Source organism: Geotrypetes seraphini, chromosome 1 (genome assembly GCF_902459505.1).
Source record: "Geotrypetes seraphini chromosome 1, aGeoSer1.1, whole genome shotgun sequence".
Lineage (NCBI taxonomy): Eukaryota > Metazoa > Chordata > Amphibia > Gymnophiona > Dermophiidae > Geotrypetes > Geotrypetes seraphini.
Genome location: NC_047084.1, coordinates 52,393,945 through 52,538,123, shown reverse-complemented (window position 1 = coordinate 52,538,123; position 144,179 = coordinate 52,393,945). Strand labels below are relative to the sequence as shown.

General features: G+C 41.8%; 1 protein-coding gene across 2 annotated transcripts; it reads right to left on the bottom strand.

Annotated features, from left to right (window-relative positions):
* Nucleotides 1-60,216: 60,216 nt before the first annotated feature.
* LOC117354239 (chondroitin sulfate proteoglycan 4-like) lies at nt 60,217-140,860 on the bottom strand. Of its 2 annotated transcripts, none has more exons than XM_033931380.1 (10): nt 140,579-140,860; nt 122,991-123,154; nt 115,610-119,161; nt 110,016-110,486; nt 106,954-107,130; nt 96,247-96,445; nt 91,922-92,053; nt 87,993-88,165; nt 71,680-71,863; nt 60,217-62,692 (listed from the first exon to the last, which is right to left on the bottom strand). In XM_033931380.1, exons 1-10 carry the CDS (start codon nt 140,646-140,648, stop codon nt 60,669-60,671), a joined length of 7,146 nt encoding a protein of 2,381 aa, XP_033787271.1. In that variant the 5' UTR covers nt 140,649-140,860; the 3' UTR covers nt 60,217-60,668. The 2 variants fall into 2 exon arrangements, with proteins under 2 accessions (XP_033787271.1, XP_033787281.1); XM_033931390.1 differs by lacking the exon at nt 140,579-140,860 and adding an exon at nt 140,293-140,369.
* Between the last annotated feature and the right edge of the window lie 3,319 nt (nt 140,861-144,179).

The window sequence follows — 144,179 nt, the reverse complement described above, 5'->3', positions numbered from 1 at the left end:
CAGTGTGCAATAATGCAGATGTGCTAACTGATTAGCACACAAACATACACTTTCTATCCCCAGACACCCTACCTAGAAAATATTTTTTAGCGCCTGCTTTGCTCATGCAGATCCAAAACTCACCACGGTACACCTCAGCGCATCCTGCAGTAAGCCACTTTAATGTACAGTAAGCATGCACTAGCACTGCCATTTGTCTCTTCATAGCTGAGGGGTCAGGATCAGTGTCTTGATATATCACCTTTCTGTGGATACAACCAAAATGGATATTATGTGTAAACACTTTCTCTGTCCCTAGTGATCACTAAGCAAAGATCTGCACCCTTTTGTACAAGTCAGAGTACAAGGAATCTCAGGATGTGGATAGTTCAAGGCCTCGAGGAAATTCTTAACAGTCAGCCTTTTCTTGTCTCTGATCTCCTTCCAAACTCTGGAAGGTGCCATTTTGTTTCAAGTGGTCATTTAGGTGCCATTTTGTTTCAAGTGGTCAATTAGATGATTGGGGTATTATTTCAATACTGCTATCCTGGTATTCTGGGATGTCAACACCATGTCTTCTATGTGACCCTTTTCATAGGTTGGAGAATTGATCACCTTTGTGAATCCTAGTGCTGCCATCATGTCCAGGAAGGCAACTGGTGATATCTGGGATTTCAATATGTAGATTTAAGTCTCTCATGATAAACATCTTTGGGTAATTCAGGGTCACCTTTGTAATCAGATCAAGGAGTTCTTGCACACACAATGTGTTGTTATGAGGTGCTCAATATACCATTCACAACCAGATTGGTTTCTCCTCTTCTAGCTGAATTAAAAATGATTCTGATTCATTTAGCTGGGGAATTGTGATGATGTACAGTTTTATTGTATTCTTAATCAGGACTGCTAGCCCTCTACCCCATCTTCCTGGTCTTGCATGGTGTTGGATGTTGAATCCTGTTGGGCATAGATCAGCCTGTAGTAATCTAATGTAATCTTTGGTTTATATACCGGGTCATCTCCCAGTGGAACTCAACTCGGTTCACATGTAATTAAGACTAGAGTACATAGCAGGTTTCATTTATTCCTAAATTGCCAATATGCTGTTCATCGATGATATCATGAATCACTAAGGATTTCTTAGCGGCTGATCTCGCATTCACCAAGCCTATGGGTCTGAAATGTGGTCTGGGAGTTCTGGGAATAGCTTTGATATGGCAGTGAGGTGATTGTTTAAGTACTGTTAGGTAGGTGTTTGATCTCTTCCACTTTTGTCTTCTCTATGGTTGGTGGGAATTATACATTCCTCTCTGGCATACCAGAGGAAGCCCCACAGTTTCTCAGTCTACAGGGCAAAGGCACATTCTTTGTGTCAGAAGCTCCTTTGGCAAATTTCATTAGGCACTACAGTCCTATAAGATGCTGTGGATCAGTAACCTTTGGATGCTGTAAAGCAAGATTTACCAGTTGGCACTGTAGGATTAAAAGCTTTATGTCAACAGGTCTGAGGGCTAGATGCACTAAAAACAGTTGTTAAGACCGTGCTTGTCGTTGTGGGCCAATTTTTTGGCCAATTTCTAAACAGAGACTTCTTGGGAAATCAGTTTCGTTTTGTGTATACCGGTATATTTCTATTTTTAATTTATGGTCAATTATTCTATTTTAAGTGTTCAGCTGAGACCAGATATTCTGTTAGCATAGAGATTTTATGTAGGGATATTTAAAAATCCAACTTGTTTGGATTTCATAGTAGGTATATTGATGCTTCAAAGCAGGCCTGCAAGACCATGGGAAATATACACAGAAAATGTCATTACCCAGAGTTTTGGTGACTTTAATGACTGCATTTTGTAAATATTTTCAGAATTTCCACTCTTAGCAATTTGTTTCCATTGTGTTAGTTAAATGTATTTTTTAATGTATTTATTTCAGAAGGTCTATTTTTGGCCTACTAGGGATAGTTCCGACATTCATGTAGCCCTCCATGTATAAAAAGATTGTCTTACCCTGTTCTAGAGCTCCAATCTAGAGTCCAGGACAGTGAGACGTCTGAATCAGAAGCAGACTTATGTGAAATAAAAGCAGTGCTTCATGGCTCCCTCTCTTATGAGCTTGTTTATCACTTTCTGCAGCAAGCGGTTATTTACATCAATTCATTGGAAATTTTGCATCAGTATAAAATGTCCTTCTGCTATCAAATGGGAAGCTAGAAGCATACAATATGAGGAACTGAAAGAGGGTCATGCACTGGATGCCTTAACGACCATTTCCTGAGAAATAAATTTAGTAATGTATCTTCCATTTCACAGCATATAGTATCTCCCTTTTCTAAACAGGAAGGCTATTGCTTTTACCAGCTCCTATACTTCCCTTCTATTAATGGTCAATTTCTTCCGTTCAAAAATTCAGTATAAATCTTTAGTGTTCTCTTTAATGCAAAACTCTCCTTCAAACCTGAAAATGATGCTGTTTTACATTCTTCCTTCTTTGTCCTTCATCACAGTCAAAAAATAAAAGAATAAGAGGGCATTCGGAAAAGTTGAAAGAGGACAGATTCAAAACAAATGCTAGGAAGTTCTTCTTTACCCAACGTGTGGTAGACACCTGGAATGCGCTTCCAGAGAGCGTAATAGGGCAGAGTACGGTACTGGGGTTCAAGAAAGATTGGACAATTTCCTGCTGGAAAAGGGGATAGAGGGGTATAGATAGAGGATTATTGCACAGGTCCTGGACCTGTTGGGCCGCCGCGTGAGCAGGCTGCTGGGCGTGATGGACCTCAGGTCTGACCCAGCAGAGGCATTGCTTATGTTCTTATGTTCTTGCTATTGTAAGAACATACAGGAACAAATGGAAGGTCATTCAAGTCCACTATCCTTTTTCCAACAGTGGCCAACTGAGGTCACAAGTACCTGGCAAGATCCCAAAAAGTACAACAGATTTTATGCTGCATACATTAATAATCTTCTTATTCCTTATTTTCCTTCCTACTCTCTTCATCCTACAGTAATCTACTTGTCCACCCATCATTTTCTTCTCTCAGTCTGAGCATATCCTTTGAATCTGCCATCATCTATCTTGCCCTAAGCTTTGGAACTTTCTTCCCCCTCCCCCTTCCCCCCAATATCAGGTTTCAAACCTCCTTCCTTATTGAAAACCCATATTTGAAAACCCCTTTTGGAGTCTCCACTGCTTATCCTTTCCTCACTGCCCTTTCCTCCTCTTCCCTGCCCTCCCTGGGTTAGGAGTCACCAGAGGGCAGAAGACAGAGGCACAGTTTTGAGCACTGTGATAGAAGTATTGTGCAGGAGTGTTGGGGACTATGCTGGGCTTAAAGTCTGTTGTACCAGGGTACCAGGAGTGCAGGTGTGAGAACTGCAACAGTTCCCTGAACCCATAAATGAAAGAGCAAGCACAGTACATGCACAATGGCAGAGACTGACTTGGGGCAGATCAGGGCGGTGGAAAGACGAGAATGTTATGGGAGAAGAGAAAAGGATGCACTCTGAGGCTAGTGAGCCAGAGCAACATAGGCAGCAGAACAGGATGGGCCACTGGAGCCACAGCTTTATGTGTGTTTTCTATTGCTGGATCCAAAATGTGGAATGAGCTACAATTTCCTATAGGAAAGTAGCAGAAGGTCAGTTTGTGTTTCTATCCATACAGGGTTGAGGGGTATACTAATTTACTATTTATTACCATCTTATCTACTGGAACTACCTGCTAGCTGTGGAAACTATAAGCGAATAATATATAACCACTGATATATGTTCTGCCAGTATGAACAGCAGAGACTCTAAACTGTGTGCTTGAAAGACCCTTACCATCTAAGGGAATTAAAGTAACCATTAATTATACTTTCATCTATATGACTTATAGTTTTATAGTCTTGATGGCAGATAAAGACCAAATGGCCCATCCAGTCTGCCCATCCACAGCATCCATCATCTTCTGCTCTCCCTAAGAGATTCCATGTGCCTGTCCCATGCTTTCTTGAATTCAGACACAGTCTTTGTTTCCAACACCTCTACCGGGAGACTATTCCACACATCTACCACCCTTTCTGTATAAAAGTATTTCCTTAGATTACTCCTGAGCCTATCACCTATTAACTTCATCCTATGCCCTCTCATTCTGGAGCTTCCTTTCAAATAAAGGACACTTGTCTCATGCACATATATGCCACGAAGGTAATTACGGTAAACTGCTCTATCATATGTCTCCTCTTCCACCTTTCCTGCTCTTGTCGCTTCAGCTGTGAACACAGAACAGAAATATTTATTAAGAAATTCAGCCTTTTTTTTTTTTTAATCTACATATGTCTCCTCTTCACCTTTGAGTCTCACAATGCCACTTTTGCACTTCTTCCTATCACTAATATATCTAACAATGTCTTGTCCTCCCGTTTTGCCATGTCAGCTATTTTTTCTTCCATTTGCATCTTTGCTTTCCTAATTACTCAACCAGTCTCTTTTAATTTTTCCAGATATTTTTGCCTGTCTTCCTCTTTTGTAGTTTATGAAAGCTAACCTCTTTTTCCTTACCTTTTCAGCTATTACTTTTGAGAACTAGAGCGGCCTTCTTTTCCTCTTACTTGTACTTACTTTCCTTACAAAATGATTTATTGCCCTTACAATAGCTCCTTTCAGTTTTGTCCACTGCTTTCCTACTTTTTCCAGATGTTCCCATCCAGACAATTCCTTGATGTAATCCCCCATCCAATCAAAGTTTTTTGAGTTTTTTAAAAGTCTAGAACTTTTGAATGAGCCCTCTCTACACCTGTCTTAATATTAAACCACCCCATGCGGTGATCACTTTCCCCATTTGTAAACACTACCGTATTTTCACGCATATAACGCGCGCGTTATACGCGTTTTTACCTACCGCGCATACCCCTCGCACGTTATACAAAAATTTTTTTACATAGTTCCCACCCCGCCCGACGTCCGATTCACCCCCCCGAGCAGGACCACTCGCACCCCCACCCCGAACGACCGCTCGCACGCGCTCCCACCCGCACCCGCATCCACGATCGGAGCAAGAGGGAGCCCAAGCCCTCTTGCCCGGCCGACTCCCCAACTCCCCGACAATATCGGGCCAGGAGGGAGCCCAAACCCTCCTGGCCACGGCGACCCCCTACCCCCACCCCGCACTACATTACGGGCAGGAGGGATCCCAGGCCCTCCTGCCCTCGACGCAAACCCCCTCCCTCCAACGACCGCCCCCCCCCAAGAATCTCCGACCGCCCCCCCAGCCGACCCGCGACCCCCCTGGCCGACCCCCACGACACCCCCACCCCCCTTCCCCGTACCTTTGGTAGTTGGCCGGACAGATGGGAGCCAAACCCGCCTGTCCGGCAGGCAGCCAACAACGGAATGAGGCCGGATTGGCCCATCCGTCCCAAAGCTCCGCCTACTGGTGGGGCCTAAGGTGCGTGGGCCAATCAGAATAGGCCCTGGAGCCTTAGGTCCCACCTGGGGGCGCGGCCTGAGGCAGTGCACGGAAAGTCAGGGCGGGTGAACGGAGAGTTGGGACAGCGCACGGAGAGTCGGGGCAGTGCACGGAAAGTCAGGGCGGGTGAACGGAGAGTCGGGACAGCGCACGGAGAGGCGGGGCAGTGCACGGAAAGTCAGGGAGGGTGAACGGAGAGTCAGGACAGCGCACGGAGAGTCGGGGAGGGCGAAAGGAGAGTCGGGGTGGCCAGAGGAGAGTCGGAGCGGGCGAAAGGACAGTCGGGCTGCATGCGCAGTATACCCGTGAGCGCGGTATACAAAAGTTTTTGTACATAAAATCGTGGTTTCTGCGCGCTATACCCGTGTGCGCGTTTTACACGGGTGCGCGTTATCTGCGTGAAAATACGGTAAGTCCAGTCTATTACCAACTGCCGAACAGTTCTCCTTGTAGAGAATCCAGGATCTCCCTATTTCTACAAGACCCTGCAATAGGGATACCCCTCTCAACATCCGGCATATTAAAATCATCTATTACTAATACTTACCCTTTTACAGATATATTTTGAATGACTTTTATTAAATTCTGTCCACTTCTTTCTGTAAAGGAGGCTTGTATTTATTTAAAATTTATTTATAACCCGCTTAGCCACATATCTAAGCAAGGAACAAAAATCACATACAAAATCACACTAAATAATACAGACAAATACAAAACAGCAAAGGGGTAATACGATAAAAATGAACTGCCCCAACTCAAACTGTCACATGGCTCACACCAAAAAAGCGCTCAAATAACACCATTTTCACTTCCTTTCTAAAATACCAGAGCATGTCAGGTTGGTTCAAAGACAGAGGTAAAGCATTCCACAGCACCAGGGCCTGCACAGAAAGCATAGACTTACGATTCCTCGTAAGCCTCACAACCGCTAATGACGGAACTTCTAAACCTGAACTATCTGAAGACCGTAGCTCACATGAGGGACAATGCCACTGCAGAAGAGAACAAACACTTGATGAACAATTATGCTGAAGCACCTTAAACATCACACAAAGCACCTTAAATTCGACCCACAAGCCAATTGGCAGCCAGTGAAGCTCTCAAAGTATCAGTGTAATGTGACCAAAATTTGAGGCATGTAGCAGAATTTTGTGCATGACACATTTAGGCAAACTGAAATAAATGGAATTACAATAGTCAAGCAAAGGTGTTATCATCAACATGATGACTATTTGAAAGTTATCATCTGAGAGATAGTGGCGCAGCCTCCGCAATAAACGCAGCTTAAAAAACATGCTGGATATCACTGCCTTAATTTGAGCCTTAAAGGACAAAGTGGAATCAAACACAACTCCCAGATACATACACTGCCTTCGCACTGAAATGACTTCACCTGCAAGTGAAATCTCAGAAGGACAAGCTGCTAAGTTCTTTCCACGGCCACCTCGATCTTAGTAATGTTTAACTTTAATTGATTTTGAGACATCCATTCCTGAATAACAGAAAAACAGTCATTCAGGTATGATAAAGCTTCAGCCTGTGATTTTTCCACAGGAATAAGAAATTGAATGTCGTCAGCGTAATGATAAACCAACGTATGCAACGTATGCAAAACCTACACAGTGGGAGCAGGTAAATATTAAACAGGACTGTAGACAAGGCAGATCCCTGAGGAACCCCTCAAGACAAAGAAACTCAATCCGATTTCTTCTCATTCGCTTCAACACAGAATGATTGGTTTCCAAAAAATGACCCAAACCAATCCAACACCGTACCTGGTCCGTAATCTTGCTAACAGAATTTGATGATTAATGGTGCTTGTAAGTAGTAGAAGAAAACTTTGAACTGTGTTCAGAGCACTACCTGATTTTGCACCTGCCACAGTTTGATATCTTTTGTGTGGTTTTGTTTCATACCTTAACCACCACGGACCCCTGAGGAAGGCGTGTTATCCGAAACACGGACCGTGTCGGGTCCCTTGGTTGGTAATAAGGTTGTATATTTTACTGCATTTTGATTGTTTTAATAAACAACGCCTGCATCTTATACATTATCTGCAGTTTGTACGTTGTTTTTTGCATGCTGCTTGCTTCACTGCAGTCTACGTTGGATTCTTCTTTTCTTTGTGCTTCTTAATGGTATTAAAAGCCACAGTCACGTCCAATAACATCATAAAGTACGATACCCCATGATCCAACCCACTCCGTATGGTATCAAGCACAGAGAGAACAAGAAGCTCGCTGGATTGTTTTGGTCTAAAACCAAACTGATAATCATCTCAAATGATACTCTTATCCAATAAAGCTTACAACTGCTGTAACACAGCTTTTTCAAGAACCTAGGCCAACAAGCCTAAAGATGAAATTGGTTGAAAATGTTCCAAAGTAGTTCCAGACATACGATTTTTCAATAAAGGATGAACTATAGCCTTCTTTAACAAAGGGGTACACACCCTTCACCTAACGATTTTGAAACCACCCAGGAAATCAAAGGAGAAATCAAATCCAGCATAGAAACTAAAACCCCAGGAGGACAAGGATCAAGAGAACAAATAGCCTTGCTCAACCCTTGAGTAATCACTTTTATATCTGACTCAGGCACAGCTTCACATTCTGTCCACCTCTCAACACACTGTAACCTCAACCGCCAGTAACGGGTTTCCAGAAAACAATATGGCAACTTTCTGAACTTTATTAATAAAATGATGCAAAAAAATCTTGGCTATCGAAAGCAGATTCAGTATTCCCGATTTTACGATTATAGAACGTTTTCTTGGCGTCCAATGTCAAACTTATATATAGGCTCAAGTGCTCATTGTAAATCACAAAAGAATCACCATCACAGGTATATCACACAAATGTAAATACATTTCCATTCCCTCTTTCCAGATTGACCCACAGTGCCTCTTCTTTATCCTGAAGACCCTGAAATTGTGCGGCTTTAATATAATCTTTAATATATAGCCGAACAAACCAACAGTGGAAATGTTCAAAGGTCCAGGTATGCAACTTTAAACTCTGCCTAAAAGTATGATGACTCAACACGCACATGTTTTGGCCTCACTGGCCTGCCTTGTTATTAACTTTCACTACTACGCAGGGTAGCACATATCATACATAAAAGCTGCTGAGCAACACATTGTATTCTCAAAACTTATGATAGTCGCTAAACTGGTTCCAGCTGGTTTAGTGTACCAGTATTTTACCAGTCGATTATCAGGACAGTTCACTGTGGTCTTTTCTGAGCTTCCTAGCAGTCTCCTACTCCTCCTTTGTCGGTCCCTTCCGCCTTGTGGGGTGGCCTCCATCCAGTTGGATAGATGTACACCATCCTTGCTTAGCAGCCCTTGGAAAATCATCTCATAGTCCAGGAAGCTGAAGTGTTCTCGATGACACCGTCAATGCAACCACATATTCAACTCCAGGATGCAAGCTTCTCTGCCTTGGCCTTTACCCTTGACAGGGAGTATTGATGAGAATACCACCTGCGCATCTGACTGCTTCACCTTTTCTCCTGTAGCAGGAATTAGGTGTAATAAAACAATTAGATAAACATCTGTAACTCATGCCTAGGGGAATTACCCCTTCAGCTGCTAACCAGGTTCACTTTATCTGCACTCTTATTAGAATAAACAGGAAGCCAAGATATCTGAAACTGATTTTATTATAAAGATAGAAAAATATATTCACATGGCCAGCAGCAAATAGCAACTAGTAATGATTTACAATAACTCTGTATAAATATGTCAGCATACAACTAGTACATAAGTAAACTAAGTAATTAGAACATATGACTAATTATCACACAATATATAATTCCTTACAATATTGTTTCCTGATAAATATAGCAGCAAAACTTATGATAGCTTACCAAACAAGATTCTAGCTATCCCAGCAAAACTGAAAAAGATAATTCCTGCCTCACCCTTGAACGTAGCCACAGCAACGAATCTTGGTGATAGAATAATCTTGTTCAGGCTACAAGCATGCAGCGAGCCAGATGAAGTCTTACGGTTGTAGCTTCTTCGTCTTGGCAGCACAAGGTCGCTTTCCTCTAGTACGGCCAAAGCATATGATTGTCAGTCCTACTTGTGATGCAAACCAGAGAAAGTTCAGTTATTCCAAAAAGAACAGTTCTGCTTCTTTTAACTCTCAGCTGAGAAAAAGGTCACACAAGAGAAATTCTTCATATCAGTTCTTATTGTAAAACGGTGCAGTGTTAACAGAGCCTCACAATTGTAGGTCTGAGATCCCCCAACAACTAAAATTGTCTAACTCAGGATAGCCCACCAAGTCATAGCGTGTGTCAGGTGACTTGTAGAGGACCAATCCAATCCAGACCAGTAGGGGCTTTTTGTCATGCAGAGGAATAATGAATAGTGTTCTTGTGAAGGGTCCTCAGTAGACAGTGAGACGTATCAAAAGAGATAACAGCATAAGGCACAGTTCATAGCTCTCTTCCATATTCACATGGCAAATGGTAAATGAGATGGTAAATGTCCTTGACAGTACACACACAGATCTTGTAAACACATCCAGAATGCTTCAGGACAGCAAAGGCAGTTCTTGGCCTAACTTTCAGGCCTACAGGGTACCAATAGGTAAAAAAGAAATCACCCCTACACTTCCAGAGTCACAAAGTCACTTTTGGTACTTTTGGAGAGGTACCTAGTAGCATCATTAGTGCCAACATGGACGAGCAAAATCAGGGAATAGTCATTAGGCTTGATGAGTCTTGGAAGGTCTGTGTAATATCTTGGATTTTGGCACCAGGCAGACAGCATATCTCCTGAAACATCATGTCTGGTTTGCAGATGGATGCCTCTGTGCCCCTCAGAAAGTAATCACATCTCCTAGTGGTCACTAATCCAGCAACATTGGAGATTTCAAGCTTGGGTCTTTCTCCTCCCTGGAATGCTATATCTCCACTTCCAGGGCTGCATACTGGTTCCTCAGTTCAAGGGCAGGTGGAATCACAGTAATCTGAGTCCAGCTGTCCTCCTTCAGCATGGACTCTTCTTCTCCACTGCTGGAAATCTTTGATGTCTCATGAAGTATTTCATTGATGTATCTCTCATTCTCATTGATGCTTCTCAGTCTTACCACCTCCTCTTTCATTTCTTTTACTTCCTTCATGAGGGATTCCAGCTGAAGACAGCTTGCACATGGAACCACTCCCTCTGCTTGGGTGACATTTTCTGTCTGCACAGAGTCAGAAGCTGTATCCTGGCAAACAGCTTTGGTTACACGATGTTTCCCAGCCATATTATAGTTGCAGAAGTTCTCACACCTGATGGGGAAAAAGAAGAAAAAAATCCTATCAAAGCAATGCCCTGTTCCTAACTGGCTGAAGAGCCTAAACATCAAAAGATGAGCCTTGGGCAGGGTAGAAGCTGGGGAGAGTGAGCAGGAATTAAACATTAACAAAGATTTTCCTCAACTGCTATCTGTGTTTTCTCATTTGCCCACGATGTGGACTGAATTGTTTTCTTGAAGTGTAGTTAGTGTGCACCTGTCTTTGGAAAAATTACCAAAAATAAAATAAAATAGTATTTTCCTCTATGTCTGGAGAGAGAAGGAAGAAATTATAGAAGTTACTACTTTATCGGTAAAGATAAAGTATATTGTGCCAAAATCATTTAAAGGATGACAAAGTTTGTTTCAGACAAAAAATATTTGGTGTGGAGTGGACTCAAAGTTTGGTGCTACTTGCTGCAGCCTCCCAGGAGGCTTCCCCCAGGGACCAAAAAGGGGTCTCCCTCAGTGCACAGGGCCTTGGCAGGAGAAATAGGATAACCAAGCCCTCAAATTTCTGTCTCACTTTTCCAGTAGTCAACATTAGCTTTTTCTCTCTTTCCCCCTCCCAGGAACCATGGGAGTCTCCCTTTGTACACAGGACTTTGGCAGGGATCACCAAAACACTTGATTATATTAATCACAGTTCAAAATAAAATAAACTCTTATTTGTAATAATGTGAAAACTCAGACCCTGAGCCTTTAACAGGTATTTAGTTTATACATTTAATGATACTTAGGAATTATTAGGAATGAGAGTATAGATCCCTTGCGCCTTCTTAAATAGGCTTTAGATTAGAGAATGACACGGTGACAAAATTCATCACCGTTCCCGTCCCCGCGGATAACCGCGGGAAACCATCTTCATGTCATTCTTTAAGGAGAGAGGGAAGAATCAGAGTATAAATGGCCACAACCACTGACCCGCAAGCTTTGCTTTGAAGAACGCTGGTGTAGAGGGACTGAGGCTGAAATAGACACTACAGAATGACAGTCTCTGGTATCCAGAGCAGATATTGTGATGTCATAATGCCTCATTCCACTAGTGCCTAAGAGCCAATCACATCAGTGATGTCACAATGGCTTCATTATCCTTGGCTCACATAAGCACAGCCACTGACCCGCAAGCTTTGCTTTGAAGAATGCTGGTGTAGAAGGACTGAGGCTGAAATAGACACTAGAAAATGACATGGGATTATTTCCTGCGGTTATCCGCGGGGACGGGAACGGTGATGAATTTTGTCACCGTGTCATTCTCTACTTTAGATATTACTTATCACAAGAGTATCATTGAAATGAGTTTTAATTGTTATTTTTTTTTGTATTACTAGTGTCCTTCCCTGAAGAAGACTTGAAACTCGAGTCGGGGGGACAGGGTTATTATTATGGAGTGAACACCAATGTATACACAAATTGCTTTTAATCAGCACGAGACACTTTACACGCCACAGAGGTTCTTTTTCAGCGTCTTTACCATCCAAATCAGATAAGTGTTTTTCATTATTATTATAGTGAATATGGATGGTAACAGGGGACAGTGAAAACCATGATGGTCCCCTGTTGAACCTTCGTTGGTGTGATCACTAATTTATGGGTTCAGGGTCTGAGTTTTCACATTATTACAAATAAGAGTTTATTTTATTTTGAACTGTGATTAATATAATCAAGTGTTAAGACATTATCACAGAAGACTATTGCGTTTTTCCCCATAGATAGAAAAATAAAAAAAAGGGATCACCAAGAGCCTTGAGTTTCTCACTCACTCCCCTTTATATAACCTCCCCCCTCCCCATGGGAAAAGGGACCTCCTACACCTCCCACTATTTCTCTTCTAACCACTTTAAGCTCAGTTTCATTGACCCCCCCTGAAAAATGCCACATCAGTGCCTTTATGGCATAGGCATTTTTCAGGGGGGGGGGGGGGGTCACACAGAATAACACTCAACCTGCCTAATTAAGTAAACATAATACTGTCACACTGTCTTCTGTGAAAATAATCTGATTTCCCTGTGGGGGATGGGCACGTTTCTTCAAGGAAGTGGTGTTTCCAGATTATTGCTCAGAAAACAGTAAAATGAATCATAATTACACTGCAGACATATAGATATGAAGAATGTTGATTCAAAAATATAAGTGCTCAATGATAGAGGTAAGCACCTGCAGTAGAAAAAAAAAAAAGTGAGATGTGCATTTTCCTGGCCACAACAGGTCTGTTGAGTTCAATCATGATGACATCTTCTGAATGATGTACACAATAATGGGACTGGTAATGAGTCATTTGACTGGTCGGGAGGCTCCATTTGCAGTTTAATGTATCAGATTCTGGGCTGACATCATTATCCCTAGGTAGTACAGGATAGTTTGATGCTAAATATATTGATATAAATTGCTATTCTAGTTGCGTGAGCCACAGGAAACTTGCAGCAATTGTATCAGATGAATTTAAAGGATGCCTTTGAAGAGAAGGCAGGAAAGTGGCATGTGGTGCATTAGAGAACTGCCTAGGGAAGCCATCATTTCATTTTCAGAGTAATGACTCTGAGACATTATCCAGGACAATGTTTCATTTCCTTGTTTCAGTATGCATTCTGAATGTAGCATCTACCAGAAACACAATCATAAAATTCTATCTAAGAAAATTAGACTAACACAGTTCCTGAGCCTTGGTGAGCTTCAAGGTTTGTATGCTGTAGGAATAGGTATGTATCAAAAACAATCACAAAAGATACATTAAATAGTGGGGATTGAACATCAAACACCCACAACACACTGTTTTTGCTGGGGTAATGAATATCATCACTGGTTCAAAATTTCCCACTGAAGCTGTGCTGTAAAGTTCAGAAATATGAACGGTAATTAGATAAAGCCAATAATTAAATGTCACCCGACAGGAGCTCTTGTCGTTTCGCTTTTTAAAGCTTCGTCTGGGGGTTAAAGTTTTTAAGCCTTCATTTTACTGTTCATAGCACATTTGCGTAAGCACCATCTTTTAATAATATCAAAAGCGTTTCACATTTATTTAACTGCAAATGTTTACAACATTTAAACTTCTATAATTTAAATATCTTAGATAAACTCACCACACATACAACTGTAACATAATAGCTTGTTTAATCGATGGCGGTTTTCCCAATGCTGATGCATCAGGTTACAATGGCAGCGGCTTATTTTAAACAGATGCCGACATTTTGGCCAATCACAAAGCTGCATGTCACTTCTGGCTATTCTCCGAATGATTCGGAATAAAACAACCTGCTCTTACTTTCATCAATTATGTTGTTATTCTCATTCATCCCAATTTATTTTTATTCAGGCATCAAATCCCAGCAGCCTAATCAGAATATCTAAACCTATATTTTTGATGTTAACATTCAATATTACCGTTACACTTCCTGCTTATTTTAAAAAACAATTTAACGTGATGTGCAGCTTTGTGATTGGCCAAAATGTACCGTTTCCAATTCCGCTATATCTTTTTTTGAGATACGGTGACCAGAACTGCACACAGTATTCAAGTTGCGGCCATACCATAGAGCGATACAAGGGCATTATAAAATTTTCACTTTTGTTTTCTATTTCTTTCCTGATAATTCCTAATATTCTATTTGCTTTCTAAGCCACTGTTGCACATTGAGCTGAGGGTTTCAATGCACTACTCTCTTTTAAATATTATCAGCTGACCACCACATATGTATGTAAATGACCTCTTATATATTATCGACTGGCACATAATTACATGAGATGACATGATAATGTGGTTTTTGTTAGTAGACATGCATGGGGCAGAGCACAATCAGACTTAGCATCTGTGCACAGGTTATGAAATATCATAATCTACACATGTACATGCATATAGAATGTGTTTTCATTTGCATCTACTCTTGAGCATTCCAGGTATATTCTCTGCTAGTATTGCACAGAGAACATGTAAGGACATGTAGGAACATGGTCATGCTCTTCAACTGCAAACCGCCAAATGGCATTCTACTTTAATCTTCCATTTGTGAGTCGCACATATCTATACAGGCTCAAGGCGACAGATAAGAACATAAGAAGTTGCCTCCACTGGGTCAGACCAGAGGTCCATCGTGCCCAGCGGTCCGCACCCGCGGTGGCCCATCAGGTCCATGACCTGTTAAGTGGTCCCTGACTTTCCTATAACCTATCTCTACTTTCTATCTGTACCCCTCAATCCCCTTATCCTGCAGGAATTTATCTAAACCTTCCTTGAACCCCCATAGCGTGCTTTGTCCTATCACAGCCTCCGGGAGCGCGTTCCATGTCCACCACTCTGAGTAAAGAAGAACTTCCTAGCATTTGTTCTAAACTGTCCCCTTTCAATTTCTCCGAGTGCCCCCTTGTACTTGTGGTTCCCCATAGTTTGAAGAATCTGTCCCTGTCTACCTTCTCTATGCCTTTCAGGATTTTGAAGGTTTCTATCATGTCTTCTCTAAGTCTCCGCTTTTCCAGAGGAAGGGAAAGTTGTAGGGGAAAGGGGCATGGAGAAGTAAGAGGAGGGACATAGAAGAAGTGAGTCTTCAGGATTTTTTTGAATGTGATGTAGTTTGTCTCTTTCCTGATAGCTTCAGGTTTTTACACCCAGATAGCTCCAGGTTTTTACACCCAGATAAGTTAGCATAGAGTGGAAAATTCACTTGTAGTGAAGGTATTTTGTGGATGGCAGGTTCAGTTCGATTCTATTAAGGATTCTTTTTGATGTTGACCAAACAGTAGAGAATATTTGGATGAGAGGGGCTGCTGAGTTTCTGTATAGAATCTGGTGTAGGATACATGACGATTTGAAAATTATTCGGGATGATATTGGGAGCCAATGTAGTTGCCTGAAGAAGGTTGTGATTGAATCAAATTTCTTTAATTTGTAGATTAGTCTAACGGCTGTGTTCTGGATGAGCTGAAGTTTGTGGATAAGAGTAGTGTTGATGCCTAGGTAGGTGGAGTTGCAATAGTCTAGTTGAGGCAGGACCATCATCTGGACGATCAGAGCAAAGTGATGTGGGTGGAAGTATGATCTTGTGAGTAGATGGTCTTTTTCCGAAGGCTAGATATTTGTGGTTCCATTGAGAGAGTGTCGTCTATGATGCAGCCTAGTATCCTGGTGGATTTTTCCATTATGAGAGTGATGCCTGATGAAAGAGTGAGATTAGATATGACATTCTGTTGTGCAGTGCGGAAACCAATGGCTTTGGTCTTAGTGGCATTCAGTTTCAGCTTGTTGTTTGTTGAATTTGAATTCAGGTTTGAATTTTATCTATATTGTTTGAGATTTTTTTTGGCAATATTAGGATGGTTATTGGTTATGGGGATGAGGAGGAAGATGTCATCGGCATAAGATAGAACAGTTTTGTCTTCCATTTTGATGTGTCCCAGTGAGCTCATGAATAAATTGAATAGGATTTGGGATAGCGGGGAGCCTTGTGGGATGCCACAGAATGCCTTCCAAGGGTTGGAGTATGATTCTTGCCTTTTGACCAAGTATTTGCGATTTTGTAGGAAGTCGGTAAACCAATTCAGTACAGTCCCTGTTATTCCGATTTCCGAGAGTTTGGTTAGGAGTAATTGGTGGTCCACTGAGTCAAATGCTGCAGAGATATCAAATTGGAGTAATATTGCCTGATGACCCGAACTTAGTAACTGTTTGATTTTCGTGATTAGGGTTATGATGAGGAGCTCGGTGCAGTGCATTTTTCAGAAGCCGTATTGGGATGTATGAAGACAGGAGGTTGCTCTATATATGAGGCTAGCTGCTTGCTGACATGGGACTCAAGGATTTTAGTGAGGATCGGAATGCCCGCAATCGGTCTATAGTTAGATGCTATGGAGAGGTCTGCTTGGGCTGTTTTCGGTATAGGGGTTAAGGCTATTTTACCCATTTCTTTGGGTAGATGCCCTTGGTTCAGGGAACTATTTAGCAGGTTGGTGAGCCAGTTAATGATATGATGTGGAGCTGCTGAAAGAAGTTATGGAGAACAGTTGTCTAGGGGGCTGCTTCATAAGGCTAGCTTTGATATTAGTTTATTGGTATCGGGGATGGAAAGGTTAGTGAATGAAGACCATATCTGGTCTGCTTTTATGGGTTCAGTGTATTCCGTATAGTTATGTTGGGAAGTGTTTGTTGTGGCTGTCTTAGCAACTTCCAATTGGACCAACTTGACTTTGTTGAGGAAGAAATCTGCTGGTTCTTGGGCTGAGATTTTATTAGAGAAGGTTGCAGATTCTTGGTTTGGAGGGATGTCAGTTGTCGTACTAGGCAAAAAAGTTTTTTATTGCCGGTTGTATTGCCTCCTATTTTATTGGCGTAGTAGTTTTTCTTTGTTTCACATATATTGTCCTTATATTTATTTATGGCTGCTCTCCTTTGTGTTCTGATGTCTTGTTTTTCCTCCATTTCCTTTCTAGATGTCTGCATAGTTGTTTGTCTAGTCTTAGGGACTCCATAACCAGGGCAAAGTTTGGTTTAATTTTAATATGCATGGATGGAGGGGGGATACCGTATCTAGGGTTTTGGCTATGATTTTGTTCCAGTTGGTTATCATTGAGGAGGTGTTATCCGTGGGGGGAGGGAGTGATTTTGACACTATGTTCCAGAAGAAATCAGGTCTTGTTTTCCTGTGGACTAGTCTTGTGTCTTTGGTGGCTTTGGGATTCAGGTCTATGTCAGTTAGGTTTAGGCAGAATTTTAGGAGAAAGTGATCTGTCCATGGTACAGGGGACCTATGGCCCTATTGACTAAGTTAGGGGGAGAGGATGCAAACAGGTCAAGGGTATGGCCTTTTTCATGGGTGGAGCCTGAAGGTATGATTGTGATTTGTCAGTCCTCAAATAGAGTCATGAGTTTAGTGACTTCTTTATTTTCTGCAGATTTGAGGGGTAGGTTGATGTCACCGAGTATGATTAGTTTGTCATGTTGGCAAGTAAGGTTTGTTATTATTTCAATCATTTTTGTGATGGAGTCTGAATAAGTGCTAGGGGGTCTGTAGAGTAGGAGGATACCAATGTTCTTGTGTGCAAGGTTGTGCTTGCTTTCGAGCTTGCAGGTGATGCATTCTAAGTCGGGTTGGGAGCTTGAGTCTGTCTCAGCGATGGTGTATGAGTTTTTGTAGATTATTGCCAGGCCGCCTCCTCGTTTGATCTTTCTGGGAAGATGAAGAATGTTGTGATCCTGTGGGCAGAGGTGTGGGAGTTCACGTCTTTCAAGGTCTTTCAGCCATGTTTCTATGATGAATGTCAGAGCAATGTCATTGGATGTGATTAGGTCATTTAGGATGAAAATCTTGTTTACCACTGATCAAGCATTAACGTATATGTAGGGGATGTTGATTTCATTTGGTTTTGTTGAGTATTTTGTAGGTGGTGGGTTGTTGAGGGGTTTAGGATTTGTTTGTTTTCGGTGCTTGTTGTGATTGTGTTTGTTCCACTTGTTCCTACTCCCACTTCAGACAGAGCCACTAGAATTAGCTGCCCCCACAGATCAGATCCCTTCAACTTTAGAAAAGCAATAAAAATACCTCTTCACCTAACTCCCCTGCCTAAGGCCAATAGATCACAAAGAAATATTAGTGTATATTGGTACTAGACCCTCAGCATGTGTCACATTGGGATAAAAACTTATATTAATAAATCTTGTACTTTATGTCAAATTTATCCTGTAAACTGTATCACGTATATTGGTATTAGATCCATAGTATGTGTTGAATTAGGATAAAACTTGTATCAAAAAACTTGTACTGTAACTATGGCAAATTATAACCTGTTAACTGTATATTATGTATGTCAACCTAATCTAATCTAATATTTATGAGTTGCTCTATACCCAACTAGGTTCAAGGCGACATACAAATCAATGAGAATACATCATGCATTAACAAACACAAAGGTTAAGTGGACAGTAATTAAGAGGGAGAGAAATAGAATGAAGAGAGGATTGTAAAGGGAGATTTGGGGTGATATTAGAGGTACGGATAACATAGAGTGGAGTGATAATGTTCGTTGAAGAGGAGCTCTTTGGGGAGAATGGGATAGAAAATTAGTTAAATAAATAAGAAAAATAAAACATGTTCTAAAAGTGCTCTTCACAAGATGTTTCCAATGATGTAGCTAGCAACAAGGACAATGAACATTCAGACATTAGTTCTGGCAGAAAATCTTGTGTGATGGAAATCAAATGAATGGCCAAAGCATTTGGATGTAGACGGCTCAGTTTTGATACATAGATGTGCATATTAGGTTAAAAAATCATCTTAACTGGAATAGAAGCAATTATATAGATAGATTAGATAGATTGTAAGCCCCACAGGACACAAAGGGACAATGCTTGAAGTTCTTGTATGTAAACTGCTTTGAGTGTGGTTGTATAACTACAAAAAAGCATTTTAGAATCCCAATCCCTTTCTTTCTAAGATATGTAGTCAGTGTTCATGCCCCTCCTCTCCATTTGCTTCATTTCATAGAAACATAGAAACATGATGGCAGATAAAGGCCAATTGGCCCATCTAGTCTGCCCAACTGTAGTAACCATTATCTCTTTCTCTTTCTGAGAGATCTCACGTGCATATCCCAGGCACTCTTGAATTCAGACACAGTCTCTGTCTCCACCACCATTTCCGGGAGACTGCATGCATCTATCACCTTTTCTGTAAAATAGGCTCTGGAGTAATCTAAGGAAATACTATCACCTCTTAACTTCATCCTATGCCCTCTCATTGCAGTGTTTCCTTTCAAATGAAAGAGACTCGACTCATGCGCATTTACATTATATAGGTATTTAAACGACTCTATCATATCTCCCCTTTCCTGCCTTTCCTCCAAAGTATACAGATTAAGATCTTTAAGTCTGTCCCTATATGCCTTATGATGAAGACCACACACCATTTTAGTAGCCTTCCTCTTGACTAACTCCATCCTTTTTATATCTTTTTGAAGGTGCAGCCTCCAGAATTGTACACAATATTCTAAATGAGGTCCCACCAAAGTCTTATACAGGGGCATCAAGACCTCCTTTTTCCTACTGGCCATACCTCTCCCTATGCAACCTAACATCCTTTTAGCTTTCACCGTCACCTTTTCAACCTATTTGGCCACGTTAAGATCATCACATACAATCACACCCAAGTCCCGTTCTTCTGTTGTGCACATAAGTTCTTCACCCCCTAAACTGTACCGTTCCCTCAGGTTTTTGCAGTTTGCATTTTTATCACTTCATATAAAGTGCAAAATTGAAAGGATAGACATAGCCTGCTTCTATAGAATTTAGAAGGTGGGATTTAACCAGGCAGGAGAAGCACCTGACTAGTTAAATCCTGCTGAACTAGCCAGCTAATCATCAGCACTTAATTGGGTAGTGCCTCTGAATATCACTGCTAATTAGCTAGTGAGCAGGATGGGGGGCAGAGTTAAGACAGAGCGGCAACTTGAGCCAGTTAATGGCAATATTCAGTTCACTAAGTGGCTAAGCAGCAGGGGAATGCTCAGAAGTTGGGTACTAGAGCGAACGGCACCGATCCCATAGCATGAAAGCAGCACTAAAACACTGCTCTCTGATGCTCAAAGCAAATTTTATTCAAATTATATGCATGTTCTGTAAGGGAGAGGTAAACACCAAAAAGTCCAACAGGACAGAGAACCCATGAGTATAAAACAGTACAAAAGGAAGTGGGAATGGACAATGTACACTCCACTGAAGAACACTGATGTAAAACCAACTTTTTTATTTATAAAAGGACACAAATAAACAAGTTGAGGCCTTGTCTTTGAGGCCATAACAAACGCCTTCCTTAAATTTCAACGACTTCTGATCGTTGGTGACATCAACCTCCACCTTGAAGACTCCAACAACAAGGACACGACTGAATTCAACAACTTCCTTACTTCACTAGGTTTTCCCTCACCCACCCCATCTCCAACCCACGAAAAAGGGCACATACTAGATTTCACCACTTTCCTCGATCTTACCGCCTTCAAAACTTCAATCGATAACACTCGCTGGGAACAAGTCCCTTGGTCTGACCACTTCCTAGGGACTACTTGCCTCCCCATTTTCATGTCACATCTTGAATCACCACCCCACACCTCTCATTCCATAACCTACCGCAAAAAAATCTCGAACAATCTATTCTGGTCCAAATTCCTCAACCAACTCTCCTCCATCCCTAGACCTACAGACTCCGAATCCCATTGGCGCAACTGGACCATCCTCTCAGAGTCCACCTACCACTCCCTTGCCCCAATATCCACTAAAACCATCTCCTACTCCCGAAAGGCCCCCTGGTACTTACCTCTTCACAGAGATTTGAAACAGAAATGTCGCGCTCTGGAGCACAAATGGAAAAAATCTAAATCCCCCTCTGATAGACAGACCTGGAGGGACAGTATTAAGCTTTACAATTCAATACTAAAAAAAGCCAGGAAGAACTTCTTCGGAGACAAGATCTCTAAATCCAACAACCAGATCAGTGCACTGTTTAACATCTGGCGCTCCCTAACTACAAAAAAAGACCCACCCTTGCTCCCACCGTCCATATCAGCTGATGCCCTTGCAATCTTCTTTAATGAAAAGGTTACCACCCTAAGACGCTCCTTCCCACCCACAGTCTCCTACAACTCCCTGGTCTCTACTGACCCCAACCCTACCTTACCTGTCTCCACCCCCATTCCAGCCGACAGATCCTGGACCGTCTTTGAACTCGTTTCCGAATTGCAAGTCTCCAAACTTTGCCTCAAACTAAAAACTTGCAAGTGCACCTTGGACCCTTTCCCCTCCTACCTATTCGAGAACACCTCTACACAGGCCATCGCCTCCCTCACCGAACTTATAAACTCAGCCCTAACATCGGGCCTCTTCTCCTCCGACATGGGACATATTTCATTGGCCCCTCTATTGAAAAAGGCCGACCTTGACCCCTCCATACCATCAAATTACCGCCCAATAGCAAATATCCCCCTCCTAACCAAGTTATTAGAATCCATCATATCCACTCAACTTTCATCCTACCTAGAAAGATTCTCTATCCTCCTACCCCACCAGTTTGGTTTCAGACCCAACTTCAGCACCGAATCCCTTCTGGCCTCACTAATCTCTAAGGTGCAACAACTCCATTCTCGCAACAAATTCGCTGTTCTCCTACAATTCGACCTCTCCGCAGCTTTCGACGTCGTCCATCACGATATCCTTATCTTCCAACTCTCCGAAATAGGCATAAGCTCCACAGTCCTAGATTGGTTCTCGAAATTCCTACGCTTCCGCTCCTACACCGTTAACTTAAACGGTACTTCATCCCCCCCCTGGAAACCGAAATGCGGAGTCCCGCAAGGCTCCCCCCTCTCTCCTATCCTTTTCAACATCTACATGTCCTCTCTGAAACTCCTTCATCTATCCCCCCTGGAAACTCTCTACACCTACGCCGATGACATCCTCATCCTCCTCGAGACCGACTCGAACCTCTCTAACCTCGCTGAGAACATATCCACTTGTATTACGAATCTCCAATCCTGGGCCCAATCTGTCCAAATGAAACTGAACGAGTCCAAAACAAAACTACTTTGGCTCGGCCCAACATTAGATCATTTACCCACCTCCATCCCATTACCTTCTGGACCCACTCTTCAGCTTGAGTTTTCAAGCAAAGTCCTAGGCATCGTCATAGACTCCTCTCTCTCCTTCAACGATCACCTCAACTCTTTGATAAAAAAATGCTTCTTTTGCCTTCATATGTTGAGAAAGGTGAGATCCTGCTTTCATCATTCTCACTTTACCGTCCTCGTTCAATCTACTATCATCTCTAGACTGGATTACTGCAATTCCATCTATATAAGCCTTACTAAGAAAAACCTCCATAGACTTCAGCTTATTCAGAACGCCGCGGCTAAGCTTATTTTCGCAAAAAGCAAGTTTGATCATGTCTCTAATCTAATCTAATCTAATCCTTAGGTTTGTATACTGCATCATCTCCACGTTCGTAGAGCTCGACGCGGTTTACAGTAGGAGAAATAGGAAGGAACTACTCTTCTCCAAGCTTCACTGGCTCCCAGTATACTCCAGAGTCCTCTTTAAATGTGCCTGCTTAGCCTTCAAGATCCTACATGGCATCCTTCCTCCCGTTATCCCACTCTTTTGGAATTCCTCAAAACCACACTCCACCAGACCCTCCCAAAAACTGAAACTATCATTCCCCTCTATAAAAGGTATATCCCGCGCAGGAAAACTTGGAACATCTCTCCCCTTTAGAACCACAGAACTCTGGAACAACCTCTCATCCCCACTCAGAAACTCAAGCTCCTTCCAATCCTTCCGCAAACACTTGAAAACGTGGCTCTTTGCAAAAATCTAATCACCTCCCATTCTCCAGTATTCTGTCCCTCTCTTTCCTCTTAGTCCCTCTCCTTTATCCCTTATTGTAGTTCCTTTCCTCTTAACTCTGTAAACCGTGCCGAGCTCTGCGCTTGCGGAGATGGCGCGGTATACAAACCTAAGGTTTAGTTTAGTTTAGTTTAAGTTGGTTTTACTTCAGTGTTTTTCAGTGGAGTGTTCATTGTCCGATCCCACTTCCTTATGTGGCAAGGAGGCAAAGTTCCTGGAAGTGCTAGGGGACTGCTTCCTGGAACAGATTGTAGGAGAGCCGACGAGAGGAAATGTCACCTTGGACTTGGTCCTAAATGGCATTACGGGTCCGGCAAAGGAAGCAGAAGTCATGGTCCCGCTGGGGACGAGCGATCACATGATCAACTTCAAACTTGATGTCGGGAAAGGGAAAGGGAAAGGTACCAAAACCTCAACCACGACTTTAAAAAGGGAAGATACGACAGCATGAGAGCCATGGTGAATAAACGGATCAAGAAAAAGATGGGCAAAGCCATAATGATGGAACAGGCATGGTCCTTACTGAAAAATACTATCACGGAAGCACAAAACCTCTACCTTCTGCGGATGTCCAAAGTAAAGAAGCCGGCGTGGCTTACCAAAGAGGTGAAGGAAGCCATAAACGTTTCAAGTTTAAGTTTCAAGTTTATTAGGATTTTATATACCACCTATCAAGGTTATCTAAGCGGTTTTTATAATCAGGTACTCAAGCATTTTCCCTATCTGTCCTGGTGGGCTCACAATCTATCTAACGTAGACGTGGAAACGCATGAAAACATCTGAAGCTTGGAACAAATAGAGATGATCAGAAAAAATGTCACAAGGTGGTGAGGGTTGCCAAAAAGGTCTACAAGGAGAAAAGAGTGCAAGAGGCCAAAAATTTCAAGCCCTTTTTTAGATACGTAAAAGGGCAAAAACCCACATGGGAGGCGGTGGGACCGCTGGACGACCTGGGAGGAAAAGGGTGCGTCAAGGATGACAAACAAATTGCAGACAGACTGAATTCCTTCTTTATGTCTGTCTTTACAAAGGAAGACACCACAACAATACCTGACACAGTGAAGTGTTCAAGGGAGTCGTACAGGACAGCCTCACCACAGTAGAAGTGGACTTGGATCAGATTTACCACCAGATCGACAAACTTAAAAGTGATAAATATCCTGGACTGGACGGAATTCATCCGAGAATCCTAAAAGAACTGAAATTTGAAATCGGAGAACTATTGCAAAAACTTGCCAACCTGTCAATCAAGGTCAAATACCGGACGACTGAAAGATACCGGACAACTGTAAGATAGCGAACGTCACGCCAATATTTTAAAAAGGATCTAGAGGAGTGCCAGGCAATTACAGATCTGTGAGTCTCACATTTGTCCCTGGAAAGATGGTTGAGGCGCTGATCAAAAATAGCATAGTCCGGCACCCAGACACACACAACCTGATGAGAGCCAGTCAACATGGGTTTAGGAAAGGGAAATCATGTTTGATGAACCTACTTTAATTTTTTGAGACAGTGAACAGACAAATTGATAGTGGAGAACCGGTGGATATTGTATACTTGGACTTTCAGAAAGCGTTCGACAAGGTTCCACATGTAAGACTTCTCAGGAAATTACAAGGCCATGGAATAGAGGGAGATATACTAAGATGGATAGGCAAATGGCTAGAGAACAGAAAACAGAGAGTGGGCATAAATGGGAAGTTCTCAGAATGGGAAAAAGTGACTAGCGGTGTACCCCAGGGCTCGGTACTTGGACCCATCTTATTTAATATTTTCATAAATGACCTGGAAGAAGGAACATCCAGTGAACTCATCAAGTTTGCAGACGACACAAAGCTATGCCGGGCAATCAGATCGCAGAAGGACAGCGAGGAACTCCAGAGCGACTTGAATCAATTGGAGAAGTGGGCAGATAAATGGCAGATGAATTTTAATGTGGAAAAATGCAAATTGATGCATTTAGGCAGAAAAAATAAAGATCACAAGTATAGTATGTCAGGTGTAACTCTGGGAAAGACCGAACAGGAAAAGAACCTGAGTGTACTGATAGATAGGACCCTAAAACTGTTGGCGCAATGTGCGGCGGTGGTGAAGAAAGCAAATAGAATGCTAGACATGATAAAGAAGGAAATTACGAGTAGATCAGAAAACGTTATAATACCGCTCTACAGAGCCATGGTCAGACCGCACCTGGAATACTGCGTCCAGCATTGGTCTCCATACCTAAAGAAGGATATAAAACTGCTAGAGAGGGTGCAGAGACGAGCAATGAAGCTAGTGAAAGGTATGGAGAACCTGGACTATGAGGAATGACTTAGGAGACTGGGGTTGTTCTCCCTTGAGAAGAGGAGACTGCGAGGGGATCTGATCGAGACTTTCAAAATATTGAAAGGATTCGACAAAATGGAGCAGGGAAAGCAGTTATTTACAATGTCCAATGTGACACGGACAAGAGGACATAGACTGAAGCTGAGGGGGGACAGGTCCAGGACAAATATCAGGAAGTTCTGTTTCACGCAGCGAGTGGTGGACATCTGGAATGCTCTCCTAGAGGAAGTAATTGCAGAATCCACCGTTCTAGGATTTAAGGGTAAACTAGATGCACATCTCCTTAAGAGTGGCATAGAGTGATACGGGTAAGGGTAAATTAGATGCACATCTCCTTTGAGAAGCATATAGTGATATGGAGACTAAAACTATGCCAGGGTACACCTGGTGAGGCTTCCGCGTGTGTGGATCACCGGACTTGATGGATCCAGGGTCTGATCCGGAGATGGCAATTCTTATGTTTTTATGAAGGGGGAGGTCAAATAATAGAACCCTTTGGACCTTGTTGCCAATAGTGTCCAAAGGAGGAACATGCCTAGTGCATGCGCACAAGAGTCTCACAGTATGTATAGCTCTTATGCACATGCGCAGGCAAGATATAGGCATGACGAATGGAGAGGAGAGATGGGGATCTCTTGCTCCATTCTGGAATGTAGACTGAGCAGGGGTTGTCTGGCAAAAGTTCTGACACTGAGCAGAGAAGTGGTATCTGGGGGACTAAAAAGAGGTAAATTTTCCAGCACACATCACATTTAGTACAGTGATAGTGCTTTATATTATTAATTTGGAAAGAAAGTTGGGTTTCCAAAACCTGAAAAATCAAATAAATTATCTCCTCAGTGTCACTTCTGAGCTTGCAGTGATCTTCCAGTGTTGAGGGTGGCTTTAGTTTGTGCACCATTCTCTGAGCACTGAGGGGGACATATCCGCATTAGCATCCATTTGCCTATATTTAAATATAATTTCCACAAATCTTTGATGGGCAGGTTGTTTCTGGCGTTAGAACTCTCTGAAAATTCTGCGCAGATGAACTCCAGTACTAGTCCAGCATTAGGTTCTGAACATCGGCATGCAAGTGCATGAAGTTAGGACAGCAAAATGGCCACCCTAATTTTATGTGCTGAATTAACTGGACAAACCAAGAAGAAATCACCAAATAATTCTACAGTAAGAAGAGGATAACCAAAAGCAAAAGAGAACTGTGGAAACAGGGATCTCAATAACCACGTTTATTGTTCAAAATGAAAAGTCTTCATAAGTAAAGGCGATGCATAAACTTGATACATCCAATGGGTACACAGTAAAATGTCTGTGGCATGGACCCGACACGGTCCGGGTTTCGGTATTTGGCAACCTTCTTCCGGGGTCCATCTGGTTTGAGGCAAAACAGGTAAAATTTCTAAATAGTATCCAGGATACTGTGTGCCAATGCAGTCAAAAGTAGACAGTAGTAACGATCCAAAAAATTAACTGGGCAACAGTCTGAATATTGGCCAGTGCCCAGTTTCCAGGTTGGCATACATACCCAGATATCTGGGGTTAGATCAGCCTGTGGCTGGAAGCAGCTTATAAAGAAGCTAAAAATTACCCCTTTAGACTTTATTATTCTTAATAAATTCCAGTAAATCAGTCTGCCCATCATTAGATAAAGGGACTTTTTGACTTTCCATACTTAAGATTTGATGGGGTAATTTCAGAAGAGTGCGTACTGAAGCCTGCATATACTGTATGCTTTTTCTGTGGGTACTTTTTCCTTGAACGTGTACATTTGAGATTGTAATCTAGGCGTGCCGTGTTGTTTTCTTACCCTGACCTAAACGCACCCTAGAGACACCTAGTCCTTACTTGGCAAAAAGCCCATATACTATCTACCTCAAGCATACTTTCATCCATGTGTGAGCGGGCCACTTTTTGGCAGCCTCTGCCAAAGTGAATCATTGTTGCCCTCTGAATGCAAACATACAATTACAGTACAGATTGTCATAGCAGTGCATGTCCTTCACATTTGTTAGCATTGATTAAATGCAAATAAGCATATAAACATAAAATCAAGTTCTATAACGCATAACCTTGCAGTTCTATGCAGTTTGCAAAAGACTAATAAAATGTGACAATTAGGGAACGAAGATGAAATAAAATGCGTAAGAACCTAGAAAACAAGTAGGTTTTCAAGTGTCTCCTAAATTCTAAAAAGGAAAATAAAATGGTAAACAGCTTTGTCCCAAATGGTAAAATCTTTGTCCCAAATGGCATCCTGATATGAGAGTATACGTTCGTGATATCTTTGAAACTTGCAACCCTTCGCTGATGGATAAACAAATAAAGCATGAGTTGTACAAGAGTACATTTGAGTGGAAGCTGAAAATCAATCAGTCACGTACAATGGAGCTTGACCCATCAGGCCTCTATAATAAATGCAACTACTATTTATTTAAGTATTTATATACTACTTATAGTCTAAGTGGTTTACATTCAGGTACTAACCCATCACAAAAACAATGCGTGCCTCAACCTGGTAGGTAATGTAATTCCCGAAACAAAGGGATGACATGATCGAACAAATTCAGTCCGAATATAAGTCTAGCCGTGGTGTTCTGTATAATTCACAGCCTGGAAATGATTTTAAACTATTTGCAGCAAAAAAAAAAAAAATAAAATATATATATATATAGATATATACTAGTGTTTAAGCCTGTTACATTAACGGGTGCTAGAAAGCAGCCCCCTTTCCCTCTCCCCCTCCAGTTCCTCCCTGACTGTGTCTCCATGGCCCCCTTCTGTCTCCCCTCCCCCAAGCAAACTGTCTGCCTCCCAACACACCCTCCCCCCAAAGCAGCCTCCTTTCCCTCTCCAGTTCCTCCCTGACTGTCTCTCCGTGGCCCCCCTTCTGTCTTCCCCCCCAAGCAAAGCTGTCTGCCTCCCAACACACCCCTCCCCCCAAAGCAGCTTCCTTTCCCTCTCCAGTTCCTCCCTGACTGTCTCTCCGTGGCCCCCCTTCTGTCTTCCCCCCCAAGCAAAGATGTCTGGCTCTCAGCACACCCCTCCCCCACAGCAGGCCCCTTTCCCTCTCCCCCTCCAGTTCCTCCCTGACTGTCTCTCTGTGGCCCCCCTTTTGTCTTCCCCCCCAAGCCAAGCTGTCTGCCTCCTTGCACACCCCTCCCCCCAAAGCAGCCTCCTTTCCCTCTCCCCCTCCAATTCCTCCCTGACTGTCTCTCCGTGGCCCCCATTCTGTCTCCCCCCAAAGCAAAGCTGTCTGCCTCCCAGCACACCCCTCCCCCAAAGCAGCCCCCTTTCCCTCTCCAGTTCCTCCCTGACTGTCTCTAGTCCCTTGCCGCCCCCCCGCCCCCTTCCCTTCCCGTGGTCCCGACAAATGTGCAGACTCTAGCAGCGGCTGCAGCACTCTAAACACACTGCTTCACGGCCTTCTACTGCCCTAATTTGCTCTGCTGCGTCGGGCAGAGCAAATCAGGGCAGTAGAAGGCCGCGAAGCAGCGTGTTTAGAGTTCTGCGGCCGCTGGAAGTTGCTGCCCGACGCCCGGTTCCTTTGGCCTGACCAATGGGCGCCTCCCTCCTCCTCCTCCCCATGTCCCAGCTCTCTCAGTGAGTGAAGGTGGCTGCCGCTGCCGGCCCAGCGCCCGCAGCCACGCCGTCATGGTGTTCCAGAATCGAGAGGCGGGAGGAGGAGAGGAGCGCGAGCGGAGCCGCAGAGCTCACAGGACCGAGCGCTCGAGAGGGAGACGGCTGGAGTTCGCAGAGGATCCACCTTCTTTGGTGGTGAGTGACAGCGAGGGAGGAGTTACTCCGTGTTCTGGCCTGCCTCCGTGTTCGAAAATCGAATTTGGCACGGAGGCACACCTCACGGCACCAGGAATCACAGAGTTTCAAGAGCGCATGAGCGTTCTAGGGTTTTATTATTATTGATATATATATATATATATATATATATATATATATATATACTCTCTCTATATATATATACACACACACGTGCTTTGGCACTGTTATGGAAGAAACGACTGACTTGGCATTTTAGAAAATTGAGTTTCCTGTAACATGTCTGCTAACGCTCATGGAAGATGCTTTTAGCAACCCAAGGAGGATTTGTTTTTCTGAAGATTTTCCAAGGTCCCTTCCTTTCCTCTCCTAAGAGCCTGCCCTTCAGGAGATATTCTTAGACTAGCCCTAACAATGCAGTTTTATGATGTTTTTAATTACTTTTTGCATTAAAATGTATAGAGTTACCATACTATCCATCTTTAACAAGTAAATTTAATACATGGTAGTTGAATAGATTTGTGGTTATGGTAAACTGGTGTGTTAATTAGTGCAATCAGCATAGAGAGATTACAGTGTCTATTCAAAATGTTTAAAGTACAGAGAGAAACCTGTTTTCAGAGATGGATTCTCTCAACCATGTTTTAAGCAGCCAATCCAAACCAATTTTATTAGCTTCCTTATGCCTTAATATAATCCATCAAAACTAACACAGCTCTGTCTAAACACTGAAAAGTTATAACTTAAGTGGCAAGACAGAAAGTTTAGTCACTTCCTGCTTCTAATATGAAGTCAGATATTTTGCCTTTCAGCTCTTTTCAGGGTCAGTGCAGGATTTTTCCATATGAAGTCTAATGAAGACCACATGTTCTCTCACAATCCATGCAGATAACTTACTGGAATCTTACATTGTATTTCCATAAAATACTGAAAAAATAAAATTGTCTGTCTTGTGCAGAAACATTCCCTTTCATTATGTATACCCTGTTATGCTTTATTATGTATGTAAACTTGTAAATCGTTCTGAGCTCTTCAAATAAATAAATAAAATTCTGTCCTTGACATTCCAAGGTATAGTTTGGTTGCAGCTAAAAACATATAATTCTCCAAAGTGATTCTTCACCACACAATTGAAGCACATGAGTAACCTAGAGCAGTGGTCTCTGACCCTTTTCACATAAAGGGTCGCAGTGTGAATACGAGAATGCTCTGAGGCCCACCAAAAGATTGCAAACATACACATACTACTAATTTTGTAATCCGCATTTACTTACTTGTTCAGACTGGGCATTACATATTGAAAATGAATACTAATTTGAGTCTATAACACTTCAAGGATATATTTTAAAAACTCGCCTTATTATGAGTTGTCAACAGTAGCAAATTTCATAAATGAGATACCTGAATAACACACTGGTTTGCAGTTACTATATCAAGTGGGCAAGATTGAAATTAATACATTTACAGGATTTGAAGAGCATTGTAGCCAACTGTTTGAGGGCCACAACGGAGGAATTTGGGGCCATGCGTAGGAGACCAACGGCCTAGAAAGACAAGATGAGAATCAGGAGATTCAGGGTTCAAACCCTTCTGATGTTCTCTGTGAGGTCATTCCAGCTAGTGGCATAGCTTTGGAGGCTGGCGCCCGGGGCAGTGGTGCCTGGCATTGTTGTGCCATGTGCCTCTTCGCCACCCCTGCTTTTTCTTGCTGCTTGAGTGCTCCTCGCTGCTTGGGCGCCCACCCCCTGCATACCTATTGAAACATTTGCCGGTGTAAGCAGCTTCTTCCACCAGCTGCTCACACCGGCTTCGGCTCCCTTCTGATGTCACATCCTAGTCCTGTGACCAGGAAGTGATGTCAGAAGACAGCCGAGGCCAGTGCAAGCTGCAGGTGGAAGATGCTGCTTGCAAAGGGGGTGCAGAGGGTGACCCATCAAATGCGCGTAGAGGATGACCCATCAAATGTGCGGACAATAGCACGCTAACAATTGAGCCCAAACATTTGCGCACATGGACAAATGCGCGCACTGAATGGGAGATGACCCAACAATTGCACCCTGACAGGATACTATTTTGTCTTTTTAAGGGTTACAAAGTAACCTTCTTTTTTGAGGGGTGGGGGGAATCTTCCACTACACTTAAAAGATTCACTTCCTATCTAGTGTTAGGGGTTAGGTTTACCTCATGATTATGGGAATCCTTTTAGTGGATATCTGGAAGGCCCTCATTTGCTCAGACTCCTCAGAGCAATCTATAGGGCAATAATATAATTTATGTGCATAATTGCAATATACATAAATGTTCAAAAAGTATGTCTGGATCAATATAAGATTTTAATAACTTGTGATAAGTTCAAAAAGGACACCTCAGCCCCACCACTCCACTGCATGTAATATTTTCTATAGCGGGAAGCAAATTGTGGTGCTTCATCATTGGCTGTCACTTTTTGTTTTTGCACTGTTGTTTTTTGTTATTTTTTATATATATATGTGTATTTTCTTTTAAATCTCAATAATTTAAAGAAATAAATATTTCCTTAACACTAAACATTCTCAGTGTCATAGTGTATAGTTTAAAAGTAAGTAGTACTTATCTCAGCCAACACCTAGGGAGTCTGACCCGACATGTTTCACACAACCGAGTGTTTTATCAAGGGTCTCCCTGTAAAATATAAAGCAAAGGGTGTCATATATACTTAAATGTCACCCCTCCCCTATCTAAAACTTATTAGAAAATTACATATTCGCATTTATTTAACCTTACACTCACCTATCGTCAACACCCGATCCTCTATTTTGGAACCTTTGTCAAAGGTAGTCGATTTCTTCCTTAGGGAGGAAGTCCCAAAAATTAAATCATACATCAGAGACTCTTCCCATTTCTTAAGAAATCTGGACAGGTTACAACTGGATATGAATGACAAATAGCTGGTGACTCTGGACGTGGTCTCTTTATACACACAAATTCCTCAGGATGATGCTCTCCAGGTCATAAGTGAGTCACTCCAGAGAAGAGATACCCACCAAATGTCAACTGAATTCTTGATGCAGCTAGCCTTTTGGGTAATTAAAAGGAACTATTTTCAACATCACCAACATTTTTTTCAACAAATACAGGGGGTGGCGATGGGTACCACCTTGGCCCCCTCTGTAGCTGCCCTATATATGGCAAGATTTGAAGAGTCTTGGGTGTATACATCTCCATGGTATTCCTATATTGTATTTTGGGGCAGATTCTTAGATGATATCTTTTTTATTTGGGATAGTACAAAACAAGATCTAGATACCTTTGTGGAATTTTTGAATTCAGTGGATCCAAACATAAAATTTACCATGACATGCCACCAGACAGATATTGATTTTCTAGATATTACTGTTCAAGTACGGGGGGGTAATATTAATACCACCCTCTATAGGAAGCCAGTCACCCGTAACACTATACTGCATTTCGATAGTTTTCATCCGTTTAAACTATGGTTTAACTTACCTATAGGACAATTTTTACGCATACGTAGAGTCTGTTCCTCTTTGGGGGAGTATAGAACATAGGCAAAAAAACTAACGGACCGCCTTCGGGCAAGAGGCTATCCAGAAAGAGCTATTAAACAGGCTTACATTAGGGGAAAATATGCACAGAGGGAATTACTCCTACAGGAACCATCCCATATTAAAAGTGAGGATGACCAACTCACATGTGTTTTGCCTTTTTCACGAGCAACTAAGGCGATGGTAAACATGTTTAAAAAATATTGGTTTATTGTACAACCTCATAAACCTTTAGAACTGTTCCCTAGGATTGCATATACCCGGGGGAGCACGCTAGGTCAAAAATGCAACTACCAAAGGTATGGTATTCGCCCCGATGAGGGGGTGATGGGGGGACACCATGGGGCATGTGGACGGTGCCAGTGGTGCCCCTCCACCATCCAGGGGGACCTTTGGAAGGTTCCGGGTAGACCAATCACTTTAAAATCCAAACATGTTACTGATTGTAACACCCAGGGGGTGATTTACATTATTCTTTGTCCATGTGACCTCATATACGTGGGTCGAACGAGTAGGAAAATCAAAATACGGTTAACAGAACATAAATCCCGCATAGTTAATAGCACGTTGCAGGCCCCCTTAGTAGACCATTGGCTGAGGGTGGGACATACTATTGCGGACTTGAGATGGCGTGTCATAAAGAAAGTGACAGGGTGGGATGGGGGATGTGACCAGGTTAAACTTAATGAAAACGAGCAAAGGCTTATTTTTTCACTTGACACAGTTGAGCCTCATGGCCTGAACAGCGAATTAGAATGGGGTTCCCTGATGTAACCTATTTTTCGACCAATGAACTGCAGGGGGCGTTTACTATAGTTGTTTGAGAGGGAGGATTTAAACTCTGGATCAGGGCCGCCGCCGCCATCTTTTCTCACTTAGATATGGAGTCGGATGACAGCGGCAGCTTTGGTGAGTGTAAGGTTAAATAAATGCGAATATGTAATTTTCTAATAAGTTTTAGATAGGGGAGGGGTGACATTTAAGTATATATGACACCCTTTGCTTTATATTTTACAGGGAGACCCTTGATAAAACACTCGGTTGTGTGAAACATGTCGGGTCAGACTCCCTAGGTGTTGGCTGAGATAAGTACTACTTACTTTTAAACTATACACTATGACACTGAGAATGTTTAGTGTTAAGGAAATATTTATTTCTTTAAATTATTGAGATTTAAAAGAAAATACACATATATATATATATAAAAAATAACAAAAAACAACAGTGCAAAAACAAAAAGTGACAGCCAATGATGAAGCACCACAATTTGCTTCCCGCTATAGAAAATATTACATGCGGTGGAGTGGTGGGGCTGAGGTGTCCTTTTTGAACTTATCACAAGTTATTAAAATCTTATATTGATCCAGACATACTTTTTGAACATTTATTGATAGTGCTTTTGGACTGGATAAAACATTTACTTAAACCACATTGCCATTGTTTAAGCGAGCTTTAATTGCAATATACAGGCATGTTCATTTACGCCAGCTGTAGGTTTATATGCAGATCACTTATAAGTGAATCTCCACTATACTACCTTCTAAATATAAATACTCGTATATACACTCAGCTGTAATGAAATAATTACTAAATATAATATGTAGAAAGAGCCCTCAGTTATTAGCACTTCTTTAAAACACCACAAGGTAAAAAGTACTTTAACATCAATAGGCTTGCTAAACTGCCCCATACTTATAGAAGGCTTTAAAGTTTAAACATAGAAACATAGAAATAGATGGCAGATAAGGGCCCACGGCCCATCTAGTCTGCCCACCTTAATGTCCCTCCCCTACCTTTGCCCTGTGAATAGATCCCATGTGCCGATCCCATTTGGCCTTAAAATCAGGCACGCTGCTGGCCTCAATCACCTGTAGTGGAAGACTATTCCAGCGATCAACCACTCTTTCAGTGAAAAAGAATTTCCTGGTGTCACCTCGTAGTTTCCCGCCCCTGATTTTCAACAGATGCCCTCTTGTTGTCGTGGGACCCTTGAAAAAGAAGATATCTTCCTCCGCCTCGATGCGGCCCGTAAGATACTTGAACGTCTCGATCATGTCCCCCCTCTCTCTGCGCTCCTCGAGCGAGTATAGCTGTAATTTGTTTCTGCAGGATAACACCATTGGGCTGCTTTACTACAAATGTGTGCAAAATGTTTCACTCATAAACTTCACAAACACTTAGGTGCAAAATATAATAATTTAAAAGACACTTACATCTGCTGGTTGCTGGAAAACCAGCTAACCGCTTAGCTTTGGAGCTATGTAGGAAGCAAAAATGTCTGTTTTACTGTACCTCAGGCTGCAGAAAATAGCTTATAAACCCCTCTAGAGGAAAAACAAGACACTGTTCAAGGGCTCAACAAGTTGCTCCATTTTACTGCTTCATCAGGAGCCATCTCAAGAGCCTTTAGCTTGCAATCTACTTGCAGATGTAGGTGGATCATCATTTAAGTTATTATCCCCCTCTTTTACTAATGCATAGTGCTGGTTTTAGCGCAGGCATAGAAATATTTGGCACATAAGTGTTGGGTAACGTTTTTGAGTGATACCCTTTGCACACATTGTAGGGGTAGCTCAGTTAGTACTGTCCTTTGTGAAAGACACTACCCTTATGTTGCGAATATTAAGGGATTATGATGGTCCTAAAGAAAAACTTTTTTTGGTCACACTTGATGTTGCTACTCTTTGGGTTTTAGCCAGGTACTAGTGACCTGGATTGGCCACCATGAGAACGGGCTGCTGGGCTTGATGGATCTTTGGTCTAACCCAGTAAGGCTATTCTTATGTTCTTATGAGTGTGGCATGGGGGGCGGGAAGGAGCGTGGGTGTGGAGAGGAGGGTGCGGGGGACACCCCCGCCCCAGACCCATCCTTCCCTTACTATGCCACTCGCTGGAGTACCTTATCAGACTAGCACAAAACCAATCTCTTTTTAGATCTGTAAATCAGGTTGCTAGGACTCAAGCACAAGTTGATGGCACTTAACTAATGCTTTTTGTACAATACGATGAAACATCTTAATATGTAGCCAAGGGGAGAAAAGATGAATAGTACAAAGTCATTGGGATAAATAAAGGGCTGGCTAAAAACAGAGGACAAATTATATATACAGTTGGATAGGTTATGAGGAATTGGTCTAAGTTACAGGATGTGCAGTAAGCTAGCCCAGGTGCAGAGTGAGTAGATAATCAGTCACCACAGGTATTAAAGTATTAGGAAAAGAGCCCGTCTTTCACGTGCTTCCTAGAAACATTGAAACACAGAACAATGAAGGCTGATAAAGACCATATGGTCTATCCAGTCTGCCCATTCCTTCCTTTCCCTTAGATATCCTATGTGTTTATCCCAAGATTTCTTGAATTCAGACACCATTTTCTTTTCCACCACCTCTCCCAGGAGACCATTCCATTAATTCACCACCCTTTCTGTTAAGAAGTATTTCCTCAGTCTATGCAGGTCCTGGCTGCTATTTAGCCATTTCCTGCATATGAAAGTTAAGTGGGCCTTGACTGAATATTGGTTGGGACCCACATAATTAGTTTTATCCTTAAAAGCCCTCCCAATCCCTCTCCCAGACTCTGAAATTGCCCCTCCCTCCTACCCCCTTCCCTCAGCTTGAGAGCATCAGAGCATCTCCCCCTCCCTCTTGAATGAGCTCCCTCATGCCCAACCTCCCCCAAGGTCTACTACTATTAATTATTTCTATAGCGCTACCAGACACACGCAGTGCTGCAGAGTCACAAAGAATAAGAAAACAGGCCCTGCTCGAAAGTGCTTACAATCTAAACAGGCAAGACAGACAAACAGGATGTCATGGATACTGTTAAGGGGAACAATTAATTAGCGGGCTGGGTTGGGGGGCAGAGGAGTAGGGTTAAGGATTGAAAGTTATATCAAAAAGGTGGGTTTTTAGACTGCTTATGAACAAGGGAAGGAGCTAGACGGCAAACTCGGATAATTTATTCCAGGCATAGGGGGCAGCTAGATGAAAGGAACGAAGTCTGGAATTGGCAGTGGAGGAGAAGGGTAACATCTAGGTATGCACCTCTGAGCTTACATGTCTCCTAGGTAGTCCTAATGGGATCTTTGGGGGTAGGAGCCCCCTTGCTCCTGCTCCTTGCAGCTGCACCTGGGAAATGGCTGCCACATCATCTTGCATCAGCTTGCGGGGCTACACAAATTGATTTCTTGGTTAAAAAAATTCTTCTTCAGACTTAGATATTTAAGAGCAATTAGACTTGTCTTAAGTCAGAAAAGCTTTAGGACAATTGTTCAGGCAGTCCTACTTCCTTACTTAGATTATTGCAACTCCTTGTATTCTGGTATCATGGAGAAGAAATACAAAAGACTATACTTCAGAATACGGCAGCCAGATTAATCTTTCGACTAAGTCACTTTGAGAGGGCAAGCCCACTACTGAAATAGATACACTGGCTGCCAATGAAGAAAAGAATGAAATTTAAGATTGCTTGTATGGTCCATAAGATCCTATATGGAGAAAACTCTCAAGGACTAATAGCTGATATTAAAGTTACTTGTTCATTCTATAACTCCAGAACACCACAATGCTTTAAACTGACATTTTCTGCTCCCCAACAAATCCATCGGAAAAACTTTTTGAAACCACCTTTGAATTTCAGGGACCCAAAACCTGGAATAATCTACCACTATATCTGCAACAAACCTCAACCTACTGCCACGTCAGTATAATGTTAGATATATCTCTTCTCTTTGTTATTCTCATGATTACCATCCAATTGTGGATCATCATCCACTTCCATTCAGGGTCTGTCTCCCTCTTTCTCCACACAATAAACCTAAAGGATCGAGAGGGGAACCGGGCAACTGCAGACCTGTGAGCCTTACGTCTGTCCCTGGAAAGATGGTTGAAGCACTGATCAAGGATAGCATAGTCCGGCACCTAGATACACACGACTTGATGAAACCCAGTCAACATGGGTTCAGGAAAGGGAAATCATGTTTAACGAATTTACTTCAATTTTTTGAGACCGTGAACAAGCAAATTGATAGTGGAATGCCGGTGGACATAATATATTTGACTTCCAGAAAGCGTTCGACAAAGTTCCACATGAAAGACTTCTCAGGAAACTACAAAGCCATGGAATAGAGGGAGATATACACAGGTGGATAGGCAAATGGCTGGAAAACAGAAAGCAGAGAGTGGGCATAAATGGGAAGTTTTTTATTAGGATTTTATATACTGCCTATCAAGGTTATCTAAGCGGTTTTACAATCAGGTACTCAAGCATTTTCCCTATCTGTCCCGGTGGGCTCACAATCTATCTAACGTACCTGGGGCTATGGAGGATTAAGTGACTTTGCCCAGGAAGTTCTCAGACTGGGAGAAAGTGACTAGTGATGTGCCCCAGGGCTCGGTTCTTGGGCCGATCCTATTTCATATTTACATCAATGACCTGGAAGAAGGAGTATCCAGTGAGATCATTAAGTTTGCAGACGACACAAAGCTATGCCGGGTAATCAGATCGCAGGAGGATAGCGAGGAACTCCAGAGCGACTTGTATCAGTTAGAGAAATGGGCAGAGCAATGGCAGATGAAGTTCAACGTGGAGAAATGCAAAGTAATGCATTTAGGTAGTAAGAATAAGGAACACGAGTATAGAATGTCAGGCGCAACTCTGGGTAAGAGCGAACAAGAAAAGGACCTGGGTGTACTGATAGATAGGACCCTGAAGCCGTCGGCACAATGTGCGGCAGCGGCAAAGAAAGCAAACAGAATGTTAGGCATGATAAAGAAAGGAATCACGAGTAGATCGGAGAAAGTCATAATGCCGCTTTATAGAGCAATGGTCAGACCACACTTGGAATACTGTGTCCAACATTGGTCTCCCAACCTAAAGAAGGATATAAAACTGCTGGAGAGGGTGCAGAGACGAGCAACGAAGCTAATAAGAGGTATGGAGAACTTGGAATATGAGGAACGACTCAAGAAACTGGGACTGTTCTCCCTTGAGAAGAGGAGGCTGCGAGGGGACATGATCGAGACGTTCAAAATGCTGAAAGGCATCGATAAAATAGAGCAGGAAAATAAATTATTTACATTGTCCAACGCGACACGGACAAGAGGACATGGTTTGAAGCTAAGGGGGGACAAGTCCAGGACAAATGTCAGGAAGTTCTGCTTTACACAGTGAGTGTAACCTCCCAAAGGAGGTTATTAAGGAATCCACTGTGCTAGGATTCAAAGGCAAATTAGATGCACATCTCCTTACGAGAGGCATAGAGGGATATGGGTGACTAAAACTACATCAGGTGTATACCTGACTGGGCCTCCGCGTGTGCGGATCGCCGGACTCGATTGGTCATGGGTCTGATCCGGAGATGGCAGTTCTTATGTTCTTATGTTAAAGTGCCACTCATCCTCTTCCCCTTATCAGGCCATCTCTCTCCCTTCCTTTCACCTTCACTTAAGCTTTCCAAAACCAAAGCTCTCTCTCTCAGATGGGCCCTGACAGGGAAGCAAGTCTTACTAGTTTCACGCAGCTGCCCCAAAGCTTCTCCTCTGATGCAACTTCCGGTTTCTGCCGGATTACGTCAGAGGACAAGCTTCGGGGCAGTTGCGCATGTGTAACAAGTGAGAGTGGCTGCTACATCAGGACTCCTCTGAGAGAGAAAACTGGTTTGGAAAGCACTGCAAAGGTGAGGGGAAGGGAGGTAGATGGCCCGACAAGGGGAAGAGATACCCACACAGCGAAGCCCAGGGCAGCTGGCCTGTTTGCCTTCCCCTAATGCCGGCCCTGGTCCTAGAGGCACACCGATGGGCCTCCCTGATGTTTTGGGGCCTGAGGCACGTGCCTACTAGGCCTACTCTTTAATCTGGCCCTGGGCACCGGCACCTCTCTGCTCCCCTATGCCATGCTTGTGCCCTCCCTTCCCTGCCCCTGTACCTCTTTAAAACTTCACCAGCATGAGCAACTCTAGCCTGTTGCTCGTGCAGGCCTGACTTCCTTTGAAATCACTTCTGGGTCACGGGGATCAGGAAGTGACATCAGAGGGAAAGCCAGCACAAGCAGCAGGCGAAGAAGCTGCTCGCTCTAGAGAATATTTAGAAGTACGTGGAGGGGTGGAAGAAACGACACAAGTGTAGCGGGATGATGAAGGAGCGGGGGTGGGGTGGAGAGGAGGGCACGGGGTGGCGCGGAAGGAGTGGGGGGGAGGCAGAGAGGAGGACTTGGGGGGCACCACCGCCTCAGGTGCCTTCCACCCTCGCTACACCACTGATGTGTGTAGAAGCCTCATGTGTGTAGAGGGCTAACTTATTCTTCAGGTACTCCGGCCTATTTTGTCTGAGAACCTTAAAAATGAAAGATAGAGTTAGAACTTTGGCAGTGTAAGGTAATGGTAGCCAGTGTAGGTTTTGCATGAAGACTATTATATAGATTATAGACATACCACTTGCAGTCTTATATCAGTCATGCTGCAGTTTTCTGAATTACTCAGAACTGATGCAAACTCTTTCTGGTTTGACCTATGTACAAGGCATTACAGTAGTCCTAACCGTGATGTTATCATGGCATGGATCACTGTGCTCAGTCTCATCTTTCAATATGCAGTATATTTTATTCATTTATCATTCTCTTCTTGATGATGTAATGACTAATGCTAAAAAGGAGAATTAAACCTATTATTAAAAACTAACCAAACAAGGAAAAAAACCCTCACCCTGCCATATAAACTAACGCCATTTCAGCTTTAAGCAAGGAAAAATCTTAAGCAATATAAATGCTTTATGATGGGCTTGCATTATAGAAGCTAAATTTGGAAATAAAAGTAAAAATACACCCCTGCAAAAGTAAAGTATTTATTTAGAGTCATAATGAAATATTTAGTAGATTTGCCACAGTTAAAATTAATCTGCACATTTTCCTCCACCACATGTTTTCTATCAACTGCAGGCACCAAACAGGAAGTATTGCCCAATAATTTTTTTAAACCAATGCAAGTATCTATTGTTAACACATCTTCAAGTTTATAATCTAAGAATTATTTTAGTAAAGTGAAGATCTTTTAGTCAGTAGCCCTTTCATAGAATTCCTATGAGCATTGGAGCTGTTACTGCTGTGGCCAGCGCTAAAAACCACTCTATGGTTTTGTAAAAAAAATAAAAATAAAAAATTGGGGGTTAATTTTGTAAACCACTTAGGATTATACTGTTTATATGAAATAAACTGAATAACAGCCCCACACCTGAAGGTATTTTTTTAAATTTCTGATATTATTTTTTCAGTTGGGTTGGTCCTGGTTTCTCTCTACTACTTTCTCTTGATGATTTTCTTCTAAGTCCTTTGCCAAGATCCCATTTCCATTTTGTATTCTTATTTTCTTTCCTTCTACCCCTAGATCTATCTGTCTTTAATCATATTTCATTGTTTCAAAAGTGTAGCTATGGGCAGGCCTGGGTGGACACACTTTTGCCTCAGGCCTACCCAGAGGCAGCACCACACTGCCCTCTAGGCTCCCTGGACCTATTTTAAGTTAGTTCGTTGTAGAGAGGGGATGGGGGAAATGCTGGATCAAAGATGGGGTAAAAGAACCTGGAAAAAAGAAATGATAGGCCCAAAAACAGGGGGAGAGGAGAGATAGATGGTTAATACTAAATGCAGAGGGGATGAGAGAAATGCTGGATGAACTACAGTCAGGAAGCAAGGGAATGTTGGTTCTGGGGATGGAAGGAGGGAGGGATAAAGCTGGATAAGGAGGGAAGAGAGAGATAGAAATGTTGGACATAGGGGAGGGAGGGAGATGTTGGATTATGGGGCAGGAGTAGGGAAGAACAGCAGGAAAGAGGGAGCAGAACTGGAGGGGAGAAGAAAGAGGAGAGATGGACCACTGTAGGAGGAGGGGTAAACCAGGAGAATGGTGGAGGGGAAGGGAGGGGAGAGGGAGAAGAGATGCTGAACTATAAGAATAGAGCGATGGGAGATACTGGGAATGGTGGAACCATGTAGAAGAGATCAAGGGGAGGGGTGGCAAGGAGATGAGTGAGAGGAGGATAGCAACTACAAAGGTAGAAATGTGATGATATATAGATGAAAGGTAGTAGGGAATAGGAGACTGAGGAGGAGTGAGATGGGAAATGGGAGTGCTGGAGCATGAGAGAAGGAGATGAAAGTTGAAAAAGAAAAAGAAAGGTGAAAGAGAATAAAATTTGAGTGGACACGGGCAGAAAAGAAGGAGGAAAAAACTAAAAGGGAATGATCAGAATATTAGAGACGTGTAGTGAGGGAATGAAACAAGACAGGAGAGATGAGAAAAGCCAAATGGATAGCAGACACTGGAAATAGAATTAGCAGAAGACACAGAAAGGCAGAAGAGAAACTGGGATCAACATGATGAAAAACCAAAATGTCCTGATAACAAAAATAGAAAAAGATATTTTATTTTGGAATTTATTAAGTAGAATATGTTAGCTTTGTATTGTTTAGTGGCATATCCAGAAAGGGGTGGGGGTGGGATGGAGGTTGGGCCATGGGCAGGTAGGGTGGGGCTGCGGGTGGGGTTGGGGCAGGTTGTAGGAGGGGCGGGGCCATATGGCCCAATGTACTTGTGTGCCTAGGGCCCATCGAAGGATTAACGCCCTGTAGAAATGTCTAACATCATTTTAGTGGCTGTAATCTAAAATAAAGATGGTAGAATTCATGTTATAGTCTTTTCTTGAAATTGTTTCTTTTGAATTCCTAACAATATACTGTCCACTTCCCTCTAATATAGAGGTTTAAGGAAGAAAATTGTGGAATGTGTAGCGTACTGGTTAGAGCTACAGCCTCCGTGCTCTGTGCTGCTCCTTGTGACCCTGGGCAAGTCACTTAATCCTCCACTGCCCCAGGTACATTAGAGATAGACTGTATGCCCACCAGGACAGATAAGGAAAGTGCTTGAGTACCTGATTTGTAACCTCCTTGGGGATGATGGGCTAAAAAATAAATAAATTTTGGTTTCTTTATGTATATTTCGTGAGAGTTACTTTCTCCGTTTTGCTTTAACAAGTATTTACTTATGATATGATATGTTATCTTAAATTATAAAAAGAACCCCAATATGAACCATTTTCCACAATGTTCTAAGGATTTGTGGAATTAATTATCTCCTAGGTCTTCAAAAGTCTCTTCTGGATTCCCAAAACCAGATACAATACTGTAAAAGAAAGAAAATCGTTTGCTTTTTTTTTCAATATTACTTGTGATTTTGATTAATAGGCTCCTCTAATGTGGAGGGTACCAGCTTGATTTCTAGATATACATTATAAACTGAAGGTATAAGCCTTTACTCTTAACCTGGTCCTTTTTTTAAGATTGTAAATTATTTTCCATATCTTTTGATTTATTATTGCAAACCGCTAAAATAGTATCCTGTATACCGATTAATGGTCTATCAAAAGGTGAATAAACCTGAAACTACCAAAAAATAAGTGATCTGCTTGGGAGACCATTTTCAGCGCTTGTTGGCAATGAGATGCTTTACTGTTTCCAGCCCTGTGCTTTGTTCATTCCATTTCACGTTGTACTTTGCAGTGAAATATTGCAAACATACGGTGGGCCATTTCTCTGATCTGATTTATTGTAAGATGAATCACTGTCTTTTTTCTATTATGATTTCCAACCAACTGCAGGATTAATGTCCAGCCCAACTAAAAAAAAAAAAATTATAAGCTCTAAAATAAAAAAAATAAATAAAAATTTAAAACTATACAAGAAATCCCTGTCCTGCAGACTTGAGATATAAAGAAAATTTAAAAGCATACAGGATGAAAAGAAAACTACTTGAGGCAAAGCACATTTATAACATGTATAAAATTCTTTCATTTTTACCATCTCCTTTAATGCACATTGCCCACACACTATGGACGGTATTTTAACATCACCAATCAATTTAAGGAATGATTCATTAGATTAGGACTTCCTAAACCTGTTCTGGAGACCAGCAAACCAGTCAGGTGTCAGAATGCCCACAATGAATATGCATAAGATCGATTTGCAAACATTAGTTATCTAGATTAGAATATGCAAATTGATCCAATTCATATTTATTGTGACTATTCTGAAAACCTGACTGGTTAGGGGGTCCTCAAGAGAGATCTAAGAAGTCCTACATTAGGTGGTTTAATAGAAATCAGTGATTCATCAGAAAACCAGAAAGCTCATACATAAAAAATGTTAACAGAGAGCTACTTCAGTGCTGTTAAATTTCTTGAAGACATAAAGCTAGTTCAGGCTTATTTTGGTGTTGTTTTTCACACTGGAGATTCAGAGCTACAAATACTGCAATGCACTGGAGTATAAAATCAAAATAATCTTTGCTTTAAAATTCTTGAATGTACTGCTTGAGCATCAACTGCTAACCAGTTTGAAGGGAATGAAGCAAAAATAGCACTTCTCCCATACCGATATATATATATATATATGAGACTTGTACTTATGGAACATGATCTCATTTTATTAAATATACAAGTAATTTTAGATGAGGTCATTAGTCTTCCACACCACTAAAGTATAGCAATAGATAATGTGGTAAAGGGATAAGAACAGATGTTGAGGTCAAAGGGTTCTGAACAGAGTATGAACAAGGGAGCAATACTATGAGTTAATTTACACATCAGACCCATAACCCTATAATTTTATTTGCCTGTCTGGCTTCTCAGGTGCTTCCTTCTAGTGTTTAGGATTAGAGAATGACACGGGGACCGTTTACCGCGGTAAACTGTAGATCACCACAATAAAACCGCAGGAATGGAGACATTTGCAACTGGTTTACTGCGGAAATGGGGACAAGACCTTTTACCGCCCCGTGGGAGTGGTGAAAAGTCTTACTCCTGTGGTAAAAAAAAACTGCGCCTGTGTCAGACTCGGCATCTTCTCCCCAGCTCCTCTTGCGCCTATTTTACCTTCAGGAGCCAGCCATGCCACGATGAAGACAAAAGGAATCTATAACCAAAGCCTGAGACCAATGTGATTTGAAGAATAAAATTACCAGACAATAAAAAGAAAAAAAATAAATGTATTTTATATTTTGCGATTAGAATATTTCAGATTTGAAATATGTATCCTGCTAGAGCTGGTATTAGACATAACTGGGGACCGCAAAGTCCAGGCTGTGCTTCTTTAGCTTCCAGCTGGCTTAGGGCTCTCTCTCTGACTAGGGGGCAGTTGCCCTAGTTGCACTCTCCTAACATTCTTTTCTGAAGCGCCGCAAAAGTAAGGGGGAGGGAGATAGATTTGGCCGGGAGGGAAGGGGCCGCGCACGCAATCGGTGACCGAGTGCCTTCCCTCCCTTAAGTTTCTTAACGCCGTGAAGTTAAGGGGTAGAGAGGGAGATTCTCGGGCCGCTGAAGGGTGGTGAGGTGGCAAGAGTGAAGGGTGGATGCTGCGGAGACGGGGCGGTGAAGGGGATGGCGGGTCCGGTGATGGATCATTGACAGGGACAGATTTTTTCCCTGTGTCAATCTCTATTTAGGATGTCACACATCTACTACTATTTATCATCTCTATAGAGCTGAAAGGCATAAATAGTGCTGTACATTTGACATTTAATAGAAAGTCCCTGCTCAGAAGAGCTTACAGTCTAACACACAAGGATGCAACCTAAATGATGTTTTGGTTAGTTATAAATTTCATTAGATTTTTACATTAAATTCTATTACTCCAAAAGGTCTGAATACAGCTATTAATTGATAGTTTAATTAAGTGTTTTGTTCACCATGCTAAAGCTATAGATCTTCACAAAAAAATTTTCACATGCATTTTGGGAGATTTTGATGGGTTTTTGCTTGTATACCAGTTATTTATTATATTTTTTGCATGGCTTAAAAAATGGAAGTTATGATTCAATATGTTTAATCATATGTTTAAGAATTAGCTGAGAAAGGAAAACCTTTGTTTCAGAGTAAGTATCTTTGTTCAAGAGATAGCCAATCTCAAGTGTCTGCAGTCGGACCTCAGAGCAAATCTTGAGGGCAAACTTCAATGCAGACTATCATTGATCATTCAAATCTCTTTTTAGTGATTATATAAGTGCTAAATATTTATATTAATCATTGAAGTGAAGTGATACTTAACTTGACGGAAGATCTCCGTTTCGCCCAAGTCAAAAAATTGCATTGGGCTTCTTCACGAAGTTAATCACTATGAGCATAAGATAAAACCATTCAGTGACCCCAACATTAAAAAGCACTTGTTAATATTATCATTACGTTATCTATAGGAGAAACTAATATCTCACTTAAGCTCTTTAAACAAACCACAGCAGTTCCTAATAGACACCCCCCCTGGATACCCTACATAAAAAGATACCCCCACAGCTGCATTAAATATATCACATGGCATAAAACTTAATAGTTACTTCAATCAATCTTTAACCATACCTTTATTAGTGATTCAAGCTAAAGAGATGTATTAAGGTGATATTAAAAAATTATATAAAATTTTTTAAAATTTTTAATTGAATTTTTAATTAAAAACTTCTTTAGGGTCTAAATGAGCTTGGCTGGTAACCTATTCAAGATTTCAGGTCCTCAGACCATTACAGTTTTAACCTTAAAGTTATAGTTCTCAAATCGAAATGAATTTAAAATTGAAATTAACATCCGATTTACATTTAAAGTTAACTTTAAATTTAAAGCTAACTTTAAATGTTAATTTCAATTTAAAATTCATTTTGATCAGATGGTTTGTGGGTACCGAGCTTTCGGAGACGGGGCGGAACTGTGTTTGTTTGTTTTTTATTTCAGTCTTAGTAGTTTGCCGTTCCACAAAATAATTATTTTATTTCTGCGGTCCATGGGTGTAAAAAGGTTGAAAAACACTGGTCTAAGTCACAAAAACCCACCTAAAGTCATTAGATAAGCACTGCAAACACATAAAACAGACCCCCACACACTATCTCAGTGATCACCAAACCCCCCCATAAAAATATTAATCACACCTTTAAAATTCAGCCTCCAGACCATCATCACCTGGCCGCCTGGCATAGGAAAGCCTAGTCGTCCAGCACAGAGGCAGCTTAAGTCGTCTTGGGGGTGGGTTAGGGACCCATAGAGAGGAGAACACATGCCCATAAACCCCTGTAATCACTGCATTGATACTAAAACATGTGCACTGCCCTATACACCCCCACAACCCTTTTTTTACTGGCATATAAGTGGCTCCTGCAGCCTTAAGAGCTATTGGGGTGGTAGATAAGTGGTCTAGGGGATTCTGGAGGTGGTTTGGGGGGCTCACCGTGACCTATAAGGGAGCTGTAGTGAGGACAAGCTATGGCATCCTTTTTGTGAAGTTCATATCAGTGCCATGTAAGGTACCCCACTATTTAGGTGGCATGTCTGAGTGTTCAGTCCATCACTTTGCAGATCCGTCCCATGTCCAACAGGGCTTGTTCTAGGCGTTTTTGACTTGGACGAAAAGTTGGACGGAAATGTGGTATAAAGAGCAGCTTGGACGATCAGATCGGCAGGACGTATAATTAGACGATTTTCGAAACAAAAGAAATTTTGGACGTATTTTTTGAAAATGTGTCCTAGGCTATTTTTTACTTTGGACGACTTGCGAGTTGGACGCAAATGGACTTAGACATCCCTTTTGATTATGCCCCTCCATGTATATCCCACACAAAAATAAGGTGATACCCTCTTTTTATCAAACTAACTTAGTATTGTGCAGGATTGGTGGAGTTAAATAAATAATTTATAAAACTAACTATACTATTTTTTACCTCTCCCCGCGTACCTTTTCCCTGGTGGTCCAGCAGTGTATCCTGCACTAAGCCCCTCCTGCTGATGTCAACGATCAGAAGCCAGCAGTGCACCCGGGCTGGCATGCACAGGAGCAAGCTTTTGGAGCTCCTGCCCAGCCCTAAGCAGCTTTCTGAATGGCTGCTGTGAAAACCGCAAGTCCCGTGAGAATTGGCAGCAGTGTTTCAGTGAGCGGCGCAGGGCGGGTTGGGAGCTCCAAAAGCTCACTCCTGCGCATGCCAGCCCGGGTGCACTGCTGGCTTCTGACCGCTGACATCGGCAGGAGGGGCTCAGTGCGGTATACACCGCTGGACTACCAGGGAAAAGGTATGCGGGGAGGTGTAAAAAATAGTTAGTATGGGCTGGGATGGGGGAAACACGTTGTAAAGTCGAACCGTCGTAAGTTGCATAGGTCGTAAGTCGACGAGGACCTGTATATAATTGGCTAACACTCTTGATCCCTTGGGAAGAATGTTTGGACTTAATTAAGTATTAACTGTTAAAGAAAAATTAATATAATGGACATCAGTATGGGCCCATTACTTACAAACGAGGGACTGTGGGCTCGGGCAGTAACTCATAGATGACCAGCACCAGACAATAAGTCTAAATAAGAACTGCCCCATACATCATTTAGTCCAGTTTTAGTGCAATTAATTTGGTCAAAATACTGTGTAAGTCATAAACAAACATTCGCACCAGGAAAAAAGAAAAATAAAAGCTTAATAAACTTCCAAAATCATCAATATGTATCAAAAATGTGAAAGTGCAAAGTGCTGTGCTAGACTGAGTCCCCTTGGAATTTCATAATATCACTCAATGGTTGGTTTTCAAAGTGCATCTATGAGTTACTGCCCAAGCCCACAGTCCCTCGTTTGTATGCAATGGGCCCATACTGATGTCCATTATATTAATTTTTCTTTAACAGTTAATACTTAATTTAGTCCAAACATTCTCCCCAAGGGATCAAGAGTGTTAGTCAATTATATATTGGATGTTCTTTAGAAAAGACATCACTGATTTCTTGCAGGACTCAGAAACCAGCTATATTTCAATCTCGCAGGTTGCTGACCATATGTTACAGGAATAACACTGGTTGAGAGCCACCTTGCACATGGCCTTACTCCTGCAGCCCAAGAGCATCAGGCCACAAAGCTACAGCCCAGTGTTCCTAGGCTGGAAGAGCAGGAACCCCTGAATGAAGCCCTCTGCCTAACTCCTTAGTAACACTAAAATGTAAGCATCTAGCCCCTCAGACCCCCTAAAGGTCTAAAGTAATTGGTGGTTGAGGGGAATCCTCGAGCAGAAGAGATGTCCAGTTATTCCTACCCAGTTCAGCACCTTTCCCAAAATGGTGTGACTACCGCTAGCGGTCATGTTTAAGTAGTGCTGTGTTAGGGCCCTTTAACTTGACTTACCTTTCCCTTTAAATGAGGTTTTTAATCAACCCACAATAGGGCTTTATCACCGAACAAGTCCATATCCTGATTTTTATTGTACATTTTGTTGTGATATTTAATCCAGACAACTATTTTTGATATATTTGTTGTAGATGTAGGAGTTATTTTTAGATCCTGCTTGTTTTGTGGAGTTTGAAATTCCTAGAAGTTCTCAAGTACATCTCTCTGAAGTTCACATGATACATAGAAAGTCAAGTTTTCATGCAACATAAATCAAATGGAAAAAAAACAAATGAATCTAAGCTTCTTGAAGAAACTTCTAGCTCTTGAGAACTGAAAAAGAATGATCTCTATTCAAGCTACAACACAACACATGATAATAGCACCTCAAAGGACTGCAGTGGTGCCTTCCTGTCAAATTTGCTTTACAAAATCATTGCTGATATGAACCACATGAAAACTAAGAACATGTGTGTGCTGTATGCTCGTTTTTAAACTGCAGCATTTAAAAGAATTATATTTCAAACCGTTTTCTCCTGGTCAGTTGCTATGGTAATGCTGTGAGAACAGACACATATAGAGCAGGCCTAAATACTTCCTTTAACACCGTACAGATGTACCATTTCTCAGTGGTTATTACTATTGTGCTAACATATGAATCTAGTTACTAAGATGCGATAATGCATACACAGGTGTTAAATATCAAATTTGGCATGTATTGTGGGCCTATGGAAATTAACACAAGCTAGTTCTGCAAACAAATGAGGTGAAATGTGCACCAAATTGGTAGGTTGCTTTGTTTACAAAATGTATTCAATGCAGCTTACTGCTATTTAAAACATTTATTGAGGATCAATATGTATAATTCACTTCAGTGTATCGCAGGCTCATATACCCTCTTAATGCACCTGGACTCTTCCAGTGAAGTCTAAAGGTCAATAGGCCTTGAATATAAAACCTCCGACTGTGGCACCAAACCCCAACACAATCACCCATCTACATTCATACCAAAAAGCTCATTTGTTAGATTAAGATTCCCTCAAAAAGTGATATATTAAGCCCTTCCCTTGGTACAAGCCCAGTTCATCCAATATCAATTTTTAAATAATCCTCTCCACCTCCGATGACCTTTTCTTTTTTTATGATTTTGAACCCTTGGGTCAAAAAGGAGCAGAACCAATGCCCCAAAACCTCAATCGCCTACAGTGGGTGCAAAATGTAGCAATCTGCCTCTTAAAAAACCTCCACATCTCCTGCATTACGCTCTGCCTACTGGCTGCCCATCAGCAAGTGCTATTTCTTCAAGGGCCTCATACTGGCCTACAAAAACTTCCACCACAAGGCACCTAGATACATAGCGGCCAAACTACAACCTTACATGCTTAGCCATTCCCTTCGCTCAGAAAACGAGAAACAGCTCAGCATTCCCCCCAGAAGATCCCTTCTACTGGAAACAGCATGCAAGTGGTCCTATTTCCACTTAGCTACCTGATCACTGACTTGTACTCAACCCAGCAATAGGTAATTGCAACTAGGAAAACTGTTTTGATCATAAAATCCATGATAAGCTTCCTCCAAAGGCTCATAAGGGGCCCTCCATAGACCCCCTAATACAATGTTGAGATTCCAGGAAGGGACGAGATCTTGGGAGCTTCTTTGAATAATCTAATAATGTCTGGGGGAGCAGCCAGGTAGACTCACTTCTCTTGGCCTCTAAAGCAAGCCAGACTTGCCATCTGCACCTTAAGGGATGCTACTGCTAATCCCTTGTCCAGACCCTCTTGAAGGAAGGCCAGTACTGATGACACTGGGACTTTGGACTCCAGATTCTCCTTATTGCACCAGTGCTGAAAAGTACCCCATGCTTTGGCATATGACAAAAGAGTGGATGGTTCTAGGCCTTCAGTAGGGTGGTAATGACCACTTCTGAATATCCTTTCTTGGCTAGTGCCCTGCGCTCAAGAGCCATGCTGTAAAACCGAAGCGACCTGAATCTTCTAGAGCAATTGGCCTCTGTGTGAGCAAGTCTGGATACACCTGGAGCCATTCGCCCACTTGTAGGCATACTAGACCTGTATACCAAGGGTGTCTGGGCCAATCTGGGGCCACAAGTATCACCCTCCCTGTGTGAAATGCTATGTGCTATCAAGGGCCTTGGAGGAAACACATATAGAGGTCTGGCTTTTGGCCATGGTTGTATTAGGGCATCCAGCCCAGCACTTCTGGGCTTGTATCTTCAGCTGAAAAACTGAGGCACTTTCTTGTTGTGTGCCATTGCCATCAGATAGAATGCTGGACGCTCTCAATGTCCGATAATGTCTTGGAATGCCAACAACCACTCTCCTGGGCCCAATGTCTGTCTGCTGAGGTGGTCGGCTTGCACATTTTCCACTCCAGCTATGTGTGCCGCCGTGATGGCCAGCATATGCTTTCTGCCCAAGCGAACAGTAGTTTCACCTCTAGTTGAAATGATGTGCTTCTGGTGTCTTCCTGCCAGTTGACATAGGCCACTGCTTTGAATATTGCCAGAGATGGAGCTTGATGTACTGAGTCAGGCAATTTGTTCTAGGCATATAGTGTAGCAAAGTAGAAGGGACGGAGTCTGGAGCAGGCCATAAAAGAGAAGGGTATAGATATGAGTGGAGTTTCTGGGGAGAGATGTGAAAGAAGAGATAATGAGGAGCTGAAAAGTGAATACTCTTGTAGGTCAGTAATTTAATTTAATTCTTATATACCACTAATAACCGTGAGGTTTCTAAGCGGTTTACAAAAATGAATGCATTAAAAGATAAGAGGAGTTTGAATTGTATGCGGAAATAGATAGGGAGCCATTGAAGAGAGGTTTAATGTCAGCATGATGATATTGGTAGAATATGAGGCGTGCAGCAGAATTCTGAACAGATTGAATGGGAGAGAGATGATTTAGTGGAAGGCCAGTGAGAAGTGGAGTAGCGCTGAACTTCAAAGGGATGTATGGCCTGAGAAAACTTGTCTGTGAAACATGAACGCCTCATAGCTATTAGATTAAATTATTACTAAATTATTCGTGGGTCCGATGAGGAGTTTACACATAAAGGCTGGGGCCATGAATTAACAGGAGCCCAAGATGGTGTTTCTGAGGATCATGTTACTGATAGATAAATCCATAAAGATTAGCCACGGGTTGATCAATTAACTATTGTTCCATTATTTGAGCTGTATAGTAAAAGAATAGCACTTATGTTCATATTTCATTATTCTAACCATTTATGTGAACAATCAGCATATAAATGTTAGCTCCTGTTTTATAAAATGACTTCTATAATGTCTAAAAACCCACAGTTGGCTGGCTATGCAAATTCTATGTCTCCAGCATGAAGTTGTAAAATCTATGCCATATTTCCTACCCTGTGTTTTCTATTTCTAGACATAATTAAAAGCATGCAAACTCTTTGTTTTGACCTCAGAAAGCATACTCCTTTTTCCCCCCATTCAACTGAAGGCCACTTATTTCTTGCAAGGCAACATAAAGAAATACACTGTCCATCCTTGGTATCTGTACTACTTTGATGGGAAATGTAGTGCTCTGAAACATTTATACTGTTTAGTGAAACTGGCTTATTTCTTGTTTAAAAAAAAAAAAAAACAGTTCCTATAAAATTGATAAAAATAAAATGATGGTGGTGGAATATTTCTTCCAGAAAATATATTTTTTCCAGTTCTCCATCATGTACCAGATGTGTGTTCTAACTTTGCATTACAGATAATGGGAGCACTGGGTCACAGGTTAACATTCAGTTTTCTCTCTTTCTCATCCAACATGCAGTAGCCCTCCATTCCACCTTTACTTTGAAAACAGGATTATTTTACCTAGCTCTCTTCTAACTATTCTAAACATTTATTTCTGGGAATCTTCTATATAGGTGATATGCAGTCAATTTCCAATTTAGGGGTTGTCACGTAGTAGCGTACCATGGGGGGGGGGGGCTGTGCGCCCCAGGTGCAGGCTTAGGAGAGGTATACAGCCGGCCAGGTCCGGAAAATTCAGCGGTGAATTTGAAACAGCTCCCTTTCTCCCTCCCTGCCCCTTACCTCATGGCTGTGAGTCTAAATTATCTTCTTACAGCAGCTGGAGTTGCATGTGGCTGCCGTAAAGGTCATCTCTGACGCAACCGGAAGTTGCATCAGAGACGACCTTTACGGCAGCCATACAGCAGCCGGCTGTTGTACGAAGGCAGTTTAGACATCGCCGGCCACAGGGCAGGGACGTTTGTTGGACCGGGCCTGTTGTCCGGGGGGGGGGGGGGGAAGAAAGCGCCACGAAAGTAAGGGGCAGGGAGGGAGAAAGGGAGGAAAGGTGGGGTGGAGAAGAAAAGACACTGAAGGGAAATGGGTAAAATAGAGGGGGGAGAAGGACGCTGAAAGCACATGGGGAAGACAGGGGGGGGAGAAGGACGCTGAAAGCATATGGGGAAGACAGAGGGGGGAAGAAGGATGCTGAAAGCACATGGGGAAGACAGAGGGGGGGGGGAGAAGAAACTTAGAAACATAGAAATAGACGGCAGATAAGGGCCACGGCCCATCTAGTCTGCCCACCCCAATGACCCTCCCCTACCTAACACTGTGAATATATCCCACGTGTCTATCCCATTTGGCCTTAAAATTACATTACATTACATTAGTGATTTTTATTCCGCTTGTACCTTGCGGTTCAAAGCGGATTACATAAGAAGAGAACTGGACATTTCCAGGATGGTACATGACAATAGAGAATACAGTTTGAGGATAGAGACTTAATAACAGAATGATAGTAAAGACTTAATAACATCGGAAGATGTTTTGGACGGCAGTGGAGACTATTCCAGCGATCAACCACCCTTTCAGTGAAAAAGAATTTCCTGGTGTCACCGTGCAGTTTCCTGCCCCTGATTTTCCACGGATGCTCCCTTATTGCCATGGGACCCTTGAAAAAGAAGATATTTTCTTCCACCTCGATGCGGCCCGTGAGATACTTGAACGTCTCGATCATGTCTCCCCTCTCTCTGCGTTCCTCGAATGAGGGGATAGACCTTTGAAGGAAGTGTGAGAGGGTAGAAATGGGGAAGCAAAAGGAGAAAGGGGATCCTGTATAAGGGGGTAAGTCATAAGAGTGGGACTGGGGCTGGTGATGTGATGAGAGTCAGCAGATGAGGCTGGACAGAATGAGTACAGAAAATAGAAACAGAAGACTAGAAACAGGAATAGAAGGCTGGCAAAAGAATGAGAGATACAGATAGATCTGGGAGGACTAGAGAGGTAAGCATAAAAAGAGCAGGAAGAAAGACAAATAAAATTTAGCTACAAATACTAGAGCTAAATGAAAAGTAATGCCTTCATTTCCATTATTCATCAACCGATGGCAGCACTGATGCGCTACATGTGTTCACTTGCTCTTTGAAATCAGTTCAATCTCCTCAATTGGTGAGAAGTGTCTGTAAGAGGAGGCTGTTTTGCTATTGCTTCTGAAATGGAAGCATGCAGTGAACACTCAGTGCAATTTAAGCAATCTGCTGTGATAAAATATCTGACTCGAGTCCCTCCAACTGAAATTCACCCCGCCATGCAGGTTGTTTATGGTAATGAATCTGTTCATGTGACTATTGTGCTTTACCATGCCAAAAATATGAAGATTGTGGACTGGGAAGGGCTGATTTGTGTAAATAAAAATGAAGTGGATGACCTGTGACCAGCAATGGAGGAGTCTCACCCAAGAAAGGTTGACAAACTCATAAGGGACGATTGAAAAAAAAAAAAATTAAAAAAATCACTCAAAACCTTACATTGCAACCCTGAAAACTTTGAAAGAGTGATTGAGAAGAGTTGGACAGCACAAGAGGGAATTTTGTTGCAATATAACACTGACACAAAACACCACAACGGCAACTGTAAAGATGAGTCAGAGAGTCTTACATCATCCACCTTATGGGTCCTTTTACTAAGATGCAGTAAGTGCTAACATGTGCTTACCACAAGTTTAAGTGGCTTAACACGGGACAAGCTCAGATGTCCTGCCGTAAGTTTTAGATCTGCATACACAAACCATGTGCTAAAATATTTTTTACATTTCTTGGTGAGTGGAGTGTAGCAGAGAAATGCCTAGTTAGTGCATCTGTATTACAGCACGTTGATTAGTGTAAGCTTAGCACATGAGCCCTTAGGTTTGGCAAGCACTCACATTTTATCCTGCTACTTTTGGCTTCAAGATCAATCAAACCCAGTCTTTATTAGCTTCAACAATGATTCTCAATACTGTCCTTGGGACTCCCTTCATCACTCCTGGTCAGCTGTTTTCAGAATACTCACAAAGAATATGCACAAGACAGATATGCCTTTAATGCTTCTACTGTATACACATCTACAATAATAGGGAGGCAGCATGTGGTCGAGAGATGCTCATGCAGAGGAGAGAATTGCTGTCTGCTATTACTAAAAGGTATTAACACATATCCCAAGATGGCGCTAGGTTAAGTCATGGGTGGTAGTGCCTCCCTTTCTTATTTTTTTTAAATTTTAATTTATTTCCAATTATTTTCTATATCTTTATTTAGTTTTTAATCTTATAATTTTTCCTTTTGTTTCTGACTTAATACGAATTTACTGGCTCAAACAGTGCCTTAATTTCCAACTTACTCTATCTGTTGATTCTGTGGCCTAATGTTATTAACAGAAGTGGGCATCCTATCTACCTCAGAGCAGTGATGGAGTTGTTTCATCGGGTGATCTTGCACGTTTGTCTGCCAGTGTTTTGAGAGGTGCTGTGGCGATGGAGGATAGCTGCGGGGAAGTCGATGTTCCCTTAGAGAGGCTTGCTGGGGTGAGAGCGGAGCATCTTGGTGGACGAGAAGGATGCGTGTCAGTGGAGGTTGCAGCCCTGGGGGGCATCTGGCACACCTGGGAGGGTGTGGTTGTCCTTTCTCTTGGTCAGTCTGCTCGCCTGGTGTTAGGCAGGTAATAAGTGTTTGAAATAAATAAATATGCACAGCTATATGGACAGCGCTGAATATCCTCCATTATGCATAGAGTTAGTGCCAGAATGAAGTGAGGGCATTCTGCCTATCTAGATAGTGCCAATGTGACCTGTAAGAATTTTAAGCTGCGGAGTATGAATAGTAATTGTAAAAATTCATGGATCATTACATTGGCTGCTGCTATTCCCTCAAAGTCTATAAACTTGCAAACCCACAAGTTCACAAAGTTGTAAGTTATAGAATAAGTTCAGTTGCACATGCAACTTAATATAAATATAATGTAAGAACATAAGAGTTGCCATGCTGAGACAGACTGAAGGTCCAAACCTTTTCTAAAACCCCAAGCTAATTGCTTTCATCACATACTCTGGCAACAAATTGCAGAGATTAATTATATGTTGAGTGAAGAAATATTTTCTCCAGTTTGTTTTAAATAAACTACTTTGTAGCTTCATCACATGCTCCCTAGTTCTAGTATTTTTGGAAAGAGTAAACAAGTGATTTACATCTACCCTTTCCATGCAGTATTTTATAGACCTGTCATATCTCCCCTCACTTGTCTCTTCTCCAAGCTGAAAAGCCCTAGCCACTTTAGCCTTTGCTCATAGGGAAGTTGTCCCAAACCTTTTATCATTTTTGTCACTCTTCTCTGTACCTTTTCTAATTCTGCTATATCTTTTTGAAGATAAGGCGACCAGAACTGCACACAGTATTTGAGGTGTGGCCGTACCATAGAGTGGTACAAAGGCATTATAACATTTCCATCTGTGATTGGGTCAAGCGGTCATCACCCATCACTCCCAGGCTCCTCTGGTTGTCTTCTTTCCTTCTTCCAGTTCACTCACACACACACTTACATGCTTTTTACACTTCTAAAACCTGACCAGGCTCTTCCAATACTTCTTGGCCACCACTGGTCCTCTCTGGCCCTCCGGGTCTTCGGGAAGCTTCTGGTACCATTACTGGTCTCTCTACCGATCACTACCAGCCCCGCCAGTCACCTTTGGCCAATACTTCTGGGTTTACAGGCTACTTCCTTTTGGGTCTTCCAACCACTGACGGTCTCTCCAGTGGTTGCCACCGGCCTCACTGGTCCTTCCGCTGGTCATTTGCCAGTCCCCATCAGCCTAGGATCTTGAACTCTTCTAGCAGCTTTCTGCTGTCCATCCACTGGGTCCGTCCACCGCTCTGGGGCCACCACCTGTCACTCAAATTACCAGCCTTTTGGGTCCCCATCGGTCCTGGACACTCTTCAAGTTTTATTTAAAAAATCCGATACAACGCTTATAAAAATTTCTAAGGAATTTCTATAATAAAATGGGGTAGAAGAACATATAAAAACTGACATCAACATAACTTACTTGAGGCTCAGGAAAGGAGGGATAGAACTACAATTTTATTATAGTAAAGAGGAACAAAAGGGTCTAAAACAGTAGGGCAAGGGGGTTAAGAGCTGCTAGATTGGAACCCAAGTTACAAGTTGCAATAATGTGACTTGTGTGGCATACAGATTATGAGACAAATAGGTCAGTTCTCAAAGGCATCTCTGAAAAGAAAACTTCAGAGAGCCTTTGAATCTTTCTAACGTTGTTTCTTCTCTATTATGGGCTGGTAAAAGATTCCATGTTTGGGGGGCAGTGATCATGAAGATGTCTGTGCACTTTGTGTTAATAATTTTTAAATATGGTAATAATAAAATATGTTGGTCTGTTGATCTTAGTGTCCTGGAGGGAGCATATGGAATAAGGAGTTTTGTTGAGAAACGCAGGCTGTTTTGTTTGACAAATTTTAAAGGTTAAGTGGGCCAGCTTAAAGATAATTCTATGGGGAATTGGAAGCCAGTGAGTGTTTTTTAAGAGTGGCGAAACGTGGTCATATTTCCTTGAGTTTGTGAAGATTTTAACCGCCATATTTTGTATAATTTGTAGTCTAGTTTCTTTTTGCAAAATGCCTTCCCAGTTGTCAAGCTTGAGTACTCTCCAGTCACTCCAAGCTCTACCGGGTCCTCCAGCTACTTCACTGCTCCCAGTTGCTCAGTCATCTTCTCCCAGACATACGTCCTGAGGATACTGCTCCCAGTTGCTCAGTTGTCTTCTCCTGGACACACACTCTGAGGACTCTCCGTTGCTTATTCTCTCTCCACCAGGCCCTCTGCTGATCATCAAGCTTGAGCGCTCTCTGGTCACTCCAAGCTCTACCAGACAGGCCAGTCTAAGTCAGGCTTACTGAAGGTCAGGCCGAAGCCAGCATTCCTCCCCACAAGGTTCGCCTAGCTCCCGAAGGAGCTCTTGCTTTTCCTAGCTCTCTGCCCGGGAGCTGTTCTTTTCAGCAACTTTTTCCACTCAGGGTGAGTGGACAGCTCCCAGGTGCCTTTGCAAGATCTATATACAAATGGTTTCCACACACCACTGCTGAGGCTCTCTCTGCTGGCTCATGACAGGATCTTCACCCTGTTACACCATCTTTATTTTCCATTCCTTTCCTGATAATTCCTAACATTCTATTTGCTTTTAGTCACTGCTGCTGCACACTGAGCTGTATCAATGTGTCCTCAACGATGACACCTAGATCCTTTTCCTGGATAGTGACTCCTAACATGGAACCCTGCATCATGTAGCTATAGTTTGGGTTCCTCTTTCCCACATGTATCACTTTGCACTTGCTTAAACGTCATCTGTCATTTTGATGTCCAATCTCCCAAGGTGCTCTTATAATTTTTCACAATCCTCTTGCAACTTAACAACTTTCTGTCATCAACAAATTTACCAGTAATGATTTCACTAGTTATTTCCTCTCTAGATCATTGATAAATCTGTTAAAAAAAAACAACACAACAACAATGGGCACCAAGTTGTGTTTACTGGAGCTAAATGGCACCAGTTAGCAGTTAAGCGCCCAACTGACCTTAGCTGGTATTCTATAAAATGTGCATGCATATGAAAAACTCATAGCATGCACCTGCAAGGAGTATGTGGACTGGGGAGGGGCATGGATAGATCAGGGGCATACCCAGTTCTTGCATTGCCCATTTTATAGAATACAGGCGGGGATGCATTAGCACTTACACCAGTCTTTGGCTGGCATAAGTGATTGCACAAAGTTTGGTGTATAAATGAGGTTTTAGGTTAGTATTCCTTAGAGACAGTTCTGCATGGAGCTGCTGTTCTAGAACGGAAGCTAAGCACCCCAATGTTAGGTTGCTAAAAGTTAGGCACTAGAGAATGACACGGGGAAAAAAATTTATCACCGTTCCTGCCTCGTCCCCATGGGCTCAATCCCCGTCCCTGCCCTGTCTTCGTGAGCTCAGTCCCTGTCTCATCCCCATGAGCTTGGTCCCCATCCTTGCCCCGTCCGTGCCCTGCAAACTGTCAGATCCCATCCGCACTGTCAGATTCCATCTCGAATCGTTATGATTTTATACTGAACTTATTTTCTTAAAGTGTAAAAAGAGACAATATTCTGTACAATTGTCAATTTATAAACACAAATAATACAGAGCAAGGATCAACAAAACCCCTGTCTCCCTTCCCTTTCCCAAATATCTCCTCCACTATTGTGAAAACTGTACAAACCAAATTACTACAGAATGCTACATAGAAAAATCAAGCTGACAGAATACTTCAGTCACACATGGCAGGACGAGTGTTAGGGGAGAGCATCTAGGGCAATTGCCCCCTGGTCAGAGTGAGAGCCCTAAACCAGCTGGAAGCTAAAGAAGGACAGCCTGGGCTTTGCGGTCCCCAGTTATGTCTAATACCAGCTCCAGCAGGATACATATTTCAAATCTGAAATATTCTAATCACAAAATATAAAATAAATTAATTTTTTTCTACCTTTTCTTGTCTGGTAATTTTAATCTTCAAATCACATTGGACTCAGGCTTTGGGTTCCTTCTTTCTTCATTGTGGCATGGCTGGCTCCTGAAGGTAAAATAGGTGCAAGAGGAGCTGGGGAGGAAATGCTGACTCTGATACAGGAACCATTTTTTTACCACAGAAGCAAGCCTTTTCACTGCTCCCGAGGGGCGGTAAAAAGTCTTGTCCCCATTCCTGCAGTAAACCAGTTGCAAATGTCTCCATTCCTGCTGATTAATTGCGGTGACCATGGTTTACCGCGGTAAATGTTCCCTGTGTCATACTCTATTAGGGACCACCCTTGCATCTACATTACTATAACACAAAGAGCTGTGACCAAAATGTCAGCATCCCGTTGTTTTGCATAGTTTTATATGCTAATCAGACTTGATAAATAGCATTGACGACTGTCTATAACCTACAGATTCACTGCTTTCTATTTCTTTTAGCTTTTCTCTGAGCTTCATTTTGTGATGTTCCTGCATGTCCTAAGTGGAGACTCATCAGCACAAAGTGATGTGATTATCATACTTTAAGTAAACTCTAAAAAGGTAAAAATGGTTGAATTCTGAAAATTATTCATTTTCTTTAACCTGAAGTCCTATTGCTTCCATTTTTTATATGTTGCATTGTTGTTCAGTTGGTTTATTTGTGAAACAGTGACATCTTGATACTCATAACAGACAGGACTATATTTTTAAGATGTTTATGAAAAATATATTCTATGTACAATAGAAAAAATATGCAGAAAAACTGCAGAATACAAATGTTAAGATACTGTATTCCTTAAAAGATTATACGATATCGACGAAATGCTAAATAAATGTAATCACAAAATAAATAAGTGAATTAAATATTAAATATGTACATAATTTAGAAACACATGCTCAGGTGAATGAAAGTTAAAAAAAAAAATAATCACAGCTTTCTATACCCAATACTGCTTGTGTCTTAAAGTTGGGTTAGTAGTTCGACAATGCTGGGCCATCCAAGGATCTATAGTGGGCCAGTTATTATGCAGCTTATTTTTCACAAATGGAGCTGCAGAGGTAGGTAATATATCATGTCTTATGGTGACAGATGGACTGACTCCATAGTTCTCAGAACTTTTTAGAAGAGTCACTTTAACAGCAGGAACAGTCAGACTCCTTTCTGGAGAAAGACTAGGGCTGCTAGGAGCAGTGTTTGCTTGACTTCTGTTGAGCAATTTAGCTTTTTTTACTTTGCGACATACAAGGAAACAACAGACAGATATGAAAGCAACAATGAACAGAGAAGCAATACTTGCAAGTACAATCACAAGGGAGAGAGACTTGCTGCTTTCATTAGGCTGGGGTTTGAAACTTCCTTTTGTTATGGCTTCTTTCTGCGATGAACTGGTTATTGTTGCTTCCGGGCTAAGCAAAGAAACTTTTTGGTTTTGGTCTCCCCAACGGTTCCTATTTCCCCATCTCTGCACTGGAGCTGCTGTATGAACTTCATTTCCTGCAAATATTACTAGCTGTCCCTTTAAAGTGCTATCATTCCCTACAGTAATCATGCTGGCTGAAAAAGGCACATTAGTTATAAAATCATCTATAAGCAATGGGTCATATGGCAGGATGGTATACACAAAATAACCTCCAGCAGGTTGCACCTTATCTGCTTTAAGTATAAATGAGAATGAATCATTTAGCGCATCAATGCCTGTCATATTAGCATTGACATCAAGCAGTACAAGGCCTCTTTCAATGTCATTTTGAGTAAACACGCTTATTGCATCAAATGTAGCATCATGAAAAGACTGTCTCAGAAGCCTTCCATAAACAGGAGGTTCTGTTATTTCAAATCTGGGATTGCTTTTTGTCAGATTAGCCAATTCCGTAGCATCTAGATCCCTTTTCCTTAATTTATACACTGTTTCAGTTGGAATTTTCAGATCAGATGTAACTTTTACTAGTGGCTCTATGATGATATTCATGACTTGTCCCGTAAGATTACTTTCAGAAGTGAATGGCATGAACTCAAAGATATCTTCAGATGCACTGAAGTTTGTCATATGGTAAATCAGTCTTCCTAGATCTAAATCTGCTTGCTCAAATTTATTAACTTGTTGTTTTTCAATGAGTAGCTGCCCAAATTTGGGTGACTTGATGATATCATATATTATCTTAGACTCCTTTCCATTTGTTGTAGCTGATAATTGGACATTATTAACAGTGATGAAAGACTGGCCTTGTTGAAGTACCAAATCAGTAAAATTGGTTAGGGTGATTAATATGGGAGTAACTTCAAGGTTGAAAAGCTTATATAGTGGACGATGTTTACCATCTGTCACACTAAAGTAAAAGACACCTGAAGATGAACTTCCTTCTTGAATAAACCATATTTTACCATTGTCAATATCTGCTTGTGTGAAATGCTGAATGGATATGTTCAGATTATTTTGCATTGCTAAATAGCCATTGTTGGGATTACTGATGACTGTGTATTTAATTTCATCTGGCGTATTATCTTGGTCTTCAACTTTCAAGTTTTCCGGCCCAAGTGCAACCATATTTCCCTGCAGGACCTTCAAATGTAGAGCTTTTGTTTTTAATTCTGGAATTTGGTCATTGACTGGAATGATGGCGATATTAAATACTTCTTCAACAACATCAGTATCTGGCTTTTTTGCAGACTTGCTCTTCAAGTTTGTCCAAACAGCAAAGGTAAAGTTATCAGTGAGAGACTCCAAACCATTATGTACATATGTGATTCCAAATTTATTAAGTATATATTGAGAGAAATTGGGTTTTTCCTTTGTAATATTTCTTTCTCCTACAACAATTATGCCATGCTTTGGTAATGATGTCACCTGATACCAAATTTCATATAAGGAACGTTGGGATTCTGGCAACTTCACCAAGAGATTTGATGCATCCAACTTTGATTTGTCAATTAATACTTTATCTCCTTCCTCAACGACAGCACCTAGAAAGAGTTAATACAACATTTGTTAATAAAAGAAAAATAAATAAAAGACATTTAACCTCAATGAGTGCTTGTAATGTCAAATCATTTGAAAATCACTATTAAAATAAATATCTAAACTAACAGGGAATAGATACTCCATTTGGATAAATTATCTAGCAATATATGAATAGTGTTATAGATCTTAAGATTCATTAATTCTATGACATAATATTCTTATTTTATTCTGGTGCATGAATATTGCAAGACTGAAACATTTGATTTTGATCCTTGTTTGTTTTTTTTCATTATTATTATTAAAATGTTCATTTTGTAAATCATCTAGAACAGGGGTAGGCAATTCTGGTCCTCGAAAGCCACAGGCAGGTCAGGTTTTCAAGATATCCACAATAAATATGCATGAGACAGATTTGCATCTCAAGGACGCAGTGCATGCAAATCTATCTCATATATATTCATTGTGGATATCCTGAAGACCTGGCCTGCCTGTGGCTCTTGAGGACCAGAATTGTCTACTCCTGATCTAGAACCTTGGAGCAGTTGAGAAATTGTGAAAATAAACACACACACTGAAAACTGAGGTCTTCTTATTTACCTCCATTAAAGGCAAGGTAAAGAATGCAACTCTGCAAAATATCCTATACCCTCCTGCGACAGCATGCTTTAGCCCTCCTCTGGAAGGATCATTTCTAGACGGAAGACATTATTTGAGTTTCCACAGCTTGCCCTTTTTTGGTCTCTGCTGGAAATGCTAACAATACTGCTGATCAGTGCCAAAACTGTGATGCTGAAGACAAATCTCCTGGGAATTGTGCTGAAACAGCTAACTTACTTCACTTAGACCACTGGATATTTCTAAAATGCTAATAATTTCAAACATTTCCAATCACAGGGGGATTTAAATTGGTGACCTAGTGAAGAAAGTCCAGAATTCTATGATAATCTCATTCCTAGAGAGATGTTATACCCTCAAAACAAACACATGCCATTTGGAAACATCCATATAAGACCCAATTTGCTCTATGCCATATGTCATTCTGGGTAGGATGATTATACAATAAGGAAGCCCTCTTCTTCTTGGTTTACTTTTGTATATAATGGCAAGACAAAGCCATACTGAATATTTCAATTGGTATTAGTGCAATGTACAATAAAGCTGCAGAATAGCCTGTACAACCTACACAGTATGTCTACACATAAGACTTACAATACTGGGACAGACCAAAGGCCCATCAAGCCCAGAATACTGTTTCTAACAGTGGCCAAACCAGGACCCAAGTACCTAACTAGATCCCAAGTATTAAAATAGATTTTATGCTGTTTATCCTAGGACAGGGGTAGGGAAATCCGGTCCTCGAGAGCCATATTCCAGTCAGGTTTTCAAGATTTCCCCAATAAATATGCATGAGATCTATTTGCATGCATTGCTTTCAATGCATATTCATTGGGGAAAGCCTGAAAACTCGACTGGAATATGGCTCTCGAGGACCGGAGTTCCCTACCCTTGTCCTAGGAAAAGCAGTGGATTTTCCCAAGCCATCTCAATAATGGCCTATAAACTTTATGCCCCCAGCAGCCTTACCCCTGGGTTGTGACAGGGCTCCAAGATATGTTTAATGTGATTCAGTAATCTCAGGACTTTATTGCTGTAGCTATTTTTTGCTAGGATATATAAGCTAAGTATTGTGGGCAATGTAGTCTTAATTATGTCACAGCTACTCCTGCTTGCTTATAAACTTCTCTGTCAGTAGTCTTCTCCTAAGAACATAAGAATTGCCGCTGCTGGGTCAGACCAGTGGTCCATCATGCCCAGCAGTCCGCTTCCGCGGCAGCCCCTAGGTCAAAGACCAGTGCCCTGAGACCAGCCTTACCTGCGTACGATCTGGTTCAGCAGGAACTTGTCTAACTTTGTCTTGAATCCCTGGAGGGTATTTTCCCCTATAAAGCCTCCAGAAGAGTATTCCAGTTTTCCACCACTCTCTGGGTGAAGAAGAACTTCCTTATGTTTGTACGGAATCTATCCCCTTTCTTCTCTCAGTTAAACTTGAATCCTTGTCCCTTTTCTCACTTCCTGGTCATTTCTATGCCTTTGCCCTGACAAAATCAGCAAGGTGTGACCTTCCTTCTGCTACCTGGTACAAAGCTCTGTTCCTATTGGGTTCTCTCTTGCACCCCTCTCCCTGCCTTGGGTTCTGCTTTCTGTCTTTTTGTTCAGGGTCACACTTGTGCCTCTGTCAGCCATTAGCCTCATGGCTGAGAAAACCCCCTTGATTAAGACCATCTATTTACTATGGCCTGGATTCTATAAATATCGTCCTAATTGTAGGTAGCTGGTACTGCTGTCTAACCAGCCAATCGGAACACACGTTTTTAGAAAAAATGCTCCTGAGGCAGGCTGACTACATTGGAGGTGCCTCCAGGAGCCTAGGGAGGAGCGCAAGCCCGCCTAAGGCAAGATGCTGGTCTAGTTTGGCGCAAAAGTAGCCTTAGTTGGACCTAGGCCAGCGGGAGATGTGGACAATGCATGCCAGCAAAATGCTGGCCTACATTGTAAGTATCACTTCAATCACATCCCAAGCGTCTTCCTCCGTATACAGTATTTATTCAACTTTTATTTTAGATATATGTAAACATTTCTAATGACTTTCTAATGGACCTCAGGATCCCTAGATTTTAAATATGTCATAAACTCCTCTAATCCATCCACTGTGCCCCTCCATAGGAAAAAAACATCGTCTAAAAATCTAGACCATAGAGAGATATTTTTGAATTGGCTCGCTGTATAGACAAATAAGTCCTCAAAATTGGCCATATATAGAGTGGCTACCGAGGGAGCCAAAGTGGCCCCCATTGTAACCATCCATATGGATGGTTACAATGGATGTTGTTTCATTGTACACCCAGATCCCCCAGACCCAAGCCTTGAATATTATAAAAAAGATCTTGGATAAACGGGAAGCTCCGCAGAGAATTTCCACAGATTTCCTTTTACAATTGGCCCGCTGGGTAATAAATCATAATTATTTTGAGTTCCAGGGCCAATTTTTCAACCAAATTCAAGGGGTGGCTATGGGGGCCACTTTGGCTCCCTCGGTAGCCACTCTCTATATGGCCAATTTTGAGGACTTATTTGTCTATACAGCGAGCCAATTCAAAAATATCTCTCTATGGTTTAGATTTTTAGACGATGTTTTTTTCCTATGGAGGGGCACAGTTGATGGATTAGAGGAGTTTATGACATATTTAAACTCTAGGGATCCTCAGATTAAGTTTACATATACTTACCATCAACAAAACATTTAATTTTTGGACCTTTTGGTAAGGCAGACTGATGAGGGTTTCTCCACCACCATCTACAGGAAACCCATGTCCCGGAACACCCTTTTACATTTTTCCAGTCACAACCCAAACAAGTTAAAATTGAACTTGCCCATTAATCAGTATTTCAGAATAAGAAGAAACTGTTCTGAATTGCAGGATTTCAAGCATCAGGCCAAAATTTTGGAAGATAGGTTTCTAAAAAGAGGGTATCCGAAGAGGGCGTTAAAAAGAGCCTCTTTGAGATCACGCTATGCCAATAGGGACCTTCTGCTTGAGGAAAAGAGTGATGGGGAGGAGGATGAAGGCCTCATATGTGTGGTACCTTTTTCGGGAGCGTCAAAACTGCTCATACAAATTATGAGGAAACATTGGCACATATTGAGCCTTCATCCCAACCTTAAAGAGTTTCCTATGATAGCTTTTCAGAGGGGCAAAACAATTGGGCAGGTACTAAACTTTAAGAAATTTCACGATTATGTCAAAATAAAACAGGGTAGACATCAAGCGTGTGGAAAGTGTCAGTGGTGTAATAACACCATTGAGGGGACGAGGTGGGAGGTGCCAAAAAAGCATGAAATAATAGAGTCAAGATCCATCACGGATTGTAACAGCAGGGTAGTGATTTACTCAATTATATGCCCCTGCGATCTAGTATACATAGGTAGGACTAGTAGACCTGTGAAGGTTCGTTTGACGGAGCATAAATCCCGTACAAAGAACAAAAAGAGAAAGGCTCCGATGGTTCAACACATGATTGAGTTGAACCATTCTATATTAGATCTAAGATGGAGAATCATTGATGACATAGGGGAGGGGAGGGTAGGGGTAATATTGAAGCAGCTTTGAATGTTAAGGAACAACGGTGGATCCACCGTCTCAATACGGTGGAGCCGATGGGTTTAAATGCAGAAATAGAGTGGTCTACGCTCTATTGATCTTCCGGGTATTTGGTTGGAGGTTTCCCTTTAAATTTAGATTTTGAGTATGATTGGATGTCTAGTGTGTGACGTAGGGGGGTTGGTCTTAAGATTAAAGCTCTTTAAATAGTGCTAGTAAAGACGCCGACGCCATCTTGCTGATAAACTTTAGAGCGGTGTGTATGAGCGGCTTATGGTGAGTAAATGTAAAAATGGGGGTAAAAATAGACTTTAAAGTAGGATATTGCTGGCGTTGTACTGATATGAGATATTATTTATTCATAGTATGGATCCCTGACGAAGCGGAAGCGAAACATGTCAGGTCCTACCGCTGCATTTTAGAGATAAGTACAATCTCAATAATTTAAGTATTTAAAGATTGAAAATTGATTTAGAAAAAATTTCAAAGCTGGACCGGTGAGGAGATATACACTCAGTACTCCCCGTTTAAAAATTATACTATAACGGTTGGAGGTGGGTGGTTCTGAGGTCCATTAGAAAGTCATTAGAAATGTTTACATATATCTGAAATAAAAGTTGAATAAATACTGTATACGGAGGAAGACGCTTGGGATGTGATTGAAGTGATATGATTGAAGTTATCCCCAAGAATAAGTACTCAGCCTATTTTTGTGTTTCTACATTGTAAGTAGGCATGGCCGCTGAGTTTATCATGGCAAGAGATCTCCCTGCTGTGATAAGTTTAGCAACCGCAGTTACAGCCGCCCATTCCCTCCCCCCCCCGAACGAAAGCAGCATGAGGGATGCCCAGTTCCTCCTGCCTGGAACACCCCCTCCCCTCATGAAAGCGGCAGGAGGGAAGCCCAATCCCTCCTGCCCGAAACACCCTCCCCACACCCCCAAATGAGACAGGAGGGATTGGGCATCCTTACTGCCCAGAACACCCCCAAAAACACACACAAATCACGGCAGGAGAGATGCCCAATCCCTCCTGCTAGACCCCCCCCATAGATTGTGCTGCTGCTGCCGCCCCCCATCTGGACCCCCAACCCCATCCTAACCTTGTAGGAAGGCTGGACAGATGGGTCTTCCCTCCGTCTGTCTGCCTCTGTCTGAATGAGGCGGGCCTGCCCCTTCCCGGTGCATTATGGGATGCACCGGGGGGGGGGCCTAAGGCCCCACTGATAGGAGGGGGCCTTAGGAACCTGGGCCAACCAGAATCTTAGGTTAGCTCTGCCCATAAGCACACATTTAGCTGAGGGTTTCAATGTATCCTCAACAATGACACCTAGATCCTTTTCCTGGGAAGTGACTTCTAACACAGAACCCAGCATCACATAGCTATAGTTCGGGTTCCTCTTTCCCACATGCATCACTTTACACTTGCTCACATTAAACATCATCAGCCAGTTTGATGCCCAGTCTTCCAGTCTCAAGGTCCTTTTGAAAATTTCACAAATCTCTTGCAATTTAACAACTTTGAATAACTTTGTGTCATCAGTAAACGTAATTATTTCACTAGATATTCCCATCTCTAGATCACTGATAAATATGTTAAAAAGCAGTGGTCCCAGCATAGAGCCCTGGGGAACCCCACTATTTAGTCTTCCAAAAATATACAGAAAAAAAGAGAGAACTAATATTCTCCTGCAATACCTCTCTTCAATGCCTTACACTTATTACTAATTAAGAAATGTAGTGAATCTTCTTTACCACTGACTTGTTTCAAACTCATTAATAACATTTTTTTAATCCAAGGAGAAAAAGAGCCTCAGAACCCCGTATGCTGCATGTGTTGTTTTTAAGCAAACATAGTGGAAAGGGTAGCCAGTGAGGGTAGCCAGTGAGGTCTATAATTTTCCGGGTCACCTCTGAAATCCTTTTTAAAAATCAGCTTCACGTTGGTCACCCTTTAGTCTTCTGGTACTATGCTGGATTTTATAGAAAAATTACAAATTACTAACAATTAGTTCTGCAAGTTCATTTTTCAATTCTGTCAGCACTCTGGGATGTATACCATCTGGTCCAGGCAATTTGGTATCCCAAAAAAGGTTCTCTCTCGCCCAAATAGATCATCTCTTAGTCCTCACAATCTTAGTCCTCAACAAATGATCTTTAGAACTGTTATTCACTAACTCTGAACTATGTTTATTTCACTCAATCTGTAATACCTTTTCATCATTGTAAACCGCATAGAACTTCGTGGTCCTGCGGTATATAAACTGTTATTATTATTATCTCTTCTTCTGACCAGGAATTGGTAACCAGATCTGCTATCACTGCAGTTGACTCAGGTCTTTCTCAGATAGGTGTCTGCATTCTTGTTGCTTGCTTTAACTATATTCATCATGAGCTGCAAAAGGATCTTCTTCTTAGTATTTGAAGTTTATGCCATTCAGCAATTGATCAGCCATGGCCTTGGGCTGTGCAACTTGAAATTTGGCCATGTTCCCTCCTCATCCTCATTCTGATAAGGTACTATCACGGAAATAACATAATTAGCTATCCAAATGTCCTCACAGGTATCCTTATCTTTGCTCTATTCGAGTGCTAGCACTAGAAAAATGACACAGAAACAAAATTTGTCCCCACCCCTGCCCCATCTCCATGGGCTCTGTTCCCATCCCCTTCCTGATGGCTCTGTTTCCATATACTCTGTCCTCAATTGTACAATGGACAATATTCTGTATAACTGTTAAAAAAAAAAAAAATCAAATAGAGCCATCCATTTCAATCTGGTTTTGATACAATCTTCCCAAAGTTCAGTTGCCTGTGTTTCTACATCATCTAGGAAGATAACTGGATTGTCTTTCAGACATGGGTGTAGAAGAGAACTGACACTGTGTAGTGGATGAACAGGAAAATAAGTGCTTTAAAAGTTGGAATGCTCCTTGATGCCATTGACGATGGATGAATCTGTTGCAGTAACAGTAATATGACTGAGCAGCTGGGTACATGATGGAATAATGTTGTAGATGGTAGGAGTTTGATCAGCAAACAAGACTCTTGTTGTCACATCAAAGGCAGACAAGGCACAAATTATGTCATTTGTAGTTTATTTAAATCCAAAAGCAGCTTCTGCAGGTTTTTAAATCACTAGATTCAGTTGCCAGTTGTCTAAGATGTGTTAAGTTTTTAAATATTGATATCAGTCTCAAGCTTTTAGAGAATGACAAGGGGGCAAAGTTTGTTCCTGTTTCCGCCCTGTCTCCTGGGCTCTCTTCTCCACCCCATAGTTAACTGTAGGTATACATTCCCGTGCCATTCTCTAGCTAGCACCTCCCTCTTGGCAAATATGTCAGACCATTCTTTTTTTCTTTACTTAGCTTGTTCTTCTTCCTCAGCTTGTACTTAATTGTTAAATCAGTAACTGTCCTCATGTAGGCAGAATGTTTTAAGCCAACTGCTTGTAATGGCAGGCAGCTTACATACTTATTCTCTTGGTCAGAGACAAAAGGCAGCTCATTTTCTCTATACCAATTTATATACTAATTTATTCTATGGCTATTTCAGCTTTAGTTTAGTTTAGTTTAGCTTAAGCTGTAATTTGAATGCTCTCATACTACACTAGTACTTTATGAAAGCAACAAAGTAATCTGGTGAGTGAGAAAGTTACCTGGATAGCTTTAGTCATATATTCAGCAGGATAAAAGCGGTTTTGAATATTATCCAGATAACTGTCACTCACTATTTTACTCAATATTGCTCGTCCACCTCTTCTATAGAACTCTCACAACCACATACACAATGAACTCCACCTCTTTTTCAACTCCAGTAGCTTATTAAAGTAAGTATTGGCAAAGCACCCTCCGCCCAGTTCTCAACTTTTCATAAGCAATTGCCCAACCCTTGCCCTTCTGAACTATCTCACCCCCACCTAATGAGGAAGTGGAGACTAATTCCTCCTATAGTACATGCCTTACTCAATAGTAAGTGGCAGTACAGCTTAGAATTACACTATCATTTAATCATTAATGCACCACACTCCTATATACTTTACCTGTCAGTGACTAGACCAATCCTTCTTGATAGCCCAAGTGAAAGGACCAATCAGAGGAGGAAAGCAGTGCACAAGCTGTACTGCCACTTACTGTTGAGCATGGCAAACATCATAGAAGTTCAGAGCTTCTCTTGTTAGTCTGATAAGCCCTCCTAGTGGTCTCGAATGGGATAGACTGGAAGAGAAGGGATTTTACAACTACTTATGATAATAAGCTACAAAAGTTGGGAGGAAGGGTGCCTTGTTAATTAAGCCCTTATATTCAGTGTATTAACAGTTTACCCATTCAATGGCTGAAATTTGCTGCTGTACAGATACTTTCTGGCTCAGTCCCTGGCCCACCACATACAGTACACTGTCCTTACAAAATGGAAAGAAAATTGACTGTACACAGATTTATATGGTCAAATTTTATCTTGCAGCTACCCTGGGAATTTCAGAATTCAAATGCACAGTGATATGTGTATACAGTTGGGGGTCTGAGCAGTGTTTTGGGGGTTTATATGTATATTTGCTGTTGTGACTTTCCCCCTTGGGAGGGGTTTGATGTCTTGTGTTTGCTCTGTGTGCATTGATACTTACAAATAAACAATTTAAAAAAAAAAGAAAAAGGAAATTCAAACAGAAGCACTTATGCAGTTGGCATCTGAATATCAGGCTAAAGGTTTCAGTCATGTCTTTCTTCTTGTGTATGGGTCAGTCATCCCAACTAAAAGTATAACACTACTCGTATTTATCAAATGCAGTAACAAAAACTCAGACATAAAAGCTCTGAAAAGCAGCCTTACCAGTATTTGCAAGAAGACACGTATGCTGCTCGGATCCATTGATTTCATATGAAATCATGATGAGAAACCTCTGAGGATCCATCATTGCTGGTGGAGAGGAGATGGTAAATGTAAAGGAGTCTTCCATACTCCAGCCCATATCCTCACTGTTTGTGTGATCATAAATTACTAAGCCTTTATTCACCTATCCAAAAAAACAAGAGAATAAACTGGGTGTAATATTCTGCATAAAAACGGTAGACGAAATGTGGCTGGGGAGACAGACTGCTGTCTTACAGGTTAGAGGTAACATGAAGCAGGAAAGTAGATTTCTTACTTTCAGCAGATCATGGGAGTACGCACATATATTGGAACGAGTATTTAACCTGTTACATTAACGGGTGCTAGAATAGATGTGTAGACTTTTAGCACAATGGGTCACTGAGGCGTTTCTTTCTTTCTTACTTTATGTTTTATATCTCTCTTCCTGCCCCCCTTTCTTTCTGTCTGTCTCTGTCTCCCTGTGTGTCTCTGTCTCTTCCCTGGCCCCCTGTCTTACTGTCTCTCTCCCTGGCTGTCTGTCAGTCTTTCTTTGTTTCTGTATCTTCTCCCTTCGCGAGTGTGGGGCAGTTGTAGGCGCGCAAGCGCACTCCTTCAGGCCACGGACATCCGGAACACGAAGGTAGGAGTGCGCATGCGTCGCTTAGGGTTTTATTATCTAATCATTAAGCCCGTTACATTAACGGGTGCTAGAATATATGTATGTCTGTCTGTCTCCCTCCCGCTGACTCTCTCTCTCTTCCTGGCCCCCTTTCTGTCTGTCTTACTGTCCCTCTCCCTGCCCCTGTGTCTTTCTTTCTTTCTGTCTCCCTCCCTCCCGCTGTCTGTCTGTCATTTTTCCCCATTTCCCTGTGCAGCAGCATTTCCATCCCACTTCCCTATGCAGCAGCAACAGCATTTCCCTCCTATCCCCCCCCCCTTTCCTGTGCAGAAGCAGCAGCGGTATTTCACTTCCCCTCCAAGTTCCTGTATAGCAGTAGCAGCATTTTCCCCCACCCCCTTTCCTTACCGCGATCTGGGCTGCTTCGTTCGGCCCCTCCCCCTTCTTTTACTGCCGTTCTGTTGATCTGGCCTTCTCCTGACCCTCCCACCGCCGACAAACCTCTGGGCTCCAGCCGCGTAGACAGCACTTTAAACACGCTGCTTCGCGGCTTTCTACTGCCGATTTCCTCTCCCGCGTCTGTCTCCGATGATGTCATCAGAGATGTGGCAGAGGAAATCGGCAGTAGAAGGGCGCGAAGCAGGGTGTTTATAGTGCAGCCTACGCCGCTGGAGCCGGAAGGTTTATGGAGGGTCAACGGGCGGAGAGGGGCTGCTCTCCACCACTCAATTACTGCCACTGCCCCACAGGGCTGCGAGTGTGGGGCAGTTGTAGTCGCGCATGCGCACTTCTTCAGGTCACGGACACACGGAACACGCAAATGGAAGTGCGCATGCGCGGCTTAGGGTTTTATTATAGAGATAGAGCAGGTATCAGTGTAAATCATGGCAAGCATAGTATACAATGTCACAAATAACGTTACAATAGAAATAAACCTGTTTCCAATAATCTCTGTAAAACTGTTTTACAGTTCTGCAAACACAGAATACAATAATATGCTTTGTAAACGGAGCCCTATTAAATGTGTAGAATGGCAGTGTAAGCAGTGCTGACTTTTAGGTTTTTAGATCTCTTCTGTGTGCTGAGTATTATTGTTAGGCAAAATTCCTTTAAGATGAAAAATTAAAGGTAACAAGAGGTCAAGCCTCTAGTCTCAGATTATAGCAACAAATGTGACTGTTTGTTATTGCACCACATTTTGTCAGAACTCAGCAGTTTCTTCTCGGACGTGAAGTCAGAGTTGAAAGTCATCTGACTCCAACTGTGTAATGAAATGAGAGCAAAAGCAACTGCCAGGAAAAGAATTACTCATTTCATTGAAGGCTCAGGCAAAAAAAAAAAAAAAAAAGGTGACAGATACACTTTTGCTGTTTTGTTTTAATTTCATGCTTAAAGCAACTTTAGAAATCTTTTTAGTAGTTAGAAAATTCCATAGCAAAGGTCCCCTTTTACTAAGCATTTTAGTGTGGGCCAGTGCGGTAAATGTGCCAACACCCATATGAATTGAATGTCAGAACATTTCCTGCGGCAGCAATGCTACTGTGGCTTGATAAAAGGGGCAAAAGTTTCTAAAATTCTGTAGCACATTTATACATACTTACATTATTTTGCAAATTAACAACTAGATTTTTATGAGGTGTTATCATATTACCACATGCTAACATGTATTAACACATATAGGCCCCCTTTTATCAAGCCGCGGTAGAGCGTTTTAGCGTTGGCCGGCGAAGTAAATACGCTGACGCTCATAGGAATTGAATGAGCTTCGGAGCATTTACCTCATTGGCCAGTGCTGAAATGCTCTACTGTGGCTTGATAAAAGGGGATAAATGAATAAGAATTAGTAAACGTGAGACACCTCTGTACGGGCCTAAGTCTAATATGTTAGTAACTTTTTATGGCCCCAGGAAGAAAACTCTTAGGTGACCAGCACCAGGTTTAAAAAACCTTAAGTCCCGCCCCTTACGTCATTCGGTCTCTATAATAATAAATGATTGATGTAAATAAACACTCAGTGAAAGGCTTTAAGAGCAAAATAAAGGGCTGGAAAAGTAGCTCAAAAAAGCCCCGCTCCTTGAATGAATAAGTTTCAAAAATATATCAAAAGTGCTAAATTGACAACCATTTGTTGGGACTCAGATAAGTCTAATGAATGAATTGAATGGATTATGATTTGTGACCATTGTGTGTTGGGACTTATATAAGAATTTTGAATGAAATATTTTTCTTATATCTCCGACACTGCACTTTTGAAATATTTTTTTTTTAAAAGATCTTTATTCATTTTTACAACTTACAATAAGTGTATCAGGAAATAACATTTGAACTTAAAAATATCACTTGATATTCTATTACAGTCATCTTAAATAAATAAAATGTATCCCCCCCAACCCTACCATTTCATATGCCTTCATTTATATTATACAATACATTCTTTCTATTAATCCAAATATTTAATAAAGAATAAGAAACTCCCCCATCCCTATCCCCTCATTTTCAATTGTATTATTAAGGAAAAAATGATATCTACTCATTACAATACTCTGCCAATGGCCCCCAAACATCCTGAAATTTACTAAAATGTCCTTTCTGTGTGGCTATCGTTCTTTCCATTTTATATATATGGCACAAAGAATTCCACCAGAAGTTGTAATTCAATTTACTCCAATTCTTCCAATTAAATGTAATTTGTTGAATGGAGACTCCAGTCATAAAACTTTTGATATATTTTTGAAACTTATTCATTCAAGGAGAGGGGCTTTTTTGAGCCGCTATTCCGGTCCTTTATTTTGTTCTTAAAGCCTTTCACTGAGTGTTTATTTACATTAATCATTTATTATTATAGAGGCCGAATGATGTACGGGGCAGGACTTATTAAGGTTTTTTAAACCTGGTGCTGGTCACCTGAGTTTTCTGCTCAGGATCATAAAAGGTTACTAACTTATTAGACTTAGGCCCGTACTGAGGTGTCTCGTTTACTAATTCTTATTCATTTTATCGCCAGTGGATGTTCTTTGAGAGCGTTATACAGGGTACTGCCAATGCTTTTTCGTTTTGTTATATTATAATTTTGGCAGTTTCTTTAGAGTTTTTTGGTTGCTTTTTTGATAAAAGGGGGCCATAATTTATTGTAGGCCCCATTTTATGCTACTAATAACTGGGTAACAGCTTTAACACATGGTAAAACAATAGCACACTTCAGTAAATCTAACTTTAAATTAATTTTGTTTTGCATGATAAAAATAGTTTGCAGCCTCTGCCAGTGTTTTTTCTGTTCTGTCCTATCTCCACCTCTAGTGCTCTGTCTCCATCTCAGAGGCTCATATGGGAAAATGATGTCCTAACTGTTAATTTTCTTTCCTTTAGTCACAGCAGATAAATCCAGAGACTAGTGGGATAACAGCAATCAACCAGCAGGTGGAGATAGAGCGAATTGAGTTTGTTCTCGGGGTATATCTTGGATGCACAGCCTCCTGGCCAAACAGTAAAAGTTTTCTCAGAGCAGCTGAAACAACGCATAGAAAAGGAATGAAACCTATGGGACATAAGGAACATATGTAACATCTGGCCACACATGTGCTACCCAAATCCCTGAGACTCTCAAACTGAGAATGTAATTCCAGCCCACAAGGCATGTCCAAACGCGCCTGCAAGCACCAAATCCCGCAACAGGATGGGGCTCTGGATTAATCTGCTGTGACTAAAGGAAAGAAAATTAACATGTAGGATGTAATTTTCCCTTCCTTGTCATCAGTAGCAGAAACTAGTGGGATGTACCAAAGCAATCCAAACATAGGGAGGTAAAGAACCCAGGGAACGTGCAAGGTAACATTCCCCCTCCCAATCCTGACTTGCAGAACCTGGCCAAGGAGATACGAAACTCCAGAGAGTATGTATCCCATGCTCATGCAGAGGTTAACCCCCTCCATAACTCCTGTGAGTAGGAGCAATCATCGCAGGGGAGCACCATGCTGCGGACATCACCGCCCCGTGCTGCTCCCTGGAATATTAGAGAGCAAGCAGCCTCCTACCGTGACTACAATGCCCCAGAGAACCCCCTGTGGAATAACCCCATTATGTCTATAGCTGACAGCCAAACCCCCGCAAGGCGGCAGGGCAGCAAGTCAAGATTGCGACAAGGGAAGGCTCCCTATCCAATCAAAGCCTTCCCAAGCCTAAAGTCCAAGGGGCTCCCACAGGAGGCAAACTGCCGACCAAAGTGGGGAAGAATACTAGGAGGAGACAAGGTTTCCCCCCTTAATCCCCAGGAAAAAACAGTGACACCTCAGAGGCTGAGGAAGTAGACCTAAACATCCCGTCCACTCCTCCATAGGAAGGAATCTTAGAAGGAGCCTCAGGTATAAACATACAACTGAGGCCTGAATCACAGAGAAATATTTGAGACCTGAGCCACCAGAGAATCTGTCAACTTAGGCCCAAGCCCCAAGAAAACCTTACAACTGAGGCCCGAGCCACAGGAAAATCTCCCAACTCAGGCCCAAGCACGAGGAAATTTCTCCACTGAGGTCCGAGCCACAGAAAAGTCCCCAACGGAGACCCGAGTCACAAGAAATACTCTCAACTGAGGCCCGAGCCACAAGAAAATCACTCAAATGGAGACCTGAGCTACAGGAAAAACACCGAACTAAGGCCCAAGCCCCAGGAAAATCTCTCAACTGAGGCCAAGCCATAGGAAAACTCTCAACTGCGGCCTGAGCCACAGGAAAATCTCTCAACTGAGGTCTGAGCCACAGGAAAATCTCTCAACTAGGGCCTGGGTCACCAGCAAGAACACTCAACGGAGGCCTGAGCCACCGGAAATAACACTTAATGGAGGCTTGAGCCACTGGAAAGAACACTCAACGGAGGCCTGAGCTGCCGGAAAATCTCTCAACAGAGGTCTGAGCCACCAGAAAGAACACACAACGGAGGCCTGAGCCACCGGAAAGAACACGCAACGGAGGCCTGAGCCACCGGAAAGAATAAGCAACGGAGGCCGAGCCACCGGAAAACACACTCCCCAGAGGCCTGAGCCATAGGAAAGCCTTCTCAACTGAGTCCTGAGCCTATGAGAAAGAACTCTCAATTGAGGCCAAGCCCCAGGAACAGTGACAACTGAGGCCTAAGCCGCAGGACCACCACTAACCATCCCTCAAAGGAGGCCTAAGTCACAGGAACATCTCTCAACTGAGGCCTAAGCCCCCGGAACATAGCTCATCTGAGGTCTAAGCCCCAGGAACACTCTTTGCCTGAGGCCGAAGCCACAGGATTACCCCCTGTTTGCAGCCTAAGCTCCAGGAACCTACCTCGTCTGAGGCCTAAGTCACAGGAACACTCCTTGTCCGAGGCCTAAGCCACCGGAACACTCCTCGTCCAAGGCCTAAGCCACCGGAAAACTCCTCGTCCGAGGCCTAAGCCACCGGAACACTCATCGTCTAAGGCCTAAGCCACAAGAACACTCCTCGTCTGAGGTCTAAGCCACAGGAACACTCCTCGTCTGAGGCCTAAGCCACCGGAACACTCATTGTTGAGGCCTAAGCCACTGGAACATACTTCTGCTGAGGCCTAAGCCACAGGAACACTCTGCATCTGAGGCCGAAGCCCCAGGAACATTCCTCATCTGAGGCCTAAGCCACAGGAACACAACTACTGGTGTTTAATGCAGACTGGAACCATATAGGGTGCATAACTAGACTCAGTACGCTCTATCTCCACCTGCTGGTTGATGGCTGTTATCTCACTAGTCTCTGGATTCATCTGCTGCTGATGACAAGGAAGCTCATCTTTCTCTAGTTCTCTTTTACAGACACCACAACCTTTCTGTCATACCCTCCAATTCCCTCTTTCATGTAAAGTACTAGTCTTTGTTTTAACAACTGCTTCCATCATAGAACCCACAATAAAGACCCTTTCTTACATTACATCTGTGTCCCCAACAGCAGTTCTCTATTACAAGTCCTCTCCCTCATCATGTGTGCTGAAGTTTTGGCAAGAGGAAGAAGAGGAAGACAGTAGTAGCACATCAGATATGTTGTTGCCTTCTGTAGGCCAGGCATGAATATGTACAGGCAGCTGACCTTCAGTGGCAGAGAAGGAAGATGAGGCCCGATTATCTGCTGTTGCTTTCTTTCTGTGTTAGGTGCCTAGCGACTTGATGATTACAGATCTAAAAAGAATTGGTTTTGTGCTCATCCTTTAAGGTCCTCCAATATCATCCCTATGTTTGTTTTCAACATGTCTAGCCATCTACTGGCAGGTCGCCCTCTTCACCTGGTTCCTTTGGTCTTCCCAAACATAATGTCCTTCTCCAGTGATCTCTCTGATGGAGTGACCAAAATAAGACAGTCATAACTTCATCATTTGGGCTTTGAGTGACATAGCCAGTTTGATCTCTTCCAGAATCGATTTATTAGTTCTTCTGGTAGCCCACGGCATGTATAAAATCCTTCTTCAGCACCAAGCTTTCCTTCTACTGCTGCTAAATTTTCAATGTGGGAGATAGAGAATGCGAGGGAATTGGACTGAAACATTTGGGATACCCTTCACAAACCCAACTTATTTCCCTGGTCTTCTCCAGCAATTTCATGACGATGAGCACATTTTTACAGGATAGCCAAATAAAACTGTGATACTCTGGAGGTGCAGAATAATGATGCATCTATGGGGAATCCACCTAGGTTCCAACCCACTAGTGCAGGTTTTTTAGACCATATTTGGGGTCCTGACCTAGTTTGGAAAGCCCTGATCTAGATTTTGCAGCCTTTCTTGCTGTACAGGAGACCCAGGGCCATATCTATAATTATCTAGATGCTTTAGCAGCAATGCAGGTGCTCATGTAACTCTCTTTATAGCAGGTGACGAACCTATGAGACTTGATGCTTGGGTAACTACCATGCTAGCATTGCTATTTAGATTACAATTGATTCAGTTGGATGTGAGAAAGATGGTTGCTAGAGTGAATTAAGTGTGGATCCTTTGTAAAGACAATGGAATATAAAGGGGAAAACAAAAACAAAAAAAAACAAAACAAAAAAAAAATCCCAAAACTTCTGGCTATGCGGCATAGAAATCTGTTATTATGTTATGTTATGTACTGCAGATAATCACTCTAAGATTAGCAAATTTATCCTTGGAAATATGGACAAAATAACTGGGCAGATTAGGAAGACCAGCTGGTATTTTTCTGACATTGTTATGTGACTATCATGTGTTGATTTGGATCAACTTTCTTCAAACTCTAGAACAGTGGTCTTCCCTAATTTTTAAGTGGAGGCCACTTTGGATCTAAATGAGCTGAAAGAGAGCCACCAAATATCTTCTGATGTGAAACCTCAACACTGCTGATTAGTATATGTCAATTACATCCACCCCACCAGCCTGTCTTTAAAATTTTCATTGGATATATCCTCAAGGATGTCGGCATTTCAAAATACTGTACATTCTCTTTGTCTGTTGAGAACTGCCTTATCCTTCAAGCATGTGACTCTTCCTTTCATCTACTTCACCCTTTCTGATGTGAGCTTGGGTACAGGAGCAAGTGTAGAAAAAAATAAGCCAGAATGATGACGAGGGCACACCAGAGGTTTCCAGGGGCTGCCACTGGCACCCAGGCCATGTATTGAAGAACACTGCTCCAGAACATTTGGCAACATTCTGATGCCATCTAGTGGCACAAGAGACAATCTCTGCATCAATTCTGTCCCTTCTGCATAGGTAAGTTTACAAGATGTACAGACAACTAAAATGAGAGAGACACTCGTGTAACTAGGGCTGGCCAACTACATTACATGGGCAATTTTATAATAGGGCAAGCAGGAGCATATGTTAAACCTAATTTTATAAAGGCAATGTAGGTGCCTAAAGTTCTTTTCTCCCATCCCCTGGAAAGTAGGCATAGGCATTTATGCCTGCTGTGACCTTCACACAAATTTCTTGTTCTGTTTTCTGCATCTATGAGTGCATCTTCGAGGGCCACAACCCAGCTAGGTTTTTGAAATTTCCCCAAAGAATATGCATGAGATTTATTGCAAGCACTGCCTCCCATTGCATGCAAATATATTTCACATATATTCACTGTGGAAATCCTGAAAATTTAACTGGTTTGTAGCCCAGCCCTCAAGGATCGAGTTTGCCCATCCCTGGTATAAAGGATATCTGGAAGATGACACATAAGGAAAAAAATGCAAAGTGTTATTGGGGAAGGGGGAGCATATGGAAGGTTACAGAGGGGAAAATGAGTGAAGGGACAGATACAGCAGTATGGAAGCCTGGGGCAACAGATACAGAGGGGAAACAACTAGCTGGAGGGAAGGGATAGAAAGGAGGTGGTGAAGGGGAGGAATATGTAGAAGCTGATAAAGAAAAGGCCGAATTGCTTAACAATTTCTGTTCTGTGTTCACGGCTGAAGCACCAGGAGCAGGACCGCAGAAGACAAATGTGAATAGGGATTGTTTTTGAGAGGGTTGTGTTTGTGAGGAGCTAGCTACAATAAAGGTAGACAAAGCGATGGGGCCAGATGGTGTACATCCGAGGGTGCTGAAGAAACTTAGGGAAGTTCTGGTAGCTCTGCTGACTGACCTTTTCAACAAGTCTCTAGAATTGGGAGTGTTACCGGAGGACTGGAGAAGGATGGATTTGGTCCCTCTCCATAAAAGTGGAAGTAAGGAAGAAGTAAGAAATTACAGGCCAGTAAGTCTGACTTTTGTGGTAAGCAAATTAATGGAAACACTTTTAAAACAGAGAATGGTCAAGTTTCTGGAATCCTGTGGATTACAGGACCGGAAGCAACATGGATTCACTAGAGGTAGATCTTGTCAGATAAATCTTATCAATTTCTTTGACTGGGTAACTAGAGAATTGGATAGAGTTTGTGTGCTAGATTTTAGCAAAACTTTTGGCAGTGTTCCACACAGACGTCTAATAAATAAACTGAGAGCCCCCAGGATGGGTCCCAAAGTGACAGGCTGGGTCAAGAACTGGTTGAGTGGAAGGCGACAGAGGGTAGTGATCAATGGAGATCGCTCTGAGGAAAAGGATGTTACCAGTGAACATAAGAACATAACATAAGAATGCCTCTGCCGGGTCAGACCTGAGGTCCATCGGGCCCAGCAGTCCGCTCACGCGGCAGCCCAACAGGTCCAGGACCTGTGCAGTAATCCTCTATCTATACCCCTCTATCCCCTTTTCCAGCAGGAAACTGTCCAATCCTTTCTTGAATCCCAGTACCGTACTCTGCCCTATTACGCTCTCTGGAAGCGCATTCCAGGTGTCCACCACACGTTGGGTAAAGAAGAACTTCCTAGCATTCGTTTTGAATCTGTCCTCTTTCAACTTTTCTGAATGCCCTCTTGTTCTTTTATTATTCGAAAGTTTGAAGAATCTGTCCCTCTCTACTCTCTCTCTATGCTTTCATGATCTTGTAAGTCTCTATCATATCCCTCTAAGTCTCCTGTTCTCCAGGGAAAAGAGACCCAGTTTCTCCAATCTCTCAGCTTATGAAAGGTTTTCCATCCCCTTTATCAGACGCGTCGCTCTCCTCTGAACCCTCTCGAGTAACACCATATCCTTCTTAAGGTACGGCGACCATTACTGGACGCAGTACTCCAGATGCGGACGCACCATCGCCCGATACAATGGCAGGATAACTTCTTTCGTTCTGGTTGTAATACCCTTCTTGATTAGGCCTAGCATTCTGTTTGCCTTCTTAGCAGCCGCTGCTCACTGTGCCGTCGGCTTCATTGTCATGTCCACCATTACCCCCAAGTCCCTTTCTGGGGTACTCTCATTTAATAACATCCCTCCCATCGTATAGTTGTACCTCGGGTTTCTGTTTCTCACATGTAATACTTTACATTTCTCAACGTTGAACTTCATCTGCCATCTCGACACCCATTCCCCTAGTTTGTTCAAGTACCTTTGCAATTTTTCGCAGTCCTCTTTAGTCCGAGCTCCACTAAATAGTTTGGTTTCGTCCGCAAATTTTATTATCTCACACTTCGTCCCTGTTTCTAAATCATTTATGAATATATTAAATAGCAGCGGCCCGAGCACCGAGCCTTGCGGGACCCCACTCGTGACTCTCCTCCAGTCTGAGTAGTGGCCCTTCACTCCTACCCTCCGTTTCCTACCCGCCAACCAGTTTCTGATCCATCTATGTACGTCTCCTTCCACCCCATGATTCTTCAATTTCCGGAGTAGGCGTTCCTGGGGCACCTTGTCAAAGGCTTTTTGGAAATCTAGATATATGATGTCTATGGGATCTCCTTTGTCCATCCGTTTGTTAATTCCTTCGAAGAAGTGCAATAAGTTCATTAGGCATGATCTCCCCTTGCAGAAACCATGTTGGCTGGTTATCAGAAGTTCGTTTCTTTCAAAATGTTCATCGATGTTTTCTTTTATCAGTACTTCCGCCATTTTCCCCGGAACCGAGGTCAGACTCACCGGTCTGTAGTTTCCCAGGTCACCTCTTGATCTCTTTTTAAAGATGGGCGTAACGTTGGCTATCTTCCAGTCCTCTGGGATCATGCCTGTTTTCAGGGATAGCGGAACTACTGCAGCAAATTTGCGATCTATCTCCTCTTTTAATTCCTTCAGAACCCTTGGATGGATTCCATCCGGACCCGGGGATTTGTCAGTTTTTAGTTTTTCTATCTGCCTGCGTACATCTTCAAGGCTCACTTCCATGGATGTTAATTTTTCTGCTTGACTTCCATTGAAGAATTGCTCAGGGTCCGGTATGTTGGATGTGTCTTCGTTTGTAAATACAGACGAAAAGAACTTGTTAAGTCTTTCTGCCACTTCTTTCTCCTCCTTCACCACTCCCTTCCTGTCTCCGTCATCCAGCGGTCCCACCTCCTCCCTAGCCGGTTGTTTCCCTTTAACATATCTAAAGAACAGTTTGAAATTTCGTGCTTCCCTGGCTAGCCTCTCTTCATACTCTCTTTTGGCTTTTCGAACCACTCGGTGACATTCTTTTTGATACTTCCTATGCTCTTTCCAATTCCCCTCAGTTTTGTCCTTTTACCATTTCCTGAATGAGTTTTTCTTATTGCCTATCGATTCCTTCACTATTTTAGTTATCCACGCCGGGCCTTTTGTTCGACTCTTTTTGCACCCCTTTCTGAATCTGGGGATATACAGATTTTGCGCCTCGCTCACCGTGTTCTTGAGAAAAGACCAGGCATGTTCTACCGTTTGTCATTTTTTGGAAGTGTTCCTAAGTTTCTTCCTTACCATTTCCCTCATTGCTTCATAGTTTCCTTTCCTGAAGTTGAAAGTTGTCGCTATGGTTCTCTTTCCTTTCGGTATTCCTACCTCAACCTTGAACTTGATCATGTTATGATCGCTGTTTCCCAACGGTCCCACTACCTCTACTTCCTTTGCAGGTCCCCTTAACCCATTTAGGATTAGATCCAGAGTGGCATTTCCTCTCGTTGGTTCTCTAACAAGCTGCTCCATGAAACAATCTTGTGTAGCCTCCAGGAATTCTGTCTCCCTAGCGCATTTTGAGCTTCCAAGACTCCAGTCTATCCCGGGGTAGTTGAAGTCTCCCATAATAACCGTGTTACCGCTTTTGCATTCACGCTTCATCTTGGCTTCCATTTCTTCATCGATATCTCCGGTTTGCCCGGGTGTGCCTCCAGGTTCTGTTCTTGGGCCTGTTCTTTTTAACATTTTTATAAACGATATTGCTGCAGGGTTGTCGGGTAAAATTTGCCTCTTTGTGGATGACACCAAAATCTGCAATAGAGTAGATATGCCAGATGGTATGAATAACATGAAGAAAGACCTGACGAAGTTTGAAGAATGGTCTGAAATTTGACAGCTAAAATTTAATGCTAAGAAATGCAAGGTCATGCATTTGGGCTGCAAAAACCCAACAGAAAGGTACAATTTAGGGGGTGAAGAACTTATGTGCACGACTTAGATGTGATTGTATGCAATGATCTTAAGGTGGCCAAACAGGTTGAAAAAGTGATGGCAAAAGCTAGAAGGCTGCTAGGGTACATAGGAAGAGGTATGACCAGTAGGAAAAAGGAGGTATTGATGCCCCTGTATAAGACTCTGGTGAAACCTCATTTTGAATATTGTGTACCATTCTGGAGGCCGCACCTTCAAAGAGATATAAAAATGATGTAGTTGGTCCAGAGGAAGGCTACTAAAATGGTGCGTGGTCTTTGTCATAAGGCGTATGGGGACAGACTTAAAGATCTCAATCTGTATACTTTGGAGGAAAGGCGGGAGAGGGGAGATGTGATAAGAGTCATTTAAATACCTACTTGGCATAAATGTGCATAAGTTAAGTCTCTTTCATTTGAAAGGAAGCTCTGCAATGAGAGGGCATAGGATGAAGTTAAGAGGTGATAAGCTCAGGAATAATATAAGGAAATACTTTTTTATATAAAGGGTGGTAGATGCATGGAACAGTCTCCCGGTAGAGGTGGTGGAGATAGAGACTGTGTCTGATTTCAAGAAAGCCTGGGATAGTCAGTGGGATCTCTTAGAGAGAGAGGAAGAGATAATGGTTACTATGGATGGGCAGACTGGATGGGCCATTTGGCCTTTATCTGCCATCATGTTTCTATGTTTAAAATCTTCAGATTAATCATGTCTCACTGTTGTTTGCAGGAGTTTATGGAAGCACACACCAATGTTAGCACTAATTTTTAGAAGGGATTTCAGAGAAGATCTGGGATCTACAGATTAGTAAGCCTGACATCAGTTCCGAGTAAAGTTGCAGAAATGTTTATACAGATAAAAATTATTCAATATATTGTCATGATTTAAGGTGAGAAGGATCAACATAGATTTAGCTAAGGGAAATCTTGCCTCACCAATTTTCTACATCTTTGGAATGCACGAATAAATATGCAAATAAAGGCTAGTTAGCTGATACAGTGCATCTGTTTTTCAGAAAGCGTTTGATAAAGCACCTTATGAAAGACTCCTGAGGCAATTACAGTCATTGGATAGGAGGCAATATCCTGTTGTGGACTGGGAACTGGTTAAGAGATGGAAAACAGAGCAAAGTTAAATGATAAATTTCTCAGTGGAGAAAGGTGAATAATGGAGTACCCTGGGGATCTGTACTGGGACTAATGCTTTTTAATATATTTATAAATGATCTGGACATAACAAATGAGGTGATCAAACTTGCAGATGACTTTCAAAGTTGTTAAACTACATGCAAACTCTATCAGCATCGCAAGAGGATCCTGTGAAACTGAGTGTTCAAATGGCAGAAGACATTTACTGTGGAGAAGGTCAAAGCGATGATACACATAGGAAAGAATGGAATGGAGGAATAGCCTAAGGGTTAGAACAGTTAGTTGAGAACCAGGAAAACCAGGTTGAGAACCAGGAAAACCAGGTTCAAATTCCGTTATCACTTTTTGTGATTCTCAGAAAGTCACTTGACCCTCTATTGCCTTAGGTACAAACTTTTACAAAGTTGCAATAGTGGCTGCTGCTGCAGTAATTGCTCTGATGCCATAGGTATTTAATGGGTATCAGAACATTTGCTGCACAGCGGCTGCTACCGTGGAATTTTAGAAAGGGGGTCATACCTTGTGCTACAGTTTTATCTCATATCTCTCATAAAATTGAGTCTGTGTTGAAATTGATGAACTCTTGGATGCAGGATTTCAAACTCAAGTTTAACCCTGATAAAACAAAATTTTTTGTTGTGTCGCCACATAAGATTATGTACGAGCCTTCGATTAGTATAAATTCTACTGTGTATATAATTCAACAAACAATTAAAATACTGGGAGTTATTTTGGATCAGCATCTGACCTTGAAAAAACAAATAGATGCTGTGGTACATAAGGGTTATTACACACTATGGAAACTACATACCATTAAACCCTTTTTTGATTTTTCCGCTTTTAAACTTCTGGTACAATCTTTATTACTGAGTCTTTTGGATTATTGTAATATTGTATATTTAACAATTCCCAAGAAAGATGGTTAGACTCATATTGATTCAGAATACAGCGGTTAGAATGATCTAGGGCAGGGGTGTCAAAGTCCCTCCTCGAGGGCCGTAATCCAGTTGGGTTTTCAGGATTTCCCCAATGAATATGCATTGAAAGCAGTGCATGCATATTCATTGGGGAAATCCTGAAAACCCGACTGGATTACGTCCCTCGAGGACCGACTTTGACACCTGTGATCTAGGGTCTTAAAAAATATGATCATGTGACTCTATTCTATTGTGAGTTGCATTAGCTGCCAATGGAGGCTCGTGTTCTGTTTAAGCTGGGTTATGTATGGTACCGCTCCATTTTATATGGTTAATAGATTCTCTCTGGCATCATATAAAAATAGTAGAAAATCTCATGCTCTGTTTACCTTCCCATCAGTACAGGGCTATAAAAGCAAGAAATTTCTGGACTATACTTTAGCATTCCAAGCAGCTTCACATGACAGAGAATTTCGATTGTTATTGCTTGGAGCCTGTTCTTATAAAAAATTTCAGAACTCAACTGAAAACTTATCTCTTTACAAAATACTTGGTTAAATAATTATTTCCGTCATTCTTAAATTGTTTTTAGTTTATAATCTTTTGTAAACCACATAGAACTTATGGTTACATGGTTAAGAAGCATGATGTTATGTTATGTTATTTTAAGCCCTATGAGGACAGGAAAATATCTATTGTATCAATGTGATTCACCTTGCGCTACTAGTGAAAAAGGCAAGAGCTAAATGAAAAAGAATAAGTAATCAACTTAAGAGTTACACAATACCAGATTCAACATTAGAAGTCACTAAATAAGAAAAGGATCTAAACAGACAAAAAAGCAGACAGAATGCTAGGAATTGCAACACTAGAAAAAGAATGAAAACAAAGAATATACTACTGCATTGTGTGCAGTTCTAGTTGTTGCATCTCAAAAATATATAATTAGAAAAGGTATAAAGAAGGGCAACCAAAATGTTAAAGGGGATGGAATACTCTCTTATGAGTAAAGGCTAAAGAGGTTGGAGCTCTTAAGCTTGGAGGAGAGAGAGCTTAGGGGACATATGCTATGATGATAGAAATCTGTAAAATTCTGAGTGGAGACAAAAAGATATCAGCAAACCTATCATTTACTCTTTCCGAGTAATCCATTTAAAACAAATGGGAGAAAATGTTTTTTTTTTACAGAGCAAACAATTATAAATTCTGGATTTGTTGCCGGAGCAGTGAGCATAGTTGGGTTAAAAAATGTTTGGACAAGTTCCTGGACATAGAATCCTTAAACGATTATTAAGATAGGCCTGGGGAAAGCCACTGCTTATCCTCAGGGGTGAGAAGCATGGATCAAGATCTTGCCAGAAACCTGTCATCTGGATTGGCCACTGTTGAAAAACAGAATACTGGGCTTGATTAACTATTTGTCAGACCAAGTAAAGCAATTCTTACATTCCAAGTATATCATTATTGGACCTGTTTTTATTAAATTGTATCTGGATTTGTACCTCTGAGAAGGCATATCCTGAAATGTGACCATGTCACATTATTAAAACATTTTATTTTTGTAATACTTTTCTTAATAATGCAATCATTTATCTCATGTCTTGTAAGTCTTTCACTTGCAGTTTCCCTGTGCTTTGCTTTTACCAGTAAGATGCTTACTGTAACAGTACTGTACACTGCAATGGTTTTGTACATCACCGTATCTTTACCATGGATTGTGTAAAAGTTGAAGTATCCTGGGAGGTGTTGTCAGGGCCAAGTATTTTCAGCATTCCAAGCTTTGGAGGGTTAACAACTGTAAATGTTATTGTTCTGTTTCCTACATTAGCTTCATCATTGGTTACAGCTTTTAGTTCACTGGATGAAATAGTTCTCTTTGTTCCTGAAAATTGCAAAGAAAAAAATCCTAAATTGCACAAATGATGTATTCTTTTGGCACAAGGTGTTCCAAATGAAAACTCCTGCAGTGCTCTCTGGGTTTCAGCGTTACTCTGACCTAATTCAGCAGCATATTAGCTGATGGTCACAGTACCGGGTGGTAAGTAAAAATTTCCCCGGGGTCAGAGTACACTTCCTCCCGTAAAAACTGCAGATGTTTAAAACTTTGCAAATGATCTGGATGTGTGCTCTTCTTCAATGTATTCCTGGTAAAGGAAAACACTCTCACAAGATCCAATCTAAAATAAATTAAATTATATTGCACGTAATACCTTATAAGTTCACTTCTGTAAATCTTACTTCAAAGTGTTTTCCATAAATTTAAAGTGCATGCAATATATTAAAAACCATTTAAAAATGTACTCAAAGTGCAATCATTTGTTATTCTAATTAAAAACACACTTAAAGAGTCACTTAAAGTTTCTTAACAACAATTCTATTGAATAAAATGCTCAAATAGCTTGTTTCTTGTGTCTTTCATGATTCCACTCAGTAAAATTACCATATTGAGGTGAAACTTCTCAGATAAGTACTTGCTTTAATATTCTTTCCACCTTGTCAACAACTAATTTTCATATATGCTAGGTTACTTTGTGTAAAATTGCCTTTTTCCCATACGTGTATGAATATAGCTAAGTATTCCTTTTTCCCTTCTTTTGTGTTTTCCTTACTTTTTTTCTCTAGTGTAACTTTCTTTAAACCTTAGCTCGTTTAATTTAATGTTTTTAACATTTGTTCTGTTTTCTTGTAGGAATCAAATACTTTCCAGGTCAGATAAGTATCAACCACCCAAAAAAAAATAGTTGGGTGTGCACACAGAAAAAAAAACAACCTCTTCAATTGAAACCTTCAATCTTCGGTCCCTCATTGCTTGCTTGCGTGGGGTACCAGGTCTTCGCTGCTCTGGAGTGCCACTTGTGCCTGGATGCGAGGACTTCAGGATCTGGACTACTCTTCCTTAAAATAAATCAAAAGACAGCAAAACCCTCGCTCTCTGTGTGTGCAAATCTAATCAGTGAAGCTGTGTGTCTCTTGCTATTGTATAATAAAATAAAATGAGGTTCCTATTATAAACCTCCCACCCTGAGAACTGTCACCAATGCCACTCACATTCAAGTTTTGTTAACTCAATCCAGTTGACACTAACATCCTCAGCTTTTTAGCTACTCAAAAATTACCAAACTGGATATTATATAACTTCTTTTCCAGTTTTCTGCTATGGCTTGAAACACTGCTTCAATTGGTATCAGCACAGCTAAAACCTTAGTAGTGCTTTCCCAACATTCCATGACAGTTTTACTTTAAAACAGGAGTGTCCAACCTGCGGCCCCATGAGGTATTTTGAGCGGCCCTGGTCAACAGCAATGCAGTGTTTTCCTCTGCTGCCCCTGGGTGTTTACCGTCTTGCCGGCTCCCTCCTCTGTCTTGCTGCAGCGTTTGCGCGGCCCCAGAAACATTTTTTTCGGCCAGTGCGGCCCAGGGAAGCCAAAAGGTTGGACACCCCTGCTTTAAAGCTTTTCTTCCCTGAGCTCTAGACCAGACACATCATACCAAAATTAGGTTTTCCAGAGACAATTTTAAATTAGCCTTTCCTTTTGGTATTAACCATAAATATTTAAAGTTCAGTCCTCAAAAATTCTCAATTTTAAAATAAGGCTTTCTTTAAAGCTTTACCAAAAATATTTTTAATTTGTCACTCTTTACAGGACAGTCTTTAAACAGTTGTTTTAAATTTATTCAGCCTCTTTTTTAAAACTAGAAGCCTCTCTGTCCAGTTCCTCTAAGTTTCTCACAAAAGAACATGAAAATTCTCCTTCATCCAGTAACTTTTTTTTCATACAGAGAAATTCATCAATTAACTTTTAAATGAAGAAACTGATATGTGATCTTTCAGAGCAACCTCTGAAGCCAATTAGCCTTCTGAACACTCAGAAGGAACAAGAAAATTCCTTTAAAACTTCCATAGACCCACACAACTCTTTTATCCAAATTACTTCCTGGTCAAATTAACTTAAAAATTTAAATTTACTGTCCAATAAACCTCAAATATTTACTCACTCCACCAGTAAAATCACCAGCAACCACACAGCTCTGAATAAAGATCTCAAGTGTCACACAAAAATTTTTTTTAGAATCCACATACACAAACCATTCTATGGAATACATTAAAACCAGGGCCCAGCATGAACACCACATTTATTCACATACATACATCCATGCACTGTACCCCAAAAACTTCCCTCTAGTACTGCCTCCAAAGTTTTATATAATTGGAGGTAAAACTGCAGTCCCAGTCCAAATACAGGCTGTGGCTGTACCCTAATCTCGCCCTCTCGTGCTGGTTCGAGAGAAGGTTGAGCTCACTCTGATTTCCCCCTCCTGTTGCTAGGAACCTCAGCCAATGAGAGGATACAATTTCTGCGCCTCTCTCAGACTTCTTTCTCTCCCTCTCCATGCTTGTGGCCATTTAAGCCACCTTTCAATCTATGGGACCTTGGTGTCCTCCTTATCAGGGTCCCAGCATATGCTGGACACTTCCCACAGCTTTTATGGAGTGTTCTGTTCTTCCTGACCCTTTATTTCATGGGTGCGCGTACCCGCCCAAAACCCCGGTGCTGGCCCAAGCCCCGCGGCCCACTACTTATGATGTCGGGACCTAGCCGCCTCCAGACCAGGTATCCAGCAGGTCATGATCACCAATTTACTAATGATTTCCCTGAACTAAAATTACTCCCAAAGTAGAAAGTGTGGAAAACTCAGAAGTAAAGCCATCATGCTAAATTCATGCAAAGGCCAAATCTGAAATTGCTCCCAAAGCAAAAAAAAACAACAACCCAAAAACCACTCGCCAAACTATGGCCCAGACTTTTACACCCTTTGCACTACTGAGTCTTTCTCCAGTTTCCATTTATTTCTTACCTCAAAGCAAGTCAGAAATTTGGCCAAGTACAGATTATGGATTGAAGCAATGTTTGTGCTCTGCTTTCAGGCCCATTGGTGGCCTGGCCCCTTCCTGGCTTTCATATGAGAAGTGGGGCCTGGGGTTGGAGTGTGGTTTGGCTTAGTCTCCTGCATGTTTTATAGCTGCTGATGCAGTGATTAGACCTCAGGTCTATACCAAAGGTCTATCAGTTAAGGGAAACTGGGGGCAGGGTGGTAATGCTAATTATGAGCCTAGTATTTACCAATGATCCCTCCCATGCCAAAACTGGGGTCATCAGTCTTAGGGCTCCTTTTACAAAGCCGCGCTAGGGCCTTAATGCGTGGAATAGCGCAAGATAAATTGCCGCACGCGCAAGTCGCTATTGCCTCCTTTTGAGCAGGTGGTAGATTTCCGGCTAGTGCGCTATAGCGCGCGCTAATCCAGTACGTGTAATAAAACTGCTAGCGCAGCTTTGTAAAAGGAGCCCTTAATAATCAGAAGCCCATTTATTTGACTGTTATAAAGAGGAACCATAGTTGATTTAGGTATTTAGAAAAAGGAAAACATACAAAGTGGTAGCAGATAATGACTTCTCCAGTCTGCCCATTTTCCTGATTTAATGAACCATCACTGGACCTAGTTGATCCACCAGCTCATTTGCATCAGTGATAAAACTCTGTGCACCAAAGCCACTCTGTTGCACTCTAATAATTATACACAGTATGAAGAAACAATGAAAGCAGAATCCTGAAAATAATGCAATAGTTTAACTCTTACCTGGAAAGACACCTAGTCCTCTGTTTGCTTCCAAACTAATAACCAAAGTTCTGGCTGTGATGATAAAGATTTGTCGAGGTGCAAAGTTCACACCATCTGTAACTTGGAAATTGAAGCCACCAGACATTGCTCCTGGGGGAAAAAAGAAGATAAACAACAATTAGCCACAAAAATTACATACATAAAAGCTGAAGTAGCATGGTGACTAAAATCATGAAAAGTTAAAGGAAAAAAATTGTCTTTTATTCTGAAATTACAGAAATTTGCTTCAAGGCAATGTGAAAAATATAGTTCTAAAATTTACCAATACATTATTATTATTTATATTGATTTTAATCATTGTAGAGTAAATGGGCTTTACTTGATAAATGAAGTTGGCACACAACCTGTCCCCTCATTAAAATACATTAATCTGTTTAAATAAACAGGGCAATTTTATAACAAGGAGCTTTTCACACCTGTTCCAAAAGTGTTAATACATATGCATCCCACTCTGTCTGAACCACACCTCCAAGAACATCTATACGCAGATCACATAAAAGTAGGTGCTATCTGGTGGTACTCCTACTTCTGGAGTCGGTCCAAAGGAAGGCTACTAAAATGGTGCATGGTCATCATAAGGCTTATGAGGACAGACTTAAAGATCTCAATATGTATACTTTGGCATAAAAGGGAAGATATGATAGAGACAATTAAATACCTAAGTGGTGAGTTGAGTCTTTCATTTCCTCTGGAATGAAAGGGTATAGGATGAAGTTAAGAGGTGATAGGTTCAGGAGTAATCTAAGGAAATACTTTCTTACAGAAAGGGTGGTAGATGCATGGAACAGTCTCCTGGAAGAGGTGATGGAGACAGAGACTGTGTCTGAATTCAAGAAAGCATGAGATAGGCACGTGGGATCTCTTAGAACAGCGGTCTCAAACACGCGGTCCATGGGCTGCATGCGGCCTCCCAGGGACTATTTTGCGGCCCACGATCTGTCCTCTCCACTTCACAAGTTTTCCGATTATGGAGAGGACAATCGCATACAGAGCTCGACTGCGGCTCGCCTAAAGCAGGGGTTCCCAATCTGTTTCCCTTCCCACTGCCCTCCCTCAAGCCACCGCAATCGGGGAACAGGCCAGAGCCGAGGTCTTAGCTCTCCCTTCTTATCTTCCCCAGCTCGGAGCCGACCAATTCTCGCCACCCGACATCAATTCTAACGTCGGGGAGGAAATTCCGGGCCAGCCAATCGCTGCCTGGCTGGCCCGGAACTTCCTCTCTGACGTTAGAATTGACGTCAGGTGGCGAGAATTGGTCGGCCCCGCGCTGGGGAAGATAAGAAGGGAGAGCTAAGACCTCGGCGGTGGCGGCCTATTCCCCAATGGAGGTGGCTTAGGGGAGGGCAGGGAAAAATAAAGAAAGAAATGGAGGGAAAGGGAGACAGAAAGAAAGAAGGGAGACGGGACACAGAAAGGGGCATGGAGAGAGAAAGACAGAAAGAAAGGGCGGACATGGAGAAAGAAAAAAAAGAAAGAAAGGGGGCACGGAGAGAGAGAGAAAGACAGACAGACATATAGAAAGAAAGGGGGCATGGAGAAAGAAAGAAAGAAAGAAAGAAGGAGGCAGGGTGAAAGAAATAAAAAGTTGGGGGAGGGAAGGAGACAGATGCCAAACCAGGGGAAAGAAAGGAAGGAAGGAAGGAGGGAGGGAAAGGATAGAAAGAGATGTCAGACCATGGAAATAGGGATGGAAGAAGAGAGAGATAGAAGGGAAGGTAAGACATGGAAATGTAGATTTTGAAAAGAAAGTAGAAAAATTGAATATTAAGTTAATGCCAAAGATGGATGCAAGGCAGAAAGTGAAGACGGAGAGAAAAACAGTCAAAGGACAAGAAGGCCCTGGAAACAGTTAAAAGCACAGAAAAATAAAGTCACCAGCCAACAAAGATAGGGAAAATAATTTTATTTTCAATATAGTGATTGAAATGTGTCAGTTTTGAGAAAGGAAAGATATTAAACTTTAAATATGAGGGCCGCAGAAAAAATAGTTAATGATAATTTTGCATAAGGTATAACTCTTTATAGTTTATAAATCTTTCCTTTAACTGTTAAAGGAAAGATTTATAAACTATAAAGAGTTTTACCTCATGCAAAGTTGTCATTTCTTTAATAAGACATTAACTATTTTTTTCTGCGGCCCTCCAAGTACCTACAAATCCAAAATGTGGCCCCACTAAGGGTTTGAGTTTGAGACCACTGTCTTAGAGAGAGGAAGAGATCATGGTTACTGCAGATGGGCAGACTGGAGAGGCCATTTGGCCTTTATTTGCCATCATTTTTCTTTGTTTACGTGTGTATCTCACATGTAAGAGCATTAGAATAGCCATACTGGGACCTACCCATGGTCCATCTAGCCCAGCGGTCTCAAACTCAAACCCTTTACAGGGCCGCAGAAAAAATAGTTAATGTCTTATTAAAGAAATGATAATTTTGCATGAGGTAAAACTCATTATAGTTTATAAATCTTTCCTTAATTACTTCTGATAATTTCAGCTATACACAGCTGAAAGCAGTGCAACATGCAGAAAGTAAAAAACTATCAAAGTATCAACTGCAACAGGCAAGATTTTGCCTCGGTATTATAAAGAATGATTCTTTATGGAAAATTTGTGCCTCAAGTGTCCAGCAGTCCGCAACTGCCTTCAGCTCTCACCTCCTCCAGCACCGGACACACGCATAAGCTGCGCTGCCTCCAATGGTTACCTTACGTTCTGGAACGTTGTCCGCCTCACTGCTATAACCTCACGCAAGTGCTTTCCTGCATCTGTCCGCAATTGTCCTCTCCACTCCACCTCACAGTCGTGTACAGACGCAGGAAAATGCATGTGCGAGGTTACAGCGACCACCGGATGCAACCGCCAGACACTTAAGGCACAAGTTTTCCATAAAGAATCATTCTTTATAATACAGAGGACCTCAAAATAGTAATTGGTGGGTCACATGTGGCCCGCAGGCTGTGAGTTTGAGACCACTGATCTAGCCCTATCAGGCTTCCAACAGTGGCCAATCCAAGTCACAAGTACCTGGCAGAAACCTAAATAGTAGCAACATTCCATGCTACCAATTCCAGGGCAAGCAGTGGTTTCCCCCATGTCTGTCTCAATAGCACACTATGGACTTTTCCAAATCTTTTAAACCCAGATATGCTAAACAATTTTGCTACATCCTCTTCGAACGAGTTCCAGAGCTTAACTGTTTTTTGAGTGAAAAATATTTCATCCTTTTGGTTTATTTCTATTGAATGTCCCCTAGTCTTTGTATTTTTTGACAGAGTAAAAAAATCAATCTACTTTTACCCATTTTACACCACTCAGGATTTTGTAGATTTCAATCATATCTTCCCTAAGCCATCTCTTTTCCAAGCTGATGTGCCCCAATCTCTTTAGCCTTTCTTCATATGAGAGGAGTTCCATTCCCTTTACCATTTGGTCATTCTTTGAATCTTTTTTTACTTCCGCTATATCTTTTTTCAGATACAGGAACCAGAACTGAATGCAATACTGAAAGTGAAGTCACACCATGGAATAATACACAGGCATTATAATATACCTGGTGTTATTTATCCATCCCTTTCCTAATAATTCCTAGCATCCTATTTGATTTTTTGGCTGCCACTGCACACTGGACAAATTTCAGGACTGAACAGGAGTGAAAGAAGTTAAAACTTGAATAAGTCTAATACTCTCCACTAATTGTTAACTAAGCTTGAGTGTTATAAATATATTTATGTCTACAAAGCCTCAGTTTTAGGTGAGTCTTAACCCTTTCAGGACCATAAGGATCGTAGGCCAATTTTTGTGGTTTTGACGACATTTTTATGGTAAAAAGGGCTTGCAGATGCCAAAAAATTGATTTTTTTTGTGAAATATCATTATTTTTATTTAAAAAAATCACACTTCTGGCTTATGGACAGTGTGGCAAGTGAATCTTCTCGTCAATCTAGCAACGACGCTAATGAATGAATGTCGGAACCAGTTTGTTTACATAAAGGCAGTATCATATGGAATCCGTACATATCAAATTTAGAACTGTAGACTATCCCAATCAAAATTTATAGGATTTTAAAGTTATGGGACAAATATGTCCCTTGGTCCTGAAAGGGTTAAGACCCTACCACCACCGCATCATCGGCATAAAAACTTTCGTGTTAGCATTAATAATAAGCAACTCTATTATGTAAATGATTGCAATGCTGATTTTCTCTTTATCATGCGTGATAAAGAGAAAATCAGCATGATGTAGATGCACATTACTCATGTAATGTAATGTAATTTATGACATACCATTGTGTATGAATAACAGTTGTCTCTGATTTATGTGAGCCTGGGTAAAATTGAGGATGCTTTTGTTTGGAGATGATTTAAGAGCCAAATGGCCATTGCTAGGAGGTGTAATGGAGAACACTAGTTCTGCAGGTGAAGAGTCTTTGTCTTCTGCATTGAGATCACCCTTGGTTATTTCAGTGATTGAAGACACCCAAACCTTAAAGAAAGAAAGAAAGAGAAGTGCTTTCTGGTTTGCCTGAGAAACATCGTACGGTATTTCAATTTCAAGAATGTTATACAGATCCATCATCATAAGCCAGAACATGAAGAAATCATTTCCAAATCTTAAACAATCCACGGCAAAACAATCCATGCTTAAATACATACACAAAAACTGGAACTTTTGCTCTATTTAGAATTATAAGCATATCACTATAAGCAGCTTGATATACCCCCTGGCAGAGGAAAAGGATTATTGTACATAGGTTTTTACTGGGCATTATCCTAATTGGACGCTTCTTTCTTGCTACGCCGTATGCCTGGAACAGGCTGCCAGAGTCAATTCGTCATGCTCCGTCTCTAGCAGTATTCAAATCCAAGCTAAAATCCCACTTTTGTTTTTAAACTGCTTTCAACTCTTAATTCACTCACCATCAGTTACCTCTATCTACTGTATCATTTCTTCTGCTAGCAACACCCCAACCCTGAGATGTCCTGTCTGTTTGTCCAAATTAGATTGCAAGTTCTTCGTATCAGGGACCGTCTACTGAATGTTAAAAGTACAGCACTGCATATACCTTTCAGTGCTATAGAAATGATAAATTGTAGTAGCAATGCACAAGGAGAAAGTGGCCACTACATTTTGCATAAGTAGCACAGAGAAGAACTATTATAGTCAGACTGGTTTAAAAAGTGATGAACTTGAAAGACAAATTCATTGTGAGACTTAAAATCCACTCAGTGGGGGGGGGGGTCACCTGGCAAGGTTCATTGTGCTCATAAGTTTACATACCCCTGGCAGAATAAGTCTAAGATATGTACCATTTGTGGAAAATATGACTGATCAGACAAAACACATTTCATGATGGGAGACTGCACCTGGGGGTCGATTCATGAAAGTGACTTACAATATAATTGCAAATCTCGAAAAACTACTCACTTCTAAATCCTCTGAGGGGCATAATAAAAAAAAAAGTCTCCCTTTTGGCCTAAGGCCCTAAACGTTGAAAGCAGAAGCAGGAAAAATGTCCATTATAAAAAAAACCCGTCCAAAAGGAGGGTTTTTTTTTTTATATAATGGCCTGTCAAAGGCAGGAGGGCCTGGGATCCCTCCTGCCTGTATCTTAGTGGGGGTGGGGGGTCACCTGGCCAGGAGGGCTTGGGCTCCCTCTTGCCTTGATCTTGTTGGGGGGGTCACGGCTCACCGAGGCAGGAGGGCTTGGGCTCACTCTTGCCCTGATCTTGCCGGGGAGGGGTGTTGCTGCTCGCCGGGGCAAGAGTGCCTAAAATCTAAAATTACTGCATATTAATTTTGGCAAATAAATGGTAACTGTAAAATCTTACTGTAGTTTAATAAACAGGGCCCAAAGTATCTAGGACTTAATTGGTTCTGAGGGCTAATCAATCCTGCAACCAGAATCTGAAAAACAGAGCATACCTCCATTTTCAATTAAAAAATACTTAACCGAGTACAAAAGATTATTTCTACTCAATATAATTTGAAAACAGAAAATTAATTTTGATTATTTTCTATACTCTTTTCCAAACTTTTCTATTGTACTTGTTTAATATTTTTAAAGTAGGAAACAGAAAGCAAACCTTCTAAAGACACCAAAGATTTTTAGACCAGCTAAGCCCACTTCATGTATTTATATAGGTTCTCCGATATAAGAACAATTATGTCCTGATTTAACCTGAACATTGCAGCTTCCTTGGTAGAATGACACGGCTTTTGGAATGCTTTTGTTTAAATTCTGTTTTAGAAAAATTGAATAAATAACATAATTTAAACCACATTTCAATCAAATTCTCAGTGTCAGGCCATAACTGATTTGAAATATGCATTTCTAAAAATGTATGACTACGCTGCCCACTAGTGACCATACTAAGAAATTCTTAAGAAAGAAAAGTAATGCCGACTATAAAAAGTAAGCTGTCAACATAGACACTTGCATAGCGTTAAGTTGGACTCATATTTCTACCTAGTTTTTCCTTATGTGTCTTATGTGGGTTCCAGCTGAATATTAGCCAGGATCTGCATAACAGTTGGTGGCCAGCACTTACACAATTAGACTTGGATATTCAAAGCCGATGCCCGGACATGGCTTGGCAATGAATATCTGAAAATAAGTCTACCTATAGCGGTCATTGTTAAAAACAACCTTGATTGCTTTGGCTGAATATTGGCCAGTAAAAATGTAACAAAAAAATATAGAACACTACTAGAATGGCTTGTCTGAAAATATTTGCAAAACACAGTTATTTTAAAATAAACGCTAAACTCTGGTTAATGATGCTTTCTGTGTATAGTTTTTCATGGTTTCGTAGGCTGCATAAAATACAGTGGCAGGCAACATTTGGCCCACAGGTTGCCCCCATTCCTGTCTAAGATTTAATACCAAAAAAATGCAGTCATGCAGCTAGGCTTAAAAAAAAATGAACCCCAAGGGAGAAATACATTATAAAGGGTGAAGTATTTCTGTGCACAAAAGAAGAGTAGGACTATTTATTTAATGATTCAGTCACATTAATTCACAGTTTCAATTGCCACTTTTTTTAGACCTCAGGAATTTGAGTATTTCTTTCATGGCATCTATTGATTAAGATATATTGATTCACAGCCTTTCATTTAACTGTCATCCTCTTAGATTTTAGAGTTTTGAGCATTTTTTCATGGTATATTTTGATTCAGATATCTTATTTTACAGCTCTAGGTTTCAATCGTCATCTTTTTAGACTTCAGGGTTTTGAGTATTCTTTTTATGGTATTATTAATCCAGTTTTATTTTCACAGGTTATTTTTACTGTTTTCTTGTTTGCGGTTTTACTTGATCCCTTATCGACCTGGGTATGTTGTTTGTTTTATCTGTTATCCTAGCCCCTTTCTACTTTTTATTATCCATTTTATTTCCAACTATCTTTTTGATCACAGTCCCTTCTTTTTGGTTTGTCTTCACTGTTTATTTATTTTAATTTCACTTGTATAATACACTGGTTACTTCATATTATTTATGCTTATCTTTATCACATTCCATTTCTTATTTTTTGTCACATTCTTCTTTTATGTCACATTCTATTTCTTATTTTTATTTTCTAGTGCACGCCTTTACATGTCCAATTGCTTAATTCATAAAGTTGTTTATATTTTACTTTTACGTATACTGTATTTGTAATTTTACTATGATTATATATATCATGTTTTATTCTGGTTTATTAGGACCCCCTGATGAAGGCGTGTTAACTGAAACACGGACCGTGTCGAGTCCCTAGGTTTGTTTTTAAGGTGGTATTATTAACTGCACTCAATTATTTTATACAAATAAATAGCCTGCATCATTGTACGTGTTTCTGCAGTTTCCCTTGTTTTTGTTTTCGCATCCTTCACTGCAGATCCTGTTGGTTTTGCCTTTGTTTTGTTCTGTGTTGATTACATAGTAACATAATAAATGACAGCAGATAAAAGACCTGAACAGTCCATCCAGTCTGCCCTATAATTACATGCATTACAATTTCATGATTAAAATGTCTTTTTTACTTTGTTATTTCTGGGCTATAGATCTTAGAAGTCCGCCTGGTACTGTCCTTGGGTTCCAACTACTGCAGTTGGTTTCAATAGGCTGGAGTGAGCTTTGACAGCATCTCAAAACTTTTGCAGGATTAAAACTGTGAAAGTTTGCCCCGCACTGTCTTCCCGTTCCAAATTGCTGGGACTCCTGAAGCCCACCCAAGCACATCCTAAACCAGGGGTGTCAAACTCAGATATGTCAGATTTGAAATGTGTATACTGGTGTTCGACAACAAGCGTGAACTAGGACCTAAAAGAGAGAGGAAAAGTCTTATTTATTTTGTTTACATCACCGAGCAGGCATGGGGTTGGAGAGGTTGTAACCCTATACTTCTACTAAAACTAAGGCGTCCTTTTATTAAGGTGCACATTTAGTGAGTGATAAATCGGTTAGCGTACCTTAATAAAAGGACTTCTAAGTATCTTAATAAAAAATTTGGCCCGCGACTTAGCCTATGTTTTAGATTTTGGCCCCTTATATGATTGAGTTAGACACCCCTATCCTAAACCGAATTGCCATATACAGCAAGTCTGCCCGGTACTGGCTTTAGTACTTCAGTTTATATCAGTCATATTCTAATTAAGAGATCCTCTGTGTTCATCCCATTCTTCCTTGAACTCTGTCACTGTTTTCCTCTCTACCACTTCCCTCGTGAGGGCATTCCAGACATCCAGCACCCTGTCTGTGAAAAAGAATTTCCTAACATTACTCTTAGGTCTACCACCCCATAACCTCAATTTATGCCCTCTAGCTTTACCAATTTCCCTTCTCTAGAAAAGATTTGGTTTCAAGTAGCTAAATGTATCATACCACTCCTGTCCCTTCTCTCCTCTAGAGTATACATGTTCAGCTCTTCTTGTTTATCTTATGATGCAAACCCCCTACCATTTTTGTTGCCTTCCTCTGGACTGCTTCAAATCTTCTTATATCCTTGGACAGAATGGGGCCTTACCAACAACCTGTACAGGGGCATCAACACCTCCTTTCTTCTGCTGGTTATGCTTCTCTCTATACAGCCTAGCATCCTTCTGGCTACAGCCATCACTTTATCACACTGTTTCATCGCCTTCAAATCCTCAAACACTATCACTCCAAGGATCCTCTCCCTGTCCATACATATCAGCCTCTTGCCTCCTAGTAAATACAGCTCCCTTGGATTTCTATTCCCCAAATGCATCACTTTACACTTCTTTGCACTGAATTTTAGTTGCCAGACATTAGACCATTCTTCCAACTTTTGCAGATCCTTTTTCATGTTTTCCATTCCCTCCGGGATGTCTACTCTGTTACAAATCTTATCATCTGCAAAAAGGAAAACCTTACCTTCTAACCCTTCAACAATGTCTCTCTCAAACATATTGAACAGAATCCTTGAGGCACTCCATTACTCACCTTTCCTTCCTCTGAGTGAATTCCATTAACCACCACCCTCTGACATCTGTCCGTCAACCAATTTCTAATCCCGTTCACTACTTTGGGTCTTAACTTCAGCCTGTTAAGTTTGTTCAAGAGACTCCTATGAGGGACTGTGTCTAGCGCATATCCTCGATCCAATTCTCTGGTCGCCCAGTCAAAGAATTCAATCAGATTCATTTGGCATGATTTACCTTTAGTAAAACCATGTTGCCTCAGATCTTGTAACTCATTAGATTCTAGGAAATTCATTATCCTTTCCTTCAGGAGCGCTTCACAGTAGAACAATAAAAAAAACAGGGCAAACTAAGCAGCATTTACTTCACTTCCATTATTTTTCCAATAACTTCATCTCTGCGACCACTTTTGTGATGAGGGACCACATCCACTCTTCTCCCATCCCACAGAACCTTTAAGTTGACCTACCAGAACATCTCTGAGCTCCCTCAATATCCTGGGATGGATCCCGTCTGGTCCCATGGCTTTGCCTACCTTCAAATTTTCACGCTGTTCATAAATACTTGAACAGCACAGTATCTACTCCATTCTCATGTGTAACTTTGCCAGCCAATTTTCCAGGATTTTTTCCCTTGAACACAGAACAGAAGTATAGGGCTCATAAGTCGAAAGAAAAATGCATCTAAAACTCTTCTCAAGTCGGCACTTGGATGACCTAAAAGATAGGTCGTCCAAGTACTGATAATCGAAACAGGTTTTTAGATGTATCCAGAGGCTTTTTAGACCTCTGAATTTCGCTGTGCGCCCAGAACTGAAAGGAGCATTTTTGAAGGCGGGATGTGGGCCAACCTAGACTTAGTCATACGGCAGTGGCGCAGTGGTTGGATCTACAGCTTCAGCACCCTGGGGTTGTGGGATCACACCCTGCACTGCTCCTTGTGACCCTGGGCAAGTCACTCAGTCCTCCATAGCCCCAGGTACGTTAGATAGATTGTGAGCCCACTGGGACAGATAGGGAAAATGCTTGAGTACCTGATTTAAAAAACCGCTTAGATAACCTTGATAGGCGGTATATAAAATCCTAACTTGAAACCTAGATGGAACTTATACATTGTGATTTAGGCGATCTAAAAACAGGTCTACGTGCCCAGAAGATATTAAAATTGACCAGATAACCACTACAGACACCCATACACTCCCCCAGTGATCACAGACTCCCCCCTCCCCCACCATAAAAATCAAAATAAAACCGTACATATCTGCCTCTAGAACACTAGCACCTGGCATAGGAAAGCCTAGTAGAGCTGCACAGAGGTGGCTTAAGTAGTCTGGGGGGTGGGCTAGTGAACCATAGAGAGGACCCAGGCCCATTAGCCACTCTAACCACTGCAAACCTCCCCAAAACCCTACTGTACTACCATATAGGTGCCACCTGCAGCTAGGGTTGTAGACATATGGGTATAGTGGATTTGGAGGGTGTTTTGGAGGCTCACCATGACCTATAAGGGAGTTGTGGTGAGATGTTTATGTGGCACCCTTTTTGTGAAGTTTACAGCACTGCCCTGTAAAGTGACCCACTACTCTCTTGCTATGTCTGGGTGGCCAGTCCATCACAATGCTGGCCCCTCTCACGTCCAAAAAGTCTTGTGCTGGACATTTGGGATGTGGACAAATATTTGCATGAGAATATGATATAAATACAGACGTACTGGCAGTCTGGACGATCAAACGCCTGGACGTACGGATAGACAATTTTTTGAAAAAAAAAAAAAAATTTAGACATACTTTGAGAATGGGCATTTTGGTGCTACCGACTTTGGGCGACTAGCGCCCTACATTCAAATCGGACTTAGACATTTCTTTTGATTATGCCCCTTTATTTGTTTAGCACATTTGCTTTTTCCTCATCACTATGCACACAGCGGTTCATAGCTTCTTTCAGTCTCACAATTCCATTTTTCATCTTCCTTCTTTCACGAATATACCTGAAAAAAATTTGTCTCCCTTTTTCACATTTCTAGACATTTGTTCTTCTACTTTCACCAGCGTATCTCTCTCTTGGCTTCTTTCAGTTTTGTGCAGTGTTCCTATCTGTGCTCTTCTTCTTCAAGTTTACATTTCACAAATGCCAACTCTTTTGACTTTACACATCTCCCTCCAAATTTGCAGGTTTAGAACTCATAACTTTGGTTATTTGTGAGTTTCTAAACCCAGACCCCTCCTGGTGGCCTAGCGGTGAAGCGGGGCAGGAGCAATCTTCCTATGCTACTGCCCTGTGCAGAGCTGTCAACAAAAATGGTTGTCTCGATATAGTCTCATGAGATCACGGGAACTCATGACAGTCATTTTTGTTGACGGCTCTGCATGGGGCAGGAGCGTAAAAAGCATAGTGGGATCGCTGCTTGGCTGGCCCAGAACCTTTTCTCCAACATCAAAATTGACATCAGGGAGAAGGCTTGTGGGCCGGCTGTGTGCAAATATTGCACATGCCTGGCCCTTCCTTGCCCAGAGTTGCGGCAACGGCAGGGGATAGATGAATGGAGTTTGTTGGGTGGCAGCAGCGGCGGTGGGGTGTTTGTGTGTGTGGATGGAGCTTGTCAAGTGGAAGGTAGGAATTGGTGGCGGCTTCAGTGGAGGGCAGGCAGGATTTAGCATGGGTCGGCTTCGGGGGGAGGGAGGAAGAGGGTGGGACAAAGATTGGAAGGCAGTGAGGGGGAGAGGGCACGAACTCGACAGAGAAAGAAAGAGGGGCATGAATATTGGACACAGAATGGAGAAAGGAAGGGGGCACTAACTTGGGACAAAGGTGGGGAAGAAATAGAAAGAGAGAATTGTTGAGCATGAGTGTGTGAGAGATGGTGCACATGGGGAAAGGAAGAAAGGAAAATTGGGCATGGAGAGAGAGAGAGGAGTGAGGTAGAGATGTATGGGGAATAGAAGGATGAGAGGGAGAAATGTTGGATATGGTGGTGGAGAGGGAACAGAGGGATAAATTGAAGGGGATGCAAGGAGGAGTAATGTTGGGCATAGTGATGGAGGGAGAGACGTGGCATGGTGTTGGAGAGGGGTGATAGAAGGAGAAATGGGCATGGGGCTGGAAAGCAGTGATGAAAAAAGCTGCACATGATCTGGGGGATGAGAGGAAGAAAAGTTAGACTCATGGAAGGACAGAGAGAAATGTTGGTTGGGGAATGGCGGTGGAGAGGAGAGGAGAGGAGATAGAGACAGTCAGAGACACAGAGAGAGAGAAAAATAAATAAATATATAGGCTATAAAGATAGGATGCACAGTCAGAAGGAAGTGCAACCAGAGACTCATGAAATCACCAGACAACAAAGGTAGGAAAAATGATTTTATTTTCAATTTAGTGATCAAAATGTGTCAGTTTTGAGAATTTATATATGCTGTCTATATTTTGCACTATATTTGTCTATTTTTCTTTTTTTTTTATTTATATATATTTATTGAATTTTTTCAATATAATCAAGCGTAACTTGTACAGAAAGGAAATTCAGCAAAAGAATTAATAATTAAACATAATACTTCAATCAAACATCAAATATAAGCTAAATCTCTACTCAAGTCCACAAATAGGATCCAAGGTGGATGGTGGGCAAGTAATACAGAGATAAATTAAATTAAGTAAATTATTACTAGTAGACTGAAAATACACCTTTCCTTAATCTAAGCACTCATGTTCCACCTTTCTCCAAACTTGAAGTTGATAGAAAGGTTGTCAGTTGAGATGGCTCAAAGAAGACAAATTTATGTGAACGATAATTAATTACACATTTACATGGATGTCGCAAGTAAAACGTAGCCCCTAGAGCCATAACACCAGGTTTCCTTAGCAAAAATTCACGTCTCCTCCGCTGGGTCTCCTTGGCCAAATCTGGGAACATCTGTATTTTACAACCTAGAAATTCTTTTTGTTTATTCTATTTGTCTATTTTTCTACAGTTGTTACTGAGGTGACATTGCATATTTTAAAGTCTTGCCCTCTTTGAAAACCCCCCAAATATAAATGATAAATAAGATTTTTTTCTGCATACAGTGCGCTTTGTAGTTTTTAAAAATTTTGTGGTTACCATTATAAGAACATAAGAATTGCCGCTGCTGGGTCAAACCAGTGGTCCATCATGCCCAGCAGTCCACTCACGCGGCGGACCTCCGGTCAAAGACCAGCACCCTGAGACCATCCCAACCTGCACACGTTCTTGTTCAGCAGGAACTTGTCTAACTTTGTCTTGAATCCCTGAAGGGTGTTTTCCCCTATGACAGATTCCGGAAGAGCGTTCCAGTTTTCTACCACTCTCTGGGTGAAGAAGAAATTCCTTATGTTTGTACGGAATCTAACCCCTTTCAATTTTAGAGAGTGCCCTCTCGTTCTCCCTACCTTGGAGAGGATGAACAACCTGTCCTTATCTACTAAGGGCTCCTTTTATCAAGGCATGCTACGGGGGTTAGCGCGTCAGACATTTCATCACGCGCTAACCTCCGCAGCAAGCCAAACAACTAACGCATCGTCACTGGAGGCACTAGCGACTAGCGCGGCAAGCGGTTTAACGCGCGCGTTAATCCCCTCCCGCACCTTGATAAAAGAAGCCCTAAGTCTATCCCCTTCGATCATGTCCCCTCTCAATTTCCTCTTTTTGAGGGAGAAGAGGCCCAGTTTCTCTAATCTATCACTGTACGGCAGCTCCTCCAACCCCTTAACCATCTTAGTTGCTCTTCTCTGGACCCTTTCAAATAGTACCATGTCCTTCTTCATGTACGGCGATCACTGCTGTACGCATGTGAGGGCCACCATGGCCCAGTACAGCAGCATGATAACCTTCTCCGATCTGTTCGTGATTATATTGTGTGCATATGAAAAATGGATGAAAGAAATTGCATTACAATTAGTACTATTATTATGAGGATGGAGTCAGGGGCAGAGTTTGGGCAGGTCTGGGGTGGAGCTTAGGCGGGGGTACTCAGTTAGTATTTGTTAGGCTTGGGGGGTACTTGGCTTGAAAAGGTTAAGAAACAATGTCATAGATGAATGTGATAAGGGATAGACTTAGGAGTAGCCTAAGGGCATATTTCTTTATGGAAAAGGTTGCACTCATACATGCATGGACCAGTCTCCTAGTGGAGGTGCTACAGATGAGAACTGTATCTGAATTCATAAAATCATGGGATAAGCACAGAGGATCTCTGAAGACAAGGAAGGGACAAGTAGAGCTCTTTGCATTATTTTCTGTACTTCTATGTAAAATGACTAAATGGAACTCTTTTTTGGAGTCTGCCTTAAAAAAAAAAAAAAGAACACCCCCACCCCCGGTGAATAAATGTCATTAAACTTTTGAAAGGTCATGTGTGAAATAATAACTTTCATCTGAAAATCAAAATTTAACAGGGAACCACCACTTTGAATATTTAAAGTGTTTCTGTTTGTGTAGGGAATTGTAGTCAGATATATGACTATATATTTGGGTATATCTTTTGAAACAGTTAATAATATTAAAATGAACTTTATATTGTAATACTTGTTGAATAAATAAAGACAATTTGGAAACTTGCTTACCTTAAATATGTTGTTTGCTGTTATTACTGGAACTTCATCATTTACTGACTCAACAGATACAAAAACCATTTGGGGCAAACTCTGTTTCCAAAGCTCCGAGTTATTAGCAAGGATTGCAAAGCTGTCATGCAGTGTCTCACTACCATCATGAACATAGTAAATTAATTCTTGTTGTACCTTGGGAAACAAAACCAAAATGTAAAATTTGAAATAATCAACCATTTTATACTAGCTAGGCCAGTGGTCTCAAACTCAAACCCTTTGCAGGGCCACATTTTGGATTTGTAGGTACGTGGAGGGCCTCAGAAAAAAATAGTTAATGTCTTATTAAAGAAATGACAATTTAAAACTCTTTATAGTTTATAAATTTTTCCTTTTTGATAAGTCTTAATAATAATATTATAATTTATAGCTAAAGAGACATATGATCAAGAAACTGTTTTATTTTACTTTTGCGATTATGATAAACATACCGAGGGCCTCAAAATAGTACCTGGCGGGCAGCATGTGGTCCCCGGGCTGCAAGTTTGAGACCACTGATCTAGGCGCCCAACATTTTTTTTTTTAAAATTTGGCTTAATCAACGCTGATAATTGCCGGTAGGCACCTACCACTTCAAGGTAAGTGTTTACACCAAGGCACCTACCGTCACGTAGGCATGAATTTGGGCATGAATCAACAGAAAACCCTGGCCTAAATGGCAGTGTTGGGAAAGACATTGGTTCCTCTATATACAAAAACTAGTGCAAGTGTCAGACCGGCTCATTATATTTATCTAATGTTTGCTTCACACTCACAATGTCGGTTCATTTCGCTTAGCATTCCAAGGCAACTCGAGTTTGGAAATTTCCCCCGAACCCGGTCAGGGTTGAAACGCCTCCAGAAATAAAAGGCGTCAGGAGCTGTTTAGCACATCAACGTTGATGGTGGCTGGTTCCACCTTACGATAAAGCTAAGTGTTGCCTTCTTTCTTTCTTTTCATTTTACCTTCTATTTTTTGTATCTAATATCAGTGGTTTTGCACATTATATTCTTCATATTTAATGAGCTGTTTTGCATATAATATTATTCACATTTAAGAAGTTTTTGTAGGCATTTGCACACCTTGAGTGCATATGTTCCAGTTGATTTAATTAATATATATTTATATATTTTTTAGTTAATCAATTGAAGGTTTCTCACATGCACTTTATAAAAAGTTTTCTTAAGTTATAAATTTATTGAATATTCAAAAGTTTCTTATTTATTTGTCCTTTTCAATCACCATACAAAAAATACATTAATTAATATATATTAAAATATTATTTAAATTAGTTACAATCAAAAATAGTCACATTTTAATAAGATTTAAATCTATTATAATGAATCCAGTGATTATAATTTTATTAGGGAATAAAGTGTTAATAAATTGATTAGGGAATAAAATTTAAAATTAAGTAGTTAAATAAACAAAAAATTGTTTGGTAGGGGGTGGTGGTCATAGATGATTATAACAATATACAAGACAGGAACCTGTAATGGTATACATCATAAGAGGTTTCAAAGACTGAAGTCTGTATAATTTATGATATGCCCACCACTGTTTGTTTTTGTTCAAAATATTTAATAGGAATTGTGATTTAATATTAATTCTTCCTACACATACAGTCTTTGGAAATCATCAATTCAAAAAACTTTATTTATTAGATGCTATAATGGCTTTGATATAGTTTATGAGTATAGTTAGAATTTATTTGCGTAACAAGCATCATCTTCCCTTTCCATTTTTTCTTATTTTCAATTATTTGAGTTTTAGGGATGATATATATTTAAGGCCTCATTACATACTATCTTCATAGTGCTGGGGAAAGAAGCAGACCAAGAGGAAACACCAATTAAAAGTGCTTTTAAAAGAAATTTCAAGGTGCCTAAGAAAACGGTGACAGAATAACGCCTATGGAGGCACTTTACGATGCCCAACGCCACTGTAGGAGTGGCTAACACTGGAAGTGGCGTAGGTACCATAAATCGCCTCTGTAGGTACAATTCACATCAAATATGACAGAAATGTAGGCCTTGAAAATGCTGGCCTACATTTCCAGTGCCTACCTTTCCCAAAGGTATGATTCTCAAACCCCTTTTACAAAAGCATAGCATGGTTTTGGAATTCGGGCCTTAAACTATATTTATTTCTAATATCTTTTATTGTTTATATATAGTCACAGGTTTTGGAATGGCATTTTCACTATGAATGTCCTATTTTATGAATTGTGGTTTTTATTTTATTTGGTTTCAGTTTGCCCCTGATACAGCCTTATAGGTGAAACACAGCCACAATGGACACATTTTTGTTTTCCTGGGAGTATTTCTAATAAAGATTTTATATTTGGATTTTGTTTGGTCTGCTTCTTCGTTTTCCCCTGTAGTGGATCTAGAAGACTGGCTGCCTTCTTGTTTTCTCACCCCTAAATGGAGTGCACCTAATGATTCAACACCTACCTCTGCCTAAGAATGCTTAGGTGCCTCTAGGCACAATTCTATCAACGGCGACTAGTGGTTGATTGACAACTGTGCCTAACAGAGCCTAGGATTTAGACACCATTTATAGAATCAGGGCCTTTTATGTCAAAAGGGAGTCAAAGCATTATAGTTTTTCAGTTATGTCAGCAATTCACTTCAAACCCAATTCAGGTTGGTAAAAAAAAAAAAAAAAGGTGATCTGTAATAGGTTAAAGGCCTCAGCTCAGTTCCAAGGTTCACAGATGTATTCATATTGCAGCCTTTGGTAGAGTCATACAGGTCTGTGCACACCTCGTGGCCGCTACATCATAAAGAGAGCAAGGGTACGATATGATAGTGAGTAAATAGAGGAATGGGGATAATGATGCCAAAGCCAGATAGTTAATAGCAGAACTACAGAAATAAAGAAAAGAGCGATAGATCCACTGCTCGCATCAGAACTATTTCTCAAAGTTTGAAAAGGCCAAATATTTCTCACTAATATAAAAGTGCTAAATTTTAATGGGTTATGGATGCCTAAAGAAATAAAATACACAACAGCAATACTGCAACATTTATAGTACCTCTTTTGTAGTAAACTTGGTTAGGTTTACTCCTGGAAGGCGAGTGTTTTCAATGTAACCATACTTTGGTTGCTCAAGTAAAATGAATTCACATCTGAGACCCATAAAATGTTGATCAGAAATCTTCAGATAATCCTCCGTCAGTGCCTTAGAACCACCTTCTAGTACTGTAAAGTTCTGAACCTGTAATGGAATCAGCTTGGGAATGATGTCCACAAAGATCTCGATTCCACTGACTGCTTGGACACCGTTTGTCACATCTACAGTAAAATGGTCTTGCTGCTGGTTAGGAGTAGTCTGCACATATTGAATGTTTCCACTGTTAATGTCCTGCTGTGTAAAGGTCGAAATAGACTGTTGTTCTGTACCAATATAACCGCCTTCTGATTCAAACCGACGAATATATCCATTCTTGGGGAAAACCACAACAGTGAACACAATTTCCAGTGGAGAACTGTCCTCATGGACAACCTTTAATTTACACAAAACAAACAGTTATACAGCATGCAATAACCCATATGAAGCTATGCTGGCGGAAATGTAATTTGGTAATTTACCATTTTATTTGGTACATTGATGAGTGCTAAAAGCCAAATATCTAATCGAAATAACAAACTTCTATTTATAATGACAGGGGTTGCCATACAGCTCATTTTAAGGAATTGGAAGAATTGGGATCGATTAAGTTACAATTTTTGGTGGGAATCGCTGTGTTACATTTTTAAAATGGAACGTTTCATGGCTATACAGCAAGGGCGTTACAGAAAGTTTATGGATGTTTGGGAGCCATTGGCAAAATTTTGTAAGGAAGAATAATTGATTTTATTTTATAGGCTTGTAAACATACGCATCGATGGGTGGGTTGGGGGGGGGAAGGGAATTACATTGGAACTTGATTCAGGGTATATATGGATAGTTTCCTGTGGGTTTTATTTTATTTGAGTATTGGGGGAAAATTTAATTGTATGTTAATGTCTGATAGTTTATTGTGCTTGTCTTGCAATATTTTATGTATATGAATTACTTGTTCCACAATTGTAGTTTGAAAATCTAATAAAGATATATATAAAAAAAACCTTTTACTTCTTCAAGGAAGAGTGCATATTCAAATATACAGTGCTGAAACAAAGTTTGTTAACTCATAGATGGTCTGTATTTTAGCACAATTTTGGAATCTATTCATGTTTGAGCATAACTTAAAACCTAGTTAGGAAAAAGAATAACCTGACTAAATTAGCCCTGCATGTTAACTATGTTTAATGCTGCAATTTAACATGTTAATTATACTACTTAACAATTCTTTTTGTTCCTGGGTAATAAGTGCTCTTTCTTAATTGCCTATGCCAAAAAAGTATAGAAAATGTCTATCATTCCCCTCAAACTGTGCTTTATTTATGTAGTATTTACTTTACCACCTTTAGCTGCACAAAGTAGGAAAACAACTACAAATCCCAAAAATAGGTGACTCACATTCACACAACATTCTGGTTATCTCAGAAAGGTAAAGAGATAGTGAAGAAGTGAAGGAATGGGGGAGGGGAGAAAGTTTTGAAGCTGGTAGCATAATGGTCCTGTAGTGTGATCAAGACATTGATATTTTGGAATTTACCTTTTTGCAGAATATTCCAGATTAATTCCAAGCTGAGTAAACTTAGGGGCTCTTTTACCCACTCACCCAGACAGACAAAGAGCAGCTGTCTTCAGAAGAGAATAACAAGTCAGAGAGTGAGGGAGACGTAGATCCAGTTTACAATCAGTGGTGCAGCTGATGAGAGAAACCTATACTATTCAAACCAGAGAGACCTCAACAACTTGATCAGAGATCTTGGTCTCGCCAAGTTCAATGCCAAACTTTTACCATCCAGCAGTGGAACTTGTTGGATGAATGTGTAAGTCATACATCAGAGGAAGCATCACCAAGCTTTTACCACCTTCTTCATCTATCAATATGAGCTCTGCTTTTGCCACAATATGACTAGTTTGTTTGAGGCAATTGGAATCGCCTCTAACCTGAGAGAGTGGTGTCTTTTCATTGACAGCTCATCCAGGAGCATCAAAGTCGTGCCGATCCATAATGGGAACAAGTACTGGTCTCTTTCACTGGCTCATTCAGTGCACCTGAAAGAGGATTACAACAGCATAACATTACTAGGTGCCTTGAATTATGATGAGTATGGCTGGGAGGTCATTGGAGACTTCAAAATGTGGGTCTCCAAGGCAGTTTTACCTAGTGTCTTTGCTATCTCTGCCTTTGGGACAGCAGGGACACAAAGGCACACTACCAAAGACCAAGTTTTCTGTGGGGAGAAACGTCGTCAAATGGGAACCACTGGTGGACCCCTGGAAGGTGCTGATGCCACCACTGCACATCAAATTGGGTCAAATGAAACAATTTGTCAGAGCTCTAGATAAGGAGTCGGCAGCCTTCAAGTACCTTCAGGACATTTTCCCTAATATGTCTGAGGCAAAGATCAAAGCTGGTGTCTTCATTGGACCTCAGATAAAGAAGAACCTGGAGTGCACAGAATTTCCAAAGAAGCTAACTAGGAATGAGAAAGCGGCTTGGAACAGTTTTGTCGCAGTGTCTCAGGGCTTTCTGGGCAATCACAAGGCCAAAAACTGCATGGAATTGGTCAAGAATCTTATGAAGAATTACAGTAAAATGGGTTGCAGGATGTTTCTCAAAGTCCATGTCCTTGATGCTCATCTTGAGATATTCAAGGAGAACGTGGGAGCATACTCAGAGGAGCAAAGTGGAAGCTTCCACCAGGATATACTGGACTTCGAACGCCACTACCAAGGACAATATAATGAGAACATGATGTGAGATTACATCTGGGGGCTGATTCATGAAAGTGACTTACAATCTAATCACAAATCTCGAAAAACTACTCACTTCTAAATCTTCTGTGGTCATCTTTGTATAACTTCAATATAAACATATGTCAATTGTGATTCAAATGTTGATTTTTATGACTTTATAAGAATGAAAATATGAAAATTTGGCATTTTCATGTTTTAAATAGGTAAACTGCAAAATTTGACTAGCCTGATCACAAAAGCAAAGTTTTATGGAAATAATAGACAATTTCTATACTTTTTAGGAATGAGCAATTAGGAAATTACACTTACTGCCCTCCCCCCACCCCCAACCCATGCATGGTCCAGCATCTCTTTCTTCCCGTTTTGACCTGCCAACAGTTCTCTCACAAGTCTCAATTAGAGTTGTATAGGGACTGCCCATCCCCAGGAGAATCAAACCCATCCCGTCTGTCCCTGCTAGGAGTCAAACCCATCCCTGCTGGAATCAAATCCGTTCCCGCCCATCCCTATAAACTTCAGAAGTAGTTATTTCATTGAATTATGCTACTGAATTAAAGGCTCTAGTAGAGACCCATTTACAAATAAGCAAAGACACTTTATTAATTTGGAAATATTAATTGGGAAGAATACATACTTTGTAAATGGGTTTCTACCAGAGGAGGTACAGATAATAGGGAAGAGAAAGATGAGAGGGAGAAATGTGGTAGAAAGGGAACAGTGGAACAGACTGAAACTTCAGGAAGGACGTGAAAACCTTCCTCTTTACTAACCCAGCGCCTTAAAGTCATTCACCTTGAAATGCCACCCAGTCAACTCACCTTTGTCACTTAATTTCACCAGATGCTTCTTAGTACATATGTTTTATTGTCATGTCTATATTGTAATTTATGTAATCTGTCATCTATATTGTAATTTATGTAAAATGTCATCTCTGCTCTGTCTGGATTATTATGGATGTACTTTGTAACCCGTTCTGGGCTCTTTTGGGAGGACGGGCTAAAAATCGAATAAATAAATAAATAAAAGGATGCAAGAGGGAGGAATGTTGGACATAGTGGTGGAGGGAGAGATGGGGCATGGTGCTGAAGAGGGGTGATAGAAGGAGAAATGTTGGGCATGAGGCTGGTGAGCAGGGGTGAAAGATGTTGCACATTGTCCGGGGAATGAGAGAGGGATAAATTCTGGACCATGGTAGGAGGAATCAATGGACAGTAACAGAAGAATTTACAGAAGATGAGAAAGCGGGAAAAAGAAACTGGGACCAACTTGAGGGAAAAATAAGTCTCCAGACAACAAAGGTATAAAACAAAATTTATTGACTAAAATATATGTTAGCTTTGGGAAATGTATATAGTAGATGTCTTTGTCTTGTGTTCAAAAGAAAAGGAAATGCATTTCTGGTTTTATTTCTATAATGTTGAAGTACTTGCTGACCCTTGCTGTGGCTGGTGAGATCCCCAAGCACCGCCAGCAGAAGACCTCCTCTAGAGATGGCCACCAAGCGAAGCAATCACTGGCAGTATCCATGAGCCACTGAGGAGCCAGCATCTGTGACTCAGGGATGCTACTGCTGTCTGCCAAGCTTGGCAAAAGGGACCCCAGGCCAACTGCAGAGGAAGTTCTCAGCTGACAGCTTGAAGGTCCTCATCAGCTGAGTATTTATATTTTATATATACATTAGAGGCTTTGGTAGAAACCCGTTTACAAAGTATGTATTCTTCCCAATTAATATTTCCAAATTAATAAAGCGTCTTTTAATTCAGTAGCATAATTAAATGAAATAACTACTTCTGAAGTTTATAGGGATGGACGGGGACGGATTTGATTCCACTAGGGACGGATTTGACTCCTAGCGGGGACAGGTTTGATTTCTGTCCCCGCACCAACTCTCTAAAGTGGACCTCTTCGGAAAGCAGGTCCACCATAAATCGTCTGGAACTGAGAGCTATTTGTTTGGCTCTGAAAGCATTGGAGACTTTCCTGACAGGAAAGACAGTCAGAGTATTCTCCAACAATGTCACCGCAGTAACTTATGTGAACAGACAAGGAGGCATCATAAACACCCCATTGTGCCTGGATGTGTAGATGTTGTTCAAGTGGGCAGAAGTTTACTTACAGGGCTCTCAGCAGCCCACATGGCAGAAGTAGAGAACGTCCAGGCCGACTTCTTAAACAGGCATACTCTGGATCCACGGGAGTGGTCCCTGTCCCAAAAAACATTCAGCCTCATTGCACAGCGCTAGGGAAGACCAGAAATGGATCTCATGGCCTCAGCCAAGAACATGAAAGCAGATCACTTCTACAGGCAAAAAACCAAACCAGGAAGCGAAGAGCTGGATGCCCTGGTCCAGACCTGGCCCACAGAGTGTCTACTCTGTGTTCCCACCGTGGGCCTTGGTAGACCAGTTCATCCACAGAGTCATGAGCCACCAAGTTCTGGTGATACTGATGGCCCTGGACTGGCCTTGGTTTGTGGATCTAGTGCGTCTAGGGCTTCTCAGTCAGGGCCCAGTTCCCATGAAGAACAAATGGCTTTTTCAGAAGTCTTTGTTAGGAGTTTAGTTTGATCTGATTTTGAATTATATGTTTATTGGTGTGTCGCGAAAATGCTGTTTGTAACCCAGAAATCTTTGTTTCAGAAATCTTTGTTAGGAATGCCTTTTGTAACCTGTCTCAAACTCTGCTTTGCAAGGATTTGGCAGAATATAAGCTTACTTTTGTTCTACAAATTGCATGCACTTCATCAAAACATGAATAAATATTCAACTCACCTGTAGTTTCCCTTTGCTAATTTTAACAGGCTTTCCTTCTTCCACAAGAAGGCTGTTATTGTACAAAACCCTTGGTGGACGTTGATGGCTTTCCAAGTAAATACGGACATTAATCTCTGCATTGATGTGGATATTCTTCACTGTAACAGTGAAGTTGAATTTATCAGAAAGGTTGTTACTGTCGTCATGTTTATAAACAACATGTCCATTTACTACATCATGATGCGTGAATGAACCCACAGTCAGATTATTTACACATAGCATTCCATATTTTGGTGGCAAAAGCATATTATATATAATATCATTATCACTTGCAATGTCCTGGTTTGTGGTAACACTATAGTTGGTTGCTGTTATAACTCTCCCTTTCCCTTTCTGTACTAGTAATCCAGTATTATTTACTATTATTATATAAGCATCTGCAGCACTAACTTCCAGAAGTGAAGATGTATAGTGTTTGCCATCTGTTACAAACAATACAAAACGTCCGTAATCTGGCCCACGATGTAGAAATAAAACTTGCTTTTGCTCAAGATCCTTTTGACGGAACTGATAGAGTTTGTTTGTGGTATCATTTACTAGGACCAAATCTCCATTTGATATGCCACGTCTTGTATACAACAGCTGACCATCATCAAAATTGGAGTCAGGATCATGGTAGCAAAGATCTGCTAATGTCAACAGTCTTTGACTATTCTTTACTACATGAAATACCTTATCCACCACCCGTACTGGTTTTTCATCATTCTTCAGTTCTATAGAAATATTAAATTTTATGTCTGCTGACAGAGGTTCAGATTCAATATCATTGCCTGTCCATTTTTCTGATTTCTTAGTATAAGCAACAACAAGGAATTCATCATGCACGCTTTCTGAGTCATCATGGACATACATGAGGCGTTCCCCAACTATATCTTGATCAGTAAAAGCAGCGATATTATCATTGTTAACCAGTGAATCTGAGAAATTAATGAGTTTCAATGTTCCATGCTGTGGGCTTTCTGTAACTTTATAATTAAATGTTCTATTGTTAAGAGTTTGCACAAATAGTTCTGCTTTGGTTATTATTTTTCCTTCACCTTCAATTATAGATAAACCATTGTTTGTCAAAATAATGCTGTTGAGATTTGCTTTAACATTTATCTTGAAGTTGTAAATCCTCGATACAACGTATTTTGTAACAAGTGAAAAGTTGAAAAAATCCTGGAAGTTCTCATGGGGCTTATCAATTAATTCATATTCTACTTTTTGGTCAGCGACATCTTTCTGGCTAAAGGTTGAGTTTTTCTTCAGCACTTTATTAACAAAAATAATTCTTCCTTTCTTGGGTAGGGAAACCAATCTGAATAGAAGCTCCTTCGCAGGTATTGTTATGTCTTCCATGACAGCCAGTAGAAGATCTGAATTCAGTGGTTTCTTTTTCACTCTTTCAATGTCTAGAGGAAGATTTTTCACTATTTTATATTTCAGCCATTTGACTAATATTGGAAACAAAAGCTCTTCATTGTTTTGACTTCCGATGCGGACTTTAAATTTAAAGAAATCAGTAATATTTTTACCCTGAATTTCTTTGTACGTACCCATGTACCTTATAGTTTCATGCTCAAGAGAATGTTGAGAAAAAGAATTTACTTCTTTCCACTCACTACTAGAATGCCGCCTTTGAATTACCCCAAATTTGGGTGGATCAGTGATATCATATTGAATTTCTACCTCTTGATTGACAGCATTAGTGTGTACTGACAAGTTGTTGGAGGTGATCAGTACTACATGACCCTGCAATACTTCCACACCTGTAATGATCACTTTATAATCCATTGGTATGGCCATAACACGTAATACCACTGTGTTACTGACCTTCTCGCCATCACTAGCTCTTAACACAATTCTGGAGTTCTTGACCCCATTGTGAACATAAAAAATATTTCCTTGTCTTAAATCTGAATCGGAAAACATAGTAATGGTCTTTCCAGGCTCCTTAGAATTTTCTAAAAATCCAGCATCTGCATTAGGGTTACCAAGAACTGAAAAAGTAATTTGATTAGAGTCTGTATCTATATCAGTAACTGAAACCGTATCAGTAGTGAGACGTTTCTTAGTATTCTCTAGTAAAACAAAAAGGTTTCCTTCAGGAAGAGCAAGTTCGGGAGCATCATTCGTTGGTATAATAATAATATTAAATGTATGTTTCTCACTTCCTTGCAGATAATGAGGCATCTGTTTCATACTGCTGGTATAGATAGAAAAAGTGAAATGATCACTCATGTTTTCAGACCCATCATGCACATACAGAATTCTTCCAAGCCACAGATCTAGCAGTGAGAATGTGTTCTCTATTCCCTCTTCAACTTCTAATTTCAAGTTGCCATGTCTTGGTTGTTCAAGTATTTTAAATACAACCTGGGACTGACGAATCCCCAATTGCTTATACTCTAAATTTAATTTAACGTGTTTAGATTCTAGAGGAGCACTCCCACCTTCTGGAAGAACCAAATTCATCATGATTAGAAAATGGTCACTAATATTTTTTCTCTCCGATATGAATAATGGAGGAATAGCAGATGCAGGGGCTACTGTTACAAGTTTTTCAGTTATTGCTGCTTGATTTGTATTGACTGGTTTCTGTGTCTTGCAGCCAGGTGAAATATCTTTTGTAACTACCACATTCTTTAATCCTTTTTTTACTGAGTTGACTTTCATGTTTGTTATGCAACCCTTAAAGGACCCACCTCTGGAATTCTTTCCAGATATTGAGGACAGACCTAACTTGACTAGTTCCACTCGTGTGCTATCATCTATACCACCTATAAAAAATGGCCCTTTAAGATGCAGTATCTTGATGTGCGAGGACAGTGAGGTCTTCACAGTTTCATCATCTACAGTCAGTTGCAAATGTCTTGGAGTGAACTTAAGTTTGACAAAATGCCATCTGTTGTCATTAACCGGACTGAGGGAAGAAAGCTGCGTTTTACTTCTACTTTTTCCAATATGAGCTTTAACGAGTCCATCTTCTAGTTCCATAGCAATGACATCCCCTGCCCTTCCTGAACTGTAAAGAAGCAAGCCCTGTGAAGCTATGGTCTGCACCATACACTCCCACATCCCTTCTTCCTGAGCATTCCATGAAGGAAAAGCAATATAGGATCTGGCACTAAAGAAACTGATGGGTTCATCCTCACTAGAAAAAAATTCATCACTGCATCCTAGAGATACTTCATGAACAATTTTAGATTTGAGGTGTGATCTCAGGGGTACCAAGACCTCATGTTGATTAAATATAACACCATCTATGCATCCTCTGAAGGAGACAGGTACCCCTTGAAGGTAAGGAACATCAAGGCCACTGCTCCCACCAACGTACAGTCCATGTTGGAAATTTAATTCTTGTAGCACTCCTGGGACTTTTCTGCTAGCTTTAAAGTACTGGTCTACAGTCAGAGTTACACTGTCTCCTTCATGGTGCAGTTCAACCATGTGCCACACCAAATCATTCAAATGAGATCTTCCTTCAGTGTGTAACAGTTGCTCTCCGCCTCCAAAATTCATTTTCACCTGAAACAAAGAACATTTTTATTAGTCAAAACATTAGACTTCTTTTAATAATATCACAATTAAAAAATAAAAAAATAAATTTCAGTACTGAAGCATTGTTATAAACCTACTCACAGCCAAAGGTCAGGATATTTAAAAAAGATTTTAAAGCCTCTCCATGGGAGGGGAAGGGGCAACATCTACTCCTCCAGCCTGTAGAGTCTATAATTGAATTCCCTATTGTGAGAGTTAATACAGCCAACATTTTACAATGTTTAGATGACTTTTTTCCCTAGATTTAATCTTAGGGGTCAATTTACAAGCTGCATTAAAATTGTCTTGTATGTGAAACAATATCAAAAGCCCTATTAAAGTCCAGGTGAGTTATATACAGATTAAAAAAGGGGTCATATTCTATAAATGGCACTTAAATTAGGCACTACTAGGCACCCTAATTGCAGTCGTCTAGCAATGCCTAAGTTCAGAATCCGAACCTTTTATCGGCTTAATCGGCTTGTTCATTGACATCGGTTTTCAGCCAATCAAAAGAAAACATTAATTAAACAATTTAAGATTTTGGTGCTGAACTCTTAGGATGCCTAGCGATGCCTAAGTGGAGTCGCACTCCAATGTCTAAGGATGCCTAGCAATGCCTATCTCAAACAGTAGGTGTAGTTATGGTCGGACAATAGGCATGGTTGAGTAAGGCATCGTTAGGTGTTCAACACAGGCACAGCCAAATTAGCCGAGTGAAAACCTGGCCTAATGGAGTGGTGCCTATGTCTAGGACTCTTAGCGATGCCTAAGTCTGCTTAGGCGCCATTAGACATAATTCTATAAACAACATCTAGCAGTTGATTGACAACCACGTGCGAGTGGCGCCGTTTATAGAATCCGGGCCTCAGTCCTTCTTGAGGTTTTTCAATATTTTGGTGTCCACTTCATCGGGTCCCATTAGACTGATGTAATCTGATTTACCCAAGTACTTCCTATTTTGTAAATTAGTTTACAATCATTTCACTCTCAGTTATCCTTCTGTATCCACCTTCCCCTGCTTTGCTGCAGACTAAGCAAAAAACAGTTTAAGATTTTTTGTTTTCTTCTGGCCCATTTCTTGCTAGTTCCATTTTCTCATTTTTTTCACAGCAGAAATGGTATAGACAAAGACTGGGACAGGCACAAATGATCTCTTAAAGAGGGGAGGAGATAGTGGATGCTGTGGATGGGCAGACTGGGTGGGCCATTTGGCCTTTATCTGCCTGCATGTTTCTATTGCCATAAAAACTACAAAACAAGAAGATAATAATGTCTGTTAATTTAGAACTAATTCATGAGCTATGATTAGCCAAGTAAATACAACTCAGTTCTCTTTTGAACTGTAATTATACCAAAAGGTGAAAGCTGAGCTTGAAATCTCAACTGAAGGCCTGGTTAAAATGTGAAGTGAAGGAGGTTATTAGAGCTAAAAAAAAATGTGGGCACCCCTGGTCTAGAATGTCTCACCGATTGCACTGGAAGAGGAGTTAGCTACAATATGGGTATCCAGGAATTATCCATCTGTAAAGCCAACTATAACAAACTTCAGAGCTAAGAGGGAACCATTCAAGAAATACACTTCTCCCTCCATCACTGTGATAGGGGATTAACAGAACCGCAAATACTGAAAAACTGCGAATAACTTTTTATATGTTATTTGCTGTTTTCTATTAAAAACCATTGTGAATATGGTGAAACTGCGAATAACATGGTGGGAGGCCTGGCCTGTTTCTGAAGGAGAGGCAAAACACGGTGAACAAAGTGCTGGGAATCAGCGATTTTCTCTGTAAACGCTTGGAATCAGCGATTTTTCTATGCAAGCTGATGTAATTTGGGGGGGGGGGGAGGAGCCAGCAAGCTAAAAAACGTGAATAATCGAAACCGCAAATGCTGAAACTGCGAATACGGAGGGAAAAGTGTATATGTTTGCCGACGATGTTTTAAAGAAAGTCACAACAAACAAAATATCACTCAATAATGAGTGTAGATGCTGTGAACTGGTGGAGGTCACTAATTAAGCACTTGGATTTAGAGACTGCTGAAGTAATGATTTAACTTCTAACAGCAGTAGCTTCATTTGATAGCATAGAAAGAATATTCTCTTCCTTTGGACTCAATCATTCATGTGAGACCCAATAAAGCAGGAACACTTGTTTTTCTTTTCCAGATTATGAACAAACAAGATGAAGATGGAGTGAGCTACAGAAGAAAGTATTTTGAAGTTTTTCCATTTGTGGACCTGGCTGACAGTCTAAGGGCCTGTTTTATAAAGCCGCACTAGTGGCTGCTGCGTGGTAACAGCCCCGAAGCCCATAGAGATTTAAAGGGCTATGGGGCTGTTGCTACGCGGCTTGTAAAACAGGCCTTAAGTTTTTTAAAAGTTATTTTGTTTAACCACATCAGTTAATATGGATGTTTAAGCAAACACAAGAATACACATGCTATAATATTACTGTTTTGGCTAAATAAAACTATTTAAATTGTTATTAAGGTAATGATTATTTTTCTCCTTTCAATAAAGTACAGCAGAAAAGTTGTCCAAATATGAATGATTAATTTATTGAACTGGCGATAATTCACTCTGCAATAATTTCATAATTATTTATCTATACATTTCTAATAGTTTAACCAAATCAGGAAGTTTTTGATATGACTGTAAAACTAATCTGAAAAGTTATTTTTCAAAAAATGAAACCTTCATCTGGTTGTAAATATTAAGATTATACCAGCAAGAGCAAGAATGAGTCTTTCTGTAGAAAACAATGATTTAAATCAAGTTTCTGAGTAGTGATTTAAATCATAATTTAAATCAATTGATTTAAATCAAATCCACCCTGCATTAAACAAAACAAATTTGCACACAATATAATAACTAAACTTTAGTAGAAGGGCTCCTTTAATGTATGCTGAATGCTATATAGCCCATAGGTATAAAATAGTATGCACAGTATTTAGCATGTACTAATATCTGTGAGCACGTAATAAACTTTAGTAAAAAAGAGCCCCTAAGGAGGAAATTCTAAAACTGGCGCCTAAACTTAGGCACTGGTAGGTGCCCTACTGGCGGCTAAGTTAATTGAAGAACGCTGTTAGAAACGGCAAAGTTGAAGCACCTACTGGTGCCTTAAAAAAGCCCCCAAATCACACCTACATAGGTGTTTTAGGCTGTTGAACACCAAAGTAGGTGTGGCCGATGCCAGAAGTGGTGTTAGGCGGCCTAAAATGCCTATGTAGGTATGATTCACACAAAGATAGGTGCCAGAAATGTAGACCTGGAAAATCCTGGCCTACATTTCCGGCACCTTTCTTTCCCATAGGTGAAATTCTGAAACCAGCGCTGATGTGTCATTGCAATCTTTTTTTCAAATATTAAAAAAAAAGAAAACCTGATTAATTCTCACAACCAAAATTCAATCTTCATGATGTAAATGCTTTTTCATATACAGTACACGGCACCATGAGCCTACATAAGACACTACTACAATTCAGAATTAACCAATTTCTTCATTAGACAAACCACATGTCACAGTCTAGCCATCTTATTGGTACTTTTATTTAATCAGTCACAAAAAAGAATGCCATTCTATGTTCATATTTAATCCATTTGATTTCATGCTTCTTAATCTCAAAAACCATTTTTGTTTTTGAACCAACCTTAAGTCTATGTCAGGGTACATGATCTAAAATAAAGCATTTCAGTGATTCTGAAGCAAAAAGCACTTTGTAAATGCAACATAAAACATGATTTTCTTCAGTAGACAGCCATTTTGATAAAGCCTTCTCCAAGGTGTATATCTTTTTCCCTCTCTTTTACCTGCAGAAGTCCTGATTGTAATTCCACCAAGCAATAGTCTTCTTGCCCCGCTGCAAGGAAAAGCAATCCATTTGGCTTGTTGGTGAGAAACCGCAGATGCAATGTCATTTGTAAGAAGGATTCCACAATTTTTATCTCAACATAACTTTCACCATAAAAAGATGCTGAAATGAGAAAGAAAATTTGGAAAAATGAATGCCAGCAGCATAATAGAAAGGTACATTTTCTTTTCCTTTAACCTCTTCCGCTCCAAACCCCACCTCCTCCTTCCCCTCCAACCACCATCTTCTTCCCCACATCTACCCTTTAAACAGTTATTTTCTCAGTCTGGACCTGCTAATATCTGTCCATCTTATCTTGTTTTATGCAAGTACTAGAACTGTGCCCTGTGGATGAATATGAATGAAATTAGGTAGGAGTCTCTTCTGCTATATTTTATACAAATCCATTCATGGACAGCAGCCCCAGCACATGTACTGTATATGGAAAGAAAGATGAACAGACATGGCCAAACTAACAGACACTTTTTTAATGTAGCGCTTCTCTCAGAAGTGTCCCTGTATTCAGGGCTCAACCTGGCAGGAGCCACCTAGGACAGCTGTGTCAGTCCCTTGTATATGTGGCATCTGAGGCCTCCGTCTGAGGCAAAAGCCTTTTAGTGAGTGAGATTTCCCTCCCATCTCCCCAGAAAAATTCTAACAAACACTTCTGTGAATTTAAATCTTAAAATTTCTTAATCCTCTGACCTGCACTACTTTATTTACTGGTATTTTTATTTATTTATTTCAATTTTATATCCCCGTCCTATCCAGAAGCCCGGAATTGGTTACAGTAGTACATTCACAGTGATTGGGGTACAGGAATAAAGGTACATTGTATATACTGTAGGGTTGAGACGATAAAATCATAGTGTTTTAGAGGTACATGCATAATAGTACATACATGGAGGGGCATAATCAAAAAAAAAGTCTGTCTCCTTTTGGCCTAGGCCCTAAACGCTGAAAGTAGAAGCAGGGAAAATGTCCATTCTCAAAAAAACACATCCAAAAGGAGGTTGTTTTTTGTTTTGTTTTTGTTTTTTTTATAATGGTCTGCCTCTACGTTCAGCTGTTTAAACACCCAGATATAATTTTTATGTTTGTAAAATTATATGAGAATTACAAGTGTTATTGTTGTTACAAATGGTATATTCCTGTATGCTTGCTGTAAGTTTTCAAAATGAATAAAGAATATAAAAAAAAAAAAAAAAAATACAAAAACACCCAGACCACCACTACGTCTACACTAACAACATTTAATAAACCCAAAAAAAGCCTGCCCCAAATGCCCAACACAGGAGCTTTTAGGCGAAAAGGGAGCCAGTCCTTCGCCTAAAAGCTGGATTCTGTAACTAGTGTCTGTCAAAAAGAACACCGGATACAGAATCCCCCCCCCCCCTCAGCAACGATCATGCCAGGAGAGATGGCTCATCTCCCCTGCTGCGATAACGATCCCAAAGTGCTGTCAACCGCGGCACTTGGGATCGCTATCGCGGCAGGAGAAATAGCCAATCTCTCCTGCCGCGATCTATCACCCCCCCACCCGACAAGATTGGGCAGGAGGGAGCCCAACCCCTTCTGTACAGCGTCCCTCTTGACACAATATGGGCATGAGGGAACCCAACCCCTCCTGCCCTGGTGACCCCCCTACCCCCATTCCCACTAAGATACATGCAGGAGGGATCCAGGCCCTCCTACCCTGACGCAGCCCCCCCCCCACTTGCAGACACGCGAGACCACCCCGCCGACCCCCCCTTTACCTTAAAAAAGTTGGACGATGTTCAGTTGGCCAAGGCGCCTAAGGCCCCACCTGTAGGCGGGGCTTCAGCCATCTTGGCCAATCAGGCCCTAAGGCCTGCCATTCTGAGGATGGCGGGCCTGCCGGACAAACAGGCTTGGGACCCGTCCAGCCAACTGTTTTAAGGTAAAGAGGGGGTGTCAGGGGGGGTGTAGAGGGGGTGTCGCAGGGTCAATGAGGGGGTGTCGTGGGTCGGCAGGTGGTTCGGGGGGCAGTCATGGGGAGGAACTGCATCGAGGCAGGAGGGCCTGTGATCCATCCTGCCTGTATCTTAGTGGGGTGGTCGTTGGGGCAGAAGGGCTTGAGCTCCCTCCTTCCCATACCAAATTGGGGGGGGGGAGGGCTCCCTCCTGTCTGCATCGGTTCGGTGGGGGGGAGGGGTGATGGATCGCAGCAGGAGAGATTGGCTATTTCTCCTGCCACAATAGCGATCCCAAGTGCCACGGTTGGCAGCACTTCGGGCTCGTTATCACAGCAGGATAGATGAGCCATCTCTCCTGCGGATTGTTGCTGGGGGGGGGGGTAGGCAGGTTGCTGGGGCCGCTGAGCTGATCGCAGCAGCTGCGATCAGCTCAGTGGCCCCTTTTTCGGCACTTATACCTGTTTTGACTTGGTCTAAGTCAAAATGTATAAGTGCCGACTAGGCAACCTGCCTAAACTATTGGTTATACCTGTTGTACAACTAAGTGTAGGTCGGTCTACCTCCCGCCCTTTCCCCTCCTCTAAAAATGCCTCTTTTCACTCTAGGAGTTTAGAGGCAGGGGAAAGGCCTAAGCTGGTTGTAGATACGTCTAAAACCAGCTTTGGTTATGGGCAATTGGATGATCAAGCTTTTTGATCATCCAAGTACCCATTTAGGCCACTTTGTAGACGTTTGTTTTTTTCCAATTATGAGCCCCATAGTATAGGACAGAGAGGCATTCACAGTAAAAGGAGCAAAGCATCAGGGTGTATACCTCGAAGATTGTGAGGGAGGGTTGTAAAAAAAAAAAAAAATCACTCTATAATCACTTTTTGGACAAGTTCTACAACTGTAGTTGTTCCAGCGCTGAGAGAAACCCCATCATCTCCCTCCTCTCAACTACAAGACACATACACACATATTTGCCCTTTACTTTAGCTCCTTTATAATCCCAGCTCTCTGTGATCTAAACTCTGTAATTGCTAAGGTTTGTGAACACAGAGCCAGATTCTATAATAAACAGCACCTAAATTGGCAGCTGCCTACAAAAACAGCTGTCAATCATGCTTAAGCACTATTTAAAGAATCACGGCTAAGGGCACCTGCTTGGAAATTTAGGCATTTGCAATATAGGTCAGGATTTTACTGGTCTACATTGCAGATTAGAGAATGACACAGTAACAAAATTCATCACCGTTCCCGTATATAACCGCGGGAAATAATCCAATGTCATTTTCTAGTGTCTATTTCAACCTCGGTCCTTCTACACCAGCATTCTTCAAAGCAAAGCTTGTGAGTCAGTGGTTCTGCCCAATTATACTCTGATTCTTCCCTCTCTCCTTAAAGAATGACATGAAGATGGTTTCCCGCGGTTATCCGCGGGGACGGGAACGGTGATGAATTTTGTCACCGTGTCATTCTCTATTGCAGATGCCTAAATTCTTTAGTGAATAATGCCTAATGGCACCTCTCATCACGCCCACTTAGGCATAATGCACCGTTAGGCATCCTGCTGTAGATGCGATTTCAGCGCCTACTTTTTTAAAGAAGTTTTTAATTGGTTTTAAACAACGCAGTCAATTACCGTGCCAATTAAAACTACTGCTGCCTAACTTAAGGTGCCATTTATAGAATATGGCCCATTGTGCTCTAGGGGGTATATTGAGTAATAACCAAAAAAAAAAAAAAGTCCTTATGTCTTGGTTTTCTGCCTCTAGTCTAAAGTGTAAAGGGCAGAGCCCTTCAAGTTTACAGTTCTAGCTATATAGACCCAGAAGTTCTACAGACTTTATATACACTCTGATCACCTCACAGGAGTCCCACTAAACCATTACTCTTCGCTTCAGTCTGTTCAAAATTCTGCTGCAAGACAAACTAATCTTCTGCCTGCATCTCTCCTATCCATTTCCATGTACAGTTATTGCTCTTACTGATTTACCAGTGCAATCATTCTGCAGCACCTCAATCTCTCTGCTCTCTCATCTCCCCATATACTTCTTCCGGGGAGTTCCATTCATCAAGTAAGTCTCTTATCTGTACCCCTCCTCTTCCACCAGTGACTCTAATCTCTGTTCCTTTTATTTTGTTGGGTTATGGGCCACTAAATTAAGTTAGTGGAACTCAAAAATCAGAGCAAATGCTATTCTATAATGGGCACTCTGAAACCGGGTGTAATTCCCAGTGCTCATAACACTGCATGTAAATTCTAAGAACACCCTTGAACCACTCATGCACTTCTGAGCAAGTGTCAAGCACAGTTCCTAACACTCTTTACCACACTGGGAGCCATTAACAAATTAATGAAAGGATTGTTTATAATTAATAATTTCTTCCCCTTTATTTATTGAAGCATAGGGTGGGGGGAGGGTGGGATTAATTTTAAATTATCTAAAATTATAAGAATATAATGGAGGGAGGGAGAAATAGTATTATGATTTCAATATACTGTATGTAAGATGAATAAGTTATATTAAAGTGAATATGATGGTATTATTATGTACTTGTTGAAAGTTTAAAAATGAATAAAGATTAAAAAAAAAATAATAATTGCATGCTATTATGTTGAGAATTGTCTATAAAATAAAAATCGTTCTCACTACGGCTGGATTTTAGCAGCGGGTTTTGAGAAACCAGCCCTTAGTTGGGTGCACATCTTGAATCGGTACCAAATTTGGTATGCCTTATACAGAATCCAGGGGAATTTGCCTAGAATAGACTTCCTGAATCAATACATTTAATGTGAGCAAGTGCAAAGTTAGGCATATAAGAAAGAGGAACCCAAACTACAGCTAAGTGATGCAAGGTTCTACATCAGGAGTCACCACCCAGAAATAGAATCTGGGGGACACTGTCGATGATACATTGAGTCCCTCTGCTTAGTGTGCAGCAGTGGCTAAGAAAGCCAATAGAATGTTGGAAAAGAATGGAAAATAAACATGAGAATATTATAATGCATATCGCTCCATAATGTGACTGCGCCTCAAATACTGTGTGTAATTCGTCACTGCACCTATAGAAAAGGGCTACAAAAATGAGGAAAAGCTAAAGTAGCTAGGGCTCTTCAGCTTGGAGATGAGACAGCTCAGGGGAGATAGAGGTCTATTCAATACTGAGTGGAGTGGAATGAACAGATAGATGTGAATCGCTTATTTACTTTTTCCAAAAATATAAGGCCTAGGGAATGCAATGAAACTAAGAAATAAATTTAAAGCAAACTAGAAACACATTTCTTCACTCAATCCAGAGCTCGGAACAAAGAGGACAACAGGGCAGAAAGCAAGGCTGGAAGATCAGGGCAGAGAGCATGGCTGGAAGATCTGGGCAGAGTGCAGGGCGGCAATGGAGCAGGAGAGTCGTCAGAGATGTGTGCAACTGGTCCCCAGCAGTTGCTTCTTCTATTGATCGGCCAGCCCAGTCGGTATACCAAATTTGTTTGGTGAATCGCATCCCTGCCTACTTTGCATGCCATTTCTCCTCATTTGCATGCACGGATCGGAAGCGGATCACAGGAGAGGTTGGTGAATTGGGTCAGAGGGAAATCGGGTCGCAAACCGATCGGTTTGCTTAGTGAATCTGGCCCTAAGATACTGGGCTACATGAATATTTTCCAACAGAGCATCCTTGACCGTTTCCATCTATACCCTATATCAGGGGTAGGCAATTCCGGTCCTTGAGAGCCGGAGTTAGATCAGGTTTTCAGGATGTATGAAATGGATTTGCATGCACTGCCTCCTTGAGATGCAAATCTATCTCATGCCCTAAGGGCAAGCAGAGAGCCTAAAGCCCGCGTTGCTGGAGTCCAGGGGAGCAGGAGGGACTGAGCACCCCTCCTGCTTCCAACTTTCCTCCTGCTCCCAACTTTTAGGTACCGGGGGGGTGGCGGGCCGCGCAGGCTGTGCCGGTCGGGGGTAGCCATGCAGTGCCGTGCCGATGGCAGGAGGGAGGCCTACGGAGCAGGAGGGACTGAGCACCCATCCTGCTCCCAACTTTTAGGTACAGGGGGGTGTCGGGCCAGGGGTGGGCTATGCCAGTCGGGGGGGGGGGGGGGGCGAGCACGCATGGGGGAGGGGGGTTCGACAAGGGGGAGGCCTTTATTATTTTTTATGGCCTGATATTTTGCAGCCTATTAAAAAAAATGGAAAAAAAAAAGGCCAGCAGAGCCCTGACAGCAGTGACAGGAGGCTGCTTCTCCTGTCACTACTGTTAGGGCTCTCCTGGATTCAGTTCGATCCATGCAGTTGTTTGGGGACGTGACTCCGATCACCCCCATTTGCATGACGATGGTTGGTGAATCGGTTGGCCTGCCTCCAATCGCACACGGATTGGACACGGATCGGAAGGTTAGTGAATCTAGCCCTTTTTCATCTAAACCAGTGTCTCTCAAATTTTTTTAGCTCTGGCATGCTAAATGAAGCAAAAGTTTTTCTCCGCACATTATAATTGAAATTATAAAATTGCAAAATCAACAAAAAATTAAATTTGAGTTATTTATTTAAAGTTCTTTAAGCTATGTATGAGTAATTGTAACAATGGTGAAACTAAAGTAGATAGAAAAGAATAGTCAATGCGCTTGTTTTGAGTGCAAATTAACTCAAAATGTGGCTCGATAGTCAACAAGCAACACACATTTTATCACCCACCATCTGTAGTCGTTCTCTTTTTTTCAATTTATTTTTGTCAGAGCTGAAAATCCAAGTTCGCAAAGATAAGAAGATCCAAACATTAACAAAGCCTTGATTGCTTTGTTGCTCAAGTTAGGGTAACTACTGCATAAAAAATAAAAATAAAATACCATTAGTTTTCAAGGACCAATCACATCAAAGAATGATGCTTGTCTGGGTGATTGTACCCATATGCACACAGACGCTCATAATGTCGACAGACTCTTGCATACACGATGTACATATCATCCATTCTACTGTATACTTATGAAGGGAATTTTTAAAATTAAAGAAAAACTCTGGAATCTCTTGTGGCACATCCTGAATCTCTTCGAGGCACACCCTGTGACCTGGCACAGTTTGAGAGACACTGATCTAAACCTGTGGAGGGGTATAATCGAAAGGGACGTCTAAGTCCGTTTACGTCCATCTCGCAAGTTAAAAAGAGCCTAAGACACATTTTTGAAAGAGACGTCCAACTTTTTTTTACTTTCAAAAATCGTCTAATTATATGTCCTGCCGATCTGATCGTCGAAGCCGCTAAATCGTCCATCTTTATACCACATTTCCGTCCAAGTCCAAAACGCCTAAAACAAACCCTGTTGGACGGGGGAGGGGTCTGCAAAGTGATGGACTGCACACCCAGACATGCCTCCTAAATACAGGGCACTTCTGTGAACTTCACAAAAAGGGTGCCATGGCTTCTCCTCACTACAGCTCCCTTATAGATGACGGTGAGCCCCCCAAACCACCTCCAGAATCCCCTAGACCCACTTATCTACCACCCCAATAGCCCTTATGGCTTCAGGAGCCACTTATATGCCAGTAAAAAAGGGTTTTGGGGTGTATAGGGCAGTGCACATGTTTAAGTATCAATGCAGTCATTACAGGGGCTTACGGGCATGGGTCCTCTTCTCTATGGGTCCCTAACCCATCCCCAAGATGACTTAAGCTGCCTCTGGGCTGGACGACTAGGCTTTCCTATGCCAGGCGGCCAGGTGATGATGGTCTGGAGGATGAAATTTAAAGTTGTGAATAAAATTTTATAGGGGTGGGGGGATTGGTGATCACTGAGGTAGTGTGTGGAGGTCTGTGTTGTGTGTTTGAAGTGCTTATCTGGTGAGTTTAGGTGGGTTTTTGTGATTTAGACCATGTTTTACATGTTGTGACCTAGACCATGTTTTACATGGTCTAAGTCACAACGTCTAAGTTCCGTCTAAGCTCAGTTGTAAAACTTTCGGTTTTACTTGCTGTACGACTAAGTCTAAGCCAGCCCATGTCCTGCCCAACTCCCGCCCTCGACATGCCTCCCGAAACGCCCCGTTTAGATTTGGACCTATGAAGGCTTAGGTCGTTTAGACATACATCCAAAACCCATTTCTATTTTCGGTGCTTGGACGTTTTTGAGAAATGTTCGTCCAAGTGCCAACTTAGACCGGTTTTTTGGACGTTTTTCTCTTTTGATTATGAGTCCCATAGGGTTCCTGAGGAGCCAAATACTTCTCAGCTATAGTCCATTCTCTCTATTTGCGGTAATACGGTTACCAAAAATGTGGTGAACCACAAAATTATGAATAATGAAACATCGAGTCTATGGGAATATAGAGGTTAGGTTCCAGCAGTACACGCTGCACTTCAAAATTGCAGAAATTGAACAGTGGATCCTTTTGAGAACATAGGGTTAGACTCCTGCATGGGACAGCAATATATATGCTTGTAATTCACACTTTAGACACTTGGGGGCCATATCTGGAAGCAAACGCCACATGAGAAGTGAAAATGAAAGCAAAGAAAGCTGGGGGGGAGGGGGGTTAGAGTAGGACTATGAATGCACAAACACAGATTGAGAAATATTGGTCACAATAGATCAGTGGTCTCAAACTCAAACCCTTTGCAGGGCCACATTTTGGATTTTTAGATACTGTACTTAGAGGGCCTCAGAAAAAAAAAGTTCATGTCTTATTAAAGAAATTACAATTTTGCTTGAGGTAAAACTCTTTATAGTTTATAAATCTTTCCTTTTGGCTAAGTCTTAATAATAATATTGTAATTTATAGCTAAAGAGACATATGATCAAGAAACTGTTTTATTTTACTTTTGTGAATATGATAAACATACCGAGGGCCTCAAAATAGGACCTGACGGGCCGCATTTGGCCCCTGGGTCGCATGTTTGAGACCACTGCAATAGATGTAACCACAGATATGCAAAATCGCACATTGGGAATGTGCAAATTATGAGAACAGACTGTAACTAGAAAAACTGTGCATTCCAAACAGCATGTGCAGAGTTGTTATGAGGCAATTTTCAAAGTGTTAGCTTTCATTCCGAAAAGCCAACAGAAACCATACAGAAAAATTATATTACTTCTAACTCAACTCACCTTTTATCAAGCTGTGCTAGAGGTTTGTAGCACGAGCCACGAAGTAAGTGCTCTGACACTCATAGGAATTTTATGAGTATTGTAGCACTTACCTCGCCGGCCCAACCTCTAGTGCAGATTGATAAAAGAGGGGACAAACAGTTCAAACCCATTATGAATATAAGTTTAGATTTTCTTTTTTGTTTTCTAGTGGTTTAAGTGTGATATGGCATTCGTCATTCATATCTGAAGAACATTTCTCTTTAACATATCAATTAGAGCAGCATTTTGATTAAAATTGTTTAATTATGATTAATCACACAGATATTTATATATATTTTATTTATTTCCCACTTCAGCTCATTGTGACAATGGGCAAGTCAATTAAGCCTCCACTGCCCCAGATACAAAATAAGCATTTATTTCATTTATTTATTTTAAAATTTCTATACCATTTAAAACTAAACGGTTTAAAGAATTACATACAAAATTTAAAACAAACTCATAATTCGTTCTGAAACATGCTTGTAATCCCAAACACTCATATATCAAAGTGAATTTCCCCATACGAAATAATGGAAACTCAGACAATTCGTTCCACAACCCAAAAACTTTAATACAAAATACTATATGGACTTGTATTGCAAGACTTTGCTTGTTCGGAACAGTCACTACACTCTTGCAGCGTCAGAGAGAGAAGAACCATTGGCTCAGTAGTGATGATGCAACGCGTGTATAATGGATATACGTAGCGCTGTACATCAAAACAAAGAAGAAAGTCCCTACTCAAAAGAGCCTACAATCTAGTCTAGTCTTGTGGGGGGGGGGGTATCCTCGTCAGCAGGAGGAAGTGGGCATTCCTCCTGCCATCCTTCAATTTAAAGGTGCGGGAGGGAAGAAGAGAACCCAGGGAATGCTGAGGGAGGCCACAAAAAAAACAAAACCAGTGATTTTGTGGGGCATGCTCAATAGAGACTAAGGTGACTTGCACTAAACACCTGTTTTACAAAAAAAATTTTTTTTTAAATGTTTCTGATGCTGTTAAAAATATTTTAATTTGTGTATACAGATGCTAAGGAGATACTTGTGTATGCTATAGTCTCAAATAAGCCCTGTTTTAGTGAAGATCGATGGAACTTGAATGTCTCCCATTTTGGGGTTAGGGAGACTAACTTTTGTCAGAATTCATATTAACATATGCGCAGGATCTGTATTGGGTGGTTTGAAACCAGAAACCAAGTTTTTAAGCAACTAATTTAATTAAAAATAGGGAATAGAGTGTCAGATGTAAGCTGTTCCCCAATTGATTTGCCCTGCTTACAAAAGGGACTCCCTGCTGCGATAAGTTTAGCGGCCGCCAGTCCCCACCACCCCCTCCCCCGAATGAAACCGGGGGAGGGGGTGGTGGGGACTTCCAGTTTTGTTCGGGGGTGGGGGGTTCCAGCAGGAGGGATTTGGCACCCTCCTGTTGGTTTCACTTGGGGAGGGGGGGACTGGCGGCCGCTAAACTTATCGCGGCAGAGAGATCCTTTACCACAATAAGTTTAGCGGCCGCATCTACTTACAGCGTAGGGCAGCATTTTGCTGGCCTACATTGTACGCATTTTCCTCTGGCCTAGTGAGACGCGTATAGCCGCCTAAGGCTACTTCTGGGCTAAACCACGCCCACGTCTAGCCATAGGCGGGCTGGCGCATCTCCCTATGCTCCTGAAGGCGCCTCCGAAGCTTTTTAAAAATAAAAAACAAAAACGTGCATCCCGAATGGCTGGTTAGACAGCTGTAGGATGCCTACTGCTACCTACAAGTTTCATATTTATTTAAAATTTCTTATATTGCCTAATCAAGCCTCGGGATGCCATTTATAGAATCCGGGCCTTCATGTTCAAGACACCTGAGAACCTCTGAAAAAAAACCCATTGAGACAGAAAGATTTGATCCAGGACACAATCTTCAGATTAGCTCCTGAACAGAGCTCAGCCAACAGTACTCAGTGCAGCTGGAGGAGTATTAGTGACTGGGATAATTTAATAGGGGATGCATTAGTGGTGGGAAAGTGCTGTCTGGTCTTCCCTAGGCAGATTTATCTGATACATAAGTTTTTTTTAAAAATAGCCTGATCTGGGTGGCGTGTTTACAGAATGCTTAGGACAGAGAAAGTGATGATTCTAAAGTTCCCCACTGGGAATCCTGCAAATCCCCTCCCAATTCTGGCATCCAGCTATGGGGACTCTGTAAAACAACACCTACAGACCTTTGAACCATTTAATCAAACATTCCTGAACTCTGGGATCCCAGATCTGTAGGTGGATGATTTATTTTATATAGAAGTGAATGCAAGTTACAACTTTTACTTTACTTCAGATCCCTGCAGTAAAAATTCAAAATTAAAAACAGGGTTTTTTTTAAAGCACAGTAGTTAAAAATAAATTATCCTTAGTGCATATTTCTATCAAGATCTTCTTATATCAACCCTAAGTATATTAAACATACTACTTCAATCTAAATGCATGAACTTCAACAAGGAAGAACCTGTTTCAAATTGCAAGCTTTCCTCCAGAACTTCTTTAGAAATCTGCCAATCAAATCTGACTGCGCCACTTCTATCTATGAGGGATGTTAGCCTTTTATTTACAGCCCAAAGTTAGGATGAAAGAAAAGTCAAGTTGAAACACTGGTCTCACAGTAAATGTACAATTTTAGGATTTACAGTTTACATACAGGTATTTATTTCATACCTGGGGCAATGATGGGTTAAAGGGGATGGGACATGATATACTGCTTTTGAAAAGGTACTTAATTTTGTACCTGGAGCAATGAAGTGTTAAGTGACTTGCCCCCAAATCACAAGGAGCTGTAGTGGAAATCAAACTCACAACCTTAGAGTGCGCCACTAGGCTACTCTTTAAGAGACTTGCCCAGAGTAACAAGGAGCTATATATATATATATATATATATATCTCTTCTTCTCTTTACTTTCTCTTTTCTCTCCTTCTTTCTTTCTTTACTGTTTTCTTATAAGCAGTCCAAGTACTTTGGTTCTCTTAGAAGATTTCAAACCTAATTATAATTGATTGTAGTTACTGCTGTGTTACACTAAATGTTATAAGTTTCGATATCCCAGTGTCTTACATATATCTGAATATATATTTGGACTGTATCTTTTCATAAAACTTAATAAAAAATATTGAACTTAAAAAAAAAAAGGAGCTATAGTGGGAATTGAACACAGTTAGAAACATAGAAAAAGCGGCAGAAAAGGGCTATTGCCCACCAAGTCTGCCCATTCCAAGTATCCCCCCCTGAGTTTACTCCCTTAAAGATCCCACGTGAGTATCCCATTTTTTCTTAAAATCTGTTACGCTACTGGCCTTTATCACCTGGGGTGGGAGTCTGTTCCAATGGTCCACCACTCTCTCGGTGAAGAAGTACTTCCTGGGATCGCCATGAAACTTCCCTCCCCTGATTTTCAGCGGATGCCCTCTGGTGGTTGAGGGTCCCATGAGCCAGAAGATATCATCTTCTGACTCGATGCGTCCCGTGATGCACTTATACGTTTCAATCATATCTCCACGTTCTCTTCTTTCCTCAAGTGAGTACAGCCGCAACTTCTTTAGTCTTTCTTCATACGTGAGATCCTTGAGCCCCATGACCATCCTGGTGGCCGTTCGCTGAACCGACTCGATCCTCAGCACGTCCTTTCGGTAGTGTGGGCTCCAAAACTGCACACAGTACTCTAAATGAGGCCTCACCATGGCTCTGTACAACGGCATCATAACCTCAGGTCTCCTGCTGACGAAACCTCTACGGATACACCCCATCATTTGTCTTGCCCTGGAGGAAGCCTTCTCCACTTGATTGGCAACCTTCATATCCTCGCTAATGATCACTCCTAGATCGCGTTCCGCCGTAGTTCTAACCAAGGTCTCACCATTTAGTACATAAGTTCTACGGGGGTTTCTCCTGCCCAAGTGCATTATCTTGCATTTTTTAGCATTGAAGCCTAGCTGCCAAGTTTTTGACCATTTTTCCAGCAGTAGTAGGTCGTGTGTCATATTATCAGGTAATAAGCATCTGCCTACTATGTTACAAAGTTTGGCATCGTTGGCGAACAGTGATACCCATCCTCTAAGTCCTTTCGTCATATCTCTTATGAATAAATTGAATAGGATCGGACCCAGGACCGATCCCTGCGGCACTCCACTGATCACGTCCGATGCTTTGGATGGGGTACCGTTTACCACCACCCTCTGAAGTCTACCGCTCAGCCAATCCCCAACCCATGTAGTTAGAATGTCTCCTAATCCCAGTTCCGCTGGTTCAAAGGCCACTCCCCTAACATTTAAGCTATTCTTCCACTCTGTTGTGTACTGCGTGTGCTGGACACATGTTCTGACTGTGGAGGATATCGCAGGGGGTGAACATCGTGTAGAGATAGTTGTGGGGATGAGGACTGTGGAGGGATCAAGTACAGAGGATAGAAGTGGGAAGTGAAAGAAAGATGAAAATAAAGAGGCCAGACAAAGAGAAGAACGATGGGGTAGAAGTGGAAAGGAGGATGCTGGCTACTGGCGAGAGGAGGGGAAGGAAAAGCAGGAAAGATGCTGGACTACAAGGGCATAGGGTCTTGAACTGCCCTGGCTGAAGATTTCCCTAGGGTGCAAATCTCTTCTCCCAGCCCCATTCCAACCCCCTCCATCCCCCAGGTCCAACCAACTCCCTCAATGACATCTCTCCCCCCCCCCTCTTTTAGCTCTGCCCTGGTTCTCTTAATTCCCTCCTGCCTGATCCTACATTCCTCCCCTCCCCCGAGGTGGGTCTAGGATGATTTAGCGCAGGACATTTCACTGCAACCAATTCATCGCTGTTGTTTTAGTGCAAGAATCCCATGCCTTTCCAACCATAGCAACGCTTTATCAAAGTTGGACAGCTTGCAACTAGGCACCCTGCCTCCACCCTCGCCTGCACAAAAGAGAGTCCTTCGCCAACATAGGGAAAATTGAATAAATAAATAAGCAGTTAGTAAAGACTGCATAGCCCTTTCCAGAGTGTGACAGATTGGGGACCAAATGCCCTGTACTCACTGCTGGAGCCACCTGCTGCGCTCAGCTCCCATGGCAGAGTGGCAGCAACAAGCTGCAGCCAACATCGCAGCCCAGTACTGGCCATTGGACAGAGATGGCTCAGGCACTGGGAATATATGTGCCTTCCCATCTCCTCAACCCTGAACAAATTCAGATGCTTCATCTGGGCAGGGCAGAAGAGAATGACTAGAATGTACTCCTTGGGGTGGGGGAGAGGGCTTTAGCTCCATCCTGCTCGTAGTAGCACACATTTCAGTTCATATACAATCCTTGACGTAGCTTCCAAAACTCTTCAGGAGACCGACCTCCCTCCATCTGTCACCAAAAGGAAAGATTGTTTGTCTTGTGCTGGACCCGACCACCTAGCGCTATTGGGGGAGGGGAAATGCTAGTGCAAGTTGAGTAATGTGCATTTTAAAAGGGTTTTAATACACCTTGGATTTTTTTAAAGTTAAAATGAATGTGTAAACCATATAATTGTGTGATTCTTTGCATTGAAATGGCTATGATGAACTAGGCGTGCTAAAACAGCCATACTTTCACCAGACTACTCCAATGTGAATGAATAGTCTGACTTCAGAAAGATATATGTTAAATATCAAACTAATCTCAAACACTATCATCATTTTTGTATTCCCTGTCATATAATACAAAAAATGAAGAAACGTGCAATGAAATTCTCAATAAAATATTTAAACTAAAAAAAAAATAATCTATTGCCCATTGGGCTTGCTAACGTGAATTCAATTCAGTATTCTGTTTAATTTATTAACACAAATTCAAAAGTAGGGTTTTTCTTATTTTAAACAAAATCCTCATTTTGAGTCCAGCAGAAAAACCTTAGATTAAAAGTAATAGATTAAGTATCTAACCCCCTCTTTTAAGAATGCATAGCGCAGGTTTTAGCGCTGGCATAGAGAATGACACGGGGAGCGATCCCCGCAGGGAGCTGCGGCGTGGCTGCGGTTTGGCTGCGGGTTATGGAGACTCCAAAGCCAAATCGCCGCAGACACGGGGACAAAAGTTTTCACCGCCCGCAAAAACGGTGAAAAGATTTGTCCCCGCAGGCCAATGTACCCCCTTCTAGGAACCGCTATTTACCTGTGTTTCACCGTGTTCGTGACCGGGTGTTTGATGTCTCCGCCATGTTGTCTGTCTCCTCCAACTCTCGATCCAACTTGCACGTTGCCGCATTGACTCCGCCCCCCAATATACTGGCTCCTCATTTGTCAGATCAACCCTTCCTGCCAATAGAACCCGCCCCCCCCCCCCCCCCCCCGACGATCGCCAGCAGGAAGGTGCTCAGCCCTTCATGCCGACAGAACCAGCCCTCCCCAACGATCGCGGCAGGAGGGTACCCATCCCCTCCTGCCTACCCCAACAGCCCCCCCGACGATCGCAGCAGGAGGATATCCAACCCCTCCTGCCAGCTCCCCAACAGCCCCCCTATGATCACTGGTAGGAGGGTGCCCAACCCCTCCTGCCGGCCCCCCCAACGGCCCCCTATATCGCCAATAGGAGGGTGCCCAACCCCTCTTGCCGGACCCTCCCCCAACAAACCCCGCCATTCCGAAACACCACCCTTAGTCTTACTTTCCAAGTTGGACCGGACAGCTCCTCGCTCGTCTGGCCAGCAGGCCTGCCTCCGTCCAAATGAGGCGGGCCCGCCCCTCCCCTCCCCTGCCTAACCCACAGGATCCTAGGGCCTGATTGGCCCAAGCACCTAAGGCCCCTCCTATAGCGGGAGTGGCTTTAGGTGCCTAGACCAATCAGGCCCTAGGATCATGTGGGTTGGGCAGGGTAGGGGCGGGCCCGCCTCATTTGGACGGAGGCAAGCCTGCTGGCCATACGTGTGAGGAGCCGTCCGGTCCAACTTGGAAAGTAAGACTAAGGGGGTTCCGGGGTGGGAGGGTTCGTTGGGGGGGGTCCAGCAGGAGGGGTTGGGTACCCTCCTGCCGGCGATCTTAGGGGAGGCCATTGGGAGGACCGGCAGGAGGGGTTGGGTACCCTTCTGCTGCGATTGTCGGGAGGGCCGTTGGGGGGGTCTACAGGAGGGGTTGGGTGCCCTCCTGCCGTGATCGCTGGGGGGAGGGGAGACTTGCAGCCGTAGCCGCGGTCACTATGCTAATCACGGCAGGGAGATCTTTGCCGCGATTAGGTACAGCGGCCGCGTCTACTTACCATGTAGGCATTAAAAGTACATGTCGTGTTTGTTTTTGTATAGTTATTAACTAATATTTAACTAAGTTTTAAAGTTTTAAAGTTTTAAAGAATGTTTCCTTTATACGTAAATAAAGAAAAGTATATAAAATCGTACCCGTTTGAGGCTTTTATGTATGCAGCGGTGACGGTGACGGGGCGGTGAATGGGGTTGCAGTGGCGGTGACGGGGCGGTGAAGGGAATGGCGGTGACGGGGCGGTGCAGAGGATGGTGAGACGGGGACGGGGCGGTGACGGGGACCAATTTTTTCACCGTGTCATTCTCTACGCTGGCAGTGACGGTAACTGCTCCGACGCTCATAGAATTCCTATGAGCGTCAGAGCAGTTACCACCGCTACAGGTGCTAAAACCCGCGCTATGCGTTTGTAAAAGAGGGGATAAATTTTAAAAAATAAATAAAAAAAGAGAGTAGGCAACTCAGAGCTAATGGAGACCAGTTTCCAGGGCACACAAATCTGTGGTCTACTCTGCACATAACATGGATCCCTATAGAAGCAACAGCTGTCAAGAGTCCTCAGTTCTCTCATCTACTCCTGACATGTCTTGCAAATAATGTTTGGAAAAAAAAAAAATGAAGGAATGCTGATGGGGATTTTTTAAGCTATCTTTCCCTTTGGCAAGTAGGCAAACAACAGAACTCAAAATAAAAAAAAAATGTATAAGATCAAGTAAGATTATTCAGTCAGGAAAAATTCTAAGCTTGAAACTTCAGACACAGGACAGTTTAAAAGCACCAGCATGTATGTAAATATAGCATTGTTTCCTACAGGTCATTTTGCTATCCACCATATGGTTCTGTTCTTTTAATCTTATTAAAGCGTTCACAAAATGGAAGGAAACCTATAGTTAATGGAGACAACTAGGGGGGAAAAACGACAGCTGTTCCCTGATTTTAGAGCATTGAGGACCAATGACAGAAGCAAAGAGTCCAGGGCGCACTGGAAAGCCTGGAAAAGTTACCAGAGAAGGAGGGCTCCAAGCTAAATCTCATTTGCCATTTTAACGTTTTATCCAGCTCTGATCTCAGCAAGCCCGGCCAGTGCCGCTTTCTAGCGCGCTTCAGAAGCGACAACCCTCTCCACGGCCTGCCTCCGGAGCGAAGCCCTAAACCTCAGCCCCCCCTCCCCCCTCCGCCTGTGGGAACAGCCAGCCAATAATGGCAACGGCTGCTTAAGAGCGGCGAGGCCAAAGTCGAAAATAAACTCCCTCCCAATCTATTTCTGCCGCCCGCAGGCACCGTCCCTACCTGCGCGTGCAGCCCGCCAACTCCCAGCCAGGAGGGCCCCGAGCAGCAGGAATCCAGGGCAGAGCTCCATGATCCTCACCACCCCCCCTGCTGGAGCCCCCAGGGGAAGGGAGATTCCTCCTGTGCCCCTGCCAGACGCCCCCAGGTCACGTGACGCCGCTAAGCCTTTGGGTTCGCAGGTGACCTCGGCAGCACTTTCGGAAGCGTTACCTTACCACACACACTAAACATAAAAAAGACACACGAGGGAGCATTCCTGAAGCTTTGGTTCCCTGGCTGTAGGGGCTCCCTCTGGGAAATGCAGACAGTGAGGGGCTGGCTTGGAGAGCAGAGCAGAGCAGAGCACTCCCACCCCCACCCCCCCGGTAGGCATGAGAGGTCCATGCAGAAAGCCTCCCACTTGACCGTGGGTGCGGCATCTACTGAGAGATTAGTTGAGAAAATATCCCGTAGTAATGCTGTAAGAGTTAGCTAATAAGATGGAAATTCAAGGAATGCAGAACTTGTGTAATAAGCCTGAAAAGCCTGCTGAACACATGCACATAAAGCTTCTGCAGTCAGAATGCTCTTGTTCTGAGGCGGAACATGCTGTCATTAAAAAAGAACATTCCATTCTTAAGGTGGTCTGTCCTAGATCCTGAGAATCCTGGTTTTACCCAGACCCTACCGAGGCTGATGTGGAAGGCACGTTGTAAGTAGACGTGGCCTCTAAGCTTATCGCAGCAACTGCGGCTGCCAGTTTCCGCCCCCACCCCCAACCAACGCAGCATGAGGGATATCCAGTAGTGACTGGGGCTGCAACATGTAGTAATCAATGAGCATGCAAATTAGTGCTAAATCGAGAGTCAATTGTGGCTCAAACACTGGCAGGTAGGGTGACATTTAAAAAGAAAGATGCTGTTAATCCGGCTCTTGATTTTATTCCCTGCTCACGAGTCCCAACTGAACCCTGCTTGCACCCTGATATTGCCAAATTTCCCTGATGTGTAGTAGCCCTCCCATTGGGACCCGGAAGCCTCCCATCTCCACCAAACCAGAGAGCCCTCCCTCTTATTACCCAATGTCTAGTGGCACCCCCCTCTCCCAGTCATAATTTAAAGAACTCTCTGATCTTTAGTGGCACCCACTAGTGCTGCCCGATTCAGGGAAAAAATTTTCGATTCACTTCGATTTGGCCTATTGAATTGATTTTTCAATACGATTCAATGGGTTTATTGCAGCTTCTTCACTCACCCCACCCCCTTTGCCCTCTCCGACACCACGCTGGCACTGTGTTGTAAACAAAATAAAAAAAGACATTTCCTCTCTCTGTTAGGTCTTAGCTCAAGCTCGCTGTCTAACACCAGCTTTGGCATTTTAAATCTGACATATTGTAATCACAAAACAGAAAATAAAATTATTTTTCTACCTTTTGTTCTCTGATCATTTTATTATTCAAATCATGTTGGTCCCATGCTCTGGTTTCTGTTTGTCTTCTGTTAACTCGCTCACCAGGATCTCCTGCCCAACATTTTTGTTTCTTTCCCCACTGTCTACCATCTCTCTCTCTCTCTCTCCCTGCCTTGTGGCCTGGGTCAAACCTCTCTATTCCCGTGCATGCAACATGTCTCCCTTCACCCTCCCCTCCCTCCCATCTCCAACAATTCATCCCTTCTCCTCTCTCTCCCATGTACAGCAGCTTTCCATCCCTCCCTCCTAGCCCCCTGTACAGCAGCTTTCCCTCCCTCCCATACCCTTGTGCATCAGCTTTTCATCCCTCCCTCCCATCTCTCAATACAGCAGCTGTCCATCCCCATGTGCAGCAGCCTTCCATCCCTCCTATCCCACCTGTGCAACACTTCCTGATTGACCAACTTTGAATCTATATTTGTAGTTTGAATCCCACTGCCATAATGGGACTTTGGCAGTGGGATTTGACCTGCACGTGTGGTACAGCAGGAGGAGCAGTGACATAGGCCCTGCGGCCTACAGGGAAGCCTCCTAAGGCAATAGTAGTGGTGGTGAAGTACGGCAGGCAGAAACAGATGGTGAATAGGCTTCTCGCAGCCTGCCCACCAAGGCTTAAAGCCCCAGTGGGGCAGGCCAAGAGCAGCCTGTGTCTCTGCCCACTGGCTTCTGCCACCACTGCTACTGCTGCTTTAGGAGATCCAAGCATGTCAGGAGGGGATGTGATTAAATTGAACTTTGATTGCGAGAAAAAGAATTTTGAATGTAATTCTGTGAGAGATAGGTAACCAATGAGCTTTTTTCAGTAAATGACGTGATCAAATTTATTTGCGTTAAAGATACTTTTTATAGCAGTGTTTTGGATAAGTTGAAGTCTTCTAATCTCTTTTTGAGTAATGCCCTGATAAAGAGAGTTACAGTAGTCTAGAATGGATATTACCAATGAATGAATCAGAATAAGTGAATTAGAGTCAAATAGTGAACAATAGTGCTGCCCAATTCCCGTTTTGAATCAATTCACCGATTCACTTCGGGTGAATTAATTCGAATCGATTTGGTTTTTAAAAAAATTGGCCTGGCCAATTCAGGGCACAACCCTCCTCCCCGTGCCTTCAGTCTCCTAAAGCAGAAGCGGCAGCGCTGTCTCTTGGTGGCCATCCACTGCCACTGCTGCTCCTGCTTTAGGGGGTGAGGGTCAGTCGGGAAGTGCTGGTGTCCTCCGGCTTCCCCCCTGGCCTCCCAGTCTTACCTTTACTTTAATTACAGCAGCGGAGCAGCCTGCAGAGAGGATTGCCAGTGCTTTAGTGATCCTTGCAGGCTGCCATTGTCCTCAGGAACACGTTCACTCTGCCACAGTCCCGCCCCTCCTCTGACATCATGGGCAGTATCGCGGCAAATTGAATATGCTCCTGAAGACGACGGCAGAATGCAAGGATTGCTAAAGCACCGCCGAGCCTCTCTGCAGGTTGCTTCACTGCTGTAATTAAAGTAAAGGTAAGACCGGGAGGCCAGGGGGGAACATGCAGGCCTGTGAGGGGGGGCAGGCCTGGGGGGGCGACAGGCTTTCTGGGGGGCTTGCAGGCCTTCAGGGGGAGACAGGCCTTTGGGGGGTGGGGGGGGTGCAGGCCTTTAGGGTGAGACAGGCCTTCAGGGGGTAGATGGATGGGAGAAAGAAGAAAATGACAAATGGGCAGGAGACCCTGGCAAACAAGTTATCAGAATTCGACCAGAGCGTGGGACCAACATGATTTGAATAACGGCCAGGCAACAAAAGGTAGAAAAAAAAAATGTATTTTCTGTTTTGTTGTTACAATATTTCAGATTTGAAACATGTGGCCTGCCAGAGCTGGTGTTAGACCACAAACGTTAGCTAGGATTTAACAGAGAAAGGAAAAGTCTTTTTTGTTTGTTTATTTTGTTTACCCCCACAGCACCAGTGTGGGTAGGAGAGGGCAAAGGGGGTGAAGAGGCTATAAAAGGGGTGAAGAGACTATAAAGTCAATTAAAACCTATCTCGTTGATAAATTTATCTGACTCCTTTCCTGTTTTCTTGTATCTTTGAAATGCTTCCAGATAAATCTTGACTAATCTTGACATTCTAATGTAATTTGAAAGTCGTTTTTGTAATATCGCTGTCTGTATACAGTCTCTTCCT

Coding starts and splice junctions, on each gene's coding strand:
- LOC117354239 (XM_033931380.1), bottom strand. CDS start 140,648: ATGGAGCTCTGCCCTGGATTCCTGCTGCTCGGGGCCCTCCTGGCTGGG. Junction 88,166..91,921: donor AGGACTAGGTGTCTTTCCAG/GTAAGAGTTAAA, acceptor TGCAATTTTCAG/GAACAAAGAGAACTATTTCA. Junction 71,864..87,992: donor CAACTTTTACACAATCCATG/GTAAAGATACGG, acceptor TTTTTTGGATAG/GTGAATAAAGGCTTAGTAAT.